Raw genomic sequence first — 133,425 nt, 5'->3', positions numbered from 1 at the left:
CACATACCCCATCCCCAGTGATGGCCCAGATGACCTGGGTCATTCCCACAGAGGAGTGGAGGCTTCCCAGTACCAAGTCAGAGAGAGGGAGGAGGAGGCATGCTTTTGGCCCTCTTTTGCTCTCTTCTTAGAATCCAGATGTTTCAGTCCTTTTTACTTTTGAGGTAGTAAAAAGAGCTTCCAGCTGCTAGAGCTCTACTGACATCTCTAAGAAACAGAACTAATACTATTTGAATGATGCTATGTACCGAGAAACCACTTTCACATACACCAGGTCATTTCATCTTCACCCCACCTCATAATGAGGTAGGCAGAGCTTATCCCTATTTCACGGATGAGGTAACTGAGGTTCAGAGAGGTGACTTGCCCAAGGTGACTCAACTAGTAGGTGGCAGAGATGAGAGTCAAATGAAGGTCCGATTATCCCAAAGTTCTTATTGCTTCAGATATACTTCTTTGACTCCAGAAATTCACAAATGAAATAAGACCAGAGGTCAGGAGGCAGAATGCTTGGGTTCTGGAAGGAGAGGAGTGGTCTCTCCTGGAGGGGTGAAGCACAGCCAGGGGTATAAGACCACACCCCTTGGAGGACTGTGGCAGACTGATACTCGGGACACCCAATGGAAGACTGTGAAGTCAGGGGCGGGGCTAGCTCCAGAGTAGGGGGGCCACGAGCCCCAACAGCAGTTCAGAGCATGCGGTGTCCAGGAGGAAGCTACAACCGGTGAGTGGTTGCTTCTCCCCAACTGAAACTTTCCTTCCATTACACTCCTCTTTCTGTCCACTTCCTGCCAGCCTGGAGCCCTCCCTGTGAGATGTCCAAGTAGTAATTCCTCCCTCCCACGGGGTCTGTAGTCAGGGTGAGCCCACACTTAGGAATATGCCTGCTGGGCTCTGGGTCACTTAGGTCTGTCTCTTTGTATCTGGGTTCCCAGTTCTCTTCTTAAAAGCCAATGTGGTGGTTTTGATGTGTGACAAACTTCTGCCTTGTTGGGTTCTGTCTTTCTAATCTTCATTTTTGGCTTATGAAAAATAAAATTGAACCGTCTCCTTATTCTTATCTTGAGAGGAAATAGCCTCTCCCTCCACAGTTTCCATTTCCCTTTCGCCTGCTTCCTCCAGCGTCAAAGCCTTCTCCGACATCTTTCCATCCCTGGGTGAGGAGCCTTCTTTCCTGTGGGTTCCAACCTGCTCTCTTTTATCTCACTGCATGGGAGCTTTTGGTCACTTCCAGTTCCTTCTCTGAGGGTGGTTTCTAGAAGTTTCATCCAGAGGGAGATGATTAGTTGATGCCTTGAGCCTGCTTTCTGCAGCTATGACCCCATCTTGCTGCCCTTTTTTCCTCTCAGGACCCTCAGCTCCACATGACAGGCTTGCAGGAGGACACACTAGCTTTCTAAACTCCCATGAAACTGTGTCTGGCTCCATCCCTAACTTACATGGCTGACTGGGTTTTGTGGTGATCCTGTCTGGAATGAGAGCCGGGGCCTACTTGGGGGTCTTTACCTGCAGAGGAGCTTGGAGAAGCAGAAATATCAGTGTCTGCTCTCCCTTAAGTCAGACATTGCCAACTGGCAGGATCTATCTATCCACTACTTAAGATAGCTCTTCAATGTCCGGTCCTTGAATTTGATCAAATTTCCATTCTCTCACCATCTCCACCCCTGCTATGATTCTGAACAACCTCAGGTTTTCTCTTGGGTCAGTTTATCTGCTCCATTCAGGACAGAGAGCTGATTCAAAGCCAGCAACTCACTCTTTCTTCCCTCACCTCCACAGGCTTGAGTATGCAGTTCCTCCCTCCCCTTTTCACCATGGACCCTACACTGTGGCCTTTCTCTCAGAACCTCTGAGATTGGTATCCAGGCAAGGCACAATGCCCCTGTCCCCAACAAGACTGCCTAGTCCCTATGCTTCTGATCGGCTGGTACGGCTAGCAGCCAGGCTCCGGCCAGCACTATGTGATACCCTGATCACAGTGGGGAGCCAGGAGTTCCCTGCCCACAGCCTGGTGCTGGCAGGTGTGAGCCAGCAACTGGGTCGCAGGGGCCACTGGGCTGTGGCGAAAGGCATCAGCCCTTCCACCTTTGCCCAACTTCTGCACTTTGTTTATGGGGAGAGTCTAGAGCTGCATCCTGGGGAACTGGGGCCCCTTGAGGAGGCAGCCAGAACACTGGGGGTGCAGTCCCTGGAAGAGGCATGCATTAGGGCTCGAAGGGACATGGCCAGAGAAGAGCTGGGTCCAGGGCTGAAGAAACAACAAGAGGAGCTAGAGAAACCCACAAGGGACTTGATGAGAGGCTTGGGGGCCTTTGGGGAGAAGCAGAGACCAGAGAAGTTTGTTAGGGCTGGTGGGAAAGAGCAGGAGATGTTGCACAGGCATAGGCCGCCAAGAGAGAGCCCTGAGATGGCAAAGGCAACTCTGGAGGGTCAAGGGGAGCAGATGAGACCAAAGGAGAAACTCCACCAAGCCCTTGTTGGCCATGGCAGAGTAGGTGGGAAGCAAGAAGTAATCATGTGGTTGAGGGACAGTGCAAGGGACTCTGAGGAAAGTCTGCGGGAGTTCCCTGGCCCCCTTCCCCCAGCAGGTTCCTTCCAAACTGGCATCACCCCCAGGCCTTGGTGGGCTGAGGCCCCTTGGTTGGGGGAGGGCCAGCCTGCCCTGTGGAGCATCCTTCTGTTGCCGCCTAGATATGGCACTCCCTTCTCTCATAGCATCCCTATGACTGGAGCCTGGCAAGAGGTCTGGCCTCGGGACCAGAGGTGAGTCGAAGGTCTTATGGAAGACCTCTGGCTGGGAGGGAGTGGCTCAGGAGAGGCAGCAGTGACAGGTGGAAGGGTACCACATCTCTTATCTCTACATTTCCTCAGTTGAGGTAGGACAAGAAGCTGTCACCACAGGGCAAGCCAAAGCCCAGTCCCCACAGAGGACTTATGACTCCTCCCTCCCCAGAAAGGGATCTGCAGGATCCCAGGTGTAACCAAGGCTGTAACTCTTCCCCATCCCACCCCCAGGATCCCACTGTCCCTGAACCTCCACAAAGGCCTGTGGAGCCAGAACCAGTTGGCCTCTTCCAGCCCCACCCCAGGTAAGCCCCTCACTGCCTGGCATGCACCCTGTAACATGGTCTCTCGGCTGGGACTGAGGCCGGGGCTCCAGGAGTCCAGCCTGAGCAGGGCGCCTGCTTCACTCTGTTCCCTCCAGGTTCCCTCCCCCAGGGCCCCACACAGCTCAGCCCTGGGGAGACGGAAGAGTCTGCTCAGAGGCACACAGGTGAGTAGGGTGAGGGTGCTTTTGCCTCAGTACCACTATGGCCCCAGCCTGAGTGTTCCAGTGACCCGGCTCTGGGAATCCCAGCCCTGCCCTCCTTTGCCTTTTGTTTCCACAGGTGAGCTAGCAACCTGTGTGGGTCATGTCGGCACCGCAAGCCATCCATCTCACCAACACCCTTCCCCACCCACTCCTGCTCGGTCTCGGCCCTATCCTTGTTCTGTCTGTGGGAAGAGGTTTTCACTTAAACATCAGATGGAGACGCATTACCGTGTCCACACAGGTATGGGCGCCCTGCCCTGTGCAAACTGCTTCCTTCCAAACTCCAGTGGGCCCGCTCCTAAGTCCTTCTGTGAATGCCATGCTCCCGAGCAACAACCTTGCCCAACTGCCCCTACCTACCCCTGGGCGAGCCTTCACTCCCTTCTTTCCTTCATGAGCCTTCCCCTCCACCTTCCCTAGGAGAGAAGCCCTTCTCCTGTAGCCTCTGTCCCCAGCGCTCCCGGGATTTCTCAGCCATGACCAAGCACCTGCGGACGCACGGGGCCGCACCCTACCGCTGCCCTCTGTGCCAGGCCGGCTGCCCCAGCCTGGCCTCCATGCAGGCGCACATGCGCGGCCACTCGCCCAGTCAGCTCCCGCCGGGATGGACCATTCGCTCCACTTTCCTCTACTCCTCCTCCTCGAGGCCGTCTAGGCCCTCTTCCTCCACCACCTGACGGGGCGTCAGTAACTTCTTTGGCTTCAGCCAAGCTTACAATTAAAAAGTGAAAGACGGGCCGGCGAGCAGGCTAGGCTTCTGATTCCGCACCGCGGCTGCGGCAGCCTAGCAAACTCGGCTCCAAGAAGCGCCGCGGGAAGGGCGCCAGGAGCCCTCTCCCAGACGGCCTCGGGCCGCGGACCTGGGCCAGAGAGCCCCTGTGGGGTGAGGGCAGTGAAGTTTGCACGAGTGACGGTTATATGTGCGGGGATTGGCAATTCATCACCAAAATAAAAAGTTTCCTGTGCTGCTCTCTCGGGACCAGAAAAGTCGAGTCCAGATTATCGTCTGCGCGCGGGGGGCAGTCTTGCCCTTAGTCCTGTAGCGGCCCCTGGTGGTTCAACGTGGCGGCCACCTCCTCCGTCTCCCGGGGCTTCTGATCTTCCCCTCGAGGCAGCGGGCCGCGAGGACACGGTGGTGTCCAGACAGATTTAGCAGCAAGCCCTGTGTGGAAAGGCTGTGAGAACCCAGGTCTCGTCCACAGCAAGCAACTGCGCGCCAAGTCTAAGTCTGGGTCGTCTAGCCCGGGGCTCGACAAGAACGCATAGTATTCTCTGCTTTCAGCTACCCGACTCCTTTCCGGAGCACAAGAGCCGAAAAGTCGCAGACCCTCCAGTATCTTCCCTCCACGCCGTACGAAGCGGCTGCCGGGTCAAACTCCAAACTGAGGCCGCCGCCCCTTACCCAGCCCACGCCTCCTGCAGTCGCGAACTTCATCTCCCAGTGTCCCTGAGGGTCCCAGGGTCCCAGGCCCGCTGCATTCTGGAAGTGGTAGTTCAAGCGGGCCGCTGGCCTCGACAAGAACAATGAGAGGAGTCTGGGGCGAGAACCACATCTCCCGGCGGCCCGGAAGATGGCTTTCTGGGCCCGGTCAGGCTCCCATAGTCCCAGTTCTCGCGGCCTTAGCTCGCGGCGGAAGGAGCGAGGAGCTCGAACTACATTTCCCGGAGGCCCTTGCGCCTCGCCCTCTCCCGCCGCGACGCGAGGTCTAGGCGCTTTAGGTGCGGTCTAAGGGTGACCAGCCGGCCGGCCTCGGACTCCCGCTCCCGTGGTGCCCCGCGCGGCCGGCCCAGCCCCCGGCTCGTGTCGGCCCCGCGGCGGCGCTGGTTGTTGTCGTGAGCCTAAGCCGCCCCGCCCCTCCTCTGCTCCCCTCCCCCCGGCCCTGCGTACGGGCCACCCCTCCCCCCGCCTCCCCGGCCCCTCTCACGGTGCCAAGATGGCGGCGGCGGCGGGCGGCGGCAGTTGCCCCGGGCCTGGCTCCGCGCGGGGCCGCTTCCCGGGCCGGCCGCGGGGCTCCGGCGGGGGCGGGGGCCGCGGCGTACGGGGAAACGGGGCCGAAAGAGTGCGGGTAGCTCTGCGGCGCGGCGGCGGCGCGGCGGGGCCGGGCGGAGCCGAGCCCGGGGAGGACACGGCCCTGCTCCGTTTGCTGGGACTCCACCGGGGCCTGCGCCGGCTCCGCCGCCTGTGGGCCGGCCCGCGCATTCAGCGGGGCCGGGGCCGGGGTCGGGGCCGGGGCTGGGGCCCGAGCCGGGGCTGCCTGCTGGAGGAGGAGAGCAGTGACGGGGAGTCCGAAGATGAGGTGAGGCAGTCGGAGGCGTCCCCAGCGCCGGGCGGGGCGGAGGCAGGGGGCTTCCAGGGGTCTGGGTGGCCCCGGGGGGTGGCGTGGAGAAGCGGAGTCTTCAGGGCTCTTGGGGAGGGAAAGGGCCCTGGAAATAGGCAGGGGAGGAGGTAGGCTGTGCGGAGCTGTAGGTGGAAGAGGCCTCTGAAAGTGGATAGAGAAGCCTGAGCTGCCGCTGAGCACCTCGGCTCGAAGCAGGTCCTGCTAAAGTGTCCTGGACTGATCCTTCTTGGTAGTTGGCAAAGCCAGGGCTGGAGAGATTTGGGCTAGGAGGCTATGGGACTGCATGCCCAACCAGTGGTGGTTGACAGCAGAAGCGTGGCTTGAGTGGACGCAGGCTAGCCTGTGGACCTAGGCTGTGGACTTGCAAGCTGCCCCACCCGGCCTCATAAGCTCCGACACATCACATTTCACCAGTGCCCCAGTTCTTTCCCACTAAAGTGGAGAGAGGGGAGAATGGTGGAGGGCTTCCTCTTGCGGGCAGAGGTGAAGAGACATGGGACGTAGGTGAGACTGGGCACTCTAGCAGGTCTGAGTTCAGTTTAGGATTTATCACCAATCTCTCAGAAAGGGCTCGAAGGTGTGGGTTGTATTGCTTAGGACGGTTTGTAGTCACCTGAGGGCTCATGGCAGGTCATAATATGATAAAGTAGTTAATACATGCACATGCACACCCCACTCGGGTGCCCCAATTACCATTTTTCATTCAGAGAGAAACAACAGCTTGAGAGCGTATAGACAGAGGTTCTACTTTTTTCTGAGTTGGACGACGAGAGAATATGAGGGTAGTGGCTACTGCCTGACTTAGGAAGACCCTGTTCTGTTCCCTTTGAGCCAGTGGACCACTGATGGCTTGTGCTGGTGTGGTCTGAAACTGGGGATGCAATTCCAAAATACATTCTGTCTCCATTCCTGGGAAGAGATTGTGTATCTTTCCCCTTCACTTTCCAGTCTTTTTAGTTCATTTGTAAATAGGGGTATGTCAAGGGGGAAGCTGGGGATATTCCTCAATACCTGAGTCTCAGGCTAAACAAGGGCTTTGGCACTGACTGCTGTTTCTCCCCTCCACCCCTGGTCCCCTAAATCAGGAGTTTCAGGGTTTTCATTCAGATGAAGATGTGGCCCCCAGTTCCCTGCGCTCTGCGCTCCGATCCCAGCGAGGTGAGTGACGGGGAAACTCTACCTCTGTAGCTTTATAGGAATGTTACTCTTGCTTTTTGTGTCAGCTCTGCCCTGCTCTAGAGTCTCCATCAGTTACCAAGTGTGTTCTATGTCAGAGCGCCAGCTAGGCTGGGCTATGGGGGAAGCAGACAAGTCAGAGTCCCTGCACTCCTGGAGTCTTTCTCTGTCTGCAGGGCCAGCTTGACCCGTCTCCTTCTCACACCTATTCTCCTTTTAGGTCGAGCCCCCCGAGGTCGGGGCCGCAAGCATAAGACGACCCCCCTTCCGCCTCCTCGCCTAGCAGATGTGGCTCCTACACCCCCAAAGACTCCTGCCCGGAAACGGGGTGAGGAGGGCACAGAACGGATGGTGCAGGCACTGACTGAACTTCTCCGGCGGGCCCAGGCACCCCCAGCCCCCCGGAGCCGGGCATGTGAGTCCTCCACCCCCCGCCGGTCTCGGGGACGGCCCCCAGGACGGCCAGCAGGCCCCTGCAGGAAGAAGCAACAAGCAGTAGTGGTGGCAGAAGCAGCTGTGACAATCCCCAAACCTGAGCCCCCACCTCCTGTTGTTCCAGTAAAACACCGAACTGGCAGCTGGAAGTGCAAGGAGGGGCCCGGCCCAGGACCTGGGACCCCCAAGCGTGGAGGACAGTCTGGGCGAGGAGGCCGTGGAGGCAGGGGCCGAGGCCGAGGCCGGCTCCCCCTCGTGATCAAGTTTGTTTCAAAGGCCAAAAAAGTGAAGATGGGACAGTTGTCCTTGGGACTTGAATCAGGTCAGGGTCAAGATCAGCATGAGGAAAGCTGGCAGGATGCCCCCCAGGGAAGAGTTGGATCTGGGCAAGGAGAGGGCCCCTGCTGGAGAAAGGAGCAGAAGCTGGAGGAGGAGGGAGAGGAGGAGAAAGAAGAGGAAGATGAGGAGGAAGAGAGAGCTGTAGCTGAGGCAGCAGTGGTGCTAGCCGAGGAAAAGGAAGAGGCAAAGCTGCCATCACCACCCCTGACTCCTCCAGCCCCTCCACCTCCTCCATCCCTGCCACCCCCCTCAGCATCTCCTCCATCCCCACTTTGCCCTCCCCCACCACCTGTGTCTCCTCCACCCCCACCATCCCCTCCGCCGCCTCCTGCCCCCGAGGAGCAGGAAGAGTCTCCTCCTCCCGTGGTCCCAGCTACATGCTCGCGAAAGAGGGGCCGGCCTCCCCTAACTCCCAGCCAGCGGGCAGAGCGGGAAGCTGCTCGGGCAGGGCCAGAGGGTACCTCTCCTCCCACTCCAGTCCCCAGCACCGCCACAGGAGGCCCTCTGGAAGACAGCCCCACTGTGGCCCCCAAAAGTACCACCTTTCTGAAGAACATCCGACAGTTTATTATGCCTGTGGTGAGTGCCCGCTCTTCCCGTGTCATCAAGACACCCCGGCGATTTATGGATGAAGACCCCCCCAAGCCCCCAAAGGTGGAGGTCTCACCTACCCTACGGCCTCCCATTGCCACTTCCCCACTGGCCCCCCAGGAACCAGCACCAGCCCCCTCTCCACCCCGTGCCCCAACTCCTCCATCTACTCCAGTCCCACTCCCTGAGAAGAGACGGTCCATCCTAAGGGAACCCACATTTCGCTGGACCTCACTGACCCGGGAACTGCCCCCTCCTCCCCCTGCTCCTCCACCGGCCCCACCCCCACTTCCTGCCCCTGTCATTCCTTCCCGGAGGCCCCTGCTCCTTCGGGCCCCTCAGTTTACCCCGAGTGAAGCCCACCTGAAGATCTACGAATCGGTGCTTACTACTCCTCCTCTTGGGGCCCCTGAAGCCCCTGAGCCAGAGCCTCCTCCTGCCGATGACTCTCCAGCTGAGCCTGAGCCGCGGGCAGTGGGCCGCACGAACCACCTCAGCTTGCCTCGATTTGCCCCTGTGGTCGCCACTCCTATTAAGGCTGAGATGCCCTCCCCTGGGGCTCCAGCACCAAGCAGTGGGCAGCAGCCTCATGCTCAGATGCAGCAGCCCCTACAGGCCTTGCAAACCCAGCTGCTGCCCCCAGCACTACCACCACAGCAGTCACTACTGCAGCCACAGTTACAGCTGCAGCCACCGCCACAGCAGGCACCACCACTGGAAAAGGCCCGGATCGCAGGCCTGGGGTCCTTACCACTGTCTGGTGTGGAGGAGAAAATGTTCAGCCTCCTCAAGAGAGCCAAAGTGCAGCTAATCAAGATTGACCAGCAGCAGCAGCAGAAAGTGGCGTCTTTGATGCCGGTGAGCATGGTGCTTTGGCCAGGCCCCTGTACCAAGTTACTCAGGCTCAATTCTCTGCAGTCCCTTTACCTCCTGTCTCTCGGGACACCTTCTAGCATTGCAAGGAACCCTCCAAGCCAGTCTTTCCCCTGTCCCTCAGCTTCTTGGGTTCCTTCCCTGGCCCCATTTGTCCTCACTCTCCAGCCTCTGACCCTATTTATTCCTCCACCAGCCCAGCCCTGGAGGGCAGATGGAGGAGGTTGTGGGGACTGTCAAGCAGATCCCAGATAGAGGTTCTGTCAAGTCAGAAGATGAATCAGTGGAAACTAAGAGGGAGAGACCATCGGTATGGAGTGGGAAGAAGGCCCTCTGGGGAAGACTGGCAGAGGGAGTATGAGGGGCAGCTCTCCACAGGTATTCCTGGTTTCTCCTCCCCCAGGGCCCCGAGTCCCCTGTGCAAGGCCCCCGCATCAAACATGTCTGCCGTCATGCTGCTGTGGCCCTGGGTCAGGCCCGGGCCATGGTGCCCGAAGACGTCCCCCGCCTCAGCGCTCTCCCTCTCCGGGATCGGCAGGACCTCAACGCGGAGGGTAGGGGCGGGTGTGTTGTGGGGAAGTTTTGACAGCTGTGTCAAATTTGGGGGTAAGCGAAGGAATCAAGAACCTGGGAGAATGGCAGCTGAGTAGGGTGCTTAGGGTCAGGTGGCAAGTGGGTTGGAGTGCTAGGTCTTAGAGCGGACTTGGGAGAACCTGGAGCCTGAGCATGATGGGAAAGTGGGGCCAGTTGAATGGGATCTTGGGGAGGCCGGGGGACCGAGGTAGAACTGCTGTGCTTTGTGGCTCCATCGCCACCTCTCCACTGCACTAGATACGTCATCAGCATCTGAGACGGAGAGCGTCCCATCCCGGTCCCGGCCAGGAAAGGTGGAGTCAGCAGGGCCCGGGGGAGACTCAGAGCCTGCGGGGTCTGGAGGGACCCTGCCACATGCACCCCGGCGCTCACTGCCCTCCCATCACGGCAAGAAGATGCGGATGGCACGGTGTGGACACTGTCGGGGCTGCCTGCGTGTGCAGGACTGTGGCACCTGTGTCAACTGCCTGGACAAGCCCAAGTTTGGGGGTCCCAACACCAAGAAGCAGTGCTGTGTGTGAGTAGCTGGGGTGCAAGCTCCATTCCCACCCATGGTTGTCAGTCACCCAGGCCTCCTGCCCCAGCAGAGCAGTGGGATTGGCATCCTTGTGGAGAGCTTCCTCTCTTCCCCCAGACCACCAGTCCCCTACCCTGGTGACGTGCTGCTCCCCTCCCCAGATACCGGAAGTGTGACAAGATAGAGGCTCGGAAGATGGAACGGCTGGCCAAAAAAGGTAACGAGGCTTGAGAAGCGTTTCTTTACACAGTCTTACTGAGATGCGTGGTGTGGAGGAAACCATGTCTTTCTCTGCTCTCCTGCCTTTATTTTTGCAGTCCACCACCTTTGTTGTTTTTCCCATTGCGCACTTTTGTGTCTCCCGTACTTGTTCTCTTCTGCCCCGCTCTTTTCTGGCTTTTCTCCATCCTAGTGTCCATGTTCCTGGTTGAGCTCAGATCCTACTAAGTCCCCTGTTCCCACAGGCCGTACGATAGTGAAGACGCTGTTGCCCTGGGATTCCGATGAATCTCCTGAGGCCTCCCCTGGTCCTCCAGGCCCACGCCGGGGGGCGGGAGCTGGGGGGCCCCGGGAGGAGGTGGTGGCCCCCCCGGGGCCCGAGGAGCAGGACTCCTTCCTACTGCAGCGCAAGTCAGCCCGGCGCTGCGTCAAACAGCGACCCTCCTATGATATCTTCGAGGACTCAGATGACTCAGAGCCTGGGGGTCCCCCTGCTCCTCGGCGTCGGACCCCCCGGGAGAATGGTATGAATTGTCTGCTGCTTTCGCTATCAGTCCTGTGTGTGGAAGGGTTAGGACTCCCCAACCCAATCCTTTGTCAGTCTCCAGGAGGGTGACCGAGTGAAGAGAAGGGCGTGGTTTTAGTGGGCAGGGAGAACGGGTGCGGGAGGTTTTCAGTAGGTTACTGAACAAGGCTCATGTCATCCTCATGGACCTGGGCTCATTAAAGGCCAGGGGATCCGGAAATCACATGGGGGTGGTAGCAGAGGGGGATGGGCAGAGAAGAGGGGGCCCCTCACCACTCCTGTGTCCTGCCCAGAGCTGCCAGTGCCAGAGCCAGAGGAGCAGAGCCGGCCCCGCAAGCCCACTTTGCAGCCGGTGTTGCAGCTCAAGGCCCGACGGCGCCTGGACAAGGTCAGCATAGCCCCACACCAAGGACCTGAGCCCTGTGTAACGCGTGGCTTCATCCCAAGGAGCTTCCTGGCAAGTCAGGGTCACAGGCTCACCTGAGTGCTGTAGTGTGTCCATGCCAGAGGACAGGCCCTGGGTGGGTAAAGCAGGCATATCTCTCTGGAAAGCCAAGTAGGATCTAGGCAAAAGGCAGGGTGGCGCAGGCTGGGGAGAGGGCAGTGAAAAGTTGGTAAAGGGTGGGGCTGTAGCCCTCTTAGCACCATTGTCCCTCCCTAGGATGCTTTGGCCCCTGGCCCTTTTGCCTCTTTTCCCAATGGCTGGACTGGAAAACAAAAGTCTCCAGATGGTGTGCACCGGGTTCGTGTGGATTTTAAGGTATGGCATAGGGTGGTGGGGACTGTGGTGGGTAGAAATGTGTTGGTTACGAATGAGAACCCTGGGCTTTAAGTTTGGATCTTGCTGTGTTCCTGGCTGCTCCCTGATTTTGCATCTTCTCTTCTCTCAGGAGGATTGTGACCTGGAGAACGTGTGGCTGATGGGTGGCCTAAGCGTACTCACCTCCGTGCCAGGGGGACCACCCATGGTGTGCTTGCTGTGTGCCAGCAAAGGCCTGCATGAGGTTGGATCCCTTCCCCCTCAAGTCTCCATTAGCCCTGACTGCCTGGTTTTTGGGCCCTTTGAACAGGGTCACCCTCCCTGGCCTCCTGGCCACTCACTCTGCCCATTGTTCACTCTCCCCACTCCTAGCTGGTGTTCTGCCAGGTCTGCTGTGACCCTTTCCACCCATTCTGCCTGGAGGAGGCCGAGCGGCCCCTGCCCCAACATCATGACACTTGGTGCTGCCGCCGCTGCAAGTTTTGCCACGTCTGTGGACGCAAAGGCCGGGGATCCAAGGTTTGGGCACAGGGGCCGTGGTAGTGGCGGCATGGAGAGGGGTGTCTCTGAGCCAGTAGGTTTTGCCATTGCTGTCTTTCTCCAATATCCTGCAGCACCTCCTGGAGTGTGAGCGCTGCCGCCATGCTTACCACCCAGCCTGTCTGGGGCCCAGCTACCCAACCCGGGCCACACGCAAACGGCGCCACTGGGTAAGAGATGAGGCCCCCTCCCCTGGCTTTGGAGCTCTAATTAATGCCGCCACCACCCCAGGATTGCTCTAGGCCAGGGCTCTTGGGGGTGTGAGGGTGGAGGTCCTCTTACACAGACAAGATTTCTGTGCAGAATTTGTATGTAGTGGTTTTACAGGCTCATGGATTCCGTAGCCCCTTCTCACAGTCCCCTGCTGTAGCCTCATCTCTTCCCGTCTCGCTCTGCCAGCCTACACCCTTCATCTCTCTTCTGCCCTGCTGCTTTCTCTCTCCATCCTCCTCGTCACCGCTCCAGCACACCTGTGCCCCTTACCCATCCTTCCGCATCTGTCTCCTGCCACTCCTTTGCCCCTCCCCACTTCGCACTGCTCCAGCCTGGTGTCTGGTTCTCCCCCTAACATTGCCCTGCCCCGCCAGATCTGCTCAGCCTGCGTGCGCTGTAAGAGCTGTGGGGCGACTCCAGGCAAGAACTGGGACGTCGAGTGGTCGGGAGATTACAGCCTCTGCCCCAGGTGCACCCAGCTCTTTGAGAAAGGTGGGGACCTGGCAGGGGACTGGGGCCCCGGGGGCCACCGGGGAGTGGGCCAGATTCCTAGACAAGCAGTTGGAAGACATACTCTCTGCTAGTATTTCTCCACTCTCTTCTGCCTCTGGAGCCTCTCTTTACATTCAAAGTACTCTACTGTAGGAGCCCATCTAGTACTTAAGAGAGGGACATGGCCCCTCTGAGGGCAGTGGGAGTTGAGGACGTGGGCCCCACCCTCATGGTGGTCCCAGAAGTACCTCCTAGAACCTTAAGTCTCCGCTGTGCTCTCTGAAGACCTGGGCTTCCTTTTTGGCTCAAGCAGCAGGTTTAGCAGGGCTCTCTGCATTGTGAGGCTTTGAGGCTGCAGAGTTAGGAGAGCAGCTTTATCCTTAGCCAGCCTTTGGAGCATGGTAGACACCCAAGTGGGGCAGGACAGGGCAGCTTGTGCAGCAGTCATGGGCTGGCTGGCCTCCATGCCAGGCTGCTGAGGGCAGCTCATGGAACCAGCCCCTCTGACTTGCCTCTTCTTGCTCCAGGAAACTACTGCCCGATCTGCACACGCTGCTACGAAGACAATGACTACGAGAGCAAGATGATGCAGTGTGCACAGTGTGACCACTGGGTGCACGCCAAGTGTGAGGGGCTCTCAGGTGAGTGGACGGACTGGGGTGTGGCCTCAGCCCTGTCCTGCCCTTTGCCGCAGGCTCTCGGGACAGCGAAATGTTCTCAGTGACCTGGGGCGGTCTGAGAACTTCCACGTCACTGAAGCCATTTTTCCCTTTCCTGCCCTGGCTGTTCTAGATGAAGACTACGAGATCCTTTCGGGGCTGCCAGACTCGGTGCTGTATACCTGTGGGCCGTGTGCTGGGGCCACGCACCCCCGCTGGCGAGAGGCCCTGAGTGGGGCCCTGCAGGGGGGCCTGCGCCAGGTGCTTCAGGGCCTGCTGAGCTCCAAGGTGGCAGGCCCACTGCTGCTGTGCACCCAGGTCTGCGGGCCTAGATGACTGGATGGGAGGGGCCCGGCCCAGCACGAGCCCTGCTGACTTCCCCTCTTTGCAGTGTGGGCAGGATGGACAGCAGTTGCACCCAGGGCCCTGTGATCTGCACGCTGTTAGCCGGCGCTTCGAGGAGGGCCACTACAAGTCCGTGGTGAGTGGGACACTGAGGAGCCGCTGCATGCCTGGGGGAGAGGATTGGGGTGGGGGCTCAGGTCCTGACAAACCCCCTTACAGCACAGCTTCATGGAGGATGTGGTGGGCATCCTGATGAGGCACTGTGAGGAAGGAGAGATGCTGGAGCGCCGGGCTGGAGGCCAGACCAAGGGCCTCCTACTGAAGGTGAGCTCTCTGGGGGCTGCCCTGAGGGGGGCTTGCACAGTAGCGGGGAGGAGAGAATGGGTTTCTGCCCCCCACCACCTCTCCTGGGGAAGACAGTTCTTCTCATCCTGTTAACCCACTCCCCAGCTGCTAGAGTCTGCGTTCGGCTGGTTCGACGCCCACGACCCCAAGTACTGGCGACGGAGTACCCGGCTGCCCAAGTGAGCAAGGCTGGTAGCAGGAGGGGAACCAGGGAGTGAGGGCAAAGGCAGGGGCACCTGGGAATCCAGGGTCCAGCTGGACTGAGAATAGATAAGGAGCAGGGTTAGGGTTTTGGAGGGCGGTGGGACCAGGATGAGAGTCCCTAGTGGTTCTAGACGAACTCATGTTGTGTGGTTAATTCTTACTTGGGTTGTACGTTATGCAAGGTGGTGTTGGGGACAGCAGTGGGCAAGCCATGTTTGGGGTTGGGCAGGCACTGATAACCTGGACAGTTAGGGCTTTGATGGGGAGGCCCAGGGACTGTGGGAGCCCAGAGGAGGTGCCTGCCTAGGAGCCTCGGGCCTAAGGCTTCCCAGAGAAATGACATCTAAGTTGAGAAGTGGAGGAGACCTACTCTGGGCATGGAGAACAGTATTTTATGCAGCAAAGGTGGCACGAGAGGGTCTGACTTGTTTGGGAGGCTGAGAGAAGTTCCACACAGAGAGAGACAGAGGGGGCAATGGCGTAATCAGGTTGATTCTATGGGTGGGCCCCAGTCCAGCACCCCTCTGATAGATGTGTCAGAGGCTGACCCTGCCTGTCCACAGCGGAGTCCTTCCCAATGCTGTGTTGCCCCCATCCCTGGACCACGTCTATGCTCAGTGGAGGCAGCAGGAACCAGAGACCCCAGAATCAGGGCAGCCTCCAGGCGATCCCTCAACAGGTACTGGGCAGTTGGGTCTAGAAACTCGATCGCCTAGTTGGTGGGCCAGGCTCCAGGTCCTCAGTCTTGGACCGTCCTTCCCACACCCCTTCTAGCTTTCCAGGGCAAGGATTCAGCTGCTTTCCCACACCTGGAGGACCCCCGTCAGTGTGCGCTCTGCCTCAAATACGGGGATGCCGACTCTAAGGTGAGGGCTACTGCATGAAGACCCAGGTTGTGGGGTCTGGTCTCTGACTCCTCCCCTCACACCACAACTGTGCCCCCAGGAGGCGGGTCGGCTCCTGTACATTGGGCAGAATGAGTGGACACACGTCAACTGTGCCATTTGGTCAGCCGAAGTGTTTGAAGAAAACGACGGCTCCCTCAAGAACGTGCATGCTGCTGTGGCTCGGGGGAGGCAGATGGTGAGGGCGCAGGCCTGGAGAGGGGGCAGTTCTTGGGGGCTGGGGTGGGGCCCAACTCCAGTGGAGACAGCTCTGGTCTCGCGGTCTCCGCCACAGCTCGTCCTCAGCGCCTCTCTTGGCTGTCCAGGACTCTAGTGCTGCAGCGAAAGCAAGTCTTTTCTTCTTTGTGCTCTCTGGCTTAATGTGGGCCTGAAGCCTGGGAGACTAACAGTTAGATGATCTCCTGTTACTAAGCTTGTGTGGCATTTACCTCTTACTCCATCCCTGTGAGGTGAGGTACTGCGTGGGAATCCCCCCTCTGTGGGGTGCCACCAGCTCACCCTCAGGAAGTAGGATGAGAGAGACCTGCCACCGCGGGCACATGTGAGGGTTCAATGAAGTCACACGGGCTCCACGTTAGGACAGCGTGGGGAAACCTTAGCTCCCGTTAGTTTTCTTCCTGCTACAGCTGTTTCAAGGAGTCTGCACTTGTTTTGATGTGCGCCTGGGCCTGGGTGCCACTGGTGGGGAGGTAATGTGCTATTGTTCTTTGAGGTGCTAGGCTCAGTAGGGGCCCAAGGGAGTCTTTGAGGACAGCAATGCTGGGTGTCAGGCCCTGGCTTCCTTGCTTAGCAACCCCTTCTGCCCATAGCGCTGTGAACTCTGCCTGAAGCCTGGTGCTACAGTGGGCTGCTGCCTTTCCTCCTGCCTCAGCAATTTCCACTTCATGTGTGCCCGGGCCAGCTACTGCATCTTCCAGGATGACAAGAAAGTGTTCTGCCAGAAGCACACAGACCTGTTGGATGGCAAGGTGGGCCCTCACCTTGGGGACACAGTGCCCCACTGCTCTCTCTCCTTTTCCTCTCAGGGAGCCCTGTAGACCCTCAGGCCTCACCCAGCTGCCTCTTAGTGTCCCTTCCTTATTCCCTTACCCTCTGCCCCCAGTCCTTTAGTCAAGCCCCTTGACTGACCAGTCTCTGGAGCGAGCCTTCCCTCACATCCCCCTCACCCCCTCACCAATCCAGCAACCCCATTTGCCACCCACCTCCCAGGAGATCGTGAACCCTGACGGTTTTGATGTCCTCCGCCGAGTCTACGTGGACTTTGAGGGCATCAATTTCAAGCGAAAGTTCTTGACGGGGCTTGAACCTGATGCCATCAATGTGCTCATTGGTAAGCAGCTTGCTCTTTCCCCTCATCTTCTTGACCCTGCCTAGGCCCACTCTCCTGACCTCTCCCACCCACCTGTACCATAGGTTCCATCCGGATCGACTCCTTGGGCACTCTTTCTGACCTCTCAGACTGTGAGGGACGGCTCTTCCCCATTGGCTACCAGTGAGCAACCCAAGGGGCCTTGGTGGGGCTGGGGGCCTCCAGGGCTGGATCTTGTTTCCCAAGTTGTCCTGACCCTTTTGTCCCACACACGCCCCCCCCACCTCCCCACAACAGGTGCTCCCGTCTGTACTGGAGCACAGTAGATGCTCGGCGGCGCTGCTGGTATCGGTGCCGGATCCTAGAGTATCGGCCATGGGGGCCAAGGGAAGAGCCGGTTCACCTGGAGGCAGCAGAAGAGAACCAGACCATTGTGCACAGCCCTGCCCCTTCCTCAGGTACTGCCTTGGAGCTCACTCATTTTCTTCCCTGAGTGCTGCCCTCCGCAAACAGCTGCCAACCAAGCGTTGTTCTCCTGTGCCCTAATGGAAGCCCAGGATGTTTGCCATTGTTCTGTTTGTTGTAGTGGCGGTAGCTTAAGCTTAACTTCATGCCAGGAAGTGAAACGAGAGGTGCGCATTAACTGCCTGTGAGGATGGCAGCTTCTGGACAAACATAGGAAGCATTTATGACTGCCTGACTTGGGGTTCCGTGCTTGTGTTACGCTCCCCACAGCCCCTTGAGAAAGGGATAAGCTCCTTAGTACATCCCAGAAAGGGCATAGTGGTGGAGCCAGGATTCAACCCTAGATCTGCTCATTTCCCAAACTGACACCCTCTCCTCCATGCTAGCGCTTAGGGCCGGGTAGCAGGAAGCACAGAATGGGCTCAAGGACTGGTAGAGAGGTCCTGGTGGGCCCAGTGGGAGGAGGGAGAGATGTGGATTGTGCTTGTGGGCAAGGTGTTTGTTCTGGGTTGGAGAACAGCATGGAGAGAGGGGAACGGGGGTATGGCCATCCTGGCTGGAAACACCGGAGTGCTGGGAGGAGGCAGCAGAGATCAGCTTGTACGGATTGGGTGGAGCCAGGTAATGGGGCGCCACGAGCGCCAGGATGGGGTGGATGCGTTTGATGTGGCTGGGATGTGCAATGCAAGTAAGAAAGTGGCAGGACTGGCCGTGCTGGAGGGAGGGCAGTGCCCTGCGTGGGGCCTGAATCTGGGAGAGCACAGCAGGCATCCAGGAAGTGAGGAAATGACAAAGGATGGGTGAGGGGGGTCACAGAGGGACTCTGAGCCAGGTGTGTGGGGAGCTTTTGCAGAAGTCAGAGAGCTTTGAGACCTGGGCCATGACTGGGAACACAGGCACCTTGTGCCCAGGTCACGGGCTAGATGGAGAAGGTGTGGGTGCCTCAAAAGAATGAAAGGTGTGTGAGCAGAGGCTTTCACAAGGAGCCCCCGCCACCCACAATGCCATTCTCTTGCCTCTCTAGAGCCCCCAGATCATGTGGACCCCCTGCCAGATACAGATGCCCTTATCCTTAGAGCTCCTGAGCACCACCCACCTGTTCAGAACCCGGACCCCCCACCTCGGCTGGATCCAAGCAGCGCCCCTCCTCCAGCCCCCCGCTCCTTCTCGGGGGCTCGAATCAAAGTGCCCAACTACTCACCATCCCGGAGGCCCTTGGGGGGTGTGTCCTTTGGACCCCTACCCTCCCCTGGTGTGTACCTGGAAGTCCTCGGGAGGGGTGGGACAGGGTGAGGCAGGAACTCCTGGCTGACACTGACCCTTCCCTCTACAGGAAGTCCATCTTCTCTGACCCACCACATCCCTACGGTGGGAGACCCGGACTTCCCAGCTCCCCCGAGACGCTCCCGTCGCCCCAGCCCTCTGGCTTCCAGGCTGCCACCTTCACGGCGGGCCTCTCCCCCTCTCAGAACCTCTCCTCAGCTCAGGGTGCCCCCTCCTACCTCAGTCGTTAGAGCCCTCACACCTACCTCAGGGGAGCTGGCTCCCCCAAGCCGGGCCCTGTCTCCTCCACCACCCCCTGAAGACCTGGGCCCAGACTTTGAGGACATGGAGGTGGTATCAGGACTGAGTGCTGCTGACTTGGACTTTGCGGCCAGCCTGCTGGGGACTGAGCCCTTCCAGGAAGAGATCGTGGCTGCGGGCCCTGGGGGGAGCAGCCACGGGGGCCCGGGGGACAGCTCAGAGGAGGAGGCCAGCCCCACCCCCCGCTACGTCCACTTCCCTGTGACTGTGGTGTCTGGCCCTGCCTTGGCCCCCGGTGCCCTCCCCGGAGCCCCCCGCATTGAACAGCTGGACGGAGTGGACGATGGCACCGACAGCGAGGCCGAAGCAGTCCAGCAGCCTCGGGGCCAGGGGACGCCTCCTTCAGGGCCAGGAGCAGGCCGGGCAGGGGTCATCGGGGCTGCAGGGGACAGGGCCCGACCTCCCGAGGACTTGCCGTCAGAAATCGTAGATTTTGTGTTGAAGAACCTAGGGGGACCTGGGGAGGGGGGTGCTGGACCCAGAGAGGAGCCCCTCCCCCCAGCACCTCCCCTGGCCAACGGCAGCCAGCCCCCTCAGGGCCTGCCCCCTAACCCAGCTGACCCCACCCGGACGTTTGCCTGGCTCCCTGGACCCCCAGGGGTCCGGGTATTGAGCCTGGGCCCTGCCCCTGAGCCCCCGAAACCTGCCGCATCCAAGATCATCCTCGTCAACAAGTTGGGGCAGGTGTTTGTAAAGATGGCAGGGGAGGGTGAACCTGTCTCACCCCCAGTGAAGCCACCGCCTCTGCCGCCTCCCATGCCCCCCACGGCCCCCACTTCCTGGACTCTGCCCCCAGGACCCCTGCTGGGCGTGTTGCCAGTGGTAGGGGTGGTCCGCCCTGCCCCGCCCCCACCCCCCCCTCCATTGACGCTGGTGTTGAGCAGTGGGCCCCCCAGCCCGCCCCGCCAGGCCATCCGTGTCAAAAGGGTGTCCACCTTCTCTGGCCGTTCTCCACCAGCGCCTCCACCAAGCAAGACTCCCCGGCTGGATGAAGATGGAGAGTCCTTGGAGGACCCCCCCCAGGGTCCAGGGCCTTGTGGCAGTGGGTGAGTGAGTGTGGCCAGGCTGTGGAGCGGGAGCGAGGTGGGCAGGGGAAGGCACTCAGCCTTTTTACGGTGCCCCTACCCCAGCTTCAGCCGAGTGAGGATGAAAACGCCCACCGTGCGTGGAGTTCTCGACCTGGATGATCCTGGGGAGCCCACTGCGGGGGAAAGCCCAAGGTGAGTGGCCAACCTCCTTTCCCTGGAGGCTCTGGTATCGCTTTCCTTTCCTCCTTCTGACAGGTCTCTTCTCACAGGCCCCTCCAGGACCGATCCCCTCTGCTGCCACTTCCCGAAGGTGGTCCTCCCCGGGCCCCTGATGGTCCCCCTGACCTGCTGCTTGAGTCCCAGTGGCACCACTACTCAGGTAGAGACCAGCCTCTCCCTCTCACTGCCTCCCTCCCCCATTCTTGTCTCAGCTGAGTAACTGACATACACAATTGGTCCACTTTAAACACTCCCTGGGTGTTGCACATTGCACACTCAATGTGGATACAAGCCTGAGGCGGAGTCCTTGGGTTGCAGAGATCACCCTTAGGAGCTTGTGGCCTGTGGCAGAAACAGACACATGCCTGTCCAATGTCCCCAAGAAGTCAAGGAAGGGCTTCAGAACCTCGTGTGCTAGGGTCAAAGGGTTAGGTACCTAGTAAAGCCAAAGATGGGGTTCTAGGGATCATTCAGAAAGGGTTCAGCCCACTTGAGACCCAGAGGAACGGCAAGAACAGTAGGGAAGTCAGAAGAGAGTGGTGTCCAGAGGCTCAGGGAAGGCAGTAGTCGGCTATCCCAGCTGCTGCAGAGGACACCATGCATGTGCGATCTGGGAAAGGTGTACTCTCTGTGCAGGTAGCACAGGGTGGGGAAGATGTGTCAGAGTCCAAAACTGAAAACAGTGGGTGATGAGGAAGCTGGAACAAAGCCCAGGCATCTCACCCAAAAGCTCAGCTGAGAGGCTTGGGTTGGGGGGAGAGTGGGACAGACTTACAGGGGTTTTGTGGGAGGGCTGTGAAAGCAAAGGCAAGAAGGAAGTTGAATGGGACTCGTGGATGGAAAAGGAGGTGGGAGGAGGTGTGGCCGTCAGGTTTGAGTTGGAGACCCCTGAGACAGAGGGAAGGACACAAGGAAGGTGTACAGGCATACCTCGTTTTATTGCCCTTCACTTTATCACATTTTTTACAAATTGAAGGTTTGTGGAAACCCTGCATGGAGCAAGTCTTATCAGCGTCAATTTTCCAACAGTATTTGCTCACTTTGTGTCTCTGTATCACACTTTGGTAATTTTCGTAATACTCCAAACTTTTTCATTATCTGTTACGGTGATCTGTGATCAGTGATCTTTGCTGTTACTATTGCAAGAAGATTACACCTTGCTGAAAGCTCAGATGATGGTTAGCGTATTTTAGCGATAATTAAGGTATGTACGTTGTTTTTTTAGCCATAATGCTGTTGCACATTTAAGAGACTACTATGTAGTGTAAACATAACTTTTACATGCCCTGGGAAACCCAAAAGATTTGTTGACTTGCTTTATTTCAGTATTTACCCTAATGCGGTGGTCCGGAACCGAACCCGCAATATCTCCGAGTTATGCCTGTACTTGCAGAGATAATGAGACATCAGGATGCAGGATGGGGCACTTGGAGCAGTTCTGGCTGATGGACTCAGTGAAGCTGGAAGGGCAGTGCTCTGTTGGTCATGGAGGGCAGGGGGAGAGGGAGTGGGCTCCAGCCAAATAAGCTGGTAATTGAGCAGCCCAAGGCTCAGAATTTCTTGTGGCCCCAGTCCTGTTGGGATGTGTGGATTTTCTCATTATGTAGAGCTCAACTGCTGAGTAAGGAAGTGGAATGAAGTAGACTGATACTGTTTAGCTGAAAGTCTACTTACAGGGGTCAGAGACAGCATAAGGAGGTGGTAGTGACCGTGACAGACAGGTCCCTGCCCATAGGGACCAGACACATTTTGCTAGAGGAAACCAACATGTAATTAGCAAGTGCACTTCAGCTTAGAATGAGCGCTGTGAGAAAGAAGCCAGTGAGAGTGTACCTGGGAGAGGCCTCTGTCTACAGACTGGTCTGTGTAGTTGTGTTCAGGGAACAGAGTGGAAGTGAGGGTGAAGAAAGGCAGAAGTCAGAGGAGGACCCTGGGGCACTTGGAGGCTTGGAGATGATGTGGGTCACACAGCAAGAGTTAGGTTTAGTCTTGCTTGGGGGCAGAGGGTGGGCATATGGGCAGGTTGGCCCAAAGAAGTTATGTGGGAAGAAAGTATGGCCATGTGAGTCCTGCCTCCTAAAATGTGCTCCATTCAAAACATTTGCCTCCATCCCACTCACCCTAGGTACAGTGGTCGGGCCTCAGTTCACATCCTGCTTGAGCCAGTAGCATCATTTGGTGCATGGATCCCTCCCTCCTTGAAGCGCGTCCTTTCCTGGCTTCCAGCCCTCTCCTCACCTCTGGTTGTGCCTCGTTGTTCTAGCCTGTCAACTTTGGTGTGTCCCAGGACCCTGGCCTTGACTTCTCTATCTGCGCTTACTCCTGAGTGCTCTTGTCTGTCTTCCTGGCTCTAAATCCCATCTCTAATTCTGATAGCTCCCAAATCGCTAGCCAGGCTCCTGTATCCTGCTGCCTGCCATCTCTGCCACAAGTTGAAAGGGGAGGTGTTCTAAGCGGGATCTCTGACTCAGTGTCCTAAACTGAGTTCTGGACTTTGACTGCAAACTCGTTTCTCCCTTACCTTTACTTCCTCGGTCAGTGGCCTTTGTAGCCTTCCAGCTGTTTAGACTCCACACCTGAAGTTGTCCTTGACTCTCCTCTTTCTCATATCCACATCACCCATGTTAGCTAGGCCTGGCTGTTCTAGCTTTAAATTCTTTAGCCCTTGAGAAGTCCCTCGTAGTGTACATATACTTGATTCTGTGAGTATGGGCTTTTTATAATACTATATTGGTAATCTTTACAGAAATGGGATGTACATAAAAAAATTGTTGTTTAGTCAATAAGTCATGTCTACCTCTTTTGCGACCCCATGGACTGTACTCCAGCAGGCTCCTGTGTCCATGGAATTTTCCAGACAAGAATACTGGAGTGGGTTGCCGTTTCCTTCTCCAGAGGATCATCCCGACCCAGGGATCTAACACGCATCTCCTGCTTGGCAGGCAGATTCTTTACCACTGAGCCACCAGGGAAGCCCATTTAAAAAAACACATGTGCAAAATAGTTCTCCAGTATTTTACATTTTGTGTGGGATTCAGAAGAATGAGGAGCAGATGGGCATTTGTGATAGACTGAGTGAGCTGTGAACACATCCTACAGAAAAGGGACTGTAGGCCCTTTAGAAGAAATAATGATCATTCTGTAGGATTCATTGGGCAAATATTGCAAGAGGAAGGCCATTAAATCTAGTAACTGTGCTTATACCCGAGGAGGAAGGGAAGGCAGAGGGGAGCCAGGGACGTTTGAGTCAAGGAAGGGTGACCCTCCCCAACTCTGATCTGCTCCCTGGGACCAGGTGAGGCTTCAAGCTCCGAGGAAGAGCCTCCATCCCCAGAGGACAAAGAGAACCAGGCCCCTAAACGGGCTGGCCCACACCTGCGTTTCGAGATAAGCAGTGAGGATGGGTTCAGCGTGGAGGCAGAGAGCTTGGAAGGTGAGTTGGGGATAGCGTTGACAGGGAGGGGAGATGTTCCTTTGAACATTATCGTGAGAGCTCTGGCCCTGCCCTCTCCCCAGGGGCATGGAGAACTCTGATTGAGAAGGTGCAAGAGGCCCGAGGGCATGCCCGGCTCAGACATCTCTCCTTCAGTGGTAACTGAGGGGGGTCCACAGGGATGCTGGGAGCTGGGATCACTCCCAGTTGACAGGATGGGCCTCCGACATGACCAGTGTGTCCTCACCGTTGACTCTCCCCAGGAATGAGTGGGGCAAGGCTCCTGGGAATCCACCACGATGCTGTCATCTTCCTGGCAGAGCAGCTGCCCGGGGCTCAGCGCTGCCAGCACTACAAGTTCCGCTACCACCAGCAGGGAGAGGGCCAGGAGGAGCCACCCCTGAATCCCCATGGGGCAGCCCGTGCTGAGGTCTATCTCCGGTGAGAGGTCTGGGGTGTGGCACCTGGGTCTGGGTAGCCTAGAGTTCTCAAGGGTGGGAATTTAGTCTGCACAGATTGGAAACTGAGGTCTGAGGAGAAGACACTAGGCTACTCCAGAAGGTGTTTCTGGAGACCACATCAGAAGAATGAACCCCGTTTCTTCCCTTTTGCTGTGTCTTCAATAGTAGCAGTATTCTTCCTGCCCCACCAGCAGCAGGCCCAGGCCAAAGAATAGATGGGTAGCATCTTCCTGAAAGAATGGCTACGAACCTCCCTCCTTTCCTCCCTCCCACCTGCAGCAAGTGCACCTTTGACATGTTCAACTTCCTGGCCTCCCAGCACCGGGTGCTTCCTGAGGGAGCCACCTGTGACGAGGAAGAGGACGAGGTGCAGCTCAGGTCAACCAGGTATGAGGGGCAGGCCAGGGTGCTGGGGGTGGTCTGGAAGGGCCCAAAAGAGGGTAATCAGGGCAAGAGAAGTCATTTCTGGGTACCAGCCTGTGTGACACTGCCATCCCCCACCAGACGTGCCACCAGTCTGGAGCTGCCCATGGCCATGCGCTTTCGCCACCTCAAGAAGACATCCAAAGAGGCTGTGGGTGTCTACAGGTTCGTGGGGTTGTGGGGAGGATGCCCCTTGGGTGGACAGGCAGGTGCCCTGGTCAAGGGCTGCCTTGGTTCTGTCCCCCTGACCTCCCCCTTGCCCATCCTACCCTGCAGATCTGCCATCCATGGGCGGGGCCTGTTCTGTAAGCGCAACATCGATGCCGGCGAGATGGTCATTGAGTACTCTGGTATTGTCATTCGCTCTGTGCTGACTGACAAGCGGGAGAAGTTCTATGACGGGAAGGTAGGCTCTGCCAGGCCATGGGAATGAGACAGCTGAAACAGGGTGGTCCATGGGAACGGAGCCTCTGATATCCCCACCCTGTCCCTGTAGGGCATTGGGTGCTACATGTTCCGCATGGATGACTTTGACGTGGTGGACGCCACCATGCATGGCAATGCCGCCCGCTTCATCAACCACTCGTGTGAGCCCAATTGCTTCTCTCGAGTCATCCATGTGGAAGGCCAGAAGCACATCGTCATCTTCGCCCTGCGCCGCATCCTGCGTGGTGAGGAGCTCACCTATGACTACAAGTTCCCCATTGAGGATGCCAGCAACAAGCTGCCCTGCAACTGTGGCGCCAAGCGCTGCCGTCGCTTCCTTAACTGAAGCAGTGGCTGCCTGCCACGCCCCCCGCTGCCATCTTGCCCCTAGTTTGGGGGCTCCCTCGTCCCTCCCAGAGCATCTCACCCTCACCCTCATGTTCAGGGTGGATGTGGGCATGCAGGTGGCGAGGGCCCTGCCTCCACCCCTCCAGCCCACCCAGCAATCGCCCCCTTCTTGCCTTGGGGGCCCAGGATGTAGATATTGTACAAAAGTTTCTAAATCCCTTCTTTTCTATGCACTTTTTTATTTAAGGGGGTGGGATCCCAGGTGGGAACCCCCCCACAATAAAGTCTGTCAATGTTTGGAGAGGTGGTCTTCCATTTGTTTGGTGCTAGGGACAGGTAGGACTTCCTGTTTCTCTGTGCCCCACACCCATCCTGAGCCAGGGAAGCCCGTCAGCCTGAACAGGTAGGTAAGAGGGCATGGTTCAGAACTAGAATTGTGGGGTCTCTTAAGGCTCAGAGCTAAATTCAATACCTATTCTGGGTTAGATTCGAACTAAGTCTCTGTACATGAACTCTCCCAGGGGGAGCAGGGCCTTTTCTCAGAGGGGACCCTGGTTGCCCAGAGGTAACCCACAGCTCTTCTTGTTTGTGAGGTGGGATTGGCCCATTCCGTGGGGGTGGGATTAGAAGGGGAATCAGGATGTCTGTTGGGTTTTGGCCTAATTAAGGCTTTGGGGGTGGGGAGCGGCATGCAAGATCCTAGTTTCCTGACAGGAAATCAAACCCAGGCCCGTTGTAGTGGAAATGCAGAGTTGGACCTACTGTGTTGCCAGGAATTCCTAATTCATACTGTTTTAAGAGGGCTCTTAATGAGGCCGGGAGACAGCAGCACTTATTTCAATTGAAACTTTATTGAATACTAGGCCAGGCAAGCCCCTGGTGAGCCAAGTTTGGACAGCACCTGCAGTGCATCTGCCCTCCCTATCTGGGCCAGGTGTGTGCCAAGCTGCCCCAGAGAGGCAGAGGGCTCCCGCGCCACCACCATCTCAATCAGAGCCCTCAGAGGCGAGCGACTGGGCCGCAGTGAGTAGGTGAAAGTGGACCAGGCAGCTGGCATTCCGTATCTTGCAGCCAGGTGTCGGGTGGTGCCACAGGCCATCCTCCCACCTGGCCCAGGCTCAGGATCCAGCAGCAGGATCAGCTCCTCCAACACCTCCAGCTCATCCAGGAGGCGAGACAGGGGCTGCAACTCCAGGCATGACATCTCTGGGAGACAGAGTGAGAGGTGAGGGGGGCGAGTGCAAGTTTCCAGTCCACCTCCCCATCCTTGGGGTATCCTCAACTAACCGCTGCCTAGGAGTGGAGGCAGAGAGACCTCCTTCCATGAGTCCCTTGCCTCTGAAGTCTCCAGGGAGGCTTGAGAGGATGAGTGCAAGAAGCGGGTGTGGGTGTCAAGGTCGCTGCAAACCAAGCTAGGATCCGGGTGTTGGATTGCTTTCCCGTGGTCGCAGCGACGGTGGTGCCTTTGCAGGGCAAGCAGGATTATGGCTGAGGTCACGAGCAGAACCAGCACTAGGAACAGGGCAAAACTCAAACTCGGCCAGGCTTGCTGAGGGGCTTTGTGCTCAGAAGTCCACGAAACACTGGGAATCGCTGGTGAGCTGGGCTCCTGGGAGCTAAGGACGCTCAATTTTCCAGGTGTCAGTGGGCAGGGCGCCTTGTTAGGGACAGGCTTCTGGAAAACAAGGGGTTGGAATAAAGTGCGAGGCATGCCCTACTTCTGAATCCTCAGCACAAACCTCTCATCCTTACATCCCTCAATGGGTCCACATCCCCGCCTGATCCAGCCCCTGCCCCCGCAACCCCCGTCTCCTTTAACTCAGGCAAGACATCTCCAGATACCACGGCCCCATCCCTATCCTCTTCAGTTAAGCTACTCCTCTTCCCTTAATTAGACCCCACCCATCCGATCCCAAGTCACGCCTCCAGTTCTCGCCCCGCCCCCTCAAGCTGCACCCCTGCCCAGGCCCTCTGAAACCTAACCAGTACCTCTCGGCAGGGCCGCCCGGTTCCGCCGCGGCTCCCCGAGGGAATGGGTGCCGTTGCTCCGCCGCCACAAAGGCTACATAGCTCCGCGCTGTTGCGATTGCACTGTCCAGGAGGACAGTCTTGGAAGGGGTGCATTACGTGATTGCCAGCATCATCCAACCCGCAGTTTTCCGAAAACTCTAGGTCTGGTGGGAGAGAGTCTCACGTGCTGTTATCTGAGCTAGCTACGCCCTTTTATCTATGCCCTATCCTAGCAGGCCCCGCCCCTTGCACGGTACTCACCCAACCTATTAGCGGACGTGTCCACCTCTATCCCCGCCCCACACTATCTCAGGCAGCCTCGCAACCCTCTCTACCCAGGCCCGCCCCTTAAATTGTCCCGCCCACTTCTTCCTCACTGCTCGGTTCCCGCCTAATGGGTCACACACCTTCACCTTGACCCTCTTAACCCACACAGCTCCCTTCTTCGCAGGCTTAGCCCCCATCCTCACTTGTCTACGCACAACCCACCGCCTCTACCCCGAAGCAAGCCTCACAGGCCATAGCACACAGACCTCGCCCCTTCCCCCCGCCCTCATCACCCTTTAACTCCGCCCGAAAAAACGCCCAGTCCCCCCGCTCCTCACCCGAGCAGGGGGGTGGCCCAAAGCGCTGCAGGCAGCTGCCGCAGCACCGGTTGTCAGGGTTCCAGTACTCGAGGCGGCCACAGTGCTGAGAGGCCTCCCAAGGCGCCGCCTGGGCCAGGAGCAGCACAGCAGTCGGGAGGAGGTGTAGGGGCCCCATCCGGGCGGAGCCTGCAATCTGGGGGCCCCTGACCACACGACTTCCTGCCACAGCGTTTCTGCCGCACTTGCCAGGAACCCGGGGCAGAAGGAAGCAGTGGATGTGGAGGCATAGGATCCTCAGTCCCCTTCAGAAGCCAAGAATCTACCCCCAGCCCCTAGTCCAACTCCTGGCCGGTTATCAGAGAGGCCATAAGGCCTTGATTGAGATGGCTAGAGCGAGGACTCTAGAGCCAGATTGCGTGGATTTATATCCTATCTGCCATCTTCCTGCCCTCTTTTCCCATCTGTAAAATGGGATAATAACAGTAACCTGTCTCATAGGGTAACTGTGGAGAAGTAAAACTATGACTGAAAGTAAAGCATTTAGAACATCATCTGGCATAGAATAACCTTAAGTATTATGTACTACCTACTTCAGTCGCGGGGCAGTGGGCATGGAGGACCCAATCCTCACCCACTACACTCCCACCCAATGCCCAGCAACCTTACCTTAGCTCCTAACCACAATCTCCTCCAGATTAGGAGTCCTCCAACCTGCTGCAGCCAAGCATCTCCCTCTAGAGTCATCAACCAGATGTGAAGTTACCAGCACAAAGGCAGCCCCACCTATCCAGTCCCACTTGGGGATTTCTGGGACTCTGGGTGTTCTGCTTTTGCACCTGTTGTTGGAAGTTCCTTGGCTGAGGTTGTGGTCAGAGCCCGGCCCCGCTTCCCCTTTTCACCAGATGTGGGTGTGGAAGGAAACCAGCCTACAGCCAGGCTTAAGCTAACAATGAAGCTCTAAACCCTCAGTACAGAATTTTATTAGGGGAGGGGCAATAGAAGTTCCCTGTGTTGAAGGTGTTACATCATGGAGACCCGGAGTCTGAAAAAGATGTCACTGGGAAGTTAAGGGAGCTCTGAGGAGGTGTCCTGGCCAGGAACATCTGTGCCTGCCAAGGGTGGAGGGCAAGGAAGTCAGGGTCTCAGAAACGACCATGCCGATGGTCTGGGGACCGTCGTCGATTTCTTTCTCGGGGACGGTGGCCAGTATGGGGCCTTGGGGGTGACCTGGGGACACAGAGAGGAGGGTTAGAGCCATAGGGAATGGTGTGCAGATCTCCCAGTTCAGCCTCCCTGCTCTGGGATAAATCATGGCAATTGATGTAAATAGTTCCTGGGGGTGGCCTCAGGATAGGTGTATAGGAGCTAATCTCAGGACTGGAGATCCAGGATGGACTTAGGTTTGGGGTTCAGGTTGGTTTAGGGGTTGAGACTTAGATGCTGACCTTCAGATGGGGCTGAGTGCTAGTCTTAGGGCACAAAAGGCTTGAGACACTTATTGGGGCATAGGATCAGATTTATCTCAGGGTTCAGGGGGCTTGGGGTATGAGAAGTCTTGGCAGGCTGGTCCTGAAATACCTGCGCCTGGGTCCCCGCCCGTAGAGCTGCCGCCGGAGGTCACGGGAAATGGGCCGCAGGTGCATGAAGTTGCAGAAACCACCGCGGGTACATTCCCTGGGTAAAGGATAAATACATGGACGAATGGATGGATGAGGCCACTGTCACTGACAGCCCCCTCAACACACAACAGAAGCCTGGGACTCCAGGTGCCCATCCCACCGCTGTACTACCATACCCCATCTCATACTGCCGACAGCACGACTCCCGGAAATCGGTGACGGGAGACAGCTCGGCATGCACAGCTTGCCCGTTGAACCAGCGGTTATTGAGCTCAACCACTGCCCGCTCTGCATCTTCCTCACGCCGAAACTGAGGAAAAGTCAGTCAGGATGAGCAATCAAACTCAGAAATCTTCAGGGCATTAGCTAGCAGCTCAAGGGCTGGACCGCGTTTAGTGATGGACCTCAAGCTGTGGGCTTCAGTGGTGACCTTTAGGCACTGAAATGCCTTCACTTCTGGGTTCTGGGGGGACAGCAGGCACCTTGACATAAACATTGCCCACGAGGTGATCCCCCAGGTTGTCGCACACATTCATCTCTTCAATCTCCCCGTACTTCTCCTGCAGTTCGGTGAACACTTCCTGTAGAAGATTAGGAGGTAATCAGCTGAGCTCCCGGCCCACGGGAAACTCAACCCACCCCTGCCAACCCTCACCTCAAAGAAGTTATCATAGTGTTCTTGCACCTCCACGTCGCTCACGTGACCTGGAGGAGGGGGCAGAATGGAATCAGGGGGCGGCCTGCTGGGGGCTGTCTGCCCTGCCCCAACACCGGCCGCTTACTCACAGTGCGATCCGTCTGCGGTTTGAGCGGTGTTCTGTGGATTCCGATACAGGTTGAGCAGCACTATGGTCTGAACAGAATTTAAAAGGGGCAGGGCCTGAGCTCAGAGGGCGGGGTTATATGCGAAGGGGTGGGACATGAAGGTTGCGAGTGAGACCTCGCAAAAGAGAAAAAAGCATAAACATCTTGCGTGCCTCAGCAACGCTTGCCCCTCAGAGAACCAGAAGAGGGGGTATCTAGCAGTGAGGGATAGCCCAGGGGTGTGGTCTGTACGTACGGGGGCGTGGCCAAGTTCCTGGGAGAAAAGCCTGAAGGTTGGGGGAGGAACCTGTAGAGGTCCGACAAGAAAAAACCCGGGCGATAGGGTGGGCCCTAGAAATCCGGAAAAGGCGGGACCTCGTGATGATGGACAACAGAAGGGGAATGGCCAGGAGGTGTTAACCCCCCAGGCTCCGCGCCGGGTCTCACCTGGCTGAAAGTCGGCTTGTTGTGAAGCCGGGAGCACCGGTCCCCGTGCCGGCAGGCCCCGATCTTAAAGTAAAAAGAGCAGTTAACCCTGGAAGAGGTGCAAAGACAGAGGTGAACCGAGGGCCAGGGAGCTGGACACCCCAGAAACACCGACCCACGCCGCCCAGCCACCAGGTTACCAAGTACCCCGTCCCCGGCCCCCCGAGGGGCCACTCCCTGCACCCGTTCTCACTTGTCCTTCTCAGTCCCGAATATCGATGCTAAATATTCAGCCATTTTTACTCAAACCCTCCAACTCTCGCTGCTATTTACGTCATTTCCGTTTCTTAAAAGCATTGGGAAGTGTAGTTCGCTGCCTTCGGACACGCAGAAACTCCCTAGTGCGCTTGCGTGATGGAGGCTCGCATTCTCCGCACGGGCTCACCCAGTGGAATGGCCTGAAGGCGCATGCGCGCGGCGTTGCCTCACCAAAAAATCTCCAGAGATACTTGGGGCATCTCGCGCAAAAGTCCGTGGTTGAAAGTGGCAAAGGGACCCAGACCGGAGGAAGTTAAGACTCCACTGGTGAGTCGGGGGTCGTTTCCGCACCCAGATAAACATAAAGAGCGTCTCAATCCAGTCATCTTGCTGGTGAGGGCAGGAGTGCCCTTCTTCCAGAAAATCTACCCTTCAGTTTCTTTCCCTTTTGTCGTAATAGGGGCGTGGTTGTTTGTGATCCTTGCATCTGTCACTTAGGGTCAGGACTTGGGTCTTGCCCCAGGCCCTCGGAAGACCCGGCCCCAGCGCAACTATGAACTTGGAGCGGGTGTCCAACGAGGAGAAGTTGAACCTCTGCCGGAAGTACTACCTGGGTAAGGGTCGGTGTCCTAGGGTACCCGAGGAGAGGGGGCGGGACTAGAGCCCCTGATGAAAGAGGGTCTGGGGGCCTGGGTTCTTGGGTCCAGAGGATGAAGTGGCTGGGGACGCCGATTCTTCGGTCCCAAGAGAGGAAGGACCTGAGTCTTGCTGAAGGAGGAGACTGGGACCTCAATTTCTGGATCCCAAAAGAGAAGTGTTGCGGAGGCTGGACTCCTGGTTCTGACAAAGAAGTGGTTGAGGACTCGGATTCTTGACTCCCAGGGAGGAGCCAGGATTTCTGAGTCCCTGATAGCAGAGATATCCACTTCACTTAGATTGTGGGAGAGGATCTTCCTACTGGACCTTTCAACAGGTGGGTGTTGGGAGGATTCTCATTTCTTCATGTCCCAGTCTTTTTTCTTCTCTTTAGGTGGGTTTGCCTTCCTGCCTTTTCTCTGGTTGGTCAACATTTTCTGGTTCTTCCGAGAGGCCTTCATTGTCCCGGCATACACGGAGCAGAGCCAAATCAAAGGCTGTGAGTCCAGGGCACAGGTGAAGGGAGGCCATCAGGTGTAAGGAGGGGGACTCAAGAAGCCTTGGTGGGAGGGGATGACGGAGGGTCAAGAATCCTGGAACTTTGTGGAAGAGAAGAGAGGGCCGGTCTCAGGGAGACCACAGAGCAGGTGGAGGCCAACCTTTCCCTTCCTGTTCCCTCTTGCAGATGTCTGGCGCTCAGCTGTGGGCTTCTTCTTATGGGTGATTGTACTCTCCACCTGGATCACTATCTTCCAGATCTACCGGCCACGTTGGGGCGCCCTTGGAGACTACCTCTCCTTCACCATACCCCTGGGTACCCCTTGACAGCTTCTTCTGTACAGGCCTGAGGACCAGCATGGGCTCCTCTACTCCACGCCCACTCTCAAGCCCTTAAGACTTGTTCCTGTCTCCTATGTTCTCTGCTGACATCCCCCAATAAAGGACCCTAATTCTCAATATTGACTTACTGGGATCTTTTGGAGATTGAAGGATAAGATGATTTGGGTTTGTCTTTCTTTGTGCCTGCCATGCACACACCTTGTGAAATTTTATTTTCCCAGCTAGAGATTGAACCCAGGCCCTCTGGGCCCTTGGCAGTGACAGCACGGAGTCCCAACCACTGAACTGCCAGGGAATTCCCTAAAATAATTACTAATATTCAGGAACATTTATTGGTTGCTTACTTTGTATCAGGCCTAGTGCTTCAAACATGATGTGCATTAGTTTACTGTATACTACTCATCACTCAAAAATAGGAAACTTCTTGCTTGGGAACCCTCTTTTACAGATTTGGAACCAAAAAAGGAATAGTACTTCCATTAGTAGGGGCTGTTATCCTGTACTGGTAGTATGTGAATTTGAAAATATTAACTTTTCCACTGGGCTTCATTATTCTCATCAGAAGTGTGGATTACAACACTACCCCGTAGACTTTATCTGGGCCAAGGCACATGTGGTAAATGGAAGTTCCCCATTTTCTGAAGGAGACTGTCTGTAGCAATAGACAACTATTCAATTGCTTCATTAGAGAAAGCTTCCTTGACCCTCCTATTTAAAGTTTCAGTCCCCCTCCTGGGTACTCCCCATGTCTCTTTCAGGCTATATTCTTTTTCCTATTACATTTCATTTAAAATGTTCTACTTGTTTATCTTCCATTCTCTATAAGCTCATTAGGGCAAGGATTTTTATCGTTTTGTTCACTGCGGTGTCCCCAGTACCTAGAGAAGTACCTGGCACGCTAATATTCGCTAAGTGAATGAGGCTAAACTTGAAAAGAGATTAACAGGGAGCTAGCTGGCACCTAGCGAGTGCTCAGTAGGACGGAGCCCCGCCTAACCCCAGATTTGTTTTCCTCTTAGGGATAAAGAGACTTCCACAGTTAAATAACTCCTGTTCAATAGCTAAACTGATGTTACTCAAAGCTTCTAACTCTCCAAGTTCTAAGCAACAGCCTCGCGATGCTCTGATCCTTCGTTTCCCACCGTGCGTTACTTCTACCGAGTCTCGGAAGTTAGAACCGCATCCCAGGAAGAGCCCCGGGATGTCGTTGGTTTGTTTCCGGAAACCAGGCTCTAGGAAGGTGGGACTGAGAGCTGGGAGCCGACAGCGGCAGCTATTAATTGGCCACGATATGGGATTGACGGTTGTAGTGACTAATGGGAACAAGGAACTGCCGAGAGGGCCCGCCCACAGAAGGAACAGAAGGAGGTGGCGGCATCCGTGTCCGTCGCGGCCGGACGCTGCTCAGGGCGGTGGACTGGCTACACATGAAGCTTACCTTTGACCTCTCCCCGTCTGCCTCCGGCCTTGACGTGTGACTTTAGGCTCTTTTGGGCTCCTCTGGCCCAGCTAGCCAGATCCCAAACCCCAACCATGTTCCCGGTGAAGGTGAAAGTGGAGAAATCAGGTAAGGATCCCGAAGTTGGGGGCAGGTAAGGGAGCACCGGACTGATCAGGGTAAGGGAGCCCCATTAAACCGGATTATCGCGATAAGGTGGGCTACGTGACTTCTCCCTGCAGCCCATATGACTACCGCTGTCAGGCATCGATCGAGCGATTCCGGCCACCTTGATACCCTCCCGATCTGTGTTCAGGATAGCTTTGAGGCTGAATGGTGGTGGCCTGACAGTGTGATGCAGTTACACATGGGGAACCCGAACCGTGTGACTCCAAGAAGGACTCTTTTCTTGGTTCTGCTTCCATTTTCCCCTTTCTAGCAGTGGTCTCGAGTCAAGCATTATGCTGATCACCTGAAGTACAGGAAAGCTTTTAATCTTTGCAGCCACTGTATCCCAATAATCCTAGGGGATTAATAATTCCTATATCCTAGGAAGTAGGAAATACAGATGGGGAAACTGAAGCTGAGAGAGAGGAAGTCATTCTGGGTATGGGCCAAGCTGATGGGACCCCAGGGCTAGCATGTTAAGGGCGGTGGGAGAGACCTGGAGTCCAGACCAAGTAAAATGACATGAGATAGTAAATGCTATAAGTGGTAAAAAAGAAACAGGAGAAGGTAAGGAGATTAGGAGTGAGGCAAGGTGAGGGAGAGAGTGATAAGTGAGGGAACAGCAAATCTGACAAAGGAAATAGCTTTGAAATGGCAGAGAAATGAAAGATTTCTCTGGCATGTTCAAGGGCCAGCAGGGAGGCCAGAGTGGCTGGAGCAGAGCAAGTGAAGTGAGGTAGAAAGGTGAGGAGATGAGGGCAAAGAGGTGAAGGAGGGGGCCAGATCTTGTAGGCCCAGGTTATGACTTTGGCTTTTGCTCCAAGGGCAATGAGGAGCCAAGGGAGGGTTTTGAACCGCAGAGGAGGTCTTACAAGATGCCCCCTCCAACTGCCAAAAAATGCCCCAAAAATCGTGGGTGGAAGAGTAAAGGGGGCCTGACCACAAATGAGGGTGTTGAGGAAGGAGTAGGCAGGGTCATGGAAGCCTGTGAACACCAGGCTGACCACTAGGACTCTGCCTCAGGGGGCACTGCAGAATTCTGGAGGGTTCTAAGCAGGGAAGGATTGAGGTCAGGTTTGGCTTTAGGAAGATTCCCCTGGCCACCTTGTGGAGGGTGAATCAGAAGGGGAGACGGAGGCTGGGACCCAGGAGGAGGAAGGGACCCGACAGACAAACTAGGGAGCAGGGAGAGGGGAGAGACCCTCAGGAAACAAGTAGACAGGTTGTGGGGTGGGCAGGGAAGGGAGAGCAGTGACCATGTTGAGACCGAGAAAAGGACTGGGTGACAGTAGAGATATCCCTGAGATGGCAGTCCAGGAAGAAAGGATACATTTAGAGAGACATTGAGGCCAGTGTGGGACCCAGTTTGTGGAAGAACCCTTGGGGATGTCCAGGGGGGAAGTGTCTGGGAGTCCATGGGATCCCAAGATCTGAGGTTCAGGAGAGAAGCAGGGACTGGGGAAAGACACTGGGCATGATCCATACCTTGGCCCCTACCCAAGGCTCTTTGCTAGAGAATCTCAGCTGCTCCCAGCCCCACATCCCCACCCTGTCTCCTCTGAGTAATGTCTCCTGGCCTCTTCAGGAAGTCTCAGTGCTGGCTAGCCATGTTCCCAAGTGTCCTTCCAGGCTCTGAGCACTGGGTCAGAGCTCGTATTAGTTGGAAGAGAAAAATGAACACCCCACAAGAAATGTAAGGAGATTTATAACATTATCATCTCCATAAGTTCTGTGATGAAGAGAGGCAAACACATAGGTTCTTAGGGCCAGGCTGGACCTATGGCATGCAGGAAGGTGGGCCCAGATCTCATTTCCTAGGGGGCAAAAAGCCCAAAATGGGTATTTTAGGTGAAATCTCCCAACTATTCAAATGTAGTCGTCTCATTCAGATTTCACACAGATTTGAAATAACCTCACTACCTCAGCCAAACAAAGTGCATCTTGGGGCTGGATTCTGCACCCAGTTTGAGCCCCTGCCTTATAATGTCCACTGTGGAGACAAATGACCTGGGGTACATCTTCAGCCTTTTAATTTTCTAGCTGTGTAACTTTGGGCAAGTAGCCTCTCTTCTCTGTGCCTCAGTTTCATCATCTCTAAAATGGGGATAAAAATTTCCACCTGCCAGGGTTGTAAAAACTCGATGGGTTGATACACATGATGTGCCTGGAAAAATGCTTGGCACATAATAAGCTTTCATATACAGCATAGGTTTATTTAAACCTCAAAACAGCCCTAGCAATAGATATCATTTGGAGACCCATTTTCAAGATGAGGAAACAGGCTCAGTGAGGTAAGGTGATTCACCTTAGATCACACATGAGCATATGGGTCAGCCCTGGAAGCCAGAGCTCTTGCTCGTTAGTAGGCTCTGCCCACTATACCCTCCCAGCACACCTGGCCCAGTCAAACGATTGGATATGCATGCCCTTCCTGGTCCAGTGGCTGCCCACCTGGCTTGGGCCTGGGAAGTGACTCCTACTTGGTACCCTCCCTCTTCCCCAGAGTTGGAGATGGCCAAGGCCCGGAACCAACTGGATGCTGTTCTGCAGTGTCTGCTAGAGAAGAGTCACATGGACAGGTTGGGATCTGATCCAGGATGGGGTCACAGGAAGTTGGGGGCCCTAGTGGGTGGGACTCTCTGGTTGTGGGTGGGACCCCAGAGACTGACTTAGGAAGGAAGGGGCCCAATGGACGAGGCTACTGCGTACTTTCCCACCCTGGGCCCTGGGAACCCTGAGCATGCAGTTCTCTTCTGCTACCAGGGAGCGTCTGGATGAGGAACCTGGGAAGACCTCCTCAGACACCCACAACAAGTAAGTTTATTGATGGGATCTGTGTCTGAGGGTTTGTGGTAGATAACTTCTTTCCTCATCTGAGCCCTGACCCCCCTGCCCCGTGCTTTCTCCATCACAGTCTTAACCATTTTTCATGTACAAAAGCCATGGAGCAGCAGAAGCTTAGGTCCCCTGATGATGGCACATCAGCCTGCAAGGGGTGGGATCCAAGGCCTCAGGGTTTGGTGGGATCTCTATGAGCTCAATCACAGTACCCCCAGGATGCTCTTTGAGGGGTTGTGAGCAGGCATTCGTTTAAGGGCAAGCCTGCTGACACCCTGTCTCTCCCCACAGGGATTGCTCCATCACGGCCACTGGCAAACGGTAAGGTGGCAGGGGCCCCACCAGCTGATGAGAGGTCCCTAGTCCCCACCCCGGTCCTGATGTACTTCCTCCCTACACAGGCCATCTGCCCGATTCCCCCACCAGCGAAGGAAGAAGAGGAGGGAGATGGATGAGGGGCTGGCCGAGGGAGGGCCACAGCGATCCAGTGAGTAGGCAGTGGCCCTCGAGAGTGGGCAGTGACTGGGGGGGCTAGGCAAGGATGTTCATACCCCTCCCACTCGCTCCACCCTAGACACCTACGTGATCAAGCTGTTTGACCGGAGTGTGGACTTGGCTCAGTTCAGTGAGAACACGCCACTGTATCCCATCTGCCGAGCCTGGATGCGCAACAGCCCCACAGTGCGCGAGCGTGAACGCTCACCTAGCTCGCCACTGCCCCCGCTGCCTGAGGATGAGGAGGTGAGATGGGTGGTGGGTTCCCGCCCAGCAGCCAGGGAGTGCAGTGGGTAGGCAGTCACAAGGTACCCTCCCTGGCAGACAAGAACACCAGTGACTCCTGAATCTAGTGAGGCACACAGATAGGAACCCTTAGGCCAGGGCAAAGGTTGGAGTACTCTAGAGCAGACAGACATGGCTTTCTGGTCTGAGAGCCAGAGGAGACAGGGTCCCCAGGTAAATAGATATGCCCTCCAAGATCAGAAGTCACCAAGAGCTGAGGGACTGGGCAGGGGTCCTTAGGGCAACCAGGTATAGCCACCTGGTCTAGGGGAGCAGATGGCAACCCTTTGGGCTCGGAATGGAGGTCTCCATAGATGGAGGTCTCTATGCTGGGCAGAGTGATCAGGGGTCCCTGGGTTGGACAGGGATCCTTGGAGCAGACACATGACTCCTAAGTACAAGTCCCTGGAGAAACCTTCAGATCTTTTGTTGCTGGGGAAGGTGTGAAATGTGTGCCCCTGACCCTCTTCTCTGACTCTCTTGGGCCTGGTGTGGGGTACTTGTATCACCAGGGTTCCGAGATCACCAACAGCAAGAGTCGTGACGTATATAAGCTGCCTCCACCCACAGCTCCCGGGCCAACTGGAGATGCCTGCAGATCCCGAATTCCATCCCCGCTGCAGCCTGAGACCCAGGGTACCCCTGATGATGAGGTGAGTATGCTGGGCTGGCTCAGGGCCATGGGGCAGATGTTGTGGGGTGTGAGCGTGGTCACCCAGCCTGGCCTCTCTGTCATGCAGCCCTCCGAGCCTGAGCCCTCACCCTCCACACTTATCTACCGTAACATGCAGCGCTGGAAACGCATCCGCCAGAGGTGAGCATCCCCCCGCCAGCTTGTTCTCCACGGCCTCTGCTCCAACTGCTGAGTCCTCCCTCTGCCTTCCCACAACCCCCACTGCAGGTGGAAGGAGGCATCTCATCGGAACCAGCTTCGTTACTCAGAGAGTATGAAGATCCTACGGGAGATGTATGAGCGACAGTGATGTTCCCCTGTCCCCACCCCCATCCCAATAAACGTTCCCCTCCTCCATACTGGTCTTCATTTGCTACAGCCTATCCTTCCTGGATCAGACATAAAGCAGTTGGCACAGCTCTAGCACATTTATTGGAGGAGTGGGCCTAGGTAGGGGGATGGGGCATCAGGGAATTTGAGGAGGGAGAAAGATGGTAGGGAATTAAAGAAAGTGGCTGCTTGGTTGGGTCTTGGAGAATAAAGGGAGGGTTGTTGTGGTTGGAGATTTGGGGGCTCAAAACAAAGTGAGTGAGGAGTTATGGATAGCATGAGATCTGTGCAGACTCTGGGGAGGAGAGGTGGGTATCTGTACAGTTTGAGGTTGAGGGTTCTGGTTGGCTTAGAATAGGGGTACAAGGGTAGGGTCAGAAAAGGGGTTCAGGGATCTGGGAGTGGCTGGCTGAGATTTCAGGTTAGAAGATGGGTTGGAGGGAGAGGGTGAGAAGAAGTAGTGTATCTGGTTGGAATGAGGGGAAGGATCCAGAGTCTTGGGGAACAGGCCAGGATGGTCCAGGGTGGGAGGTCTGTGCAGAGTCTTGGACATTTGAGAAGGGGGGATTATGCTTGACTGGCCTAGGGTGGGGGCACGGCTGTCTACACCATAATCTTTGGTGGCGGGTGGGATTAAAATGGGGTGAGGGGATGTTTTCCTAGAAAAGTCAAAAGGAAATAGGGAGTTTGAAGTGGGGTTATATGCCAAGTGGGGTTGGTGGCGATGAGAGACTAGCTGAGGGATTGTGCTTGTAGGGTCTGGAAGTTAGGTGTCTGGAGATTTGAAAGCACGAGAGGGTGTGAGAGCCGGAGTGTCAGTGGAAAGTAAGTTATCAGGGATGAGTAGGTTGGAAGGTTCAAGGCACATTCCAGACGGTGGGCGGGTAGTCTTGGCTCGCGCTAGGGACATCTGGTTGGGCGGAGTCAGGTCGGCTTTAAAAGGCCTGGGCCGCTGAGGCGGCTCCAGGGTTCAGGTGTGCCCTGACCCCTACTTGGCAGCCGCCCCGGGCGGCGACTGCAGTGGGGCCTGAGCCGGCGCAGGTGCGGCCTGGATGGAAAGGACGCCCTCAGGGGACAGCGCGGACGTCACTGCCGCAGGGTCCACGCCAGGCGGCAAGCGGTAGCGGCGGTGGAACTCGCGCGCAATGTATCCGTGCTCATCCTGGAGGGAGAGAGACTTGAGAGGCTCCGCCAGGTTCCCATAGGTGCCCCGCCCCTCCCGCCTGAGGACCCCGCCTACTCGTTCTGGCCCCGCCCCCGCCAGCGGGCTCACCGGGCGCTCCTCGTGGCGCGCATGAACCTCCACGTGGTCACCAACCACCTTGACGGCAATTTCCTCGGGTGAGAAGTGTTTCACATCCAGCAGCACCGAGAAATGCCCGGGGTCGGTCGATACCTGCGCACAACCTGATGGTCATCGGGCGGGCGCGGCTCCCGGCGCCCAGCAAGGCCCCTCCCCTCGGCTCCGCTTTGGTTCCGGTGCTGCAGCCTATGCTGGCCTCCGGAACTTGAGGCGTCCCCTTTCCTACTCTTAGCCACCCAGGACCTCTTTACCCAGAATAACTGGCATCATCCCTAACCGTGTAGCCACCGGGATTCCCACCTCATCCAGCGTGATGAGGGTCCGTCCCTTGCCCTCCAAGGTCAGGGACCGCTCCCCTCACAGGGTGAGGCCTGCCGGCTCCCCCAGAGTCAACAACCTCGTAGTCCGTGTATCCTCCTGGGCACTGACTTCTCAGCCCCCTTCCCCTGAGAGGCCCTGGGGCCCTTACTGCTCCAGCTCCGCAAGAAATCGCCAAGAAGCCTCTTCCCCGACTCTCCAGAGTCCTCTTTCTACCCTCCCGCTCGAGTTAGGAGATTGCTTGAGCCCTCGGCAGTTATTAGTGCTCCTCCCCCACTTCTGAGTGTCCAGACCCCCCTTTCTCAAGTTGCAGTACCCTCCTTCCCCTCTGCCTCTCCATGAGACACACACAGTCTCCAAACTCTCTTCCTCAAGAATAACAAAAAATTCCCTTCCCCCCTCCCCAGAGTCACTGGGATCCCCACACCCTTCAGAATGACTGGGCTTCCCCTTTTCCCCAGATTCCGTGGGTCCCCAGCCTCCTTCAGAATTACTAAGACACACCTTCAGAGTGAGCGTCCCCACCCCATTAGGGACCCAGCCCTTACACTCCTCTGGGATGTGAGTCCCTCCTCACTCCGACTGGGCCCTCCCACCCGATTCAGGGAAGCGACTTCTGAGAATCCACACTCCGGGAGCTCCGGAAGCCCCTCTGAGTGGCCGGACTCTCCACCCCGGTCAAAGTCAAGGGACGTTCCTTTACCCCCCTCAGGGTGACCGAAGACCCCAGCCTTGGAAGTAGTCGGGCACCTGGGCGGTAGGCAGCGCCACGCTGGGTGCGCGCAGGTAGTAGGGGGCCAGCGCGGCAGGGCAGAGCGCAGCCAGCTCGGCCTCCAGCAGCCCCTCCCCGAAGCGCTGGTCGAAGAGGCGCCCCGGAGCCGACAGCCCAGGCAAAGGGGCCGAGGCGCGGCGCAGCCAAGACGGCTGCACAGGCACCGGGATCTCCATCCTGCTCCTCCGTCGCCTTAGGCTCCGCAGTGCTCCAGCGAGAGCCGCCGCTGCTTTATAGTACGTCCTGCGTCCGCCCCTCGGCGGGCCGCCCGGGGACACTGGGACCGAGGCCAGAGCCGGCCATTAATAGAGCCTTATTTAGACAGCCCAACAATGACTTAGCCATTTATTAGGCGCCTGCTGGATGCCAGCGAGGTATCATTCCCTAATTTCCCGAAAGAAAAACTAAGGCTGAGGAGGCGGAGCCTTGCCAAAGTGGGGTGCAATTGTGGCGTTTGGGACCTACAGCCTGAGAAACCCACCAAAGAATTCCCAGTCCCTTTAATTCACCCCCGCCCCGAAGGTGCTCTGAGGATGACGCAGATGCCGGTCTTGGGAGCAGATTCCTGGGTCGAGGGAATGCGGTAGCTGGGCCAGGCTGTCAGGAGGACACAGAACAGACCCTATTCCCATTTGAGCAGGGCCCTGGACCCAACCCCCGGCAAGCCGGGCCTAATTCTGTTCGTCTGACTCAGCCTCGGGTGCGCAGGACAGCGGGGTCTGCCAGGTGAGCAGCAGCCAGGGGGCGCGGGCAAGAACAGTTCAGGCTGGCCCCGCGGGGGCCGCACGCTGGGGCCCGAAATAGCTCGTTATGATCCAGCTACCTCGGCCGGGAGCCCAGGCTTGGCACTTGGAGCAACCAGCTGCTCCTGGAGCAAGACGGAAGTGGTTAGAAGATCGGGAGGGACTGCTAGACTTCTGGACTGATGAAGGGACGGCGGTTAGAGATGGGGTAGGCCCCCTGATGGCCCCTGCAACGGGAAAATCCGTAGTTAGACTGGAATCTGGATGAGATTTAGACAGCAAGAGGGGGTGTGGTTAGAATACACGACTACAGCAAAGAGTATATTGGTACCTCCTCCTAACCGCGAGCCCAGCCTCGTATCCTTTCCATTGGTCCACGGGCTTGCCAATTACTGCAGCTTGCTACCGTTCCCCAATCAAACATGCTCTCTCATTCCCATTACAGCCAATTGTGAGACACCTCCTTTTGGCCATTGTCCAATTACTTTTATTTTCCTCTCTATCATTGGTCGCCTTAGAGACCGCTCTCTTCCCGCGCCGGCAGTCCCAAAGAGGGGAGGGGTTATAGGGTATTGCTAAGCGACAAAGATGCGCTCTCCGGGTGAGTCCTGTAACCGAGCAGAGCAGGCGGAATCGGCGAGGTAGCTTGCAGGATGGACCGCAGGTGATGAATTACAGGAGGCCTGGGGAGGATCAAGGGTGAGAGTAACACAGCCTAAGATCAGGTTTGCTATGGTCCGGAGTCAAGTGTGCGCAATCTTATTGGAACTACAACTCCCAAGATGCTCCACAGCCTTAAGCGGCTCCGACTTTGGACTTTACCACTGCGGGGGTTCCATAGCGTTTTACGTTCCGCTAAGTGGCCCTAAGGGCTTTTTCTTTTTTCCTCATAAAGTGTCCGGGGGCACCTTGGGAATTAAGATTTGTAATTTTGAATTTGCTCCCAGACTGCTACTGGTGTCTTGCTTAGGCGGAGCCCAGTGATTATAGGAAATGTAATCCGTCTACCCTTCTCCTTAGTATCCCAAGGACTTATGGGAAATATACAGTGATGGGGTTTAGCCTTGGCTCTTCTCCTGACCTCCACTTCAGAATCACCTGGAACACTGCGAAACAGATGTATGTAGATGCCCAGCTCCCTTCCAGATATTCTGATTCTTTTGATCTTGCGTGAGGACCACGCCTCTATATTTTTAAAAGACTCCTCTTAGACTGGATCCAGGGTTAGGAATCACCAACCAACAGTTCCCGGGTTCTCTTTTGAGACTGCTCCAAGAACTAGTGGGAATCGTGCCTCCAGTGTCATTATCTTGAATGTACAGTGGTGCTTCATGGAAATTATAGTTCATCTCTTCCAGGATTCCGTGGGAAACGTAGTGTCGTTTGAAGCCACTCCTGGCCATCCTGAAGCAAACCTGGCACCCCCAGGTGAGGACACCCCACAGAGAGTGCTGTGTGCCAGCCAGTAAGAAGGGAGTGACGACTCTCTAGACAGCCCAACACTTCTCACCCGAGGAAATTGCCGTCAAGGTGGTTGGTGACCACGTGGAAGTTCATGCGCGCCACGAGGAGCGCCCGGTGAGCCCGCTGGCGGGGGCGGGGCCAGAACGAGAAGGAAGACGTGATGAGAGATGGGGGTGAGAAATTAAAAGACAGCCTCTCCTCTCTTCCCCATGGCCTTGCCCTTGTCCTCCACTACCTAAATCCCTTGTCACCTCCCCGATCACTCTGAGTTGTTGACATTGTGGGATGTGTTTCCTCCCCTCTGGACTGAGATTTTGTATGTGCCTTCGTTTCCTTACAGGGATGACTCCTCACTATTTCTTCTCTTCACCTCCTCTATCTTAGACCCTGAGCCCATCCAGATTCCAGGGATCCAGATTTCCAGAAGCTTCCAAGGCTCTGGCCACAGGCCCCAGCTCCCCTGAGCTGTTTGAGGAGTCCTGGCCATCCAGTTCAGGGACCCCTTCCCCACCCAACACCACTGAGGGCCAGATGAGAGCCTCCCCACCACCCACCGTGACCAACAGTGGGGACTCAGTGGTGGCCAAGTAAGTTCCAGTAGCTCTCAGGGACTAGAAGGGTATGGATCAGCGCGAGGTGGCAGACATCCATAATAATCATCCTAGCCAGAGCTGCACTTTTAGGACCATGCTTCATTCATGTTACCAAGCACTCTGGAGCTAGATTCAAATCCAGGCTTTATCATTGTACAGTCCTGGCCTCAGTTTCTTCATCTGTAAATTGAGGATATTAATAGCACATATGTTCTGGGTCTGTTTTAAGTTTTCAATGAATTACTATCAGTACTGCATCTGTAACAAACAATAGTGAGCACTTGAATTTGTAGGATCCAAGTTCAGCTGCTATAACAAAGAGTCCCAAATGAATCGTGCCTTAAACAAGAGTGTTTATCAATATGTTTCCCTCATGTAACAGTCCACACAGAAGCAACCAGGGCTGATATGGCAGCCCCTAACTGGGGTGTCAGAGACACAGTTTCCTTCTCTCGTCGCTCTCCCTTCCCTTTCCTTCATGGCCCATAATGGCTCCCAGTCACATCCACTTTCCAGAATTGCATCTTGTGGTCAGGAATATACATGGCCATAATTCTGCAAGGGCATCTGGCAAATGTATTTATAGAAGAGTGGCTATGGCCCCAGGGTTATATCATCTTACATAATATTGCATTACTGTATAAGGAAGGAGAACAGATGCCAAGGATCATCTACCAAGTGTTGCTATGGTGCTACATCTACATTGACTATTGTGATTATTATTGTTATTATTATTGGGTGCTCCTCATCCCACCCACCTCCCAATTCTCTGATGCTCACAGGTACATAAACCGGTTCCGACAGGCTCAGCCCACAAGCCGAGAAGAACGCCAGTCTGCAGGCCCAACCCCAGCTGACTTTTGGTGGCTGCAGCCTGAATCTTCAGACCCTGGCAGTCAACTTGCAGCAGGTACCTGCTTCAGTCTCATCTCCTCCTGAGCAATACCCCCAGCAGCTCCTCTACCTGCCCCCCACTAAATCAACTGGGGAATCTCAGCAGGAGCCAGTGAACCAGAAGGAAGACCCAACACAGCAGCCCTGACTCATGCTAAGATGGCCAGTACATCGAAGGCTAAGGCTATGGCACCCCTTCAGGAAATAAAGCAGGTGACACTGCCACCCACTTCTTTCCCTCCATGCCTGGACTGATAACACCAGCCCTGAGATAGAACTAGAGTCAGAAATTCCCTAGTGATTTAGACTCTTTACTTCCAATGCAGGGTGCGCAGGTTTGACCCTTGGTCAGGAAATTAGATCCTATATGCCACTGCATGGCTCAGCCAAAAAGAAGAAGGAACAAAAAACCAAACAAACATGCAGTTAGCATTAGAGTCAACCCCCAACTCAAGGAAGCCTAAACAAAAAAGGGAGGCTTTGTTAGCTAGTGTAATCAAGAAATCCAGAACTAGATGCTTTAGAACATAGCTGAATCCAGGTGATTGAACAATATTGGGAGGAACTCAACTCTCATGGCTTTCGGTTCCTCCTTGTTTGGCTCAATCTCAGGTAGGCTTTCCCCTCACAATAGCTTAGATGTCTCCAGTAGCTGTAGGCGTCTGATATACTTGATTACTCCAGTGAAAAGATAAAGCTTTTCCAATAGCTCCATCCAGAGCCCCAGGACTTACCCTCATTCACTCATCTTTGTGACCCAGTTACTGTGAATTGGAGGACAGAACACTGTGACTAGCCAGGCCTGATCAGGAAGGTAGGGTCAACCCTTCTACTGTAACAATGACTACACTGAGGGTTATGGATCCACAGAGGGAAACCTGGTCTGTCTTCCCTAAGGAGGAAGAGCAAATTGTCAGTCAGCATGTGAGAGTGCCAGTTGGAATGTAGACCTGCATTCAGGCCCTCTGTCCAGAGCCCCTTTCCCAGAAGCCTTTGCGATGGGGGCTGGCCTCTGACCCCTCTCACCTCACAGAGTCTCAACACATGGAACTCATCCCTGCTGGACTTGGAGACACTGAGCTTGCAAAGCAGAGCTGCCAGGCTGCTCAAACGCAGGTACCTCCCCCACCCACATCACCCTCCCCAGTCCTTCCTCTCCGGGCCCAGGCCGCTGCCTCTGAGACCCCCGTGGCCTAATTTCTGCCTTCTCCCTCCAGCAAGTCCTCCATCTCCTCCACCTCCTCCCTTAGCCCCAGTGATGGCTGCAGTTCCTCATTCCCTGTCAGTTCTGATGGCCTCTCTCCCTTCTCCGTGACCTTCACTCCTGACTCCATCAAGGACCCTGACCTCAAGGCACAAGGTAAGTGCTGGGAGGCGAGGATGAGAGCAGTCTGGGTGCAAATTCCAACTTTTCGACTTATAGCGCTGTGATCTTGGGCTTATCTGCACTTTGTGTACCCAACTATAAAACAGGGATAATAACTGTATTCCCCTGCTGTAGGTGTCGTGAGGATTAAAGGAGTTGGTGAATACATGGAGCACGTAGCATGGCTCTGTTAACAGTACCTATCATGGGAGGACTTCCCTGGTGGTCCAGTGGTTAAGACTCCACACTGCCAATGCAGGAGGTGCAGTTTCAATCCCTAATCAGGGAACTGAGATACCCCATGCTATGAGCCATGGCCAAAAAAATTAAGAAAGCATACACAGTAGCTCCCATGAGTAGGCAGTTTCTCTCTCTGCATCCTGTCTGCGGTACTGAACACAAAGCTCCAAAATCAGAAGGCTTGTTGCAAATTTGGCACCACAGCTGATTTGGCAGCAAAATATGACCTAAACAATATGAAGAGTATTTATATATCTATCTCATTTAGGATGAAGTCATCCTTTTTTATTGAGGCATAGTTGATTGACAATATTCTATTAGTTTAAGGTAGATGACATAGTAATTCAAATGTTTATAGATTATACTCCATTTGAAGTTATTTGTGGAGATGGTGATTTAGTGTCCAACTGTAGCCCACCAGGCTCCTCTGCCCATGGGATTTCCCAGGCAAGAATACTGGAGTGGATTGCCATTTCCTTCTCCAGGGAATCTTCCCGACTCAGGAATAGAATCCATGTCTCCTGCATTGCAGGCAGATTCTTTATCACTTGGCCACCAGGGAAGCTCTTAACATTATTAGGTTAGCCAAAAAGTTCATTTGGTTAATGAATACATTATTCAATAAAGTTCTTGGTGAAAATGAAGAGGATGTCTTTTATTTTCATTTAAAACCAAACAAATTTTTTGGCCAACCCTATATTCTAAAATATTGGCTATCTTCCATGTGCTCCACAATATATCTCTGTAGCCTATTTATTTTATACACAGTTTTTACCTCTTATCCCCTGTCCCTATCCCACCCTTCCCCTGATTCCCTCTCCCCTAACCACTAGTTTGTTCCCTATATCTGTGAGTCAGTTTCTGTTTTGTTATATTCATTTGTTTTATTCTTTCAGTTCTATATGTAAGTGATAAAATACGATATTCATCTTTCTCTGTCTGACTTATTTCACTAAGCATATCTTCCCCCCACCCCCAGAAAAGAACCATTTGTGTTGTTGCAAATGGTAGAATTTCATTCTTTTTTAATGGATGAGTAATATTCCATTGTATATATACACCACATCTTCTTTATCCATTCATCTGTTGATGAATACCAAAGTTGCTTCTGTATTTTGGCTATTGTAAATAATGCTGCTGTTGGGGTGCATGTATCTTTTCAAATTACTGTTTTCATTTTCTTCAGATATATACCCAGGAGTGGAATTGCTGAATTGTATGATAGTTCTATTTTTAGCTTTTTGAGGAATCTCCATGCTGTTTTCCATTGTAGCTGTACCAATTTAAACACATTCCCATAAACACTGTACAAGGGTTCCCTTTTCTCCACATCTTTGGCAACATTTGTTATTTGTGGTCTTTTTGATGATAACCATTTTGAAAGATATGAGGTGATTATCTCATTGTGGTTTTGATTTGCATTTCTCTGATGAGTAGTAATGTTGAGCATCTTTTAATGTGCTTGTTGGCCATCTGTCTTATTTGGAAAAGTGTCTGTTCAGGTCTTCTGCCCATCTTTTTTTTTTAAACAAAACATTTTTATTTCGCTTATCAGAGCCTGATTCTGGAAACACATGGAGTCATCCTATGGGGATGGCACTGACGTTGATAAAATAGTCTCTGCATCAGAAGAGCTGCCATATGTACAGTGTTAAAATTACTCACAGCTCAGAGTAAGAGGAGGAATACAAATTGGGACGGGGGGTTGTCTAGTGCTTCTCCAGGTGTGAACCTGCTTCCACCCTCCCACCCCACCTCCGCCACAAGCCCCATGGAAAGCAAGGGACCATGGGCAGGGCCACTCGCCACTGGGGGCTGCTGGGCAGTGGGCCCAGGCACCTAGGAATGGCCTCAGTTGTCCTCAGGCAGATTCTACCCATCTTTTAATTAAGTTTTTTTTTCTTATGTTAAGTTGTATGAGCTATTAATCCCTGGTCAGTCATATCACTTGCAATTGTTTTCTCCCATTCAATAAGTTGTCTTTTTGTTTTGTTGAGTGTTTTCCTTTGCTGATAAAAACTTTTAAATTTAATTGGGTCCCATTCATTTATTTTTATTTTTGTTTCCTTTGCCTTAGGAGATAGATCTACAAATATATTGCTATGCCATGCCTATGTTTTCTTCTAGGAGTTTTATGGCTGAGGTCTTACGTTTAGGTCTTTAATCCATCTTGAGTTTATTTTTGTATATGGTGGGAGAAAATGTTCTAATATTCTTTTACATGTAGCTGTCCAGTTTTCCTAGCAGCATTTATTGAAGAAACTGTCTTTTCCCCACTGTATATTTTTGCTTCCTTTGTTGAAGGTTAATTGACCATAAGTGTGTGGGTTCATTTCTGGGTGCTTTGATCTATTCATCTGTGCCTGTTTTTGTGCCAGTACCATACTGTTTTGATTACTGTGGCTTTGTAGTATAGTCTGAAGTCAGGGAGTAAATTCATACTACTATGAATTCATATATACTATACATACATACTATTCATACATATTCATACTACTATGAATCTTATGAAATTTTTGTCTTTGTAAGTAAAAAATGGTTGAATAATGGCAATTTCACACGTTTAACTATATACCAGTGTGTTTGAGTCTGATGTTCTGACCCAGACCCCTGTCAATCCTGTACATACCTAGCAACTTTACTAAAACATGCAAAGTGTTGAACTCTCAAATTTCTGCCCCCGAGATTTCAGAGGTTGGGTTAAACATGTGGGTTACTATTTTGTCATCACTGTTGTTACTATTACTCTGTTCCCCAGTTCCTGGGATTCAGTGGTAGCCAGGAAAGATTCTCTCCATATCTCATGGGACTCCCATGAGTGGGGACAGGCAAGCAGAGAGAACAGAGTGCTGTTTGTGCATGTTGAGTGATCTTGCCCAAGCCCTCCCCTGATTCTTTGATCCTTCCAAGCTTCTCTTTTTATTCACTTCTCCTTCCTGATCCTCAGTTTCCTCATCTGTAAAATAGGAATAACCCTACTACATACTTCGTAAGTTTTTTGCAGAGTAAATGTATGTATTCTTTTATGCAACACACATTGAATACGTGTTGCGTGTGAAGCCTGTGCTTGAGATTGGGGATTCCTTAGTGAACCAACCATATATGGTCTCACCTTCATGATCCTCACAGAATAGTGAGTGTGGGGCACAGAATAGCTGCATAACTCCACAAACAAATATAAGTAGAAATGAGGATCATGCAGGAGAGACTTGTGATACTTGGGATGTCAGAAAGGCCTTCCTGGAAGAGGTGCTATCTAAGTGGAGACCTGAATGATGAAGCTGAGGACTATAGCCCTGTAGCCTGTACAAAGGACCTGAGGTGGGAGGGAGCACAATGCAGATAATGAACAAGAAAAGGCAAGAACCAGGAGTAAGGGTAGTGGAAGATATTGGCAGGGATCAGATTACATGGGACTGTGTAGCCATGTGAAGCATTTGGTCATGATCTACTGGGGAGCCACAGGAGGGTTGTGAGCAAGGCAGGGACAAGATCTTTACCAGTGTTAGCAAACTCCCTGTGGCTGCTACGTGAATACCTGGTGAGAGACAGACTCTGGTAGTTTGGCTTGGGCCAAAGCCTGAGGAGCAGAGTAGAGGGAAGTGGCCAGGTCTGGAAATAGAATCACAGGATATGGAGGGGAGGGGAGGAGAGGTCCCGGATGCTGCCCCCACCCTGCTTCCCCTTCTCTGTGCAGCTTTCAGTAGGTAGGGCTTCTGAGAGATAATGATAGCCATACTAATCATGACTCATGAAATGATGCCCTGGGTGATGGGAAATGATGTCCCTTTGTCCCACAGGCCTGAGGATAGGTGGTGACCCTGCCCTTAGTCACTGCTATATCCCCAGCACAGTGCTGGGCACTGGGATGGAGCACAATTTTGCATATATTTATTTTCTATTTTGCCTTTATGCCATATATACTGACACCAGGCCCTATTCTTGACACTGGGGATCTGGTAACAGCCTGGCAGATAAAAACTGCTGTCCTTGTGTAGCGAGCATTGTGGAGAGGGAGATGAACAATGAATAAGCAAAGAAGTGTGATCTTTAGTAGTTAGAAGGTGATAGGTGCTAAGGAGAAAAATGGAACAGGAAAGAGGATGGAGGGTGGTAGGGCTGGGCTATTGCAATTTTGAATAGGGCAGCCAGGGATGGCCTCATGAAGAAGGTGGTACTTGGGCAAATACCTGAAGGACTTGGAGTTAACCCTGTGGATGCATAAGTGAAGAGCCTTCCAGGCAAAGGGAACCACAAGTGCAAAGACATGCTTTTTACCAGGAGAGAGGTACAGCCCAGGGAAGATTCTAAATCAGGAGGACCCTGACCTGACTCAGGTGTTCACAGGCTCCCTGGACTGTGGATGGAGGCAGTTTCGGAGGATGGGAGAGAAGGGAAGCCAAGGAGGAAGTTGCTATGGGGTTGGCAGGTGACGGCAGTAAGGTGGGGAGATGTGGGCAGATTCTGGAAGATCTGCCCTGGTCCCTGCTGTGACCACTGTGTCCAGAACAGTGCCTGGCACATAGTAAGGGCTCAATAATATTTGTTGATGATAGAGTCAAATGATGACAGATTGAAGTCCATGAGGGCTCTCTTCTGCGATTCTGCCCCTTTCCCCATTTCCCAATCTGCAGGGGACTTGGGATAATATCTGGAGAGCCTGTCTGAATAACCTGGTACTCAAAGGGTGTGTGCTAGGCTATCCTTGCTCATCACCCCAGGCCCTGCCTTACCCCTCTTCCCTCTACTTCCTCCACAGCAACCCCAGCACCTGCCCCCATCCATACTCCTGCCCAGGCCTCCTCCCAGGCACCCCTGCGGCCAGAGGATGACATTCTGTACCAGTGGCGGCAGAGGCGGAAACTTGAACAGGCTCGAAGAAGCCAGGGTGATGGAACCTGGGTGCTGCCGCAGACCCCTGCCCTCACCACCTTGGTGAGATGGAGGAGGAGCTTGAGGCGGGGTGGAGGGAAGATCCTAAGGGAAATTGGAGGAAGGGGGAGGCTGAGGGGGACTGAGGACTCTCTACCTTTTCTCTCCCTCTCAGGTCCCTTCCTCCATCTGTCCACAGCCATCTCCTCCCGCTGCGGAGACCCTTGGTTCCCTGGGAACCCAAGCTAACTCCATCCCACTTTGGGGCAGTGTGGTTCCGCCTGGACTCCAGGAAGCTTTCCGCATGGAGAAGACTCCTATTCCCCCAGGGTTCTCTCCACACATCTTTTGGGGTCCCAGTCCCCATGGATTCTTCTGGGCCCCACAGCCCAGTCCCTGGATATCTCTTGGGGTCATCGCTCCAACACTCCCGGCCTCCACCCCAGCACCCCCGGCCTCCGCCCCAGCGCCCCTGGCCTCCATTCCTGCCCCTCCAGCCTCAACCCCCGCGCCCCCTGCCTCCACCCCCACGACCCCTGCAGTCCCCCAGGGCCCCCCCACCCCTGTACCAAGCAGCCCAGAGGAGCTCAAGAAGCAGAGTTCCAAGCATCGGAGAAGCAAAGCCCAACGCCAGGAATCTTCAGGGCGAGTCACGGCCACGGATGAGCACGAGGGTCCTTGCGCGCAGCTCAGAGGCGCGCTGGGCCAGGTGGTGACGGCTCGGCTGTTTCCGGACAGCCTGGAGGACACGCCCCCCCGGCTTGAGGGCCCGCCTCCACACGAGGCTGAACCTCGGAAAGCCAAGGCCACACACCCTCTGACCCCTCGCTCAGAGGTCACGGCTCATCTATCTGAATCGCTGGGTCGGTCTAAGGCAGGGTCTCGGAATGCCAAGACCATGCTCTCCCTAGCGGGATCGGTGTCTAGGAACGGCAAAGACACTCCCTTGGCTGAAGTCAAAGACACTCCCTTGGCTGAAGTCAAGTGGCTGCAGCCCAAGATCCTGCCTCCTCCAACTGAGGTGGTGGCCACTTGTGTTAAGGCCCCGCCCCCTCCATTCGAGGCGGGGTCTCTTGAGGTGGTGGCCACGCCTTCACCCGCTGCTGGCCACGCCCCCTCAGAAGACCTGCTCTCCCAGGCTGCCAGACTTCTGCAGGCTGCGGAAGGTAAGCAGGCGTGCTGGCAGTCCATTACGCTATGAATCCGGCACCTTGAATCTTGCTCCTTTCCCTCTTAGACTCCGATGGCAGCGAGTTCCAGGACGACCCTATACTGCAGGTGCTAAGGATTCAAAGGACGGCGCTGCGGCAGCAGAAAAGGTGACTATCGCCAGGATTTAACACACCCGGCCCCTGAATTCTGAGACTGCCATGTGGTGCCCACCTGTCCTGAACCCCTTTCCCAGAACATACATAGCCCCAGACCCTAATCCTGAACAAATACCTCAACCTCTACCCCACTGTCCTTTTTCCAGGAAAGTGGATGCCCAAATAGCCCGCCTGCTGGGCCACCCTGAAGACCCAGAGTCTTGGCCTCCTCCAGCCAGGTCGCCCCCCACCCCCGCCCGGATCCCCAAGGCTGCGGCTGAGGAGGGAAGGAGCCTCTCTTGAAGCCAGACGACTTTGAATTGCATAGATTCTATTTTTCTTAATAAAAAAAATTTTTTTTCAGATTACTGGTTGTCTCCAAAAAAGAAGTTGTTTGAAAAGGCCAAGGGTCTTGCTAATTTAGGGAAATAGCTCCCTGTGCCCCCTTTCCCTCCCCCACACTAACTCTGTCCTGCACCACTTAACTCCTGTTTCTGACCACTGAAGCCAAGTCTCTTCTGGTTTCATCTTTGAGGGCAGGAGAGGAGTTCTGGGCAAGTGGGTCCTCCTGTCTCAGATGAGACCAAAGGAACTGTTCTCTGGGTGTGAAGCTTGTAGTCATTAGAGCGTTAGACAATGGTCAGGCCTCCACATCCTGCTTGACCCAGTAGCAGCATCAGGGTTGCTGGTCCCCACTCACTCTCTGAAGCACTTCCTTGCCTAGCTTCCAGAACCCCAGCCTTCTCCTCACCAATCTGGTTGTGCCTCATCGTGCCTCACACCTGTCACTTTGGTGTCCCAGGCCTTGACTTTTCTGTCTACAATCAGTCCCAGGTGCTCTCATCTGGCTTCATGGTTCTGAACCTCATCTCTGTTCTGATAGACGACTTTGAACTGTACAAAGTCGTACAAATTGTGAAACCCGAGTACTACAGCAACTTTCTATCTTTAGCCTAGAACCTCAGGTTCCTATATCCTATGACTTGTTCATCATCCATACAAAAAGCTCTAAGAAATATCTCAAACTCCATAGGTCTTAATCCCTGCCCTAAACCTGCTCCTCCCTGACTCTCAGCTCCATCCTTCCACCTGCTCAAGTCAGAAGCCTCATAGCTGTCATTGATTCTCCTCGCAATCAGTTGACCAGCAAGTCATATCATCTCTGCCTTTAAAATCTCTCCAGGGACTTCCCTGGTGGTACAGTGGATAGGAATCCACCTGAAGATGCAGGGAACTTGGGTTTGATCCCTGGTTGGGGAAGATTCCACAGGCAGCAGAGCGACTAAGTCTTTGTGCCACAACTACTGAGCCTGCCTGCTGCAACTGCTGCAGCCTGTGTGCTTAGAGCCCGTGCTCTACAACAAGAGAAGTCACCGCAATAAGAAGCCTGAGTACTACAACAAAGACTAGCCCCTGCTTGCCATAACTAGAGAAAGCCAGAGTACAGCAAAATAGACCCAGCACAACCAAAAACATTAAATAAAAGTTGTGATGAGAAACTGTAAGAGTTACCATCACTTACTAAAAAATGAAACTCTCCAGAATTTAACCCCTCCCTTGACCCTAGTCTAGACTATCATCATCTCTCTGGACCATTGAAAAACCCATTGTTTTGTCTGCAAATTCTTTGGCACATTTCCTATCAAAAAAATAGGGTCCATGTTCCTTCTTGACACTGGGTAGAACTTTGTGACTGCCTCCACATATAGAATGTAAAGGAAGCAATTTTACTTTAACTTTCTAAATTGGATTAGAAAAGATGATATAATTTCCACCTGTTTTTTAAATAATTTAAAAAGTATTTATTTCCTTATTTATGGCTGTGCTGGGTCTTCATTGCTGTGCAGGCTTTCCTCTACTTGTGTCGAGTAGGGGCCACTCTCTAGTTGTGGTGTGCAGTCTTCTCATTGTGGCGGCTTCTCTTATTGCTGAGCGCAAGCTCTAGGGTACAGGGGCTTCTGTAGTTGCAGCATGTGGGCTCAGTAGTTGTGGCCCCCCGGCTCTAGAACACAGGCTCAATAGTTTTGGTACACAGGTTTAGTTGCTGTGCGGTATGTGGGATCTTCCTGGACCAGGGATCAACCGTGTGTTTCCTGCATTGACAGGTGGATTCTTTACCACTGAGCACCAGGCAAGCCCTCCACCTGGTTTTCTCCTAATCTATCCCCCCACCTCCTTTGGGAGTCCTGGGATGCTGTATAAAAATGTTCAACTGCCATCCTGTGTAAGGATTTGGATTATGAAGATATATGCACTTGCTAGGGGCTTCCCAGGTGGTGCTAGTAATAAAGAACACACCCGCCAATGCAGGAGACATAAGAAACATCAGTTCGATCCCTGGGTTGGGATGATCCCCTGGAGGAGGGCATGGGAACCCACTCCAGTATTCTTGCCTGGAGACTCTCATGGACCGAGGAGCCTAGCCATGATTGCAAAGAGTCCATGGGATTGCCAAGAGTCTAACACGATTGAAGTGACTTAGCACAAATGCATACATGCACCTGTTAAAATTCAGTGAAACTGTGAATTACATTGGGTATATATTACCTGAAAAGAAAAATAAATATTGAACTCTAGTGAGAGATATGCATGCTGAAGTATTTATGGGACAGTTGCAGAGTTCCAAAGAATAGCAAGGAGAGATAAGAAAACTTTCCTCAGCGATCAGTGCAAAGAAATAGAGGAAAACAACAGAATAGGAAAAACAAGAGATCTCTTCTAGAAGATTAGAGATACCAAGGGAACATTTCATGCAAATATGGGCTCGATAAAGGACAGAAATGGTATGGACTTAACAGAAGCAGAAGATATTAAGAAGAGGTGGCAAGAATACACAGAAGAACTGTACAAAAAAGAGCTTCACGACCAAGATGATCACGATGGCATGATCACTCACCTAGAGCCAGACATCTTGGAATGTGAAGTCAAGTGGGCCTTAGAAAGCATCACTACGAGCAAAGCTAGTGGAGGTGCTGGAATTCCAGTTGAGCTATTTCAAATCCTGAAAGATGATGCTGTGAAAGTGCTGCACTCAATATGCCAGCAAATTTGGAAAACTCAGCAGTGGCCACAGGACTGGAAAAGGTCAGTCTTCATCCCAATCCCAAAGAAAGGCAATGCCAAAGAATGCTCAAACTACCGCACAATTGCACTCATCTCACACGCTAGTAAAGTCATGCTCAAAATTCTCCAAGCCAGGCTTCAACAATATGTGAACCACGAACTCCCAGATGTTCAAGCAGGTTTTAGAAAAGGCAGAGGCACCAGAGATCAAATTGCCAACATCCGCTGGATCATGGAGAAAGCAAGAGAATTCCAGAAAACCATCTATTTCTGCTTCATTGACTATGCCAAAGCCTTTGACTGTGTGGATCACAATAAACTGTGGAACATTCTGAAAGAGATGGGAATACCAGACCACCTGACCTGCCTCTTGAGAAACCTGTATGCAGGTCAGGAAGCTGCAGTTAGGACTGGACATGGAACAATAGACTGGTTCCAAATAGAAAAAGGAGTACGTCAAGGTTGTATATTGTCACCCTGTTTATTTAACTTATATGCAGAGTACATCATGAGGAACGCTGGGCTGGAAGAAGCACACGCTGGAATCAAGATTGCTGGGAGAAATATCAATAACCTCAGATATGCAGATGACACTACCCTTATGGCAGAAAGTGAAGAGGAACTCAAAAGCCTCTTGATGAAAGTGAAAGAGGAGAGTGAAAAAGTTGGCTTGAAGCTCAACATTCAGAAAACAAAGATCATGGCATCTGGTCCCATCATTTTATGGGAAATAGATGGGGAAACAGTGTCAGACTTCGTTTTTTTGGACTCCAAAATCACTGCAGATGCTGATTGCAGCCATGAAATTAAAAGACTCCTTGGAAGGAAAGTTATGACCAACCTAGATAGTATATTAAAAGGCAGAGACATTACTTTGCCAACAAACGTCCATCTAGTCAAGGTTATGGTTTTTCCAGTGGTCATGTATGGATGTGAGAGTTGGACTATGATGAAAGCCGAAGAATTGATGCTTTTGAACTGTGGTACTGGAGAAGACTCTTGAGAGTCCCTTGTACTACAAGGAGATCCAACCAGTCCATTCTGAAGGAGATCGATCCTGGGTGTTCATTGGAAGGACTGATGCTAAAGCTGAAACTGCAATACTTTGGCCACCTCATGCGACGAGTTGACTCACTGGAAAAGACTCTGACGCTGGGAAGGATTGGGGGCGGGAGGAGAAGGGGACGACAGAGAATGAGATGGCTGGATGGCATCACCGACTCTGTGGACATGAGTTTGAGTGAACTCCGGGAGTTGGTGATGGACAGGGAGGCCTGGCATGCTGATTCATGGGGTGGCAAAGAGTCGGTCACGACTCAGAGACTGAACTGAAACTGAACTGATACAATGTCTTTATTTTGAAATGTATCCAAAGTTAAATTAACAGATGAATAGAGTAATAGTTAGGTGTGAGATAAAACAAATAAAGTAAAATGGTAACGGTAGGATCTGGGGTGGTTATATGGGTGTAAAATTGTTAAGCTTTGCTGTATGTTAGACAATTTTTATAATAAGGTGTTAAATATGCAATCAGGATTATGTTAATATTTGTATTTACAAAAAAGAGGATAAGATAGATTTCTGTAAAAAGTAGCTTTTGTATGTTATAGACATGGTAAATATTTGTTTTCAGTCTTTATGAACAAGCCATACATTTAAATAAAATAAAAGGAAGGAAATAGCTTTTTAGGTATAAGGGGGAAAAAAGATGTTTATAGCAGCAGAATCTGATTTAGCTGGTGTGTGTGGGATGAGTGGGGTCTAAAAGTATTCCTGAGGAGTTGAGATAGGTAGGAATTAATAATTAACAAAGGGCCAACCTAATGACTATTTCTAGGTTGCATTTCAGTTCAGTTCAGTTCAGTCGCTCAGTCGTGTCCGACTCTCTGCGACCCCATGAATCACAGCACGCCAGGCTTCCCTGTCTATCACCAACTCCTAGAGTTCACTCAAACTCATGTCCACAGAGTCGGTGATGCCATCCAGCCATCTCATTCTCTGTCGTCCCCTTCTCCTCCCACCCCCAACCTTTCCCAGCATCAGAGTCTTTTCCAGTGAGTCAACTCGTCGCATGAGGTGGCCAAAGTATTGCAGTTTCAGCTTTAGCATCAGTCCTTCCAATGAACACCCAGGATCGATCTCCTTTAGAATGGACTGGTTGGATCTCCTTGCAGTACAAGGGACTCTCAAGAGTCTTCTCCAGCACCACATTTCAAAAGCATCAATTCTTCGGCGATCAGCTTTCTTCACAGTCCAACTCTCACATCCATACATGACCACGGGAAAAACCATAGCCTTGACTAGACGGACCTTGATTGGCAAAGTAATGTCTCTGCTTTTTAATATGTTATCTAGGTTGGTCATAACTTTCCTTCCAAGGAGTAAGCGTCTTTTAATTTCATGGCTGCAATCAGCATCTGCAGTGATATTGGAGCCCAAAAAAATAAAGTCAGCCACTGTCTCCACTGTTTCCCCATCTATTTCCCATGAAGTGATGGGACCAGATGCCATGATCTTAGTTTTCTGAATGTTGAGCTTCAAGCCAACCTTTTCACTCTCCTCTTTCACTTTCATCAAGAGGCTTTTGAGTTCCTCTTCACTTTCTGCCATAAGGGTGGTGTCATCTGCATATCTGAGGTTATTGATATTTCTCCCAGCAATCTAGGTTACAAGCTACCCCCAAAACTTAGTGGCACAAAACAATGATTCTATTATGCTCATAGATTCTGTGAGTCAAAAATTTGGACAGGGCAGAGTTGGGAATAGATCATTTCTGCTCCATGATGTCTAGGAGTTCGACTGGGAAGAAAAAGATGGTTTGACAGCTGGGAGTGGAATCTCTGGAGACACTTCACTTCTAAGTTTGGCATCAGGGCTCAGACAACTCCAAGCTGGACTGCAGTCTATACAAAGTCTCTCCATTTGGCTTTTTTTGGTTTGTTTGTGTTCATGTACTCAATTATGTTCTGACTCTTTGTGACCCCATGGACTGTAGCCCGCCAGACTCCTCTGTCCATGCGATTTCCCAGGCAAGAGTATTGGAGTAGATTGCTGTTTCCTTCTCCAGGGGATCTTCCCAACTCAGGGATCAAACCTGTCTCCTATGGCTCTTGCATTGCAAGCAGATTCTTCACCTGTGGAGTCTGTGGCTTCAGTTCAGGTCAGTTGCTCAGTTGTGTTAGACTCTTTGCGACCCCATGAACTCCAGCACGCCAGGCCTCCCTGTCCATCACCAACTCCCAGAGTCCACCCAAATCCATGTCCATCGAGTCGGTGATGCCATCCAACCATCTCATCCTCTGTGTCCCCTTCTCCTCCTGCCCTCAATCTTTTCCAGCATCAGGGTCTTTTCAAATGAGTCAACTCTTCGCATCAGGTGGCCAAAGTATTGGAGTTTCACCTTCAGCATCAATCCTTCCAATGAACACCTAGGACTGATCTCCTTTAGGATGGACTGGTTGGGTCTCCTTGCAGTCCAAGGGACTCTCAAGAGTCTTCTCCAGCACCACAGTTCAAAAGCATCAATTCTTCGGCCCTCAGCTTTCTTTATAGTCCAACTCTCACAGCCATATGTGACCACTGGAAAAACCATAGCCTTGACTAGATGGACCTTTGTTGGCAAAGTAATGTCTCTGCTTTTTAATATGCTGTCTAGGTTGGTCATAACTTTACTTCCAAAGAGTAAGCATCTTTTAATTTCATTGCTGTAATCACCATCTGCAGTGATTTTGGAGCCCAGAAAAATAAAGTCAGCCACTGTTTCCACTGTTTCCCCATCTATTTGCCATGAAGTGATGGGACCAGATGCCATGATCTTTGTTTTCTGAATGTTGAGCTTTAAGCCAACTTTTTCACTCTTCTCTTTCACTTTCATAGAGGCTTTTGAGTTCCTCTTCACTTTCTGCCATAAGGGTGGTGTCATCTGCATATCTGAGGTTATTGATATTTATCCCAGCAATCTTGATTCCAGCTTGTATTTTATCCAGCCCAACGTTTCTCATGGTATACTCTGCATATAAGTTAAATAAGCAGAGTGACAATATACAGCCTTGACATACTCCTTTTCCTATTTGGAACCAGTCTGTTGTTCCATGTCCAGTTCTAACTGTAGCTTCCTGACCTGCATACAGGTTTCTCAAGAGGCAGGTCAGGTGGTCTGGTATTCCCATCTCTTTCAGAGTTTTCCACAGTTTATTGTGATCCGGACTTCCTCAAGCATGAACTGCCTCAGCAGAATTGAACTTCTACATTGTGCATCAAGGCTCCAAAGCTAGCCATTCCAGTGGACAAAGAGAAAACTGCATTACCTTTTACTAGCCTTGGAAATCACATAGTGTCAATTCCTATTCATTCCTATTCTCTACTGGTTGAAGTTGTCACAGTCTTGCCCAGAGTCAAGAGGAAGGAAAGGCAGACTCTACTTTCTCAGGAGAGACGTGTGAAAGAATCTGCAGTTGTGTTTCAATGAGGGGGAGGGGGTGCAAAGAATATTCCAGGCAGAGGGTACTTCATGTGGGAAATACCTGTTGTGGAAGTGAGGTCAGCAAGTTCAATAAATTGAAATAAGTAGTTGTAAATTGACTCCTCATCACACTCCTTTCCCCAATCTCTGCTTAATTTTTATCTATATTTTAAAATATTTATTTTGCAAACTCTTTTCCCACTATCTTTTGAGCTCCATGTGGGCAGGGTATATTTCCCCGTTTTGGTTACTGATAGATCCACAATTAAGTGATCAGAGTTTTTGAATGAATGATCAATGGGTTGATCAAGGATGCACCTTCGAGGACCTTGTTGAGGGCATGATCAATGGTTGGAAAGGGTATTGTTAACAGAGTGTTTTCTGAGCTTCAGTCAACAACAGGAAAAATTATGATTGAGTTTGTACGAGGTATCTGAGCCAGTGAAAAACATCCTGAGCCAGTGAAAAATATCCATGGGCCAATTTCTTAGTATTCCAAGAGCAGGGGTAGGGGCTCAGTCGGGACTGACAAAGTGGGGATCGGGACTTTGAAGAGCTGCTTAGGGAGTGGAGAAAAGCTTGCGTTCATGAGAGAAGCCAGTTAAGAGTGTCAAAAGAGCCATCACTGACAGTGGACTAAGGGAAGGGTCCACTGCATAGTGTCAGAAATGTTAGAAGCAAAGCATAAAGAACCTGGGGGTGTGTCTCAGGAGGGGAATGACGGCCAATGAAACGCAGGCATGGGCGTGGTGCTGTCAAACTTCGCGGGGCGGGACCGAAGAGATCTAGCCAGAAATAGGACCCAAGCTGAAGCCAATGATTAGCCGCCAGGTGGGCGGGGCGTCGCCCTAAGGCCAAGGGTGGAGCCAATGAGAATCTGCGCCGCTTCCCTCATTGCCCCCGCCCCCGTGGAGCGCGCGCGCCAGAGCCACGGGCAGCCGTTAGAGGCGGGGCCTGCAGCCGCCCGCGCGCGGCTCGCGCCCTCCCCTTTGTGTCGCCATGGCGGCGGCATCGGCGACGAGGACGACGAGCGAGGGGTCCAGCGCGGCTGGCGCCTGACGAGGCTACGCGGATATGGTGGTGAGGCGCCCCCGCGGCCGTCCGTCCATCGGCGAAGTCAGTCTGTCCGCGCGCGGCCACGCCCCACGCGCCCCGCCCCTGGCCCCGCCCGAGTCCGCGGCCCGCACCGCCCCTCACCCCTCACCGCGGTCCCTCTAGTACCCCGGCCTGGTCTTGGGCTCGAGCCCTTACCCCGGCCCCGCCCCCTCAACGCGCATCCCCGTTCCACGCCCTGTATGGGGGTGCCAGTGGCCGAAGACCCAGACTTGGGAGGATAAAGGGCTGGTCCTGGGAAGGACCCCGCATCCTCGAAGTGGCCTCCGCGGGGGCCTTCTGAGGGTCTCCGAGTCCTCCGCCAGCCCCTGTCCCAGATCCATCCTCAGCATCGTCATCCCATCCTCCTCCTCTCCCTGGCCTAGACCCCTCCTCCTCCTACCATCAGCCCCTTTCTCATTCTTGAGCCCCACCCCCACCCGGCTCCATCCTCCGCCTGACCCTTTTCTTCTCCTTTCTCATCCCATCCCAGTCCTTCTCAACCAGCCCTCCCTTACCCCCTCCCCGCATCAGCCTGAACCTTTACTTCAGCCTCTCCAACTGCTCCCCTCCTCCTTACTCCACATCAATCCCCAGCGTGCATTGTACCCCCTGATGTGATCATTGGGTCCTCTCCATCTTCTTGTCCTCATCCGCCCTCCCCCACCGTCTCCCTCTCCCACCATGCTACTCCTGCTCATTCATCCATTCATCCCCTCATTCCCTCAGTTAGCATTCACTGAGACCTCTGTGTAGTCCCTTTGCTCCAGGCACGGAGAAAGTCAAAACCCATCCTGCCTTGGGGAGCTTCATGGGCTGGAAGGGGACCGACCCAAGGGTGAGACCCAAAGGATGAAGTCGGGGTTGTAGGAGAATGAAGGAGAAAGAGGCTAGGGCCCATTCTGGGAAATCCTCATCTGGCAGATGGTTAATTTATTCATCAGATTTTACCCAGCCCCTGCTGGGTGACTGAGCTGGCACTGGGCATTGGGACCCAGAGAGGAATCAGACACAACCCTACTTGTGAGGAGCTTCAATTCTCTGCCCAGCTCTGTGCAGGGCAATGCTGGGGGAGTAGGGACTGAGCCTCAGTCCAGTGTGGGAGATGGACTTGTCACCAGATGGGGACATCTCAGAGTGCACAGGGCTGTAAGGAGGGAAGTTAAGGCAATATCATCAAGCCTGGGATGGGGGAGGCTACTCTGAGAGTCGGATCTGAGGGCTAAGTGAAAGCATGGGGAAAAATGGGGATGAGTGTTCCATGCAGCGGGAACAGCCTTTGCAAAGGCCTAGAAGGAAAGGAGAAGATGATTCTTTTGTTGGACTCTTAGAAGTCTGAGAGCTCTGAGAGCAGAGGCAGTGGGAAAAAATGAGGCTGGAGAGATAAGCAGAGACCAGAGTATTTAGACTTTATCTTAAAGACAACAGGGAGCCATTGAAGATCCCTGACCTGGGGAGAGACAGAAAGATTTGTGTTTTGTGAAAGTGATACTGACTCTTGCTGTGAAGAAGCTGGCAGGAAGGGAGAGGTGGAAGCAGGGAGACTGATAAGATGGGAGCTGTGATTGTCCAGACGTTGATGAAAGGTGCGGAAAGGCACAACCCCTTCTCTCCTGGGGCTACAGGAGGCTTTTAAACAGGGAGAGATAGTACCAGCATGCTCTTGCCCTGACGCACCCATGGCCCTTGCTCTTCCAGTCCCCGACTCCAGAGCACACATGAAGAAGCAGACCTACCCTGAGCCCAGCCTTCACCTTCCCCTGACCTACCCCTCTACTCCACGCTCAGGACAGTGTGTGGAGCAATTCGGGCCTGCAGGCCCAGGCTGCCAGATAACAATGCTCCCGTTGTCTCTCTGCTCCCATCTCTGGGGGCCTCTGATTCTTCTTTCTGCTCTACAGGCTCGCAGCACTGACAGCCTGGATGGCCCAGGGGAGGGCTCAGTGCAGCCCCTGCCCCCCGCTGGGGGACCCAGTGTGAAGGGGAAGCCTGGGAAGAGGTGAGGTGAGGGAGAGCCTCAACCTAGGAGGGGAGCCAAGCGTAGAGCTGCTAGTGATCTGTTGTCTGTCCCCCAGGCTCTCGGCTCCTCGAGGTCCCTTTCCTCGGCTGGCAGACTGTGCCCATTTCCACTACGAGAACGTTGACTTCGGCCACATTCAGGTATGGGGGTTGCACCCAGGTGGGTAGGCAGGATCCCACCCAACCCTGAAGCAGCATCAGCCACTTTACCCCTGAAACCTCCCCTCGAGAGTGACTGCTCGGTGGCAGGAGTTGCAGGGCAGAGGCGAGACTTGTTCCTTCATTCATTTGTTCCTTTATTCATTGAGCAATGACTTTGTTAGGTGTGAACTTGGTGCCGGGACCTTGGACTCTTACTGAGCCATCACCAGGCCTTGACTGTGGGGAGACCCAGGAGGCGGACACGGTCCCATCCTTTGATAGTGCCGATCTGGAGAGGTCAGGACAGGGACAAAAGTGAGACCCTCACCTGGGCCTTTTGTTTCCCTCTGCAGCTCCTGCTGTCTCCAGAGCGTGAAGGTCCGAACGTCTCTGGAGAGAATGAACTGGTGTTCGGGGTGCAGGTGACCTGTCAGGTGCGGCCAGCCACCCCTGCCTCCCCTCTGGCCCCGTGAACTGACTGCCATGGTCCTCAGCTCAGTATAATGAAGCCACTGTATCCCCCTGTCCTTCCTACTCCCACAGGGCCGTTCCTGGCCAGTTCTCCGTAGTTATGATGACTTCCGTTCCTTGGATGCCCACCTCCACCGATGCATATTTGACCGGAGGTTTTCCTGCCTCCCAGAGCTTCCTCCACCCCCAGAAGGCGCCAGGGCTGCCCAGGTAGACTACTTGTCCTAGCCCCTGCTTCAGCCAATGTGTGTCCTCACCAGTAATGGGTGAAACCATCAAGGCAGGGGAAATAGATAAATATTAAACACTGGTATGTCCTGAGTTTCAACCAGTTGGGGGCCTCAGAACTGCAGCAGGGTGACTTCCTTTAGTTTCTAGGATTATGGGGAGTTTCAGGGGGCTCCAGGGGAGGATCAGAATGACCAGATCACTGGGGGCACACAGGGCCTTGGCCCAGCCTATTTATCTGGCTATTTAATACTGATATGACAGTATTTCAGTACTTCACAGGGGAGTGGCACCCATGTGTTCATGTTGAATTTCAGCCCTGCCAGAGGCGAGCTAGGGCAGTACAGGAGGGCGGTGGGCTCTCTTGGGTGGGGTCTTCTCACAAACCCCACTGTGACAACCTGCCCCAGATGCTGGTGCCGCTGCTGCTGCAGTACCTGGAAACCCTGTCGGGGCTGGTGGACAGTAACCTCAACTGTGGGCCGGTGCTTACCTGGATGGAGGTGGGCCCGGGCAGGGGGCTTGCAGCTGGGAGTGAGGGAGGGATGTCTGAGGAGCAGCCTGGGAGGGTGTGTGGGCACAGGAAGGAAAAAAGCCAGAGTGGAGGAGGCCCTGGTATTTCAGTATCTGTGTGGGCGCTTGCCTGTGAGAGAGAACGCAAGTGGGTGCGTGCATGTGTGTGTGTATGTGTGTGTGCAGGTGTTGGGCTGTGGGGATGCGAGAATTTCAAGGTATATTGGTATACTGGCTGGAAATAGGTTTGGCTGTAGCTCGCAGAACGCCAGGCTAAGAGTGCAGGTTTTCAGATAGCAGATATGCAGTGTTTGCTGTGGAGGATGTGGGTGCAGGAGTGAATCAAGATGGTTTCGGGCAGGGGCATCCTGGGACATGAAAGGGAATTTGCTTTGAAAGGGGCAAGAGTGTAGGTGTTTTACCAATAGCTCTGAGTGACAGGGGCACCCTGGTGGGGAACAGGAGGTGGCCTCCAATAGGGGAACCTTCTCGGTCTTTACTATTGCCTTTTTCTGGCCTCTGCCTGCCACATCCCCCCCCCCCATTTCAGCTGGACAACCACGGCCGGCGACTGCTCCTCAGTGAGGAGGCCTCACTCAATATCCCTGCAGTGGCCGCTGCCCATGTGGTAAAGCGGTACACGGCCCAGGCACCTGACGAGCTGTCCTTCGAGGTAAGGCTGTGGGGGTGCAGACTCCAGCTGGGCTCCCCGCTTCATCTGTGCCTTCTGACCCTGCCTCCTCATGCCCACCCACTCCCAGGTGGGAGACATTGTCTCCGTGATCGACATGCCGCCCACGGAGGATCGGAGCTGGTGGCGGGGCAAGCGGGGCTTCCAGGTGAGCCTGGCTAGAACTGGACAGGTGGGGCCGGGGCACTGCGCCAGCTCAGGTGGCCCCGTCACTGACCCCAAACCCTCCTCAGGTCGGTTTCTTCCCCAGCGAGTGTGTGGAACTATTCACGGAGCGGCCAGGTCCAGGACTAAAGGGGGGTGAGTGTCCTGGGCAGAGTGGGGAGGCCCTGCTGCATCCTTTCCCTGCCCTCCATCCTTTCCACTGCTGTTCACCCTGCAGATGCCGATGGCCCCCCATGTGGTGTCCTGGCTCCCCAGGGTGTCTCCTCTCTGACCTCAGGTAATGTGAACATTACTCGTTTGCCAGACCCTGCCCCGTCTCCCCATGCGACCCTGTGTGACCAGCCTTTACCTCCACAGCGGTGCCCCGGCCGCGGGGGAAGCTGGCTGGGCTCCTCCGCACCTTCATGCGCTCCCGCCCTTCCCGGCAGCGTCTGCGGCAGCGGGGCATTCTGCGGCAGAGGGTATTTGGCTGTGACCTGGGAGAACACCTCAGCAACTCAGGCCAGGACGGTGAGGCCCAGTCCGCCTCCCCTGCCCTTCTTCCCCACCATGCTGTGACCCACCCAGCCCCTAACCCCCACTTTCTCCCAGTGCCCCAGGTGCTGCGCTGCTGCTCTGAGTTTATTGAGGCCCACGGGGTGGTGGATGGAATCTATCGGCTCTCGGGTGTATCATCCAACATCCAGAGGCTACGGTGAGGACCCTCCACCAACCTTCATGAGCACCTGCCACATGCCAAGCATTAAGCTCTAGGGACACCATGGTGAACGAGCTGGAGACTCCTGCCCTCATGGGGTCCACGTGCTGGAGGGAGAGGCAGACAGGAAAGGAGAGAGTTGACAATAGGTGACAGGTGGCCTGGAGAAAAAAAAGACAGGGTGAGGGAGATCATAATAAGAAATCAAGGTGGGTGGAGAAGGCCTCCCGGGAGAGAACTCGCTGGGGAGGAGGTAGGGGAGCGAGCATTGTGGTTGCCCACCATGGAGAGAACAGCCAGCGAGAGGAAGGTGGCAGCAGATGATGTTTGAGAAGTGATTAGGGGCGAATAGGTTCACGGGCCCTTTTTGATGACTGTTAGGCTCTTGGCTTTTACTGGGAGTAAGGGAGGAATCACCAGAATGATTGTGGGCCGAAGACAGGCAGTAGGCATAATAGTCTAAGTAGTGGGAAGCACTGAGGCCCGGGCTTCTAGGCGAGAGCATAGAACCTGAGGCCGAGGTCCCATGTATAGAGCTTTTTCACCTGAGAGGGTGAGACACCGCCAGGTTGTGAGCAGAGGCCACTGGGATTTCAGCTGCATTTTCCAGTGCCTCTTGGAGCCAGGAAAATGGCACAACTTTGTGGATGGAGCCCAGTCACACTCTGGAGGCAGATAGGCTTGGGTAGCTACAAGCAGGGTGTCTCCCTCCAGAGCCTCAGTGTCCTCCTGTGTAAATGGGGCGCCCTTGTCTTTGGCATGCAGGGTTGTTGGGGGGAAGGGGGTTCAGTAAGGTACTGCCTCTGAAAACCCAGCACAGGAAGAGGGTTGCATCTACCTGTGGACACTTTGGGTGTCAGGGCAGGACCCAGCCCGGTGGGCCAGCTCTGACCTGCATCTTCTTCTCGACGTGGTGGCCTCAGGCATGAGTTCGACAGTGAGAGGATCCCTGAACTGTCTGGCCCCGCCTTCCTGCAGGACATCCACAGCGTGTCCTCCCTCTGCAAGCTCTACTTCCGAGAGCTGCCCAACCCCTTACTCACTTACCAGCTCTACGGGAAGTTCAGTGTGAGTGAGGGTGACTGCAAGGCAGGAGGGGCTGGGAGGTGGCAGCCCAGCCCCCCTCACACTGTGCATTGTCTCAGGAGGCCATGTCGGTGCCAGGGGAGGAGGAACGCCTGGTGCGGGTTCACGATGTCATCCAGCAGTTGCCCCCACCACACTACCGGTAAACCAGGACGCGCAGGGAAGGGTGGTGGTGGACTCCCAAGGGAGGTGAGGCTCAGGCGTCCCTCTCCACTCTCACCCCCAGGACCCTGGAGTACCTGCTGAGGCACTTGGCCCGCATGGCGAGACACAGTGCCAACACCAGCATGCACGCCCGCAACCTGGCCATCGTTTGGGCACCTAACCTGCTACGGTAAGCTGGCAGCTCACTAGCCTGCTCCCCCAGCTCCCTACCAACCCCCAGCCTGGGCCTGGAGTCTCCCTGACCACCCCCCAACCTCACCCCAGGAACCCATCCAACTTTTACTCTTTTGATCATTTCACTCAACACCTTATTTCTTTTCTTGTAATTTATTTATGGTTGTGGGGTCTTCGTTGCTGTGTTGGGGGTTTTCTCTAGGTGCAGTGAGCAGGAGCTACTCCTTGCGGTGCACAGGCTTCTCATTGTGGTGGCGTCTCTTGTTGCAGAACACATGCTCTAGGCTCATGGGCTTCAGTAATTGCAGCATGGGAGCTCCAGGGCACCCAGGATTCAGTAGTTGCGGCGCAGGGTCTCATTAGCTGTGGCTCACCAGCCCTAGAGCGCATGGGCTCAGTAGTTGTGGCACACGGGCTTTAGTTGCCCCAAGTCATGTGGGATCCTCCCGGACCAGGGATTGAACCCACGTCCCCTGCATTGGAAGGCGGACTGCTGCCACTGCCACCAGGGAAGTCCCTCAACACATATTTCTTAAGTGTTGGGTGCCTGTATGCCAGCCCCTGTTCTCAGCACTGGGGACACAGTGGTGAGCAGAAACCTACGCTCTGAGCTCACAGTCTCATGCGGGAGATGACAGTGGACATTACCAAAAAAAAAAAGCACCATGTGACAGTGATGAGGGCCGAGGAGAAGGATTTCAAAGTAAGGAAGGGAGATCTGGTCAGTCATGGCACTTGAGATTTTTAGATAGAGTGGCAGAGAAGACTTCAGAAAGAAGTCCTCCTCGGCCAGCAGCAGGGTGAGCCCAAAAGGATTTGATGGTGACCGAGACAGGCAGGTTCTCTGTCCTGAGAAGTTCAGTTCTTCTTGGGAATGAGGTAAATAAATAAACAAACAAAATAGCTAGTACGTGGTAGGTGTAAAAACTATGAGGAAAAATAAGACAGACCTGGGACATACAGGTTTACAATTTTAAATAAAATAGGTGGGGAAGACTCCACTGAGAAGGTAACATTTGAACTAACAGCTGCAGAAGGTAAGAGAAGGACCTGTGTAGCTGAGAAAGAGCAAACCAAGCAGAGGGAATAGCGAGTGCAAAGGTCCTGGGGCTGGGTTAGGGCCCAGTGTTCTGGAGGCCAGCGTCACTGGAGCCAAGTGAGAGTACAGGGCTGAGGGGGAGGAGACGGTAAGGTCAGAGGTGATGCAGGAACAGACGGGGACTGACTCGCAGGTTGTGGGTCATGGTGAGGACCTGGCTCTTACCAGGAATGACGTGCAGCCAGAGGAGGGCTCTGAGCCAGGAGGGCCCTGATCTGTGACTTAGGGCTTCATAGGCTCCCTCTGACTTAGTGTGGGGAGCAGACTGTAGGGATTTGGGGGGGAGCAGGGGGAACAGGGAGGAGGCTGTGTGTTGGTCCAGGAGGGAGAGGATGGAGGCGGGGCCAGAGTAGGGGAGTTCAGATTCTGCATAGAGTTTGTGGGTGGAGCCCACGGGGTCTTCTGCAATTGGATGTGGGTATTAGGGAAAGAGGGGTCAAGGGCAATACCAAGGTATTGACTGAGATGGGATAGGCAGGGAGGGAGCGGGTTCTGGGGAAAGGCTGAGAATCTAGTTCTAGATGTGATCAGTTTGATAAGGTCAGAGACGTTGAATGACAGTCACTGCTTCCACGGCACCCCACCCCCTCTGGCCAGAACACACCAGCTGGGGCTCCAGGCACCTGGCCACCCTCCCCCTCCTCCTATCCAGGTCCATGGAGCTGGAGTCAGTGGGGCTAGGGGGGGCAGCAGCCTTCCGGGAGGTGCGGGTACAGTCGGTGGTGGTGGAATTCCTGCTCACCCACGTGGACGTCCTATTCAGTGACACCTTCACGTCTGCTGGCCTCGATCCTGCAGGTATGCCCATCCTATCCCATGTCCTGACTACCGCCCCCCATCGTCAGGGATGCAGTGGGAGGGTAGGTGGGCTCCCAGCCCCATCCCTATCCCACTGAAGCTGGACCTCCCTTCTGGTTCCTTGAGGACCCCGCCCCGGCCTCTCCCTCCCCTTCCCCCCCCTTCTCATTTCAGCTCCTACGCTCAGGATCCCCACTTCTTGGCCCGGACATCGTTCTTCCTTCACCCCTTGTAGCTCCTGGGGGCACTTGGGGCCATGGGTCCACCTGGGAGGAGGTGGGAGGTCCCCAGACTTGACCCTGCCCCGGCCCCACCCAGACTCCCTGCCCTGCCCCGGACCCCAGCCCAATCAGGACTCAGCACGTCGGAGGGCCCTCTGGCCCGAGGTAACTGAAGCCAGAGCCGCTGTCCTCGCTGGCTGCTGGGAGCTGCCTCCTCATCAGCTCGTTCTGCCTCACTCCTCCTCCTCACCTGCCTGCTGCCCACCCATTCCCGCCTGATCCGTCCTGGCCCCCTGCCTTGCCAGCCCGGGTGGGCACGCTGCGGGGCCGGGGCTTGGGCTGTAGCGCTTGGCTTTGCCTGTGGCCTTCAACAGCCTCAGGGCTGATGGCTGCCCCCTCTCCCAACTCCCCAGGCCGCTGCCTTCTCCCCAGGCCCAAGTCCCTTGCGGGCAGCGGCCCCTCCACTCGCCTGCTAACACTAGAGGAAGCCCAGGCTCGGACCCAGGGTCGGCTGGGGACACCCACTGAGCCCACAACTTCCAAGCCCCCAACTTCACCTGTGGAAAGGTGAGTAGGATGTCCAGGAGGGAGGGACTGGCCTGGGGGACCCAGCTCCTCAGCTGGCCTCCTATGTCTTGATCCAAACTCCAGGAGGAAAGGGGAGAGAGGCGAGAAACAGCGGAAGCCTGGGGGTAGCAGCTGGAAGACCTTCTTTGCACTGGGCCGGGGCCCCAGCATCCCCCGAAAGAAGCCTCTGCCCTGGCTAGGCGGCACACGGGCCCGACCACAGCCTTCAGGTCAGAGGCCGGGCAGTGGGTGTGGTGGCTGGAGAGCCACCCTGGAGTGTCCCCCATTACCCTTCATCCTCTCCCTGCAGGCTGCCGACCTGACACTGTCACACTGAGGTCTGCCAAGAGTGAGGAGTCTCTGTCATCGCAGGCCAGTGGGGCTGGTGAGCACGGGGTGACCCCTGCCTGTGCCCAGGTGGAGCTGGGAGGGACTGGGGCTCTGAGCTGGCCTCCATGTGGTGTTCTTAGATTTGGGGGTCTTGGGGTATTTTGTTTTAATCTGGACCTTATGTACAATAAGTTTGATAAAGCTTCACTCTTGGTTCACGATGCACTATGGTCATTGGCCCACACAGGGTCCTTCTAGTCTTTTGTTCATCCATTTTGAAAAAAATTAAATAGTATCATGAATACCCATTAACCCACTGGCCAGAACTAAAGGCCTCCCACCACAGTACCTGCCAACTCCTCCCCCCCGCCACCTGCTGCCTCCCCACCTCAGGCATCCTCTGATAGTCTGCTGTTACAGTTTTGTCACGTGCAGGTGTAGGGATCAGCAACATACTGCTGGTTGTTTTGAAACTTTGATTAAAGGGTATCAGTAAAAGGGGTATCGTGCTTTGTGCGTACTCACTCACCACTACGTCACAGGCTGCCGTCCGCACACCTGGTGTGGCTCAGGCTCCTTCCTCTCCATCACTGTCCATTGTCAAGTGTGGGTATCCCCTCAGGGGACGGGATGCTTGTCCATGCCCCTCCTGATGGATCTGGGGGCTCTGACAAGCGCTCCCAGGAGTGGAGGCGCACACCGTATGATAGGCCCACATCCAGCTGTACAAGACGAGGCCCAAGTATTTCCCAGATGTGGTCGCCCCATGCTGTCCTCCCAGCCACTGGTTATGAGATCCTGTCGGTCTCAAGCTTGTAGCCAGTGGGGCTGTCAGACTTTGTTCTTGCCTCTGGAACAGATCTCTTCATGGACTTGCCACTGATGTCCTCTATCACCCGTGAGTCTGCACAGCTCCCCCTGGATCCCCAGCCACTGTGACCCTAGCCAGGGACGTGTCTCTGTGTGTTATTTCCCCAACTTACTGGGGGTGTGTGTCCTGTTCTCACTGATGTGTCTGGGTAGGTAGTTCTGACCCCTAACTCCCCCTCCCCCGCACTGCCCTTCCAGGCCTCCAGCGGCTGCACAGGCTACGGCGACCCCACTCCAGCAGTGATGCTTTTCCCGTGGGCCCTGCACCCGCTGGCTCCTGTGAGAGCCTGTCGTCATCCGAGTCCACCGAGTCCTCCTCCGAGTCGTCCTCCTCCTCTTCCTCCGAGTCCTCTGCAGCTGGGCTTGGAGCACTCTCTGGCTCCCCTTCACACCGAACCTCAGCCTGGCTAGACGATGGTGACGAGCTGGACTTTAGCCCACCCCGCTGCCTGGAGGGGCTCCGGGGGCTTGACTTTGATCCCCTTACCTTTCGCTGCAGCAGCCCCACCCCTGGGGACCCGGCACCTCCCGCCAGCCCGGCCCCCCCAGCCCCTGCCTCTGCCTTTCCACCCAGGGCGACCCCCCAGGCCCTCTCGCCTCGGGGCCCCACCAGCCCTGCCTCACCCGCTGCCCTGGACATCTCGGAGCCCCTGTCTGTGTCGGTGCCACCTGCTGTCCTAGAGCTGCTGGGGGCTGGAGGAACACCTGCCTCGGCCACCCCAACACCAGCCCTCAGCCCCAGCCCGGGCCTGCGCCCCCACCTCATCCCCTTGCTACTGCGTGGAGCTGAGGCCCAGCTGAGTGACACCTGCCAACAAGAGATCTGCAGCAAGTTGGCATTACCTGGTCCCCGGGGAGCCCAAGGCCAGCATGGTGTGTCCTGTCCAGCCCAGCCCAGCCCAGCCCACCCCCCACAACCCCGAGGCTGTGCCCAAGACCTGGCTGACTTCTCTTCCTGTTCCTCTCCTAGGTGCTGGTATGGATTCACCGCTGCTGCCCCCACCCCTGTCCCTCTTGCGCCCCGGGGGGGCCCCACCCCCGCCTCCCAAAAATCCAGCACGCCTCATGGCCCTGGCCCTGGCTGAGCGGGCTCAGCAGGTGGCCCAGAGACAGAGCCAGCAGGAGCAGGGGAGCACCCCGTCTGCTCCTCAGTCCCCTTTCCGCCGTTCACTGTCCCTGGAGGTGGGCGGTGAGCCCCCAGGGACCTCAGGGAGTGGGCCACCCCCCCACCCCCTAGCCCACACAGGTGGCTGGGCTCCAGGACCCCCACCCTCCATACCAAGGCAACAAAGTGATGGGAGCCTGGTGAGGAGCCAGCGGCCCACAGGGACCTCAAGAAGGGCACCCCGAGGCCCTGCCCAGGTCAGTGCCAAGCTCAGGATGGGTGGGGGGTGCAGGGCTGCGCCAGAGATGGCAGCCCAGTTCCTGTGTTCTGTCTCCCAGCAGGTTCCCACCCCTGGCTTCTTCTCAGCCCCCCGGGAGTGCCTGCCACCCTTCCTCGGGGTCCCCAAACCAGGCTTGTACCCCCTTGGCTCCCCATCATTCCAGCCCAGCTCCCCGGGCCCAGTCTGGAGGAGCCCCCTGGTTCCCCCTGCACCACTGGACAGAGGAGAGAACCTGTACTATGAGATCGAGGCGGGTGAGGGGTCCCCCTACTCTGGCCCTTCTCGATCCTGGAGTCCCTTGCGCTCCATGCCTCCAGATAGGCTCAATGCCTCGTACGGCATGCTTGGCCAATCCCCACCACTCCACAGGTCCCCCGAATTCCTGCTCAGTTACCCACCACCCTCCTCCTGTTTTCCCCACGACCACCTTGGCTACTCAGCCCCCCAGCACTCGGCTCGGCACCCCACCCGGCCTGAACCCCTCTATGTCAACCTAGCCCTGGGGCCCAGGGGCCCCTCACCCGCTTCTTCCAGCTCCTCTTCCCCTCCTGCCCACCCCCGCAGTCGCTCTGATCCTGGCCCCCCAGTCCCCCGCCTCCCCCAAAAGCAGCGGGCCCCCTGGGGCCACCACACCCCTCACAGGGTGCCTGGGCCCTGGGGCCCTCCAGACCCTCTCCCCTACAGGGTAGCCCCACCAGCCTATGGGAGGGGGGGTGAGCACCACCGAGGGTCCCTGTACAGGAATAGGGGGCAAGGGAGGGAGGGGGCTGGTCCCCCACCCCCCTATCCTACTCCCAGCTGGTCCTTCCACCCTGAGAGCCAGACCCGAAGCTACTGCTGAGCCAGAACTGAGAGGGACCTTCCTTCTTTCTCTTCCCCCATCACTGATCTTGGTCCAACCTGATCCCTTGTTTTGTATTTTCCGGAGCTTCTGACCCCTACCCCAGGTTTCTAACTTTGTAACTTGCCTTTGATGTGGGTCCCTAACCCGTTACAATAGCCTACCTACCGTGGGCTGACGGGCATGCCCGTTCCCCTACCATCCTCCACCCTGGGGCCTCTCGCACAGATCTGAGAGGGTTAGGCTGACTCCTTACCCTCCCTTTCCCTCCAGGGGTCCCCAGCATGTCCTGTCCTGTGCACAGGGAGTGGGGGACTGTTCCTGCTATCTCCCCACACACACCCCACTAAACCATCTGACAAAATTAATGAATAAAATGGTGAAAATGTGGCTGCTGGTGTCATGCTGGGGCCAGGCTCAATGAATAAAGAGGCAGTGACAGGTGGGTTGCTTTCTCATTTTATCATTTCAGCAGGTGCTAAGTGGGGAGTCACTCCTGGGAGGCTCTGAGGGGCGACATCTGCAGAGAAGGGGCCATGGGTGCCCTAACAATGTGTCAGGAGTGGGATTGAGCCTGGGCCCATCTTCAAGTTAGCATCCACCTTGCAGCTCTGCTATGATCTCCTCCAGCAGATCCATTCTGGGAGAGGGTGGGGTAGGGGTGGGCTGAGATTGACCTCGGGGAGGAGGAAGGGGCCCGGGGCCCTCCCACCAGCACCCCACTTCTCACTTCTGCAGGCTGGAGAAGCGACTTCCTCTGATCAGCTCAGGGCTGGGTACCTGCTGGAGTAAAGACTAGAGCTGCCACCAGTGGCCACAGAGCTCAGGAGGGCCCTGGGAGGGTGGGCTGGGGCAGGGCCTGGGCTCAGGGCCCTCTGCTTCACCTGCCCTCGTGGCCTTCCCTGCCAACAGCCTCCAGGGCATGGAAAGCCTCCCTGTGGGTCAGCAGGCAGGGGTTGGGCTCACAGGGCCGGGGGTCCAGCAGGGCAGCCCTGTGTGTGTGCCGCTGCAGCCCCCACAGGGCTTGGATCTTGGCTGAGAACTTCCTCTCAAACCGCTCCTCAGAGCTCTGAGTCCCCAGCAGGGAAGCTGAGTTCTGAAGGCTGGCGTGCAGGGCAGGGCCCTGGGGGAAGCAGGGTTGGTCGGGGAGGGGGGTGGTAACCGGTCAGCGAGGGGAACAGTGGGGGTCCCAGGGAGTCCCTGGTCAGAGGAGAGGCAGCCAGGGCAACTGGGGTTGGTGACAACTCGGGGGAAGGGTAATGGGTGAGCAAATGGACAGTGGCACAGGACTCGGGATATCCATACTGTTGAGCTGGGCTCCAGGCTGTGGTCCAGGCGGACCCTGGCTGTGGGGCTGTGCCGTGGGCAGAGGCCAGTGCGGGGACCCAGGCTGCTGCCTAGAGTCAAGCTGCTGCCCGAGTCCCAGGTGGCACCCCTCTGGACTCTGCTGTAGCCCACAACCTGCAGAGAGCGATGGCAGAGGGCTGGCATGGGTGGCCCACAGCTCCCTCGGTCCTCCATGTGCCTGTCCTGGCTCCTGCCTAGGATGGGGAGGGGCCTAGGGACATCACAGCAGGGCACAGGCCTGGGTGCAGTCGGCTCTGGGAGCCACCTCACAGTACAGTGTTTCTGAGTTTGTAGACCAGCTAGTTGGAAATGGGGTGGGGGCACAGCTGAGCTTTGCTCAGCACCTGCTCCCATCCCCTGTGCCCTCTAACCTGGTAGAGAACCCTGGGGTGGAGGGCACCATGTGGTCCAGTCCCTTGGGGAGCTCACCTCAGAGGCGGAGTCCTGTGGAGAGGAGGCTGGATGTGGGGGACAGGCCCTGCCTGAGGTTCCGTGGCTACCGCCCTCCCCCACCCGCCTGTCCTGTACCTGAGCCACGGCTTCCCGCAGCAGGTATCGTGTACTCTGCAGGCTGCCATAGCGGTCAGCAGGCCCTAGGCCCAGCCCAGCCCGAACCACAGCCTGGTAGGGGGCTGGCACCAGGGGGTCCAGGGCGGGGCTCTCACCCGCCTCCAGTTTAGCCTTCACCTCAAGCCCTTTTCTTCCAGCCCAGGGCAGCTCTCCTGTGAGAAAGCATGATTGGGGGATCCAACCGAGGTGGGGGACCTCCGTGGGGCTGGGAGCAGGGTTACTCACTGACCCGTGAAGACCTCTTGGGCCAGGATGCAGAAGCTGTAGAGGTCTGACGTGGCTGCAGGCGTGTCACCGCGGATGAGCTCCAGCGGCAGCCATGGGTACAGTTCAGGAGGCGGGGGCAGCCCTGGGCCTGGGCCTCCCCAGGTGTAGCCCTGTCGTGGCCTGTGGGGGCCAAGGGACCTGGTGAGTCAGCAGCTGCCGGACAGGGCCACAGGGGCAGGACAGGGAGGCAGGCACTCACCTGGGCTGCAGCCAGCATTGGTGCAGCGGGCGCCCGTGCTCCAGGCCACCCACCTTGGCCAGGCCTGGCCGCACCAGCTGCACTGCATGGGAGCTGAGGCCGCCGTGAGCATGCCAGCGGGCCTGCAGGAACAGCAGGGCCTCCAGCACCTGCAGCAGCAGGTGGCCTGGCAGCAGGCCTGGCACAAGGTGGGGGGGTCCCATTTCTCGTGGGCCCTGGGGGTGTAGCACCACATGCAGGGAGCCCAGCCACACGGGTTCAAAGAGAAGGCACAGCCCCGATAGGTCCTCCGAGGGGCTCAGTGCCATCAGCAGCAGCAGGTTGGGGTGGTGCAGGGCGCTGGGCGGAAGGAGAGCAGGCCACTCGTGAGGAGGCCCCAGCCTGCCCGGCCGGGAGCTGACCATCTGCCTCAGCCCCCGGAAAGAGGAGAAACGGTGACCCCGGGTCACACAGCCTGGCAGTGGTGGGGCCAGCACCACTGTCCGTGGGACCCTCCCAACACCCACTCCTCTCCAAGGCCTACAGAACTGGGCGTCACTTTCCCATGGTGAGGTGGGTCACTCCAGTAGGAGGGCTCTGTGCCAAGTGCTGGCCCAGGGGTGAAGGCTGTAACCACGACCCCCACCACATTCCCTGGTCATCTGTTTCCAGAACACTCAAGTTGGGCAGGGCGGGTAGAAGACGGCAGGGGTGGGGGGCCGGCTGGAGGGACCCACCTGCAGTGTTGAAGGTCAGCCAACAGCACATCAGCCTGGGCTCCCGGCACCTTCGGCTGCCGCACGGTCACGGGGTGGCCCCTCCACAGGAGGCTAGAGGAAGGTGGAGGGCAGAGAGCGCAGGTCTGAGACAAGGGGTTTCCCGGTGAGGGAGGCAGGAAGGCCGGACTCTCCCCAGCTCTGCTGGACACCAGACAGGGTGTCGGAGGGGCTCTCTCACTTGGCCATGAGGGTGTGGGAGCTGCTCCTGTAGGTGCGGTCGGGCTCGCCCTGTGCTGGCAGCAGCTCCTTGGGGTCCACGAGGGGTACGCCTGTTACCAGCCCCAGTGGCCACAGGCTGCTCAGCTGGTGGTGGGGAGCGGGACCATGAGGCAGGAAGAGGACGGATGCCATGGTCCCCACTCCCTCCGACATCTCCCGCTTACCTGGCCGAACCCTAAGGCAGGGACATGGGAGGGTCTCCTGGTCTGCTCCGGCCTCCATGCCCTGAGGTAAAGGGCCGTCTGAGAGAAAGTCCAGGGTAGCCGGGCGTGGCTGGTGGGCAGGCCTCAGGACGTGCACCGTTACCTGTTCGCCTGCACCAGCCGCAGCCCGCCACACAGGCTGTGTCCAGAGCTGGCCTGCCACTGGCCCAGGGAGATAGCGGGCGCCAGCTCACTGCCGTGCAGCAGGGCTGACATGTGGGCCCGGCACAGCTGTAACAGCTCCAGCATCTGGACGGGGCGGGGAGCATGTGGGGTGAGGCGGGGTGGGGGGGTCCGGCCCTGAGGCCCTCAGCCCACCCTGGCCACAGCTCACCTCCCAGCTCTGCTTGGCACCACCTTGTTCTGCCCAGTCCCGAGGGCTGCGCCCCTGCTGGTCGTGCAGACGCAGATCGCCGCCCGCCTGCAGCAGGTGTAGGAGCACCAGGCTACAGCCCGAGAAGGTGCCTGCGTGCACGGGCGTGCTGCCGTCCAGGCAGCGGCTGCAGCAGAACAGCGAGGACAGGGATGGGTTAGGAAAGGGACGCAACAGGGACAGGAGGTGGCAGGAGGGGAGCATGGAGAGATATGGGGGTCACTATGCTCATGGGAAGAGGGCATCAGGAGGGCGGGCTCACTTGGGGACACAGCAGAGTCCTTGAAAGGGGGAGAGGATGGCGGTGAGCATGGAGGCACCAAGAAGATGGGAATGGTTTCTGGAGGACAAGAAGGGGTTAACTGAGAAAACAAGCTGGGTCACGGGGATGGGAGTGGGTCTGAGGGAGAGAGGTCTCTGGGGAAGATAGGGCTGGCTCTCAGGCTCTCTGGGACTCAGACGAAGGGCGCTGGGAGTGTGGGGGCATCACCACGTGTCCACTTACTGGTTGGGGTTGGCACCAGAGGCCAGCAGGAGCCGCACGGCCGAGCTGTGGCCCAGCAGCGCCGAGAGGAAGAGTGCCGTCTGCCCAGCTGAGTTCTCACCGTCTACCTGGACAACTGAGGGGCAGTGAGGCTTAGGACTATCCCTGCCCCTTACTCCAGGGGCAGAGGTCCTGGAAACACCTTTCCCAATTCCCAGCCCCCACAATCCCCCAGATTCCATCTCTGTGTCCTGGAACTGCCACCTTCCAGCCGCTGGGGACTCTGCCTCAGAATCCATCTCAACACACTCCTCACCACCAAGTCCACAGAAATGGAACAAGGTGACGTCTACTTGCCCTGCCAACATCCACCCCACCCCTATCCCAGAGGTGTCAAAATCACACAAAAGGGGGTTTCCCTGGTAGCTCAGTAAAGAGTCCACCTGCCAATGCAGGAGACACAGGTTCAATCCCTGGTCGGGGAAGATCCCACACGCTGTGGAGCAACTAAGCCTGTGCACCACAACTAAGCCTGTGCTCTAGAGCCTGGGAGCCTCAACTACTGAGCCCCACTGCCTAGAGTCCGTGCTCCACAATAAGAGAAGCCACCGCAATGAGAAGCCCATGGAGCACAACTAGAGACAAAGCCTGCACACCAGTGAAGACCCAGCGCAGCCACAAATAAATAAATTTTAAAAATCGCACAAAGGTACCCAGGGAAAGAGGGCAAGGCCCATTTTTATGAGGCAAAATATGACCTTAACTCCAAAACCAGATGAGAGTTTCCAGAACCAGAAATGAAGTCATACATCAATTCAATTTACGATCATATATGCAAAGCCCCTAAATAAAGTAAAAGGGGTAACCCAACTGATTTATTCCCAGAAAGCAAGGGTGAATCAACAAAAGAAAATCTATCAATGTAAAAAAAACACATTCAGAAATTAAAAAATAAAAATCACATTTAACTGTATCAGTAGATGCAGAAAAAGCACTTGGTAAAATTCAATGGCAAAAAACAACAAAAAAAATTCAATGCCTACTTATGATTACGGGAAAAAAATCTACCTCAGAAAACTTAGATCGAAAGTTTCTCACTTGATAAAAATTACAAACCAAAACCCAAGAGCAAGCAAAGTACCTAATGCAGAAACATAAGATTCTTTTCTTTAATATCAAGAATAAGAAAAAAGATGTACAATGATAACAAGATGTAGGAGTTCTGGCCAACACCTCATGACAGAAAAAAGAGACTGTGGTTTACAAGACTGAATAGCTGAGACCAAACTGTTACTGTCTGCAGATAACAATAAAGTAAAAGAATCAACACACACAACTATCAAGCAAGCTCAGAAAGTGGCTGGGTACACAATCAACTTACAAAAATCAGTGAATGACAGAAACTTTAAGGTTGATCATGTTAATTTCCTGCCTACAACTCCAGGGGTTTCCAATTACACACAGAACAAAGCCAACAAAATTCACACCACTCTTAAGGCCTGTTCCTGTCTGTAGTTGCTACCTCCCTGAGTCCTTTTGCTCCCTGATGCTACTTACATATCCCCAGTTTTGGGGTTTGTGGGGGTTTTTTGCTTTAAAATTTTATTTTTAATTGGAGAATAATTGTTTTATCATACTGTGTACCCAGTTTGTTTTGATTTTAGGGCCTTTGCACTGGCTATTCCCTCTGAAGTGCCTGTTCCCCAGCTGTTTCCATGACTGGCTCTTATGCTGTGTGACCCAAGTATCAACCCATTCGAAAGGCCATCCTTCCAGGGTGTCTCCCTCATTCTCATCACTCTCTTAAATTCTCATTATAGATTAAATTCACAATGATCTAGAGAGCCAGTTTCACCCCTAAGCCTCCGTCACAGACAACAGCTCCTTGGCACATGACAGGTGCCTGATACACAATTGTTAACAGGTCAACTGAAGTTGCATCCTCTTTTCTGCTCCTTGATCTCATTCCCTCAGGCAGTTTCAGCAGCCAAACTCACCTCTCCGCAGGAGTCGGGTGAGGCCCCAGCTTGGGCCCCCAGCCACAGCCAGGCGATGGAGACGGCCCACCTGGCTTTCTGGATCCCGAACAGAGCCCAGCTCCACAGGGAATCGAGAACGCAGTGAGGGCATCTGTGGACTCCGTCAGCTCCTGGCTGGGAATCAGTGAGCAGGTCTCATGAGGGCAGGAGGACATGAAGGACTAGATCTCTGGGGGCAATAAAGACAGAGCTGGCTGTGAGTCTTGGGGGGCAGTCTGAAAGAGAGAGGTGATTTGGGAGGGGTGTGATTTGGAGAGAGGCGTCTGAATGAGAAATAGGGCGGGACCTGGGAGAGCTTCAGACCAGAAGGTCAGGAGTCCAAGGGAGTCTGGGAGTGAAAAGAAGCTAAGGAAATCTGCTCTCTGTGGCAGAGGGGTAGTAAGGGCTATGAGGATAGGAGTCAGGGGCTTGGGAAGAGAGTCTGAAGACTACATAGGGACAGGAGGAAGAGGGCTCTGAGGGTTAGGACCTGAGAGGGAGGTGCAGTCTACAGGCTGTGAGACAGGAGTGTCCAAGGAAGGAGGACAGCCTGAGGGCAGGGTCTGCAGGCTGGGAAAGTGCCTTGAGGAGGGGTAGGGGGCGGTGGCTGGGGTCTGTGGACTGGGAAAGCCTCTGAGGGCTGGGGGCATGGACTGAGCTTTAGGGAAGTGTTTGTGTACTAGGATGGGGTCTATGGATTAGAAGGGACGGAAGAAAGAGGGCATCTGAAGTCGGTATCTGTGGGCTGGGAGAAAGGTGTGCAGAACTGAGACCGAGGCTGAGAAAGGGGTGGGGTCTGCGGACACAGGAGGGGTGGGAAGGGAGGATGGGGGCGGGGCTCTGCGGGCTGGGGGAGGGGCCTGGTGGCCAGCTGGGCCCAGTCCCCGAAGCTTTGCACCTACCGTTGGGCTCAGGCGGTGATCACCACGTGACTGCCACGTGACCCCACGCTGAAGTTCCGGAGGTCTAGGCGGCAATTCCAGGCGCATGAGCATCGGTGATCATCAGCCATCTTTGCGCTTGTGCAGTAGCGTCCTGCCTGTGAGAGCTACCCTTATGACCCTGAGGCAACCCGGTAGAAAAGACTGCAATGTTCACCCTAGAGCTGTGGCTGCTCCCTGATGTTACTGCCTTGTTGTTTGGAATGTCCAGCCTTTCACCATCCCTGTCTTTGGTCTTCCCATGCTTCTCATCCCAACCCCAAGGGCAGTTTCCTGTTCGTCTCTGCCCCAGTCTCTCTTCTTTGCCCCACAAGTAGGCTCCTCAGTGTGCTGGACACCTCTCCCTGGATGTCCCCTGGGACCTTCACACCCACTCGGCCCCACACTGGCTTCAGTATCTCCTCCAAACTGCATTTTCTGCCAGATTCCCATCTTAAGAGTTGGTCCCACTGTCCCTTCTCACCCAGAGCCCTGTGTCTCACCCCGAATGTCTCCCTCAGATCCAGCCTATCAGCTCCATGGCCCTTCCACTCGGTCTTCTGGTGGTTCTTTCCACTAGTCCACCCATCATGTGACAGCCAGGGGACTCTTACCTGACTCTGTCCCTTCCCCATTTCAAACCTTCCTGACTCCCTAGTGACCTTGAACAGAGTTGAAGCCCTGCATTATGAAGCCCTGCACCTAAGACTGCATCATCTGCCCCCCATCCATGTCTCCCCACTCCCCAGTCTGTTTCTGCACACGCCCTTGTCTTTAAATGCTCTGCTCAATATTTACTTGGTTGTTCTTGGGAATTCTCTGGGAAGCCATCTTGATCACCAGGTGTCTCCTCTGGCCTCCTTCAGCCTCTGGGCTTTCCCCAAGGTTGCCCAGATACTCCCCGGAGCTCACCCATCACAGCCCTGATTACCCTGGACTGTCACTGCCTGAAGGTGGGTCTGTCTACCCCTGCTGGACTAAAATCCCGGTGAGGCCAGGCCTGGGGTTGTGTTGGTCTCTGTTGTGTCCCCAGCGTTATTTACCTTAGAGCCTAGCTCAGAAGGAGACTCAATAAATGCTTATTAAGTGAGAGAGTGGTTTGCTCTTTTCTCTGTCCCTCCCTGAACGTGTGGCCTTAGCCCAGCCTCTAGATTTCATTGTTTCATTGTCTGCTCTTCATCTGTGCTGTTTACCTGGGTGTCCACAGGAGTGAAGAAAATTCCCATGTCAGCCATTGACTGGTTGAGTAGAGCTGACCCCAGGCCCTTTGCAGGATAGACTGCCTCAGGGTTGTGGGGGGGACCTCAGGGCATTGATCAATGCCCTCCTTGTGCTCTAGGGTCATCTAAAGATCCTTCTTGAGCCACAGAACCCCCGAACTTGGGCTGGCTGAGGTCAAGATGAGCCCTTCCCCAAAGAGGTGACTTTGGTGCAAGGCAGCTGCCTGGGCAACAGCTCAAGAACTTTATTGACCACGTGACTCCTGGGGGTGCTAATGGGGGGATACCCTCAGGCCCCGCCCCAGCAGCCTCCGCCGAAGTTCTTGGCTCAGCAGCTCCTGTTCCCTGCGGGCACCCCGTAGTACACTTCGGTTCTCCTGGGCCCTCCGGATCAGGTAAGGGATCACCTCCTCCAGGGAGCCATAGGGGATGGACTTGTACACAGCATAGCCAGCCTGCCCTGGAGGGAGAGTATTTGCAGTGTGTGGGCTCAAGTTTGGCGAGAGGCTCCCCTAGACTCCATCTGGAACAGAGACTTCCATTTCTGAGAACATGACAGATTAGGTGAGTTGGACAAAATCTCCCACTGAAAAAACTAAAACTCCTGCCATTCCATCCATTCCGTCGCTCAGTCGTGTCCGACTCTATGCGACCCCGTGGACTGTAGCCTACCAGGCTTCTCCGTCCATGGGATTCTCCAGGCAAGAATACTGGAGTGGGTTACCGTTTCCTTCTCCAGGGGATCTTCCCGACCCAGGGATCGAACCCGGGTCTCCCGCATTGGAGGCAGACGCTTTAACCTCTGAGCCACCAGGGAAGCCCAAAACTCCTGCAGTAAACATTAAAATAAAAAATTCTCAAAGTTATAAAAATTCTGCAAAGAAAATAAAGTGAAAGTCGCTCAGTCGTGTCCAACTCTTTGCAACCCCATGGACTATACAGTCCATGGAATTCTCCAGGCCAGAATACTGAAGTAGGTAGCCTTTCCCTTCTCCAGGGGATCTTCCCAACCCAGGAATCAAACCCAGGTCTCCTGAACTGCAGGTGGATTCTTTACCAGCTGAGCCACAAGGGAAGCCCAAGAATACTGGAGTGGGTAGCATATCCCTTCTCCAGGGGAATCTTCCTGACCCAGGAATCGAACCATGGTCTCTTGCATTGCGGGTGAATTCTTTACCAACTGAGCTATTAGGGAAGCAAAGAGAATAAGGAATTTACTAATTCAAGAATTAAGAGAAAATGAGGGGCTTCTCTGGTGGTTCAGTGGTAGAGAATCTGCCTGCCAATGCAGGAGGCACGGGTTCAATCCCTGGTCCGGGAAGATCCCACATGCCACTGGACAACTAAGCCCACGTGCCCCAAGTACTGACCCCACATGCCACAACTACTGAAGCCCCCATGCCTAGAGCCCATGCTCTGCAACAAGAGAAACTGCAATGAGAAGCCTGTGCACTGCAACTAGAGAGTAAATCCCTGTTCACCACAGCTAGAGAAAAGACCATGCAGCAATGAAGACAGCACAGCCAAATATAAATTTAACAATCTAAAAAAAAAGAGAGAGAGAGAGAGAACCCAGAGCAGAAGGATTACACAAGAAGCATTTCTTTCCTGAGGGCAAAACTGAGTTTCTAACGACGTCAAAGTTAAGGGGGTACAGAAATGGAGGCCTAAAGCCTGACCAGGATTAAGAGTTATAAAGGAGAGCTTTCCCAGATTAAGTGTGAACCCCAAAATCTAGACCCTCAGAGTAAGAGTTATCAAGAAGTCAACTCTCCCATAGGAAGGTTGGCCTTGACCATAAGCAGAGCAAGGAAGAAAACAAAATCCATCTCTGAGAGGTTGTGGCCGTGGGTTGCGTGTGTGTTCAGTCACTTCAGTCGTTGTCAGACTTTGCCCACAAGGCTATGGACTGTTAGCCCACAAGGCTCCTCTGTTCATGAGATTCTCCAGGCAAGAATACTGGAGTGAGTTGCCATGCCCTCCTCCAGGGGATCTTCCTGACCCAGGGATTGAGCCTGCATCTCCTGCATCGCAGGCAGTTTCTTTACTACTAAGCCACTCGAGAAGCCCGTTACCGTGGGTTAGTCTCCTAAAATATTTGCAGCCCCAGTGTGGATCCTTGGGATATCTCAAGAAACCTCAAGCTGTGAATTTAGGGTGCAGTGATTTTGTACCCCTTAGCGCCTGGCAGAAGAAAACAGAAATCTTCTGGTCTCAGGCCCTGGGGAACAACACAGGAAAGATAACAAAGCAGACGGGAAGCGAGATACCGAGATAAAGACAAGAGAGCACAGACGCAGAGACAGGCCCGCAAGGCCTTCAGATATGGGACAGACCTCGCTGGGAGGGCCTGCTGCTGGGCCGGCTGCAGGCTGTTGATGGGAGCCTGGCCAGGCATCGTCTGGGAATGGGAGAAGGGATCTGTTTGGGAGGGAATGAGGCTGCGGCGAGTTAGGTGGGAGGTGGGAGCAGGGGCTGGGAGGGAGGGATCACTCACATACCGAGGGAGGGATCACTCACATACCCAGTGCCAAGGAGACGTGGTCACACATCCCCAGAAGTTGTCCAAAGCAGACTGGCCCATCTGGAGGAATGCCCAGCTCCCACATGCTATAGAAAAGGTCACATCATCAATCCAGACAGTGGCTGGATCCAGAGCTGAAAATCAGCCATGACACACTCATATGGCTCTTCTAGTTGTTCAAATATTGAAGTATTTCCAAACTCACTGATAAATAACCATGGCCCTGGGACCTCTGAAAGCTCCCTGGGGAGTCTCAGCTCCTTTCCTGAAATGTTTGGACTTCCCTATTTCCCAGCAAATAAGGGGCAGTTCCTTGTTCAGCTGGAGCCTGCAGGTGTAGCAGGGGTTAAATATTTTGAATCTTCTCCCCAGACCCCCTTTGAACCTACTGGCCTCCACAGTCCCTCCTCTTGTCCCTTTGGGCGCTTATTTCCATTCCCCTACTTCATACCGCTTGGTTGCCTGGCGAACAGAGTCCTCATTGTGGGAAGCCACCATGAGGTGGCACATGGGGCCACGATGGGACACCTGGGTCAGCATCAGCTCCAGACAGCGGCTGTAACTGAAGGGAGATGAAGGATCAGCGTATGGTACCTGGTGAGTCAGAGTCAGGCCCCAGAGACTGGGGATTTATGTCCTTGAGGGGCAGGATGACTCAGGGCAAGGAGCCTGAAGTCAGGAAGTACCTACATCCCACCTGCCTCAGCTGTGAGGGACATCTTCTTTCTGAGCCTTTTTCTTCTCTTTAACAACACACGTTCACCTGTTAGCATTGTTGTGAGGATGGAGTGAGATGAGGGTAGACCTAAAGTCTTTGGCACAATGGCAGTCTCACAGCTAAGGGCCATGTCACAGGAGATGACATTTACCCACTGACATTCACTTCAGCAATGTCTGCAGAGCAGGGTTAGCAACACCCCAAATGTCTGTAAGTGGGAGACTGGCTAAATGAACACCCAGAGGATAGCAGAGGGCCCCTGTGGCGGCAGGGACGCCCCCATGATTTAATGGGGATGTGGGTGGAAGTGAGCTGTGTCAGCTTGTTCATTTTTGTGTCATTTTGATTTTTTTTTTTTTTTGGCTGTGCAGAGAGTGGCATGTGGGATCTTAGTTCTTCAACCAGGGATCAAACCCATGCCCCTCAAAGTAGAAGCCTGGAGTCCTAACCTCTGGACTACCAGGTAAGTCCCCATTTTGATTTTTTAATCATGTGAATGTATTATTTATTTAAAATCTCTATTAAAATGTTAATGGTACTATGCTGGAGAAGATGTGGAGAAATTGGAATTCTCCCACTATGCTAGTGTGAGTCTAAAAGGCTGCAGCCACTTTGGGAAACCATCTGACAGTCCCTAGAAAAGTTAAACTTGGAGTGACCATAGGACCCAGCAATTCCAGTCCTAGAGAGTTGGACTTTTAAGAGAATTTAAAATGTATATTTACCAAAAAATATATACACAAATGTTCATAGCAGCACTATCCACAATTGACAAAAGGTGTAAACAATCCAAATATCCATCAGTTGATAAATGGATAAATCAAATGCGGTCTCTCCATACAATGGAATGTTATTCAACCGTAACAAGGAATGAAGCAGTGACACATGCTACGACATGGTTGAGCCTTAAAAACATTATGCTGAGTGAAAGAAGCCAGGTACAGAAGGCTACGTATTATACGGCTCCACTAATATGAGATGTCCAGAATAGACAAATCCATAGTGACAAAAATTAGATTAGTGGCTTCCAGGGCCTAAGGGGATGGCAATTATGAGTAACTGCTAATGGATATCTGCATTAGCAAATTAGCAAATAGAAGGGGGAAAGGTGGAAGCAGTGACAGATTTTCTTTTCTTGGGCTCCAAAATCACTGCATGGTGAGTGCAGCCATGAAATTATAAGATGATTGCTTCTTGGCAGGAAAGCTATGACAACCCTAGACAGTGTGTTAAAAAACCAAAGACATCACTTTGTCGACAAAGGATATAGTCAAGGATATGGTCTTTCCAGTAGTTGTGTACAGATGTGAGAGCTGGACTATAAAGAAGGTTGAGTGCCAAAGAAATGATGCTTTCGAACTGCGGTGCTGGAGATGACTCTTGAGAGCCCCTTGGAAAGCAAGGAGATCAAACCAGTCAATCCTAAAGGAAATCAACCCTGACTACTCTTTGGAAGGACTGATGCTGAAGCTGAAACGCCAGTACTTTGCAAACAGCTGACTCACTGGAAAAGACCCTGACGCTGGGAAAGATTGAAGGCAGAAGAAGAGGGTGACAGAGGATGAGATGGTTGGATGGCATCACTGATTCAATGGTCACGAACTTGGGCAAACTTTTAGAGATGGTGAGGGACTGGCGTGCTGCAGTGCATGGTGTCTCGAAGAGTTGGACACAACTTGGCTACTGAACAAAAACAGCTGATGGATATGTTTTGTTTTTTTTTGGCTGTGCCATGTTTGTTTGTCTGTCTGTTTGCTTGTTTGTTTTGCTGAGGGATGTGGGACCTTAATTCCCAGACCAGGGATCGAGCCCATGTCCCCTGCAGTGGACCCTCAGAGTCTTAACCACTGGACCACCCAGGAAGTCCCGGAGTTTCTTTTTGAGATGATGAAAATGTTTGGAATTGGTGGTGATGGCTGCACAATCTAATGAATATACTAAAAGCCACTGAATTATAGTTTAAAATAGCAAATTGTATGGTTTGTGAATTATATCTCAGTAAAAAAAAAAAAAAGATTCCAAATGATTAAGCCCATAGGACACAAATATGCCCAGGAGGCTTCATGGGCTTTGGATGCAAGCTTAGCCTTCGTGGCTTGGCCACTTTCTGTGGGAGCTTGGTATGTTCCAGTGGCTCTACAGACCCCTCCTTGTGCACTGGGAAATGGAATCAGGCTTTGAAAGCTCCATGAGAACAGGGCCTGGGGTCCAGCCGAATTGCTACCGCAACTAGAATCCAACACAGGTCCTGATCTAAAACAAGTGATCAGCAAGTGTGTATTGAAAGAATAAATCTTTCTTCTCAGGGCCATGAGATGGTGGCCCCAGGAGCTCAGCCATGTCTTGCCTGTGATTTGAGGTGTATCAGAATGAGGGTTCTAGAGTCAGTGAAAGTCACTTCAGTCGTGGTGACCCGATGGAATGCAGCCTGCCAGGCTTCTTTGTCTGTGGGATTCTCCAGGCAAGAATAGTGGAGTGGGTTGCCATGCCCTCCTCCAGGGGATCTTCATGACCCAGGGATCGAACCTGCATCTCTTGCATTGGCAGGAGGGTTCTTTACTGCTACCACCACCAGGGAAGCCAGTCTGCCAAGGCTCAAATCTTGGCACTGCTACTCACTAGCTCTGCAATCTTGGGTAAGAGATGTCACTTCTCTGTGCCTCAGTTTCATCCTCTGTGAAACACAGAGAGAGCAATAGTATCTACTGCTTGGGGTTGTTTACTCATTCATTCACCAGACCTGTACCGAGCACCTCCCATGGATCAGGAGCAGTATTAAGCACTGAGGACTCAGCAGTGAACAAGTTAGAAAACCCTGCCCTCCTGGGCCCACGCTCTCATGGGAGAGAAAGACAATGAGCAACTGAATGCCAAAGCTCTGCTGCCAATACATGCTAGGAGAAAAATAAATCCATGAAGAGTGGGTGTGGTGTGTTTCAGTTTTTGGTAGGGAGGGCAAGAAGGTCCCCTGAGAAGGTCCCAACAAGTAAAGACCTAAGAAGGTGAGTGACTGAGCCCTGCCACGCGGCCATGTGGAGGTCGAGAAGGTTCTGGGCAGTAGGAACAAGAAGTGCAAAGTCCCAGGGTCATCAAGGAGGCCAGTGTGCCTGGAGTGAAGTGAGTGAGGGGACAGGACTGCAGGCCACTGCAAGGATCTGGGGTTTATTGAGGGTGTGCTGGGAACTATGGGAGGATTTGAACTGAGGAGGGAGATTTGATACAGGTATTAACAGGCTCCCCACTGGCGACAGGTTGGGGAGGAGTGACAGAGAAAGGAGCAGGCTGCTGTTCAGGTGGGAAGTGACAGTCTCCTGGTCGGGGAGAGAGAGTGACCTGTAGACACACGTAGGTTGCTGGACACTGTGGGAAATGAGCTCTAATGAAAGGTTAGATGCTAATGCTATTCCTCTCGAGGCCGGCAGAGGATGAGATGGCTAGATAGCATCACTGACTCAATGGACATGAGTCTGAGCAAACTCCAGGAGATAGTGAAGGACAGGGAAGCCTGGCGTGCTGCAGTCCATGGGGTCACAGAGTCAGACACGACTTAGCTACTGAACAACCACAGCAACAGTTATTCATCTCAGAGGCTGGCCTGCCCCGTCCCACCTCTGATTGGTAGCCTCATAGTCAGGCTGAGTGGGCTCTTCGGTTCCCTGGAGCCGGGCCGTCTCTCTCTCCTTGTCCAGATACGCCCCTCGTACTAACTTCACCCCAAAGGCCAGGCCAGCCCTGTCTGCGGCCTCAGCGTCCCGCCTCAGCCGCTCGTAGGTGTCCTGGTGGGGCACACGGGCGGCTTCAGATTAAGGCGCTGGGACCCCGGCCTGCAGCCCCTTGTCCCCGACCACACCCCCATCCCCGGAGCACCACACACCTTCAGATAGGCCTGGTAAGTGTTCCACACCCAGGGCCCGCCTTCCCTGGAGCTGTTCCAGCGCGTGGCCAGGGCAGCCACCAGCAGAGAGAGAGCCGGGTTCAGGGAGGTGTACTCGGCATCCACCAGGAGCCTCACGTGCTGGGCCCGGGCATGCTGAGGGTGAGAAGGACTGCGGTTGGGCCCCAGGGGTGGCCAGCAAGCAGGTGCGGTGGAGGCATGCCTTGGCCGAAGCTGTTACCTGTACCACCCGGTGCAAGCGACTCAGGGAGGCCTGGAGATGTCGTGTTTGCTCGGTGTTGAGGCAGGAGACCTGGAGGTCCTGGAGGGCAATGGGGAGGCAAAGCGGCTCAGGCCTTCTGGACCCTTCCAGAGCCCAAGCCTCCTCTCCCCCACCAGCAGGCAGGGGGAAAACGTTTAGAAATTACTAGAAATCTGGAAAGCAGCTGTATCATATAGATACTATTTATTGAGGTATAATACATGGATGGACGGGCTTCCCAGGTGGTGCTAGTAGTAAAGAACTTGCCTGCCAGTGCAGGTAAAGAGATGCCGGTTCTACCCCTGGGCTGGGAAGATCCCCTGGAGGAGGGGACGGCAACCCACTCCAGTATTCTTGCCTGGGAAATCCCATGGACAGAGGAGCCTGGCCAGTTACAGTTCATGGGGTCACACAGAGTCCGACATGACTGAAGCGATTTAGCACACACACATACACACACATGGGTTGAGAGCCCAGAATCTGAGTTTGAGTTTTGGCTCCACCATTCACTGTGTGGCCTTGAACAAGTCACGTAACCTCTCTGGGCCTCAATGTTCTCCTCTGTCAAGTGGGGACGATTATAGTATCTACCTCATTCAGTCGCTGTGTGGATAAAAATGTGTTAATATGTGAGACATGCCTGGCCATAAACAGGACAGGACAGGGCCAGCATATGATAAGTGCGCAATGTTTCTGTTGTTTTGTGTGTGCTCAGTCTTGTCTGACCGTTTGAGACCCCATGGACCATAGCCCACCAGGCTCCTCTGTCCATGGGATTTCCCAGGCAAGAATACTGAGGCAGGTTGCCATTTCCTACTCCAGGGGATCTTCCTGATCCAGGGATCAAAGCCATGTCTCTTGCACCTCCTGCTTTGGCAGGCAGATTCTTTACCAGTGTGCCTCCTGGGAGCCCTAAGCACTCAATACATGTTATTATTGTTATAATAATAGGTGACTTCAAATGCCATCTTATGCATTTAATCTTCACGATGATCCTAGTAGGCAGATGTTATTCCAAGCTCCGTTTTCCAGTGAGAAAACCAAAGCTGGGAAAGTGAAGTAACTTGAAATTACCATCTAGGAACAGTAGCCAGCTCCTAATAAGAACTGTGAGTGTTACCTTGCATTAGTTTCTCAGGATGCCTCATTGCAACTCACAAGGCTCCCCTGGTCTGACCCCTTTATTCTACCTCCTCCCACCCTTCGCCTCGCTCACTGCTCTCCGGCCTTGCTGGCCTCCCGGCTACTCTTTGAACATGCCAGGTACCTTCCCACCTCAGAGCCTTTGCTCTGGCTGTTCCTTCCACCTGGAACACTGTTCCCCTAGATGTCCATCCACCCCACTCCAACCTCTCAGCAGGGTCTTTATTTTCTCTGGTTTGAATTTGCAACTCCCTTGCTGGGGCTTTCCCTTCCCCTTCCTCAGCCTTATTTTTCCCTACAATGCTTGTTTTTTAAAATTTATTTATTTATCTGGCTGTGCAGGGTCTTAGTTGCAGCATGCAGGATCTTTAAGTTGGAGTACTCGAACTCTGAGTTGTGAGATTTGGGATCTAGTTTCCTGACAGGGATCAGATCTGAGCCCCCCACATTAGGAGCATGGAGTCTTAGCCACTGGACCATCAGAGAAGTCCTTGTTGTTGGTGTTCAGTCGCTAAGTCATGTCTGACTCTTTGCAACCTGATGGGACTGCAGCACACCAGGCTTCCTTGTCCTTCACTATCTCTCAGAGTGTGCCCAAACTCGTGTCCATTGAGCTGGTGATGCCATCCAACCATCTCACTCTACAATGCTTATTTATACTTGTTACATATCCGCTTTGAGGGTTTTTTTTATAATTAAACATTTTTCACACACTTATGAATAGAGTGAAGAGAGGGTGGTATTTTCCTGTGTCTGTCTCTGCACCACTTCCACATCTGAATCCAAGATCACTTCTAATAAACAGGAACCTTTCAGAAGAGCTAAAGTGAAAAAGCAGTTTACTAATACAGGAAAACTCTCGGAACCCAATTTCAAATGTACCTACTTTATCTGCATTAATTTCTGTGATTCCCTAAAACAATTAAGTTAACATAATTTCCAGTTTACAATTACGGAAACTGAGACCTAGAGGGTAACCTAACCTTTAAAAAGAACGAATTTCCTGGTTGGGTGCACTTGCGCCCCCTCCCCACCACGTGACTGGCAGCTGAGCAAGTCTGCACTCAGCTTTGGTTTTTTGTCTTAACTTTTTATTGGACTTGTTTTGGCTTTTATTGTTGCTTTTTTGGGCTTCCCCAATGGCTCAGTGGTAAAGAATCCACCTGCCAATGTAAGAGACTTGGAGACACAGGTTCAGTTCCTGGGTTGGGAAGCTCCTCTGGAGGAGGAAATGGCAACTGACTCCAGTATTCTTGCCTGGAGAATCTCATAGACAGAGAAACCTGGTGAGCTACAGTCCATGGGGTCTCAAAAGAGTCAGGCAAGACTGAGCACAGCACAGCACACATAGCTGCTTTACAATGATGTGTTAATTTCTGTTCTACATCTAAGTGAATCAGCCACACATATACGTATTGTCCTTTTTGGATTTCCTTCCCATGTAGGTCACCATAAAGCATTGAGTAGAGCTCTCTGTTCTATACAGTCGGTTCTCATTAGTTATGTACTGTATACAATTGCCAGAAGAGATATCAATCACCTCAGATATGCAGATGACACCACCCTTATGGCAGAAAGCAAAGAAGAACTAAAGAGCCTCTTGATGAAAGTGAAAGAGGAGAGTGAAAAAGTTGGCTTAAAGCTCAACATTTATAAAACTAAGATCATGGCATCTGGTCCCATCACTTCATGGCAAATAGATGGGGAAACAATGGAAACAGTGAGATACTTTATTTTCTTGGGCTCCAAAATCACTGCAGATGGTGACTGCAGCCATGAAATTAAAAGACACTTGCTCCTTGGAAGAAAAGTTATGACCAGGGCTCAGGAAGGGGAACTCATGTACACCTGGGGCGGATTCATGTCAATGTATGGCAAAACCAACCAATATAATATTGTAAAATAATTAGCCTCCAATAAAAAAAAAGAAAAGTTATGATCAACCTAGACAGCGTATTAAAAAGCAGAGACATAACTTTGCCAACAAAGGTCTGTCTAGTCAATGCTGTGGTTTTTCCAGTGCTCATGTATGGATGTGATAGTTGGACTATAAGGAAAACTGAGTGCCGAAGAATTGATGCTTTTAAACTGTGGTGTTGAAGAAGACCCTTAAGAGTCCCTTGGACTGCAAGGAGATCCAACCAGTCCGTTCTAAAGGAAATCAGTCCTGAATATTCATTGGAAGAACTGATGCTGAAGCTGAAACTCCAATACTTTGGCCACCTGCTACAAAGAACTGACTCATTTGAAAAGACCCTGATGCTGGGAAAGATTGAAGGCAGGAGGAAAAGGGACGACAGAGGATGAATGGTTGGATGGCATCACCGACTCTATGGACATGAGTTTGAGTAAGCTCTGGGAGTTGGTGATGGACAGGGAAGCCTGGCATGCTGCAGTCCATGGGATCACAAAGAGTCAGTCACAACTGAGCGACTGAACTGAACTGATATATGTCAATCCCAATCTCCCAGTTCATCCTACCCCCTGCCTTTGGTATCCATACTTTTGTTCTCTATGCCTTTGTCTCTATTTCTGCTTTGCGGTGGGTTCATCTGTACTGTTTTTCTAGATTCCACATATATGCGTTAATATACGATATTTGTTTTTCTCTTTGGCTTTGATTTAAATGATTGTCTCTTGCAAGTAAGTGCCTCAAGGACATATGTTTTGTTTATCTTGATCAGCATCCCCACCCCTCAATGGACTTGAGTTTGAGCAAGCTCTGGGAGATGGTGAAGGACAGGGAAGCCTGGCGTGCTGCAGTTCATGGGGTTGCAAAGAGTCAGACATGATTGAGTGACTGAACAACAACAGTCTCCACCCCTCGCACAGCACCTGGAACATGGTACATGTTCAACAGACATTTAAGGAATTGTACCAGACCACCTGACCTGCCTCTTGAGAAACCTGTATGCAGGTCAGGAAGCAACAGTCAGAACTGTACATGGAACAACAGACTGGTTCCAAATAGGAAAAGGAGTACGTCAAGGCTGTACATTGTCACCCTGCTTATTTAACTTATATGCAGAGTACATCATGAGGAACGCTGGGCTGGAAGAAGCACAAGCACAAGATTGCTGGGAGAAATATCAATAACCTCAGATATGCAGATGACACCACCCTCATGGCAGAAAGTGAGGAGGAACTCAAAAGCCTCTTGATGAAAGTGAAAGAGGAGAGTGAAAAAGCTGGCTTGAAGCTCAACATTCAGAAAACAAAGATCATGGCATCTGGTCCCATCACTTCATGGGAAATAGATGGAAAAACAGTGGAAACAGTGTCAGATTTTATTTTTTGGGGCTCCAAAATCACTGCAGATGCTGATTGCAGCCATGAAATTAAAAGACGCTTGCTCCTTGGAAGGAAAGTTATGACCAACCTTGGTAGTATATTAAAAAGCAGAGACATTACTTTGCCAACCAAGGTCCGTCTAGTCAAGGCTATGGTTTTTCCCGTGGTCGTGTATGGATGTGAGAGTTGGACTGTGAAGAAAGCTGATCGCCGAAGAATTGATGCTTTTGAACTGTGGTGTTGGAGAAGACTCTTGAGAGTCCCTTGTACTGCAAGGAGATCCAACCAGTCCATTCTAAAGGAGATCAATCCTGGGTGTTCATTGGAAGGACTGATGCTAAAGCTGAAACTGCAATACTTTGGCCACCTCATGCGATGAGTTGACTCACTGGAAAAGACTCTGATGCTGCGCAAGGTTGGGGGCGGGAGGAGAAGGGGATGACAGAGAATGAGATGGCTGGATGGCATCACCGACTCTGTGGACATGACTTTGAGTGAACTCCGGGAGTTGGTGATGGACAGGGAGGCCTGGCGTGCTGTGATTCATGGGGTCGCAGAGAGTCGGACACGACTGAGCGACTGAACTGAACTGAACTGACACGTTTGTAACAGGGATCTTTCCTGGTGGCTCAGATGGTAAAGAATATGTCTGCAATGCTGGAGACCTGGGTTCAATCCCTGAGTCGGGAAGATTCCCCTGAAGAAGGGAATGGCAACCCACTCCAGTAATTCTTGCCTGGATAATTCCATGGACAGAAGAGCCTGGCGGGCTACAGTCCATGGGGTCGCAAAGAGTTGGACATGACTGACTAACGCACACAGTTCTCGGTCTTCTTATGGGGATTCCACAGTGAATGTGAGCTGCTGGTGACTCAGGGAGTCCAGTTGGGTTCAGAGAAATGGGGACGTTAAAAAAGAGGAACAGGTGGAATTCAGGGCTCTGTTATGGCCAACAGGACTCCTTCCCAGGCGGCGCTAGTGGTAAAGAACCTGCCTGCCAATGCAGGAGATACAAGAGATATGGGTTCAACCCCTGGGTTGGGAAGATCCCCTGGAGGAGGGCATGGCAACCCACTCCAGTATGCTTGCCTGGAGAATCCCATGGATAGAGGAACCTGGGGCTACGGTCCATAGGGTCACAAAGAGTTGGACATGACTGAAGCGACTTAGCACACACACACACACACACACACACTCATGGCCAACAGGATGGATATGGACCCCATCCTGGAGAAGAAGACTCTCTCCAGGAGGAGGGAGGAGCAAGGGGTACCTACCTGCCCAGTGCTTCTCCCCAGTCAGGGAATCGTCCCCGCCATGGGGCATCAACAGGGGCAGTTCTGGGGTTTGAGCAGCTGGTGGAGCTGCCACCCTCACAGGGGGCCGATCTGGCCCTCATTTACCCTTCACCACTGTCTGAGGTGGCAACTGCTGTTACCCCATTTTACAGAGGGGAAGCAGAGGTCAAGGCACAGTGAGGTGAAGTTATTCATCTGAAGTCATACAGCTTGACCTAGGATTTAAGCCTCAGCTTCTCCAGAGCCTGAGTACTTAACCGTCACCATGTACACCCACCCACAGGCAGAGAGGAAATGCTTCCCTCAAATATATGTAAAGCCGTTAGGACAGTGCGCAGCACGTTGTGAGTGGTCAGTAAGTTCTCCACCATTAATATGTTGTTCCAAACTCACTTGCTTCATTGATTTAGTCATTCATTTGACGTGTTTATCCAGGTGCTAGGGCCTGGGACATGACCGAGAACAGGACAGTCATAAATCGTGCTGTGGAACCGGTGACTGTGAAGACCAAGGATGGGTGGGGGTTGGGATCTGGGGTGGGGATGGCAGGGTGGCTCTGACATGGGCACAGGAAGAAGGGACAGCTTTAGGGAGACACAGGCCAGTGTGGGACCCAGTCGGTGTGAGAAGTCTGGGGGACGCCCAAGGGGAAGTTTGGCGCAGGGGGAGGGTCAGGGTAAAGGCTGGGCCTGAAGACAGAAAGGTGGGCATCGTTAGAGCAAAGCGGGGAAACTGAGGCTGAAGGGGTGGGTGAGAAGGCCCTTTCGAGGGGAGTGGGGAGCAAGCCTGGGCCTCACCCTGGGTAACCTCCATATTTGAGTGTCAGGCAGAGTAAACTTAACGAAGACTGAGGATGAGCCGGGAGAGATGGAAAAGGAGGAACACCAGGTCTGATGGTGTTGGGGAAGACAAGGGACGTGAGTGACACAGAAGGAGGAGGGCCCCATTGTCATGGTGAAGATGCCAGCCTGGCAAGGGTTTTAGTCCTTAAAACTGCCCTGGGAAGAAATTACTACCATTGCCACATGCAAGTGAAAAGCTCATGAAGGTGTAAAGCTTGTTAGACTCCAAAGCTGATCCTTTAAGCACTGCTTCTATGTGTTCTGTGATGCATTAAAAAAAATTACAAATTAAAAAAATAAACATCAGCAGGTCCCAGGTAGTGTTATTTGGCAGTGATGGAGATTCAGAGGCCACCTGGGTGCCCATCCCAGGAGAGGTAAACCAGGCAGCCAGAAGCCCAAATTAGAAACAATGGATTAGGACTTCCCTTGTGGTTCAGGGGTTAAGAATCCACCTGCCGATGCAGTGGATGTGGGTTTGATTCCTGGTCTGGGAAGACGCCACATGGCTTGGAGCAACTAAGCCCATGCACCACAACTACAGAAGCCCGGGCACCCTTGAACCTGTGCTCCGCATCAAGAGAAGCCACCGCGGTGAGGAATCCCACACACCACAATTAGAGTATCCCCCACTCTCCCCAACTAGAGAAGGTCCAAGCACAGCAGTGGAGACCCAGGACAGCTAAAAAGAAATAAATAATTAGAAAAAACACAATGGATTAGATGCATACAGAGATGCTTGGAGGGATCTAAAACTCAGAGTGCTCAGTGGAAAAAACGTAAGAAACAGAACACCATAGATAACATCATGTTGTTTAGGCGCAAAGTTGTGTCTGGCTCTTTATGACCCCATAGACTGTGGGATGCCAGGCTTCTCTGTCCTTCACTATCTCCAGGAGTTTCCTCAAGCTCATGTTCATTGAGTTGGTGATGCTGTCTAACCACCTCATCCTATGCCACCTCCTTCTCCTCCTGCTCTCAATCTTTCTCAGTATCAGAGTCTTTTTCAACATAATGATGAATGTTATTTGTAGATGTTTAAAACTATACCCAACCCCCAGATTGATGGAGAAGGGCACAAAGGGACTTTCTGCAGGGATGGAATGTTCTGTACATTGATAGGGATTATAGTAGCTCCGGTGTGTATTTGTCAAAGTTCATCAAAAGGTACATTTGCAATGTATGCATCTCACCGTATATAAATTTTACCTGAAAAGAAATGACTGCTGAGCTCTAGTTGGTGATATGCATTCTGAAGCATTTGGGGGAGAAGCGTGCTGATGTCTGCAAATTACTTTGAAATGCATCGGAAAATAAGATGGGTGGATGGATGGATAGAGGAATGGATATGATTTAAAAGCAACGATTGCTAAATGTTAACAATGGCAGGTGTTTACCATAAAATTCTTTTGATTTTTCTGTATGTTTGAAAATTTTCGTAATAAAATGTGGGAAAAATATGCCCCCAAATAGCATATATTCGGCAAAACCACATCATGGTAGCAAAGAGATGTATATTATACAAGGTGAAGTGATTACTGATGGTGGGGAAGGTAGAAATAAGATACGGAAATAAAGAACAAATGAGTAAATGAATGAACCAAAACCCCACTGGTCTAATCACAGCTCCTAGCTAGTTAGCACACACTAGCGTAGCTGAGTTGATTGAAAAAATATTGGTTACTTTCTTATTGGTAAAGAGCTGCTGCTGCTGCTAAGTCACTTCAGTCGTATCTGACTCTGTGTGACCCCATAGACGGCCTCCTACCAGGTTCCCCCGTCCCTGGGATTCTCCAGGCAAGAACACTGGAGTGGGTTTCCATTTCCTTCTCCAATGCATGAAAGTGAACAGTGAAAGTGAAGTCGCTCACTCGTGTCCGACTCTTAGCGACCTCATGAACTGCAGCCTACCAGGCTCCTCCATCCATGGGATTTTCCAGGCAAGAGTACTGGAGTGGGGTGCCATTGCCTTCTCCGGGTAAAGAGCTACTGTCTTAATTGATCCTACGAGAGCTCCCAGCTCCCAGGCCCCTAGCCTAGAATCCCCAGGTGACCCATATTCCAGTTACTCTCCAGCCACACCCCAGGGAAGTAACCTCATTTATTCTGATAGTTCTAAGCCTGGGAAGTAGAGATAGTTAAATATTTAGAACATTCCACCGGCAGGTGTCTGCTGCTTCTGCGCTCCCCACCAACCATTCCTCTCCCCCATCCTGTGGTCCTTACCTGTCCAGAGTCCATGGCTTCTGCCAGCCTCTCAGGGCTCAGCGCCAAAGAATCCCCTGGCCTTCGGACCCACGAGGTGAGTTCCTTCTGGAATGGGATGGTGGGTGGGACGGTGAGAGGGACCTGGTGGGCAGCCTCCCCTCGCCTCCCACCCAGCCCGTCCCTTACACAGAGCCGAGTGCTCATCAGCGCCGTCATCTTCAGCTGCATGAGGGCATTTTCCGTCGGGTCAGGGGTCTCCAGGAGGCCTCGTGACAGGTCCACACATCGTAGCATTGTGCTGAGGTTCCCTTCATACCAGGCCTCGCTGCCCAGCCAGCAGGCATCAGGGCTGGGAGCCCACTAGCCCCCTTCCCACCAGCCTCCCGGTCTCCCCGAGCCCGGGCCCCCCTACTCACCCTGTCTTGACAGTCGAGTCTGGCTCCTCCTCAGTGGGCACTGCCAGCAGAGGCCGCAGGCCTAGGTTCTGGAGCTGTCGGACACAGCCCCTCACCTCCTCGGCAGTCTCACCAGCCACAAACTGCCCGTAGATGGATGCTCGGAGAAGCGCACTCGAGAGCCGGGAGCCCAGGAGTCGCTGACACCAGGCTTGGAGCTGGGGTGACAGGGAGCAGGGGATCAGAATCAGGCCCTGGGAACTTCCTAGGCTAGTGCCCCCTGGATCGCTGCTCACCGCCAGGCCATGTGTGACCAGAGGTGGCCAGGCACACAGCCGTAGCACCAGCAAAGCCCGGGTCAGTTCTCCCATGCCCTTGAGGTGGAAGGCCCCACCATCAAAGCTGAGGGGCTGCCAGCCCCCTGGGGAGGGGCCAGCTCTGGAGCAGAGCACACGACAGGTCTGGAGCATCAGGATCCCTTCACCACTTCCACACTGGGTCAGGGGGCTTTGGAGGCAGCTGGTCTACCCAGTGCCCCTTGCCCGGCCAGGGACAGTGACTGATTAACCAGACAGTAGCCAGGGAAAGGCAAATCTTTAGGATCACAAACTCCTTGATGGGCAGTTAATTATTAACTTATAGGGACATAGTTCAGAATAATGGGGACAGGAAAGGAAAGCCCCCTTCAAAACCTCAATGACCCTCAGCATAACAGCTCACAATTATTAGGCACCCATCATATGCCAATGTATATTAAATCAGAGTGCTCTGGGAGCCAGTCAGTGTGGCTTTGTGATCTTGGGAAAGTTATTAAACATCTCTTGTTGCAATTGCTTCATCTTAAAGTGGTAGAGAGTGTAGTTTGCAAATACGCATAATCTTTAATCTATCTGTTCTATATTAAGTATCTATCCTAGAGAACTTGAACATGGACATCAGGAAACATGTACAGGAAGAAATGTTCATAACAGTATTTTTTTCAATAGCCCTGAATTGGAACTACCCAAATTTCCATCAGGTCGAGAATGGAGAAACACACTGTGGTAGATTCATATGACAGACTACTATACAGCAATGAAAAAAGAATAAAATGTGGCGAGTTGACTCACTGGAAAAGACTCTGATGCTGGGAAAGGTTGGGGGTTGGAGGAGAAGGGGACGACCGAGAATGAGATGGCTGGATGGCATCACCGACTCTGTGGACATGACTTTGAGTGAACTCCGGGAGTTGGTGATGGACAGGGAGGCCTGGCGTGCTGTGATTCATGGGGTCGTGGAGAGTCGGACACGACTGAGCGACTGAAATGAACTGAACTGAACTGATACATGCAACCACACGGATGAATCTCACACAAATGATGTGTGAAAGAAACCAGACCCCAAACAGGATATGCTGTCTTATTCTAGTCAATAAACTTGAAAGCAGGGATAATGAAATGGCAATATAGCGTGTGGGGGGACGGGTGCACTCATGGATGGTAAAACTTATATATAAAGAAAAGACAAGCAAGGAAATCATTATCACAAAGATCAGAAAGGGACCAGAGGAGTTGTAACTGGGTGGGGTCTCATGGGGGCTTCTGTGCCCTTTTTTCATAACCTGATAGTGAATCACAGTTGTTCACATTGTAAGGGTTTTAAAATATATTCTTATTTTCCCTCCCACCCACTATCAAGATTGAAGTGGGGAAGTTTGCTTAGTACTTATTTGGCTGTGTCGGGTCTTAGTTGCAGCACTTGGGACGTTTGGTTGTGGCATGTGGGATCCAGTTCCCTGACTGAGGATGGAACCCAGGCCTCCTGCATTGGGAGGGCGAGGTCTTAGCCACTGGACCACCAGGGAAGTCCTTAAACTTTTTTTAGTTACATGTACAGTTTTAAAAATTATTTAAAAATTAAAATAACACAAAAGGAAATGAAGTGAAACAGTCTTTCTCCAACTACTCAGTTTCATTCCCTCAATTTCATGCCTCCAAGGCAATGAGGTATCCTTGGAGAGGATAGTTTGTGCATAAAAATGCACTTATGTAACTCCTTTTTATATATAAATGAGAAAATATTATTTGTCCCTTTGCACATTGACTTTTTTTTTACTTAATGTATTTTGAAGGATTATGCTCATCTCAGCACATAGAACTATATCTCAAATTTGAAAGCTTTTATGTTATTTCTTCCTTTAATCTTTTGTAGATTTCACTAGTGAAGCCATCTGGTCCTGCAGCTTTCTTTGTGGGAAGGATTTTAATAATAAGTTCAATTTCTTTAATAAATATAGGGCTCTTCATATTTTCTATTGCATCTTGGGTTAGCTCTCATATGTTGTATTTTTTCAGGAATTGGCATTTCATCTAACTTGTCAAAGCCCTTGGCACAAAATTGTCATAATAGTCTCTTTATACCCTTTTAAGGGTAACAGAATTTTTAAATATCATTTTATTTATTATTTTTGGCTATGCTGGGTCTCTGTGCTGCACAGGTTTTTCTCTAGTTTCGGCGAGCAGGGGCTACTCTTTGCAGCGCATGGACTTCTCTTGTTGTAGAGCATGGGCTCTAGGGTGTGTGGGCTTCACTAGTTGTGGCTCACAAGTCCTGGAGCACAGGCTCAGTAGCTGTGATGCGTGGGTTTAGTTGCTCCACGGCAAGTGGGATCTTATCGGACCAGGGACCGAACTCATGTCCCCTGCATAGGCACGGGGATACTTAGCCACTGGATCACTAGGGAAGTCCCTAGAGAAGATATTTTTTTATTTCACCCTTCTCAAAGGTTAATGGTGATAGAAGGAGATTATTGAACAGAGAAATAATTTGCTCCTTTCTCAAATTAGGCATAGGTGAGCCACACTTAAGTTGAACTAGTGATGTGTGTGGTTGTCTTCTATTTCCTATTTTGGAAATAGGAGGAATTTCCTATTAGCAGGGGGAATAAAACCCACTCTCTGCCTTCTGACATTGTGTTAACCAATCAGGAGAATTTAGTTCTTCTCCCAGGGTAGAGATGTGGGGGGGGTGACCTGAGGTATGGTGACGAGATTATCAGTCTGATGTTGATACTAACATATGTGAAAAGTACAGACTGTCCCGAAATGGGGCAATCCAGAACTAGGGGTGAATTCTTTAGGGTTACTGAGCAAGAGGGATGAGAAATGGGAAGTCTTATCTGTAGTTAACCCTGAGGTCTGTCCTAAGAGAGAAGCTTCCAGTAGCCTTGGAGGAGCTTAAGTGCAGCTCCCAGGTGGTCCTTCTGTGGGTGATGGTCCTTCAGGGTGAGAGTGAAAGAAGCTTTAATATTAGCTCAGAGGCGGGTCAAGAGTTCTAAGTGGGAGACCAGTCCTCAGAGTCCTCTCATTGGCTCTGAATGGGCCACCTGGTGAACCCTAAGCCAATCACTGGGCTTGAAAATTAGACACTCTGGTTGGCCAGTTCTGAGAGCTATGCCTATTGGTGGAGCTCCAGGTAGAGCGGGGGCTTGGGACAAAACATATCCGAAGTAAGGGAACTAGGCACTGATGCTTCCGAAGAGAAGACTGCCTATCACCAGGAAAAGGGTGAATAAACCCTGGATGACAGAACAACTGAGCTCATGAGTGATTCTGATGGTTCTGGGAGAGAATACATAAACTTAGAAAAGAGATTGGAATGTGGAAACAGCTCATAAATGCTGTTCATCTGTTGTTTCAACTGTTCAGTGGCTTCCTATCACCCAGAGGATAAACTATAATCCTTCATATATATCTTTGCCCATCTCACCAACCTCAACTCCTACCACTCCCTGTTATTCTCCAGCCTCAATTTTAGGAAAATCCCTTCTCACACTGTGTTCCTGCGGTCCTCTACGTCTCATTGCCCTAAACAGCTACTTCGCCTTTAATATCGGGGCTCAGTGACCACAACACTCAGAGGACACTGTCTACCATGGCACAGACACCCTGCGCTCCAGATCCCAATACACAACCAATCTTCTGGTATATTGATTCTTCTCAAACGGGCCGGTACTGCCCCCTGGTGGGAGTTTCGGGAAATTGTCTGAACGTTCTTGGTTGCCGCATTATGGAGGGTGCGACGGTAGGCTGAGCGCGGAAGAATTAATGCTTTCAAAATTAATGCTTTCAAATTGTGGTGTTGGAGAAGACTCTTGAGAGTACCTTGGACAGCAAGGAGATCAGTCAGTCCTAAAGCAAATCAACCCTGAACATTCATTGGAAGGACTGATGCTGAAGCTGAAGCTGCAATAATTTGGCCACCTGATGTGAAGAACTAACTCATTGGAAAAGACCCTGATGCTGAGAAAGATTGAGGGCAGGAGGAGAAGGGAGCGACAGAGGATGAGATGGATGGATGGCATCATTGACTCAATGGACATGAGTTCGAGCAAGTTCCAGGAGATGATGAAGGACAGGGAAGCCTGGCATGCTGCAGTTCATGGGGTTGCAAGGAGTCGGACACCATTTATCCACTGAACAACAGACATTCAGAGGCCAGGGTCAAGGCAGGCTGCATCCTTAACAACTTGAAAACATCTTTAAAAGCATTTATATGGGTACAAAGAAAAGTTTATAATTATCTAAAATTAATATAACACAAATACATATGCATACATTTTGGGGGGATGGTTTAAAGTACACTTTTTTCTGAAATGAAACTGTATCATAAATAGAATGAGAAATATAATTTAGTATTTGTTCAGAATGGTACCAAGGGTTGTTCACTACATCAGAAAAATCATAATACCATCTATCAGATATACTGTAAAAAATTTAATGTTGTATAATACAGAGAAAGAAATATGCATATAATCACAAGTATTCAGTGTGATAAATTTCAGAAAGTGACAACACCTGTGTAACTAGCGCCCAGGTCAAGGAACAATATTATCAGTCCCCTAGAAACCCTCCTTGGGTCCCTTTCAAGTCACTGTTTCCCCTCTCCCCCAAAGGAAACCACCTTTGCCATAAATCAGTTTTGACTTTTTAACTTTAAAGCGTTGAAATCATACAGTATATTCTCTTTTGAGTCTTTTGGATTCAATATTGTGTTTATGTGATTCAACCATGTTGTCAGTCAGTAGTTCATTTGTCTTCATTGTCATAGTATCTGTTGGATGAATATACAATTTAATTGGGCTTCCCTGGTGGCTCAACAGTAAAGAATCCGCCTGCCAAAGAAGGAGACGTGGGTTTGATCCCTAGGTCAGGAAGATCACCTGGAAAAGGAGATGGCAACCCACTCCAGTATTCTTGCCTGGAGAATCCCATGGACAGAGGAGCATGATGAGCTACAGTCCATGGGGTCACAGTCATGACTTAGCGACTGAGCATGCACACATGGGTATGCATGTGTTCAGAATTAGTAGATACAGCCAGTTTGGCAAAATGGTTGTATTGATTTACAGTCCCATGAGCACATGCTTTTTCCTGACCATTTTTGTTTAGTTTTGTTTTTCTTTTTTCTTCCTGTCCTCAGGCACATGGAATAAATTAACCATTATCCTTGGTTCATGATGCAATCTGATCTATGCAAGGTCCCTTCTCTGATAATGAGAAATCGGCTGCCATTAATATATTGATTTTCTTTTATGAATCCCTCTGTATTTAACTGATTTCCCACTGTTACTGCCTCCCTTGTCCCAGGTACTAGCCCTGTGCATTACCCCAGGGCTCTTAAGACCCTGCACTAGGCAGCCCTCTCATTGTGCTTGGGTTCTGACACCTTACACCTTACCTCAGGGCGTGTCATGGCTCTCCACCCAGCACACACATGTGAGTGCACACACACACACACACACACACACACACACATGCAGTCTTTGAGCTTGCTTTAGCCTACAAAATACCATTAGGACTGAAAGGTCTTATTTTTTTCTCTTAGTTTTTTTTAATACGTATTTATTTATTTGGCTGCCCTGGCTGTTAGTTGCAGCACCTGGAATCCCCAGTTTTCCTTACGGCACACGAGACTTATTTTTTTTTTTAAGTTAAGACATGTGGGATCTAGTTCCCTGACCAGGGATTCAACCCAGACCCCCTGCCTTGGGAGCACAGAGTCTTAACCACTGGACCACCAAGGAAATCCTTCTTTTACTTTATCTTTAATTCTTCCTTTTCATGGTTTTATTGCCTTTTTTACTCATAATCCTAATGACTTTCTTTTCTATGTAGTCAGATTTGTATATTTTGTTAGTTTCAAAGACCATACTTCTGGATTTTTAAACAAGAATCTGCATTTTTCCTTTAATTTATTTGATTTAATTTTCTTATTCCTTCTTCTTTCTTTGGGTTTATTCTATGGTTTATTTATTAGTTTCTTAAGATAGTCACCTTATGACTTTGGAGCTTTCTCCTTTACTAGTATAGTATTTAAGGGTATAAATTTTTTCCCAAAATTCTGCTTTTGATGCCTCTCACAAGTTCTGATAGGTAGTATTTCCATTTTCTTCCAGTACTAGAGTCTTCATTTCCCCATGATTTCCTTTTCTTAACCTAACTTGAGCCTATCCAACTTGGTCTGTCTGGAACGTGGAATAAAGGCACCACATTTCAGTCAGGCAAGTGTGTGGTGCTCTAGAACTGGGGCAGCCAGTCTCTGGATAAGCAGTAATTATGGACAAAGAGGGAGGCTAGGTGTCTATAAGGATAGAATGAGATGAATTTGCTGAGGGATGCAGACAAGAGATGATGAGATCGAGGGAAGAGAAAAAGAACTGGTCAGATCTGCACAACCCATGAGACGCAGTGGTACTTCCGATTCTTTGCCTCAATGACTTTGTCATAAACCTTTACAATGTACTTTTAAAAATCTTTTTTAAAAGATTTTCTTATGTGTACCTTTACATTTTAAAAGTCCTTATTGAATTCATCACAATATTGTTTCTGTTTTCTGTTTTGGTTTTTTGGCCACACTGCATGTGGGGTCTTAGTTCCCCGACTAGGGATAGAATCCACAATACCTGAATTGGAAAGTGAAGTCTTAACCATTGGACAACCAGGGAAATCCCTGCAATGTACTTTTAAATCCTAACTTAAAAAAAAAAAAACCCTAACTTTCATTTTGATGTAATATTAGGTCTACAGAAAAGTTCTAAGATGGATACAAAGAATTTCAATACATTTTACCCTCATTCCCCAAACGTCAACATCAAACCCCATACCCCGCTCAGAGGGCTCAAACATACCTTGTGCACACCAAGACCCAGAAAAGCTACAGAGACTGAGACAGAACCATGTTTGAGTGTCTCTCTGTGGAGGTATGAGTCAGCAGTGGACTGCCAATAGGCAGGGGCTCTGGGTGCAGCAGACTTGGGTATGGCATAAGCCCTCCTGAAGGAGGTCGCCATTAACTCTACCATAGAGCTGCCAGAACTTATACAGGACTGGGGAAATAGACTCTTGGAGGACACAAACAGAACCTTGTATGCACCAGGACCCAGGAGAAAGGAGCAGTGACCCCCCAAGAGACTGACCCAGACTTGCCCATGAGTGTCCAGGAGTCTCCTGCAGAGGCGTGGGTCGCAGTGGCCTGCTGCAGGGTTGAGGGCACTGAGTGTAGCAGTGCCTGCATGGGACCTTGTGAAGGAGGTCGCCATTATCTTCATTACCTCCACCATAGTTTGCTGCTACTGCTACTGCTAAGTCGCTTCAGTCGTGTCTGACTCCCTGCGACCCCATAGATGGCAGCCCATCAGGCTCCCCTGTCCCTGGGATTCTCCAGGCAGGAACACTGGAGTGGGTTGTCATTGCCTTCTCCAATAGTTTAGTTCAGTTCAGTTCAGTCGCTCAGTCATGTCCGACTCTTTGCGACCCCATGAATCACAGCATGCTAGGCCTCCCTGTCCATCACCAACTCCCGGAGTTCACTCAAACTCATGTCCATTGAGTCGGTGATGCCATCCAGCCATCTCATTCTCTGTCGTCCCCTTCTCCTCCTGCCCCCAATCCTTCCCAGCATCAGACTCTTTTCCAGTGAGTCAACTCGTCACATGAGGTGGCCAAAGTATTGGAGTTTCAGCTTTAGCATCAGTCCTTCCAATGAACACCCAGGATTGATCTCCTTTAGAATGGACTGGTTGGATCTCCTTGCAGTCCAAGGGACTGTCAAGAGTCTTCTCCAGCACCACAGTTCAAAAGCATCAATTCTTCGGCGATCAGCTTTCTTCACAGTCCAACTCTCACATCCATACATGACCACGGGAAAAACCATAGCCTTGACTAGACGGACCTTGGTTGACAAAGTAATGTCTCTGCTTTTTAATATGCTATCCAGGTTGGTCATAACTTTCCTTCCAAGGAGTAACCATCTTTTAATTTCATGGCTGCAATCAGCATCCACAGTGATTTTGGAGCCCAAAAAAATAAAGTCTGACACTGTTTCCACTGTTTCCCCATCTATTTCCCGTGAAGTGATGGGACCAGATGCCATAATCTTTGTTTTCTGAATGTTGAGCTTCAAGCCAACATTTTCACTCTCCTCTTTCACTTTCGTCAAGAGGCTTCTTAGTTCCTCTTCACTTTCTGCCATAAGGGTAGTGTCATCTGCATATCTGAGGTTATTGATATTTCTCCCAGCAATCTTGATTCCAGCTTGTGCTTCTTCCAGCCCAGCGTTCCTCATGATGTACTCTGCATATAAGTTAAATAAGCAGGGTGACAATATACAGCCTTGACGTACTCCTTTTCCTATTTGGAACCAGTCTGTTGTTCCATGTACAGTTCTGACTGATGCTTCCTGACCTGCATACAGGTTTCTCAAGAGGCAGGTCAGGTGGTCTGGTATTCCCATCTCTTTCAGAATGTTCCACAGTTTATTGTGATCCACACAGTCAAAGGCTTTGGCATAGTCAATGAAGCAGAAATAGATGCTCTTCTGGAACTCTCTTGCTTTCTCCATGATCCAGCGGACATTGGCAATTTGATCTCTGGTGCCTCTGCCTTTTCTAAACCCTGCTTGAACATCTGGAAGTTCACGGTTCATATATTGCTGAAGCCTGGCTTGGAGAATTTTGAGCATGACTTTACTAGCATGTGAGATGAGTGCAATTGTGCGGTAGTTTGAGCATTCTTTGACATTGCCTTTCTTTGGGATTGGAATGAAGACTGACCTTTTCCAGTCCTGTGGCCACTGCTGAGTTTTCCAAATTTGCTGGCATATTGAGTGCAGCAGTTTCACAGCATCATCTTTCAGGATTTGAAATAACTCAACTGGAATTCCATCACCTCCACTAACTTTGTTCGTAGTGATGCTTTCTAAGGCCCACTTGACTTCACATTCCAAGATGTCTGGCTCCAGGTGAGTGATCATGCCATCGTGATTATCTTGGTCGTGAAGATCTTTTTTGTACAGTTCTTCTGTGTATTCTTGCCACCTCTTCTTAATATCTTCTGCTTCTGTTGGGTCCATACCATTTCTGTCCTTTATAGAGCCCATCTTTGCATGAAATGTTCCCTTGATATCTTTAATTTTCTTGAAGAGATCTCTTGTTTTTCCTGTTCTGTTGTTTTCCTCTACTTCTTTGCATTGATTGCTGAGGAAGTCTTTCTTATCTCTCCTTGCTATTCTTTGGAACTCTGCATTCAGATGCTTATATCTTTCCTTTTCTCCTTTGCTTTTCACTTCTCTTCTTTTCACAGCTATTTTTAAGGCCTCCTCAGACAGCCATTTTGCTTTTTTGCATTTCTTTTCCATGGGGATGGTCTTGGTCCCTGTCTCCTGTACAATGTCACGAACCTCCGTCCAGAGCTCATCAGGCACTCTATCTATCAGATCTAGTCCCTTAAATCTATTTCTTACTTCCACTGTGTAATCATAAGGGATTATACCCAGTTGTGGATGTGACTGGTGATAGAAGCAAGGTCCGATGCTGTAAAAAGCAATATTGCATAGGAACCTGGAATGTTAGGTCCGTGAATCAAGGCAAATTGGAAGTGGTCAAACAGGAGATGACAAGAGTGAACGTCTACATTCTAGGAATCAGTGAACTAAAATGGACTGGAATGGGTGAATTTAACTCAGATGACCATTATATCTACTACTGTGGTCAGGAATCCCTTAGAAGAAATGGAGTAGTCATCATGGTCAACGAAAGAGTCCGAAATGCAGTACTTGGATGCAATCTCAAAAATGAAAGAATGATCTCTGTTCGTTTCCAAGGCAAACCATTCAATATTACCGTAATCCAAGTCTATGCCCCAACCAGTAAAGCTGAAGAAGCCGAAGTTGAACGGTTCTATGAAGACTTACAAGACCTTTCAGAACTAACACCCAAAAATGATGTCATTTTCATTATAGGGGACTGGAATGCAAAAGTAGGAAGTCAAGAAACACTTGGAGTAACAGGCAAATTTGGCCTTGGAGCACGGAATGAAGCAGGGCAAAGGCTGATAGAGTTTTGCCAAGAGAACACACTGGTCATAGCAAACACCCTCTTCCAACAACACAAAAGAAGACTCTACACATGGACATCATCAGATGGTCAACACCGAAATCAGATTGATTATATTCTTTGCAGCCAAAGATGGAGAAGCTCTATACAGTCAGCAAAAACAAGACCAGGAGCTGACTGTGGCTCAGATCATGAACTCCTTATTGCCAAATTCAGACTTAAATTGAAGAAAGTAGGGGAAACCACCAGACCATTTCTCCAATAGTTTGGCCCCAGGTAAATACCAGGGAGGGGACACAGCTCCACCCATCCATAGAAAATTGGATTAAAGATTTACTGAACATAGCCCCGCCCATCAGAACAAGGCCCAGTTTCCCCCTCAGTCAGTCTCTCCCATCAGGAAGCTTCCATAAGCCTCTTATCCTCCATCAGAGGGCAGACAGACTGAAAACCACTATCACAGAAAACTAACCAAGCTGATCACATGGACCACAGCCTTGTCCAACTCAACTCAGTGAAACTATGAGCCATGCCGTGTAGGGCCACCCAAGACAGACGGGTCATGGTGGAGAGTTCTGACAAAATTCAGTCCACTGGAGAAGGGAATGGTTAACTACTTCAGTGTTCTTGCCTTGAGAACCCCATGAACAGTATGAACAGTATGAAAAGGCTTTATTATAGTGCCTTTTAAAAAGTATGGATTTGACTGCACCAGGTCTGGGACATAGGATTTTTGATCTTCACTGCAGCATGTGGGATCTTTAATTGTGGCCTTGTGGAGTCTTGTTCCATGACCAGGGATTGAACCCAGGCCCCCTGCATTGGGAGCACAGAGTCTTAGCCACTGAACCACCAGGAAAGACCCTATAGTGCCTGTTTTTAAGTTCACTTTTGTTGAGGTAAATTTATGTACCATAAAATACACCCATCTTAAGCATAGAGTTCAGTGAGTTTTGACCACCACAGTCGTCATATAGAACATTTCTATCACCCCCTCAAAAGTTTTCTGGTACTGTTTTGTAGTTAGTTCCTTCTCATGGTCCCAGGCAACCACTAATTGCTCTGTCACTGAAGATTAGCTTTCCCTGTTCTAGAATTTCTATGAGCAAAACCACAGAATAGGAAAAACAAGAGATCTCTTCAAGAAAATTAGAGATTTCAAGGGAACATTTCATGCAAAGATGGGCTCTATAAAGGACAGAAATGGTATGGACCTAACAGAAGCAGAAGATATTAAGAAGAGGTGGCAAGAATACACAGAAGAACTGTACAAAAAAGATCTTCACGACCAAGATAGTCACGATAATGTGATCACTGACCTAGAGCCAGACATCTTGGAATGTGAAGTCAAGTGGGCCTTAGAAAGCATCACTACGAACAAAGTTAGTGGAGGTGATGGAATTCCAGTTGAGCTATTTCAAATCCTGAAAGATGATGCTGTGAAACTGCTGCACTCAATATGCCAGCAAATTTGGAAAACTCAGCAGTGGCCACAGGACTGGAAAAGGTCATTCTTCATTCCAATCCCAAAGAAAGGCAATGCCAAAGAATGCTCAAACTACCGCACAATTGCACTCATCTCACACGCTAGTAAAGCATGCTCAAAATTCTCCAAGCCAGGCTTCAGCAATATGTGAACTGTGAACTTCCAGATGTTCAAGCAGGGTTTAGAAAAGGCAGAGGCACCAGAGATCAAATAGCCAACATCCGCTGGATCATGGAGAAAGCAAGAGAGTTCCAGAAAAACATCTATTTCTGCTTCATTGACTATGCCAAAGCCTTTGACTGTGTGGGTCAATATAAACTGTGGAACATTCTGAAAGAGATGGGAATACCAGACCACCTGACCTGCCTCTTGAGAAACCCATATGCAGGTCAGGAAGCAACAGTTAGAACTGGACATGGAACAACAGACTGGTTCCAAATAGGAAAAGGAGTACGTCAAGGTTGTATATTGTCACCCTGCTTATTTAACTTATATGCAGAATACATCATGAGGAACGCTGGGCTGGAAGAAGCACAAGCTGGAATCAAGATTGCTGGGAGAAATATCAATAACCTCAGATATGCAGATGACACCACCCTTATGGCAGAAAGTGAAGAGGAACTAAGAAGCCTCTTGATGAAAGTGAAAGAGGAGAGTGAAAATGTTGGCTTGAAGCTCAACATTCAGAAAACAAAGATCATGGCATCTGGTCCCATCACTTCATGGGAAATAGATGGCAGTGGAAACAGTGTCAGACTTTATTTTTTTAGGCTCCAAAATCACTGCAGATGCTGATTGCAGCCAGGAAATTAAAAGACGTTTACTCCTTGGAAGGAAAGTTATGACCAACCTAGATAGTATATTAAAAAGCAGAGACATTACTTTGCCAACAAAGGTCCGTCTAGTCAAGGCTATGGTTTTTCCCGTGGTCATGTATGGATGTGAGAGTTGGACTGTGAAGAGGGCTGATCGCTGAAGAACTGATGCTTTTGAACTGTGGTGCTGGAGAAGACTCTTGACAGTCCCTTGGACTGCAAGGAGATCCAACCAGTCCATTCTGGAGGAGATCAATCCTGGGTGTTCATTGGAATGATTGATGCTAAAGCTGAAACTCCAATACTTTGGCCACCTCATGTGACGAGTTGACTCACTGGAAAAAACTCTGATGTTGGGAAGGATTGGGGGTAGGAGGAGAAGGGGACAACAGAGAATGATATGGTAGATGGCATCACCGACTTAATGGACATGAGTTTGAGTGAACTCCGGGAGTTGGTGATGGACAGGGAGGCCTGGCGTGTTGCGATTCATGGGGTCACAAAGAATCGGACACAACTGAGCAACTGAACTGACTGACTGACTGACTGATGAGCAAAACCATACAGTATGAATTCTTTTGAGAACAGATTTTTCAATAAAGTCTGTTTATTTTCTGTAGGGTCTATTTATGTATACATGTGTGTCATAGTTTATACATTGTGTTGTAGATAACTGTGGAAAAGCGTAAAACAAGTAGGATATAATAATGGCTCGTAAATTCCACTTATTAGCTATTTCAGATTTAGTTGAACTCCAAATGAACTGAGTTTTTAGTATGTCTTTTCCCACTTCTAAAATTTTTACTTTAAAAAGCATAAAGACACTTTTCATTATTGAGATGTCTTTTACAGTTCCCTGTGTCCCTACAGAGAACTCTAAAACCAAGTCTAGGAGGAGCCTTGTTGATACTTGGACCAGCTTGACCCATCTGTCACTTACACACACGCCTCCGCTTCTGCTCCTGAAAAAGTCCAGTCCCTTTGTGTCCAATGGAGCTCACTTAACAAGCTCAGCCTAGCCTGGAATAAAGAGGACAATGGGCATATTGTGTCTTACATGTGTAGGAAAAGGGTGTTGAAGAGGTTCTCACACCAGATGTCCCCTCAGCTCAAAGGGTATAGCATCAGGTTCCATAGGGTCCAGATCTCCTGCCACCTGATCATAAATTCCTCTTGCATCCTCATATCTGTCCTCAGGCCAGCGGAAATCACAGGAGTCCTGACAAGCAAAGATGGAGTTAGAACCATAGAGAGATGCTATGGGTGAGTCATGTCTGCAGCTCTGGGGGCTACACCTTCCTTCTCTACTTCACAGGAAAGAAAAATGTTTTAGATTCTAATTATAAAGGCAATTCCAACATATACAAAGAGGATAGTGATTATAATAAACCCCCATGAACCCATCACCTCATTTCAACAGTATCAACCTTTGGTCAATCTTGATTTATCTTTATCTCTATCTTCTCATCCCTTGCCCCCACAAACTGGAATTCTTTTAAAGCAAATCCAAGATAACTCATGATTTCATGTCAAAAAGCAATTTAAATGACATACATGTGAAACTTTTCTTTTTGAATATGGAACACATCACAAATTTGCATGTCATCCTCACACAGAGGCCATGCTAATCTTCTCTGTATTATTCCAGTTTTAGTATATGTGCTGCTGAAGCAAGTATGTGAAACTCTTAATTAGCCCACGATATCATCCTAAAGGAAATCAACACTAAATATTCACCGGAAGAACTGATGCTGGGGCGGAAGCTCCAATACGTTGGCCACCTGATGTGAAGAGCCAACTCATTGGAAAAGACCCTGATGCTGGGAAATATTGAAAGCAAGGGGAGAAGACAGAGACATAGGATGAGATGGTTGAATGGCATCATCAGCTCAATAGACATGAGTTTGAGCAAACTCCAGAAGATGGTGAAGGACAGGGAAGCCTGGCATGCTGCAGTCCATGGGGTCTCAAAGAGTCAGAAACAACTTAGCGACAGAACAACAACAACATCAGTTATGGGAATTGTGGCATGTGAATCTTGATTCTGTTGGTCTTATGAATGTCCAAAACACTACCTCATCAAAATAGAAAAGATAAAAGACCACATAGGGTGGTCCTTACTGAGGATGTGCTTTGCCTTAGATTTGGGAGAAAATGGTTGGTTTTGATCAGCAAACTTTAGAGCAAGGGGCCAAATATGGCTCGTTGCATGTTTTTGTATTGCCCAAGAATATTTTTTACATTTTTTAATTGCTGAGAAATATTTGTTAAAAAAGAGTGATACTTGTGACATGTGAGAACTATGTGAAATTCAAATTTCAGTCTCCGAAAATAAAAGTTTTATTGGAAGTTAGTCATAATTATTTATGTATTCTCTATGGCTATTTTTATGGCAGAGTTGAGTAGTTTTTAGGAAGACACTATATCCTGCAAAGCCCTAAATATTTACTATCTAGCCCTTTACAGAAAAAGTGTGCGGGCTCTATTTGTGTTTTTAGAGGGCATGTGTGTTCAGCACCATGGACAGCATCGCGTTATTTGCACAGTGGTGGGGAGGACGGTGCCCCATTGGGAACAAAGTTACAGAGGGAAGTCTTTGGCCCACAGGTGCCAAAGCATTAGTCAAGGCCACACAAAAAGTGTGGGGTTCTGCCCCATCTGTTTCTATGAGCCAGTAGGTGGGGCTTAGTTGGTGGTCAAGGTGCCTGTTTGTGGTTTGTGCCTGCCCAGCCACCATCTTCACTTCCCTCTGGGTTCTGCATCTCTCTCCCACTCTCAGTTCAGTGGATTGAGTGGGGCTGGCCTCTAATCCCAGATGCCATGCGTGGACATTGCCCCAGATTTGTCCAGTTAGTATATATTCTATCTCCTGCCTCAGTGAACCAGCAACATTCAGCAACAACTATGTGAACCAAGCTAAACCACTAAGTGTCCGAGTTGGGGCTTTGGAGCGATTGGATAAAAGGCATTCTCTTTCTCTGAAGGTTTATAATCTAATAGGATAGAAACCTGGATTTGCTAAGGATTGTCTTTAGAGAGGAAATTCTGGGTGGGCCTGAAGACAATTCTGTCCCTTGACTTTTCCATTGAGTGGGTCAAAAAAGTATTTCTCTCTACCTCTCTGCAGTAACCAGTTTAGTGGAGATGGCCAGTTATCCAACCAAATACACACCTTCCTTCTTCCACAGTAACAGAATCTTAGTAGGGCACAGAGCTTCCAAGTAGACTGCATTTCTCAGCCTCCTTTGCAGTTAAGGTGTGACCGTGTCCATATTCTCACCAGTGGAATAAGAGCAATATGTACATTACTGGGCCTGGACCATAAGTCAGGGTCATGCCTCTATCATGCTCTCTTTTTGCCTTTCCCACAAGCTGAAACCCCCAGTGAACTGGCCCATCCATGTAAACTTGTTCAACTCACTATAGGATAGCAGAGGAACACAATGGAAAGAACATGGGTTGCAGAATAACCACGTGCAGCACAGCTGCTCCCCGCTGACTGCTACGTGAGAAGGAAATAGACTGTCTTGTTTAGGCCACTGGATGATGGCCAGGCCTCTTTGCTACAGCAGCTAGCTTACCTGAGCTAATACAGGCAGTAGGAGGGGGATCTCTGGCACTAACTAGGAAATACTTCTGTGGATATAAATCTCCTCACCATCTGTACTTCATCGTAGAGGGGTCCCCAGGCCCGAGATGGAGCGTACACTCTTTCCACCTCATCATACAGGTGCCCAGGAAAGGCCATATTCTCCTCCTCAATAGCCCTGAGACCTGGAATTGGAGCGGGGGGTGGGAGTGATGATCAGACAGCTAGGTCCAGATGTCAGGAGTATCAAAGGCGGGGAGGGGATGTTCCACTGTGCACACCACTCACCTCGGGGATACGACACCTCCTCCATCATGGGGGGCAGCTGGGGGCTGAAGTCCCTCATGGAGTGGTAATATGGCTCTACATCTGTTGTGCTAACCTGTCCACAACCCCCCCCCCCGCAATAAAAACAAGTTAAGTGTTTTCCATCCTCTGACTCCCTCATTCCTGGAAAGGACAATGATTAACCTAAAGCTAATGGCGGGATTTCAGTCACAGTCAATTCCTTGTCAGTAGGGTATCAGGACCACCCCCACTTACCGTGGAGCTTCGAGTGTCCCGATCTCCAGTCCACTGGCTCTCCTCATATTCATTCCTGACTCGGTCTTCCTCCGACCTTCCAGGATGGAGGCATGGGGAGACAGTTGGGCATTGACCCTCTGACAGCTGTCACCCTCAGACCTCCTCCCCAGAGTCTTCCTTACAGACAAATATCCCCACTTACCCTGTTTCTGTCTTCTCTGAAATGCCTGAGGGAAGCAGGGGGAAAGGGGTCAGAGATACACCCCTTGAGCCCACGTGGCCCTGGGAGACCTTTTGTATGCAGCAAACCCAGAGTTCCCATCACCCTAGGACCTTTGTCCCAGCAGGAAAAGGGTCTCTTCTCACCCTCAGCAAGACGCTTCAGTCTCCGCTGCCATAGGAATCCCCCGACACAGGAGGCGTTAGAAAGCAGCAAAAGACCTCCAACAGCAAGCAGCACAGGCAGCAAGGGCATCTCCGAGGGTCCTGTGGGGTGGAAGTTACACCTTAATGAGCCCAAACAATTGGTTACAGACTTCAATTGAGGTTCTCTGAAAAAGCCTGTCCCTGACCAAGCAAATCCCTCCTCCTAGGTCAGGGAAGCAGATGGGCAAGGGTTTCTATGTCCACTTCTTTTTTTAAAATTTTCTTGGCTGAACCACAGGGAATGTGGGATCATAGTTCCCTGACCAGGGATTGAAACCATATCCCTTGTATTGGAAGCACAGTCTTAACCACTGGACTACCATGAAGACCCCATGTTCACTCCTTTTGCCACCCCAGAGCAGGTGGCTCCTTTCTCAGATCAAGCCATTAGCAGTGCATCCTACCTTTGTCCAAGCCCCATGTATGGACTCAAGTAGGAACTTCAGGTCCTCAGCTGGGGCATTCAAGAAATTCTATAATCTGGCTTCTTCCCACATCTTCCCTCTTGCCCACCAACTATTGACCCTCCAACCACACAAAACTAACCACTGGCTGTTTCCAGAATCATTGAGGCAAACCCACACATCTAAGTCTTTAAATAGTAGAGTGTCTGTCTTTAAATGTCCTTTCATCTCAAGCAAGCTTCTATTCTTCTTTCAAACTTCATCTCAAATGACTTCCTCTTTGCACAAACTTCCATCTCAGATAACATCAGAATCCTCTGCTATATCCCTGAGGACAAGACTAAGTCCCTCTCAGCAGCCATCTGCTCAGCACCCATTTCCCCACCTCCTGCTAACAGGACTCATTTTCCTTTGCCAGTCATTACTCTCTGCTCTCAATCTGGTTGGCTCCACAGGACTCCATGGAGGACACATGGCCTGACTTGGCCGTTAAGAGTTCCCATCCCCATTCTCACAGTGAGCAGTTCAGAGACTGGCATTTGACCCAAGGTAGATTTTTGTCAGAACACCTAGGACATGCTTTGGCTAGTTGCTAAGAAGTGAAACTAAAGTGGAAGGTGCGGGAGGACTTCTTTGCCTTCTTAAGAGAAAATTCTGAGAAAGAAGTCATCAGAATTGAAGGCAAAGTAGAAAGAGTGAGAAACTTATCCTTGGTGAACATTTTGAGTACCTGAATCCAGCCACAATTGGAGTTTCAATTTCATGAGCCAAGCCATTCTTTTTTATTGTCAGCAACAACTGAATTTCTGTCATTTACAACCTTCTCAGACTCTAAAGAGGCTTGATTATTTGCAAAACGGTCATGATTGTCTCACTATATGCATAGTCTGAGGGCTTTCCTGGTGGGTCAGATGATAAAGAATCTGCCTGCAATACAAGAGACCTGGGTTAATCCCTGGGTCAGGAAGATCCCCTGGAGAAGGGAATGGTTACCTACTCCAATATTCTTGCCTGGAGAATCCCATTAACAAAGGAGCCTGACTACGTACTGTCCATGGGGGTCATAAAAAGTTGGACATAACTGAGCAACTAACATACATAGTCTTAAGACTTCCCCCTACACTCACTCTGAGTTGAGCCATGCCACTTGCTTCAGCCAATAAGACACAATGAGAAGCTCAAAGGGAAATCCCTCATGGTCCAGTGGTTAAGACTCCACACTTGAAATGCAGAGGGTGTGGGTTCAATTCCTGAGGAACTAAGACCCCACATGCCTCATGGCCTGGCCCCAGATTTTTTTAATAATTAATATTTAAAAATCAAAATAAAAAAATAATCTGAAGCTAGAAAAGTGCCTATAAATTGGAACTTGTGTTCTCTTGTTGCTTTTAGGACTCCAGTGACCACCTCCATGTGAAAAAGCCAAGGAGACACATGTGACCCAGTGATCTCCAATGTCCCAGCTACGAGTCAGATTGCCAGACGAGTGAGGAGAGGCTAGCCTAGATCAACAGGTTCCAGTTTAGATGCCAGCCGACCATAGCCCAGAGCAGAACTGTTCAGCCACTCATAGAATCATGAGAAATCATGTTTGTTGCTATAAGTGCCCATATTGGGGATAGTTTGTTGTGCAGCAAAAGCCAACTGACCCAGGCTCTGCACAAGGAAGAGAGAAATTTTATCACATCCAGGTAAATTAGGAAAAAAGAAAGTTTATCACACTCAAGTAAGAGGAAGAGCTAAGGATATGAGTAAGGGCCTATGGGGCTGACTTAAGTCTTAAGAGGCTATAGTCATAAGGCAGAGGAGGTGGGGTTAGAGACCAGAAAGTTGTTTTCAAGAGGGAAAGGGCTATTCAGGGATTGAGGACTTACCTGCAGGCTGCTCTGTGGGTAGCTGGTAGTCGGGTTCTCGAGAAGGTTGGTCTAGACCTGGGAGGTGGAGACAGAGAATGAAAATTAACATCAACAAACTGAAATAAACCTTAAATATTTCTACGTCTCCTATTAAGCTTTTCAACCCAGTTTTGAGACTTATAGGAACTAATTTCTGACTTTAGGAATATTTCAAAGAGAACTGGAAATTGCTGATGATAATGATGATACTATTAATATCCATTCTAAAGCTAATGCTAATAATAAAATAATAATAATATATTGTTGATGAGCGCTTTACAGTGCGGAAGGCTCCTTTAACCTGAATTGTCAATTTGGGGGATTAATTTTTTTAAATGCAGGGTTCTCTGGATGCCTTAATATAAGTTTTAGAGCAAGGGAGGTGAATATAGTACTACTTTATGTTTTAGTGCTTAAAGGGAAAATTGGAACAGGGAAAGAGAAGGCAACATTGCAGGGATGGGAAAGAGTTCTTACTTCCATGAGAAAAAAAGTCTGCCCTATCAGAAAGGAAAAGGGGGAAAAAAGCAGGAGGAGAAGGGGACAATAGAGGTTGAGATGGTTGGATGGCATCCCCGACTCGATGGACATGAGTTTGAGCAAGCTCTGGGAGTTGGTAACGGACGGGGAAGCCTGGCATGCTGCTGTCCATGGGGTCGCAAAGTGTCAGACACGACTGAGCAACTGAACTGAACTGATCAGAAAGGAAAAGATAGAAAAAGGGAACTTTCATGGGACAAAGCAAACAAAAAGTGAGTGGGGGCATTTCTTTGAATTAGCATCTACATAGCACTAGCTTTGTACAGGGCCCTGTTCTAAGAGCTTTAGATATATTACTTTATCTATTTCTTACAATTGTCTAAGATAGATGTTACTTTCAGAAACTGAGGTACAGAGACTGGAGACACTTTATCTTTACAGACTGAGGCTCAAAGGTTATACTGAGTCTTCAGTAACTTGCCTAAGGTCTCACACCTAGGAAGTTGCAGAGTTGGGACTTGAACCCAGGTTTGTTGGAACCAGGCTCTGTGTGATTGGCCACTGCACCATAGTAGTCTACCAGAGTCCAGAGGTTCTCATTCATATTCAAGGAATTAATCTGTGTCATCAAAGTTGCTGAATTTATTGACATAAACTTGTTTGTAATACTTCCTAATTTCCCCTTGATACCTGTAGGATCTGTAGTAATGTTCCCTTTTCCATTCCTTATATTGGTTAAGAGTGGTGCCTTCTCTCTTTTTTGTCTTGATTAGCTCTATAAACATTGATCTTTTCAAAGAATCAGCTTTTGATTTCATTCATTGTTTTTCAATTTTCTAGTTCATTAATTTCTGTTCTTTATTATTTCCTTCCTTTTGTCTACTTTGGGTTTAATTTGCTCTTCTTTTTCTAGTCTTTTTAGGATGGAAACTTAGTCAATTTGAAGACTTAAAAAAATCTAATATGAGAACTTAATGCTATAAATTTCTTGCTAAGCACTGCTTTAGCTGCATCTCACAATTTTCATTTGTTTTCATTTTCATTCAATTCAAATTCTCTTCAAATTTCAGTTGTGTCACTAATCACATTCAGACAGTATAGTCTAGTGGCAAAAACTAGTCTCTGGAGTTCATCTGCCTGAGTTTAAATTTCATCTGTAGCTCCTTCTACCTGTGTGAGCTTTGACAAGTTGATTAACCTCTCAGGACCTCAGTTTCTCCATCAGCAAAAAGGGATTAATAGTATCAACTCCACCCTATAAGTCCTCTGAGTAATTCTGCAAACAGTGCAAGAACGTCCCTTCCCACCTGGGGTGGTGATTGAGATCTGGGACCCTTTGTCAGCTAGTCCACTGTCACCCAGGGCATTGCTGGCCAGCAACCAGACCCTGTATCGTGTAGAAGGCTGCAGCCCGGTCAGAGTGAAGGTGGTGGCCTGGGGTGGTAGGACATCCATGTAGAGGAACCCTGGAGTCCCCAGAGCCTCATACCTGCATAAAAGGGAGGGCAGTCAATCAGAAAGGTGCCGCAGCCCTATTGGCTACAACCCTTTCCTTTCATGAAAGAGACCTACCTGATTTGGAACCTCTGTGGCAAGCCCCCATCAAAGCCAGGTTTCCACTCCAGCCCCACTGAATATGGGGTCATGCTCACGGCTTTCAGTCCCGATGGCGGATCAGGGCGGCCTTTGAGGTAAGAGATGGGGGACATAGAGGATTCAGAAGGATTCTGGAAGATTCCTTCCAGATTCTTGCTAAGAATGATTTCGAATATACAGTTGAGTCTCATTATTCATGGTGGTTATGTTCTCTAAGGTCACTGGGAACATTCAATTAGCAAATACCAAGCCATTGCTTCCAAGGGAAATGCAGGCTTAGACTTCCACAAGCCTCCAGTCACAACATTTTCGTCAACCAATTAATCATGATATTGTATTATGCATGTTTCTGCTTAAAGATATCTTATTTAATATACCTGTTGATTCATTAACATTGAATGAATTGCTGGAACTCAACACCAGTATGAAGCTTACCAAACACAAGCATTTTCTCCAAATGGCACATCTCAGCCTTCCTGAGCTTAGAACACCAGACAGCACTTTAGTGCTGTGCTTGAGGGCCATTTTATACAGCAAAACAATTAACAAAAAGCACAAAGGTGCAAAAAGTGAGAGCTGTAAGAAGGCAGAGTGTCGCCTTGTTCCACCTCTGCTGAGAATGTACTCACTGGATGACTCAAATTTTTCATCCCCTCTTGACAGTTCCCTGAATATCTGAGAAAGCAGAATGAGTATTGATTTGGGAGTTATGGATAAATTCTAACAAGTAGGCAAAACTGCAAATACAGACTCTGCCAATGATGAGGATTGACTGTATGACACATGTTTCTTGTTGTGGACTTTTGTGTCTGTCTCATATCCATTCCCCTCATTTCTTCTGGTTACAGAACACTGACTACCCATTGGAGAGTCACTCGCCCACATTCTCAGGCCATGAGCATCTGATGAAAGTGACTCCACTCCTTGTAGGATGGACACATGACTGGGTCTGGCCAACACGAACAGCAATCAGGTTGTCTTCCTTTCACCACCTGATTGGTTCAGGAATGGGCTGGGAGTCAAGGGGAGCCAGTGGATCTTAATTCTCATACTTTCACACCACTGTTAGGAAGCCTTACAAGATAGCCAACACAGAGAAAAGTAGTCCAGAGAGATAGAGGGTTCTTGATGACAGCTGAACCTAGATCCAGCGACTCCTGGAAATCGACTTTTCAGTTGCATTGCATTCAGCCACTCAGTCATGTCTGACTCTTTGTGACCCTGTGGACTGTAGCATGCCAGGCTCTTCTGTCCATGGGGTTCTTCAGGCAAGAAAACTGGAGTGGGTTGTCATTTCCTTCTCCAGGGGATCTTCCCAAACCAGGGATCAAACATGTGTCTCCTGCACTGGCAGGTGGGTTCTTTACCACTGAGCCACCAGGCTTGGGGCAATAAGAAACCCCTTCCATTTTTTCCTTTGTTGTCAGTTTCCCTAAAAATCCAGTCTCCATTGGGACATTTGGAGCAGGCAAAAACTCCATCCTCATTCATAAACACTCCTCAGGTTTCAGGAACACTGTCATTCTGGGACCAACCAGAGACCGGGGGATTGACTTAGGGGATTACCCTCCCAGCAGCCTCCCAGCCCTCTCCCACCATACTGATGCTGACGAGCTGAATGTTGGTGTGGTCCGAGCCGAGGGGGTTGGTGGCTGTGCATGTGAAGAGGGCATAGTCCTGGGCTGCAGACACGTTGACAATGGTCAGAAGGCTGCTGTGGACGCCACCCTGGTGGTATGTGTGCTCTGTGTACCTGGAGAGGAGATGCAGCAGGGACTCAGGGAGGGTGACTGGGGCTGGGGGATCAAAGTTAGGGCTGGAGTGCTACCTGGTTGGGCCTGGGCTCACCTTGGATCCTGGAGATCCAGAGGGACCCCGTTTTTGGTCCAAGTGAAGACGATGTTGGGGACGCCTCGGGCACGACAGTGAAGGGTGGCAGAACTAGTGCTGTCCCCAGCTGCAGCCACTTTCGTGAGGGGAGTGGGATGCTCCACGTGGGGGGCAACTAGAGGGGTTGGAAGTCAACATGAGGTGTAGGGAAGGACATGATATGTGGATTTAGTGGCAGGCCTTGAAGTTAGGGCTTTGGTTATTACTCACATCTGACAACAAGACGGACCAGCCCTCGGGCTGGAGGTGCCACCCCATTGTCCACAATGCATTGGTAAGCACCAGCCTGGGTCAGCTTGGCATGGTGAATACGAAGACGCCCTGTGGATCCCTTTGACATCTTCTCCATGTCATCCAGACTCTGGTCCTCCCCTTCTTCTCCCTAGAGGTCCAAGACCCGGGAGATTGTCCCCAGGTCCAGCCCCAGCTCCATTAGCCCACCATCTGTAGCCTCTATCTCCCAGCCACAATCACCCTTCCTAGCAAAGAAAAAAATTTCCCTGTCATTCCACCCAATCATTCATTTATTTTTCCAACCATTCATGCATGGATCCATCTGTTCAGCCACCAATCCAGTCAACTACTCATCCATCCATTTACTCAACCATTCTTGCTTGGAACCTTCTATCCACCCACCCATCAATGTATTTAACCATCCACCTGTCCGTCAATTCATTCATTTATCCATACATCCGTCAATCTTCCCTTCCATTCTTCATCCATTCACCCATTCATTCATCTAACCATTTGCTTCCTTCTACCCATCCATTCACCCTTCTGTCTCTCTACTTATCCACTCCATCTATTCACTCAAACACATGCACATCAACACATCCACGCATCTGTTCATCAATATCTAGCTGCCTATTTATCCATCTCTCCATTGGCCTGTGAACCCACCCGTCCATCCATCCATTTATCCATTTTCCTTCCATAGACATCTTTTCCACTGATGGTGTATCTACCCATCCATCTACTCTCTAATCAACCTACTCATTTCTCTCATTCACTCGTCTAATTGCCTAATTTATTAATCTATTAATCCACTCATTCACTTGCTCATTTGTCTATCTGTGCTTCCACCCACTCATTCATCTATCTACTAACTCATCCACCTACCATCCATATATCCACCCATGTACCCTCCACCCACGTGGTTATCTAATCGTTTATCCACCTATCCATTTACCATTCAACAGTTAGTTCTTTGAGCATATCCTGACAACTACAAAGTCATATAGGGTCATAAAGATGCGACCCCTCCTCCCGAGGAGCTTACAGTCAAGAAATCACATCTCCCAGTCCACGCCTCTATTTACCAAAGGTTAGATCCTCACCAGCCTCTCCCAGTTGAACATCCCAGGAAGGATGGGATTGGCATCCACAGTGCAGATTATGTCCACAGAATCCCCAACATTCACCTCAGTGGGGTCTTGGAGAGCTCGGATGATGGGAGCATCTAGGGAAGGCAGGAGCTTGGGGAAGGCATTTGGGCCCAGACAGGCCATGGTGGAAGAGGGCCCCAGGTGGGAGGGGTGTCTTAGAGGTGCCCAGGAAAGTTATGAGTGTGATCAAGTCTGCCTTTAGAATAAAGTTATCAGTGTTAGTGAGGTTGTCCCCACCATCTACTATGCCACTGTAGTGACAAGAGTAGGTTCGATGGACTTCCAGAATTGTGTGGAGTGGGCTTGGCTTCCTGACCGGAGTAGGTGGGCAGAGATTTTACAAAGGGTCTCTCTAATGGGCACGTTTCCCAAAGTGGGCGTGGCTCCGTCACGGTAGGGTCTCCCAGAATGCGGAGGTTTCCAGGATGGGTATATCCCTCGGGTGGGCGGAGCTTCCACAATGAGGAAACTCCACAGCGGGCAAGATTCCCTGGGTGGGCGGGGCTTCCGTGATGGGAGGGGCTCCCAGAGCTTCTTAGTTTCCTACGGTGATGAGGGGTCTCACATTGTACATCCAGTCTCACGAGAGCTTCCGCCGTGCCCTCCGAGTTCTGACAGTGCAACTGGTAGAGGCCATCGTCAGCGCGGGTCACATTCCATAGCTGCAGCGCTCCACCAGACAGGATACGATGCCGAGGGCCGCCAACTGGGGGAAGTAAAGGTGAGGAGCTTGCGAAATCCGCACTCAACCCCGTCCGGGAGTCCTGGAGTCCTGCTCCCCTCTGCACGCCCCCTCCATGCACCTGGGCTGAGTCGGTAGCCGCGGAAGGTCCAGTTGAAGGCCTCCGGGGCGGGGTTTGCAGACACGGAGACGGGCAGCAGTGCCTCGCCCTGCTCCACCGCGGTCACCACAAGCACCTGCTCCCCCAGGAACTCTGGAGGGTCTGTGGACGAGGAGGCCCCGCGGGGAGTCAAGATTGTTAAGGTTCGGCCCGGGGATGGATTTGAGATCAGGTTCAGGTATAAAGGGTTAAAGTCGAGGTCTCGCCGAGATTTTCAGAGCTGAGATGGGGGGGGGGGGCGGATTAGGTTCAGAGAGACCAGAGTCAGACTGAAGGATGGAAACTAGGGTTAGGGATACCGGTCAAGGTCAGGGGTTAGGATACAGGACAAAAAAGGAAGATGGGGGATCGGCAGGATAGGAATCAGTACAGGGTCGAGTGTCAGGATAAAGAGCAGGAAAGCTTCTGAAGTTAAGAATGGAAGTCAAAGACGGTATCCAGGTATTGTACTATACTGTATTATATATTGTAACCCAAGTATTGTAGTATAGGGTCAGATAGGAATCAAGAGGGATGCCAGGCCTGCGCACATACACAGCACGTTGAGGCGGTAGAAGGCGCTCACGGTTTCCCGCAGCTCGGTGCTGTGGGCGCTACAGGTCACGCGGTGGCCGTGGTCACGGGATGAGAGTCTCAGAAGGACGCTCCTAGCGGCGGCGGAACCTTTGAATGGAGCCCGGCGGGGCTGGGCGGCCATACCTTCCAGCCTGAGGACCGGGCGGGAAGCGGGACCAGAGCTAGAGTCAGGGTACTGGGTGCCGCGTACCGCGCAGGACGGCAAGTCGGGAGGGGGCAGGTTTCTGACTGTAAAGGAATGAGATCAGAACCGGGAGGGACGGGGGTTGTCGCACTCCCACCTCTCCCCCTCCTTGTCCCACGACAAGTTGACTGGAGGGTTGCTGCTAACGCTGAAGCACGTCAAGTTTAAGGCATCCCCGGGGCGTAGCGTCGACGCGTTGGCCAGGATCGTCACATTAGTCGGGGGGACTTCGGGAACCGGTGGGAGGAGCGAGGCTCAGAGGTAAAGACGAGACCGGCCGGCTTCCGCCGCGCAGTGACCCAGGCCCCGCCCAGGCGCGAGCGCGTCCTGGGCTCTTCGGCATCCACCCCTCCACCAGCTGCCTCCACCCCGCCAACCCCACCAGCCAAGGCTCCCTCTCAGTTCCCCGCCGCAGCCAAGTCCTCCCTCCCAGCCCCGCAGTGCGGCCCCTCACACTGCACCACGAGCTGCGTGGACGCGCTGAGCTGGCCAGCTTTGCACGTGAACTTGGCCTGGTTGTCCGACGGACCCGTGATCAGCACCAACTCTCGGGAGAAGATGCTCCCCGACTTCTCCACACTTCCCAGCTGCACCCGCCGTGGTTCCTGGGGCGGCCGCGGTTCGGTCACAGTGCGCGAGTCCTAAGGGCCGAGACTGACTGGGGGACCTCGGGGAGCCCTGCCATCCCCGCCCCACGAGACATCCCCATTAGGTGGGTTGCCGCCAGCCCAGGTAAAGCCGTTGTGTGATGAGGAAAAGGCGCCCCCTTCTTGGAGCATCGGCTAAGGCAGAGGAATGGGGACTAGAATTGAGCAGACCCCACCCGGCATCTCTCCCGTCTACTGGGTCCCTGGAGCCCCGAGATTTTGCAGTCTGAACCCGCCTCCAGTCCCACGCTTCACCCCCCACTCCCGCCCCGCTCCTCTGCTCTCTGGGGCCTGCAACTGTCGGTGCCCTTGGCCGACCCTCAGCCCCACTCCTCGAAATTCATTCCAGCTATATTTACTAAACCTCCTACACCGGGAAACTCCCTTGGAATTCCCAAACCTTTCCCAGAATTCCTTCATTTTTGCCTCTCCTTAACTCTTTTTCTTAAAATCCCAACCTTCCTGAAAGATTTCCTTTGCTCTTTCCCTTAATTCCATTCCCTGGTCACAGATTTCTGAATCCACTAATGGCCTCTTATTATCCTAGTCCTTTACTAGAATCCTTTGTGTTGCCCCAATTCTTGGCATTTCCCCATCCAGTTAAACGAGAGTCCCTTGGACAGAGATCAAACCAGTCAGTCCTAAAGGAAATCAACCTTGAATGTTCAGTGGAAGGACTGATGCTGAAGCTGAAACTCCAATACTTTGGCCACCTGATGCAAAGAGCCAGCACATTGGAAAAGACCCTGATAATGGGAAAGACTGAGGGCAGGAGGAGAAGGGTGATAAAGGATGAGGTGGTTGGATGGCATCACTGACTCAATGGACATGAGTTTTCGCAAACTCTGGGAGATAATGAAGGACAGGGAAGCCTGGTATGCTGCTGTCCATGGAGTTGCAAAGAGTCGGACACAACTGAGCAACTGAACAATAACAAAATGAAATTGAATTTCATTCCTAGAATTCCTAGTCTTTCCCCCAGAATTTCCACTAGATTCCTAGTTTCCCAAGATTCTCCAATAATTCTGTCAGAATTCTTAAATTTTAATGAAATTTCATTTTCTTACTCCCAATCCCAAGAATTCAACTTAATATTCGTAATTTTTCAGATGTTCTATAGAATTACTAGTCTTTCCCCCGCTAATTTCTAGCCTTTATCCACCATTGTCTGTTTCTGGAATTCTTAATCTTTCCCTAAAATTCTAGCCATTTTACCTGAATTCCAAGTTTTCACCAGAATTTCCTTTAGTTGTAATGAAATTTATTGCCTTTTCTCTAGAATTCCCATTCCTGATCCAGAATTCTTTAATTCTAGAATTTTCACTGTTTTCCCAGAATATCCTCAGTTTTCCTAAGATTGCATTTTATTCTCACAGCGTTTGTCTTTTCAGTTCCCTGCTGAAACTCAAAATCTCCAGTATTTTTCAAGAAACTCAGGTTGCCCTAGACTCTGGAGGAGAGAAGGAGCTTCATCTTTCCCCCATGTTCTTGGCCAGCCCACAACCCTTCTTGCTGGGCACCAACCTTGTACCAGGTGAGGGAAGGGTCTGGGTTGCCTCCAATGGCCAAACACACCAGCCTCACCCGGTTCCCAGCCCGGAGGCGCTGCCCCTCTGGAGGGCCCTCAATCCACAGCTTCTGGGCAGGATCTGCGGGGAAAGCCAGGTAGAGTGACTTTTCTCTCTGGGCTGGGGCCTGAGGTTGAAGGTCTCGAAGGCTTGGGGTACCCCCGGGCAAGGGTGGAAGCTCACATTTCACATTTAGGGTGAGCGACTTCTTGAAGGTCTCTTTGGTGAAAGCCTCGCTAAAGGCCTCACACGTGAGGGTCAGACCGTTGTCCTCCCGTCGCGCCAGGAATGTCAGGTTAGACATGGAGATGTGGCCACCATGCAGGCCCTGGGAGGGATCGGGTTTCAGATTTGGGGGACCAGGGCACCCCCATTCATGATACCAGCCCAGGTCACAACAGGGACCCATGAATCATCTCCACTGACTCATCTGTTAGACCCAGGGGGCCCTGGACCCCAGTCCGGGCTCCCCAGGGATCAAGGCATCCCAGATGCCAGACCCCTCCTCTCCCGGATCCAGGAGATGTGCCCTCAGCTGCCTCCGCCCTCTGACCCAGGAACCTGACCCCCGCCTCACGTCCATAACCGTCTCCTCGCTGGGCTGCAGCTGCCGCCAGCCCAGCCACCATCGCAGGAGGACCCGCGGGCGACTGGACTTGGTGATGCAGGAGAGTGTCACATTCTTGTTCTCAGACTGGGACGCAGATCCCAAGATAGTAATGGCGCTGGGGGGAACTACAGGGATGAACAGAGGAGAGACACTAAGCTGGGCTGGACGACTCACAGATCAGCCCAGACAGACAGGAGACTGGGGACAGATGATGAGGTCTTTGGCATCCGACTGGCATGGTTTGGGGGCACAAACAGATGGTTCCCTGGGGCACAGACTGACAACAGATGGGCAGCTGGCACCAGGACTCACAGGTGACCTGCAGCGTGACCCCGTGTTCCTGGATCCCTGGAGATACGCTGTTGTAGGCCTCGCAGCTGAGCCTCGCCCCATGGTCTTCTGGCCTCACAATCATCGCTAAGAGGCTGCGGGCCACCGCCTGAGCATGTTCTGTGCCCCACGCTGTGGACACGGGCTGGCCATTCTGGAGACACAGACAGGCCTGGGCCAGCTCAGGGCCAGTGCCTGGCCCCCACCCTTCCCCCCACCTCCATGCCGCCTCTGCCCTCACCTTCAGCCACTGCAGTGTGGCTAGCGGATTCCCCCCTCGGGCCGTGCACAACAGCTCCAAGCTCTGCCCTGCCCGCACCTGCCCCTCATCCAGGCCTGGCCATTCGATGACGGGGGGCCCTGGGGGGACTGAGGAACAACTGTCACCAGTGGGCCTGGGGAGTCCATCCATTCTTTCCAAGCCCCACAACCTGCCTCTGAACCCCCATGTTCCCCACTTGAGAGCCTGAGCCTTCCATAATCCCTGTGCTCCCCGAGCCCCCCATTTCCTGTTCCCCAACAGCCGACTGTTCTCCACTTACACAGAACATTCATGGTGACTGAAGCCTTGATAGGGGTATCCAAAGCTGGGCTGGATCCCTCACAGACCAGTAACTGCCCATTATCCGAGCTCTGGGGTGTCACCCTAGGGAGGGTAATTGGGGTTCTTAAGTCAGTTATCATCTGAAATTTGGGGAGTCAAGGTAGAGAGGTGGGGATCCCAGGTCCCCACACCTAGTTTAAGTCTCTGTGGTGATTTCCTTTGGGATTTAGAGCTCCGTGGAAGAGAGCTGAGGGTCAGCAGCGAGAATGGAGGTCCCAGAGGCCCATACCTGGCCAAAACCACTGTACTTGATACTCTGGAACTAGGGTTCCCACGAAGAAGTTTTAGAGCATCCAGGTGGGGAATTGGGTCCCAGATGTACCTACCTGACCCAAGTTTCCATGCATGAATCCCTGGGATATGGGGTTTTCATGGAGAAACTTGGGGGATCAGGCTGAGCGGGGGGGGCATCCCAGTTTCCATACCTGGCTGTGGCCTCCGTGGTGAAGAGTTTCTGCTGGGACCCCTCATTCACATTAGCAGAGATACTGGAAATTGCTTGTCCACCTTGGGGTTAACAAGAAGGCTAGAGGAGTGGGAGGTTTCCCCCAGGGAGATCCTGGAGACCTGGCCTGAAAGCCTTCAGGATGGACATACAGCCCCCTCCCTCCTGGTTCTGGAGGAGAAACACCAGCTTCGTTCCCTCTGCACATTCTGGCTTCCTGGAATCCTGGAGGCCCAGGACTCCTGGGCCTCTCCTGTCCCCTCCCCTCCTTGCCAGGTTATATCACCCACCAGCAGCTTCTCGTGTCTACCCCCAAAAGACACACATATCTCTGTCTGGAGCCTCAGCCTCTTTCCTGAGTCCTGGTCCAGCAATTACGCAAAATTCTCAGGGCCTTTCCCTGGATGTCCCCTCCCACTCACCAGGTCCCACACCAGCCTCAGCATCTCCCCACGTCTGCTCCTGCATCCCATATCAGGAGGGCCCTGGGCAAGGTTACACCCCCTCCCCACTCCAGGGGCTTCACGCTGCCCCCACTGGTTCACCCACACTCACTCAAGAGAAAGGTGATGTCAGGTGCTGGCTTGGCATCCCCAGACACACAGCTGGCCGTGTACTCCTGCCCAGCTACCCATGTGACTGTGCTTCCTGCCTCGGGGGTCATCTGAAGCACCTTGGGGGGCACTGGTGAGAAAGGGTCTGGGGTGAGCTGGAACCAACCAGACGGATATGAGGATTTGGGCTTTGAGTCTGAGGAAGGGGCTGGGGATGGGGGCTTGGACTCCCCCACTCTGGAGATGGCGAGGGCGGAAGTCCAGACTCATGGGTCCTGGGGGCCTCTCATTCATACCCAGGATGGAGAGGATCACTCTGGGAGACACGAGCTCAGGGCCTGTCTCTGAGCGACCGACCTGGCACTCATACTCTGCATCGTCGCTGAGGTCACACGCTTCAATATGCAGGTGGAATTCACCTGCAGGTAGGACCCAAGGTCAGGGCTGAGGTCAGCCTTGGCTGGTGGCTCAGGATCTCAGGGTCTGGTCCCTTACCTTTAGCAGGGTCTCCCTCCAGGCGATACCGCGGGAAACTGGGGATCCTCGGATCGGGGCCGAGGAGCAGCCCATCTTTGGCCCATTGCACCGCGCTGCCCGGGGCACGGACCCCACACTGCAGTTCAGCAACAGCCCCCTCCACCGCCGTCAAGTTTTCGGGCAGAGCCCAGAAGCCTCGGGGGGCTGAGGCCGGGATCGGCACCTGGGTCAGGCCTGGGGACACAGAAGTGTCAGTAGGAGAGGGCAGAGAGTCTGTCTGGAGAAGGGGCCACGGGAATGAGGGCCACTTGGCTCTGGTCACAGCCCAGGATCCCACTCACCTGTCGTCAGAAGCCCCAGGAGCAGTAGCGCAGCCTTGATGCGGGTCCGCAGGGCCATCCCAGGTCCTGTCTTTGGTGTCCGCGGTGTCCACGCCCGCCTCCTGCGTCTGCCTGCCTTTCTCTGGGTCCCTCTTTATGTCTGTCCTTTACTTCTCTCTTTGTTTCTCTTTTCCTGTTTGTCTCCTTCCTCTCTTCCTGCGCTGGGTCTGCTTCCGCTCTCCCTCCTGTATTCTGTCTCACGCTCCTGCCTGCTCTAAGGCTCTTTCTCCCTCAGTCTCTGGCTCCTTCCCCAAAGTCAGTCTCTGTTGGTTGCTCTTTTTCCTCTCATGCCACTCCCACCCCTGGTCTCCACTCACAGCCCCTCAGGGAGGACCCACCACTGAACCCGGCAGGCCCTGTGAGCCCAGGAGAGCGATGATGCAGTCAGTGGCAGAACCGGGCGTTCTCAGTCCGTCTCGTCCTCACACTGCTCATCCTCACCTCCCGCAGGCGCACTCTTGAGTCTCCAGCTTCAGGCCTCTGCCGGAGGGCTCCTCCCAGCACAGCTGGAGCAAGAAATCCCCTGTCAGCACATGCCAGGCACATTCCTCGGTCCCTCCCCAGCCCCCATGACCCCGGGGGCCTATCTTGGCCAGGGGTAAATGGGAGCAGGTCAGACCCAGGAGGTCCCAACACAGCATGGGGAACAGACAGCTGAGCCCGGCCTGGGGGTAAGTCTCCCCCACTTTTCCTACCCTGGTACCTGACCTTCAAGTCCCTTCCTTCCTTCTTTTTTTTTTTTTTAATTAAAAAACTTTAAAAAGTAATTTTGTGTATCTTTTGGCTGTGCTGGGTCTTCGTTACTGGACAGTTTTACTCCAGTTGCAGACGGTGGGGGCTCCTGTCTAGTTATGGTGCAGAGGCTTCTCGTTATGGTGGTTTCCCTTGTTGCGGAGCACAGGCACGAGGGCATTCGAGCTTCGGTAGTTGTGGCATGTGGGCTCGGTAGTTGCCTCTCCCGGGCTCTCGAGCACAGGCTCAGTAGTTGTGGTGCAGGGGCTTAGTTGCTCCGAAGGATGTGGAATATTCCTGGATCAGGGATCAAACCTGTGTCTCCTGCCTCGGCAGGTGGATTCTTTACCACTGAGACACTAGGGAAGCCCCTCTTCCTTCCTTGAGTAGACATCTCCCTCTCAATGAGATCATGAATCTCTGCTGAGGAGTGTGTGTAAGAGACTGGGGGAGTGCATATATCTGTGAACACACATGTGTGAAATGCATGTAACTGAACATGCCTGGGGAAGCTGATAGTGAACTGTGATCTGTGAAAATTTGTGCAGTGTGTGTGTGTGTAAATGTCTCAGGTGTGAATGTGCTGGCCAATCAGAGTGGGTGGGAATGAAAGGTAGGGTCCGAGGCCACCAGCAGTGAGCCCAATGTGCGAATGCTTTGGCACGGGACTTGTGAGTTCGAGTTCACATAGCTCCCCTCGGTCTCTTTCTATCTCTTCCTTCCTTCTGGATGTCTCTGTCTCTCCCCCCCTCAGTCCATCTCGATGTATTCTCTTTCCTGCACCGCTGGGAGGCTGTCCCTCTCTGACTCTGTGTCTTTCTCCGCCTCTCTCTCCGTGTGCTCCCCTCTCAGTCAGCCTTTAACTCTGTCACTGTCTGAGCCTGGACACGTCTCCGTTTTTCTCTTCAATATTAATTTATTTGGCTGTACTGGGTCTTAGCTGTGGCGTGCAGGGCCTTTAGTTGTGGCATATAAGCTCTAGTTCTCTGACCAGGAATCAAACCCAGGCCCCCTGCATTGGGAGCGAAGAGTCTTAGTCCCTGGACCACCGGGGAAGTCCCGTTGTTTTTCTCTTTCTGTTCTCATCTCTACCTCTCTCCCACCCGATGCTCTGCCTCTCACACACATCAGGAGCTCAATAAATATTTGTTCTCAGTCAGCCTTGGACTACGCCTCTTTCTTTTGTTTCTCCATTTTTGAGTCTTCCTGACTGTCACATTTTTGAATTTTATAACCATATGCTGGTTGGCCTGCCCTCCCCACCCCAGTGTGCGCCTATACACCCACACGGGATAAGCTTCTTCTGCCTGCTGATCTCCTGCAGAAATTGGAACTGCTCGCTTTCTCTCTCTCTCTCCTCCACGACCCCCATCTGGTCCTTCTCCCTACACAAGACGAGGCATCTGGGCTGAGCCCCCACAGCTCCATCCTTGACTCTAGTCTAGTCTGTCTTCTTCCCTCCCATTATTAACTCCTTGCCCTCCTCCCACGTTCCCTCTCCCAACTGGCCTCATGCCTCCTGGGGAATGGGCTGGGTGCACAGCTGGAGGTTCTGTCATAGGGCTGTCACCAGATGGTATCCCTCAGGGCCCGGGCATAGCGCTGTCCGTTGCTGGGACCTTTAATTAGCACGAATCTTCCACCCTCCACCTTGGATGTTTTCCTTCTCTAGATGCTCCTGGGACCTCAAACTCTCTATCTTTCCATGCCTGTGGCCCCCAGAGAGCCAGGAAGGGGAAGTGATGTCAGGTGCCTGGAAAAACTGCCTGACTTCTACCTGACTTCCACTCCAAGACTCAGGAGTCCTGGCCACAAGCCCAGCCTATTTCAAAATCCAAGGGCTGAATCCCCAAAACAGAAGCCACTCAGACTCCAGAGTCCAGGTCCCTCCTTCCCAAGGACCTGGGGGTTCAGGCCTCCAGTCCTTCCCCCCTAACCCTATACACACACACACACACACACACACAGGACTTAGGGCAGATGTTCTCTGTCGGCTGATTTTCAAATCCTCCTGGGCTTGCGAGGGGGTGGGAGAGAGATTG

The 133,425-nt window shown here is 52.3% G+C and overlaps 12 protein-coding genes and 1 non-coding gene across 26 annotated transcripts; 6 read left to right on the top strand and 7 right to left on the bottom strand.

Annotated features, from left to right (window-relative positions):
* Positions 1 to 585: 585 nt before the first annotated feature.
* ZBTB32 (zinc finger and BTB domain containing 32) lies at positions 586 to 4,290 on the top strand. Of its 4 annotated transcripts, XM_088830734.1 has the most exons (7): positions 586 to 724; positions 1,780 to 1,866; positions 2,716 to 2,763; positions 3,016 to 3,089; positions 3,206 to 3,274; positions 3,390 to 3,554; positions 3,734 to 4,290. In XM_088830734.1, exons 1-7 carry the CDS (start codon positions 621 to 623, stop codon positions 3,988 to 3,990), a joined length of 804 nt encoding a protein of 267 aa, XP_088686860.1. In that variant the 5' UTR covers positions 586 to 620; the 3' UTR covers positions 3,991 to 4,290. The 4 variants fall into 4 exon arrangements, with proteins under 4 accessions (XP_088686860.1, XP_055266855.2, XP_088686861.1 ...); XM_055410880.2 differs by having other exon boundaries at positions 1,780 to 2,763; XM_088830735.1 differs by lacking the exon at positions 1,780 to 1,866 and having other exon boundaries at positions 591 to 724.
* Positions 4,291 to 5,009: 719 nt separating this feature from the next.
* Positions 5,010 to 25,382, top strand: KMT2B (lysine methyltransferase 2B). Of its 5 annotated transcripts, XM_088830713.1 has the most exons (38): positions 5,022 to 5,610; positions 6,738 to 6,810; positions 7,049 to 7,243; positions 7,388 to 9,051; positions 9,263 to 9,376; positions 9,470 to 9,620; positions 9,898 to 10,177; positions 10,339 to 10,394; positions 10,642 to 10,920; positions 11,216 to 11,310; positions 11,584 to 11,682; positions 11,813 to 11,926; positions 12,055 to 12,201; positions 12,297 to 12,392; positions 12,810 to 12,927; positions 13,455 to 13,568; positions 13,720 to 13,904; positions 13,978 to 14,067; positions 14,151 to 14,255; positions 14,382 to 14,455; positions 15,044 to 15,159; positions 15,255 to 15,346; positions 15,426 to 15,563; positions 16,195 to 16,353; positions 16,595 to 16,715; positions 16,799 to 16,877; positions 16,992 to 17,152; positions 18,184 to 18,411; positions 18,493 to 19,789; positions 19,874 to 19,963; positions 20,041 to 20,150; positions 23,286 to 23,423; positions 23,507 to 23,581; positions 23,687 to 23,864; positions 24,164 to 24,271; positions 24,389 to 24,472; positions 24,584 to 24,713; positions 24,804 to 25,382. In XM_088830713.1, exons 1-38 carry the CDS (start codon positions 5,248 to 5,250, stop codon positions 25,077 to 25,079), a joined length of 7,992 nt encoding a protein of 2,663 aa, XP_088686839.1. In that variant the 5' UTR covers positions 5,022 to 5,247; the 3' UTR covers positions 25,080 to 25,382. The 5 variants fall into 5 exon arrangements, with proteins under 5 accessions (XP_088686840.1, XP_088686842.1, XP_088686841.1 ...); XM_055410752.2 differs by having other exon boundaries at positions 7,049 to 9,051; XM_088830716.1 differs by lacking the exons at positions 23,286 to 23,423; positions 23,507 to 23,581; positions 23,687 to 23,864; ... (2 more) ...; positions 24,584 to 24,713; positions 24,804 to 25,382 and adding exons at positions 21,112 to 21,194; positions 21,317 to 21,374 and having other exon boundaries at positions 5,011 to 5,610; positions 7,049 to 9,051.
* Positions 25,383 to 25,913: 531 nt separating this feature from the next.
* Positions 25,914 to 28,558, bottom strand: IGFLR1 (IGF like family receptor 1). Of its 3 annotated transcripts, XM_055410930.2 has the most exons (5): positions 28,345 to 28,558; positions 27,697 to 27,919; positions 27,071 to 27,255; positions 26,369 to 26,756; positions 25,914 to 26,287 (listed from the first exon to the last, which is right to left on the bottom strand). In XM_055410930.2, exons 1-5 carry the CDS (start codon positions 28,420 to 28,422, stop codon positions 25,941 to 25,943), a joined length of 1,221 nt encoding a protein of 406 aa, XP_055266905.2. In that variant the 5' UTR covers positions 28,423 to 28,558; the 3' UTR covers positions 25,914 to 25,940. The 3 variants fall into 3 exon arrangements, with proteins under 3 accessions (XP_055266905.2, XP_088686866.1, XP_088686865.1); XM_088830740.1 differs by lacking the exon at positions 27,697 to 27,919 and having other exon boundaries at positions 28,345 to 28,509; XM_088830739.1 differs by lacking the exon at positions 28,345 to 28,558 and having other exon boundaries at positions 27,697 to 28,337.
* Positions 28,559 to 28,642: 84 nt separating this feature from the next.
* U2AF1L4 (U2 small nuclear RNA auxiliary factor 1 like 4) lies at positions 28,643 to 30,910 on the bottom strand. Its single transcript, XM_055410969.2, has 8 exons — positions 30,781 to 30,910; positions 30,549 to 30,636; positions 30,084 to 30,150; positions 29,953 to 30,002; positions 29,780 to 29,878; positions 29,474 to 29,607; positions 29,257 to 29,352; positions 28,643 to 28,905 (listed from the first exon to the last, which is right to left on the bottom strand). The coding sequence occupies exons 1-8, from the start codon at positions 30,822 to 30,824 to the stop codon at positions 28,821 to 28,823; spliced, it is 663 nt and encodes a 220-aa protein (XP_055266944.1). The 5' UTR covers positions 30,825 to 30,910; the 3' UTR covers positions 28,643 to 28,820.
* Positions 30,911 to 30,984: 74 nt separating this feature from the next.
* Positions 30,985 to 32,378, top strand: PSENEN (presenilin enhancer, gamma-secretase subunit). Of its 2 annotated transcripts, none has more exons than XM_055410985.2 (4): positions 30,985 to 31,112; positions 31,246 to 31,399; positions 31,816 to 31,920; positions 32,107 to 32,378. In XM_055410985.2, the coding sequence occupies exons 2-4, from the start codon at positions 31,339 to 31,341 to the stop codon at positions 32,244 to 32,246; spliced, it is 306 nt and encodes a 101-aa protein (XP_055266960.1). In that variant the 5' UTR covers positions 30,985 to 31,112; positions 31,246 to 31,338; the 3' UTR covers positions 32,247 to 32,378. The 2 variants fall into 2 exon arrangements, with proteins under 2 accessions (XP_055266960.1, XP_055266962.1); XM_055410987.2 differs by having other exon boundaries at positions 30,987 to 31,112; positions 31,284 to 31,399.
* Positions 32,379 to 33,623: 1,245 nt separating this feature from the next.
* Positions 33,624 to 38,513, top strand: LIN37 (lin-37 DREAM MuvB core complex component). Of its 2 annotated transcripts, none has more exons than XM_055410964.2 (9): positions 33,624 to 33,828; positions 36,371 to 36,446; positions 36,631 to 36,681; positions 36,997 to 37,026; positions 37,107 to 37,192; positions 37,280 to 37,446; positions 38,056 to 38,138; positions 38,226 to 38,299; positions 38,387 to 38,513. In XM_055410964.2, the coding sequence occupies exons 1-9, from the start codon at positions 33,795 to 33,797 to the stop codon at positions 38,434 to 38,436; spliced, it is 651 nt and encodes a 216-aa protein (XP_055266939.1). In that variant the 5' UTR covers positions 33,624 to 33,794; the 3' UTR covers positions 38,437 to 38,513. The 2 variants fall into 2 exon arrangements, with proteins under 2 accessions (XP_055266939.1, XP_055266936.1); XM_055410961.2 differs by having other exon boundaries at positions 37,998 to 38,138.
* A 59-nt stretch (positions 38,514 to 38,572) lies between these two features.
* On the bottom strand, positions 38,573 to 41,108 carry HSPB6 (heat shock protein family B (small) member 6). 2 transcript variants are annotated; one of them, XM_088830760.1, is made up of 3 exons: positions 40,860 to 41,108; positions 39,729 to 39,884; positions 38,573 to 39,650 (listed from the first exon to the last, which is right to left on the bottom strand). In XM_088830760.1, the coding sequence occupies exons 1-3, from the start codon at positions 41,055 to 41,057 to the stop codon at positions 39,477 to 39,479; spliced, it is 528 nt and encodes a 175-aa protein (XP_088686886.1). In that variant the 5' UTR covers positions 41,058 to 41,108; the 3' UTR covers positions 38,573 to 39,476. The 2 variants fall into 2 exon arrangements, with proteins under 2 accessions (XP_088686886.1, XP_055266952.1); XM_055410977.2 differs by having other exon boundaries at positions 39,762 to 39,884; positions 40,860 to 41,103.
* A 1,194-nt stretch (positions 41,109 to 42,302) lies between these two features.
* PROSER3 (proline and serine rich 3) lies at positions 42,303 to 52,679 on the top strand. Its single transcript, XM_088830721.1, is given in 11 exon segments — positions 42,303 to 43,261; positions 43,473 to 43,675; positions 44,464 to 44,591; positions 44,682 to 44,788; positions 45,609 to 45,691; positions 45,793 to 45,935; positions 50,941 to 51,116; positions 51,229 to 52,219; positions 52,291 to 52,372; positions 52,528 to 52,621; positions 52,623 to 52,679. Coding segments are annotated over 11 exon segments (2,070 nt in total). The 5' UTR covers positions 42,303 to 43,255.
* Positions 52,680 to 60,755: 8,076 nt separating this feature from the next.
* On the top strand, positions 60,756 to 73,877 carry ARHGAP33 (Rho GTPase activating protein 33). Its single transcript, XM_055411002.2, has 22 exons — positions 60,756 to 60,965; positions 62,879 to 62,976; positions 63,053 to 63,137; positions 63,491 to 63,571; positions 63,681 to 63,818; positions 64,247 to 64,339; positions 64,900 to 65,022; positions 65,111 to 65,188; positions 65,274 to 65,340; positions 65,423 to 65,482; positions 65,563 to 65,715; positions 65,797 to 65,899; positions 66,826 to 66,970; positions 67,048 to 67,130; positions 67,215 to 67,322; positions 69,079 to 69,224; positions 69,859 to 70,012; positions 70,097 to 70,242; positions 70,323 to 70,397; positions 71,411 to 72,085; positions 72,183 to 72,574; positions 72,659 to 73,877. Exons 1-22 carry the CDS (start codon positions 60,960 to 60,962, stop codon positions 73,436 to 73,438), a joined length of 3,789 nt encoding a protein of 1,262 aa, XP_055266977.1. The 5' UTR covers positions 60,756 to 60,959; the 3' UTR covers positions 73,439 to 73,877.
* A 322-nt stretch (positions 73,878 to 74,199) lies between these two features.
* LOC148774363 (inactive serine/threonine-protein kinase TEX14-like) lies at positions 74,200 to 79,988 on the bottom strand. The gene is made up of 14 exons (XM_088830729.1): positions 79,856 to 79,988; positions 77,880 to 77,994; positions 77,336 to 77,501; positions 77,105 to 77,250; positions 76,963 to 77,023; positions 76,758 to 76,882; positions 76,538 to 76,630; positions 75,822 to 76,160; positions 75,585 to 75,742; positions 75,314 to 75,507; positions 75,215 to 75,229; positions 74,744 to 74,899; positions 74,323 to 74,561; positions 74,200 to 74,218 (listed from the first exon to the last, which is right to left on the bottom strand). The coding sequence occupies exons 1-14, from the start codon at positions 79,986 to 79,988 to the stop codon at positions 74,200 to 74,202; spliced, it is 1,959 nt and encodes a 652-aa protein (XP_088686855.1).
* A 2,300-nt stretch (positions 79,989 to 82,288) lies between these two features.
* PRODH2 (proline dehydrogenase 2) lies at positions 82,289 to 99,041 on the bottom strand. The gene is made up of 10 exons (XM_055410911.2): positions 98,868 to 99,041; positions 98,593 to 98,789; positions 98,363 to 98,501; positions 98,195 to 98,281; positions 89,374 to 89,454; positions 89,133 to 89,288; positions 88,868 to 89,034; positions 84,992 to 85,102; positions 84,541 to 84,626; positions 82,289 to 82,476 (listed from the first exon to the last, which is right to left on the bottom strand). The coding sequence occupies exons 1-10, from the start codon at positions 99,039 to 99,041 to the stop codon at positions 82,289 to 82,291; spliced, it is 1,386 nt and encodes a 461-aa protein (XP_055266886.2).
* A 13,124-nt stretch (positions 99,042 to 112,165) lies between these two features.
* NPHS1 (NPHS1 adhesion molecule, nephrin) lies at positions 112,166 to 130,673 on the bottom strand. Of its 2 annotated transcripts, none has more exons than XM_055410763.2 (29): positions 130,613 to 130,673; positions 130,290 to 130,505; positions 130,091 to 130,213; positions 129,796 to 129,924; positions 129,221 to 129,302; positions 128,734 to 128,837; positions 128,433 to 128,560; positions 128,174 to 128,345; positions 127,829 to 127,986; positions 127,435 to 127,579; positions 127,208 to 127,332; positions 125,491 to 125,677; positions 125,134 to 125,263; positions 124,811 to 124,983; positions 124,238 to 124,378; positions 124,000 to 124,140; positions 123,387 to 123,508; positions 122,260 to 122,431; positions 122,008 to 122,164; positions 121,761 to 121,912; positions 120,136 to 120,247; positions 119,871 to 120,052; positions 118,063 to 118,119; positions 115,725 to 115,844; positions 115,561 to 115,585; positions 115,377 to 115,452; positions 115,122 to 115,215; positions 114,903 to 115,018; positions 112,166 to 112,463 (listed from the first exon to the last, which is right to left on the bottom strand). In XM_055410763.2, exons 1-29 carry the CDS (start codon positions 130,668 to 130,670, stop codon positions 112,332 to 112,334), a joined length of 3,729 nt encoding a protein of 1,242 aa, XP_055266738.2. In that variant the 5' UTR covers positions 130,671 to 130,673; the 3' UTR covers positions 112,166 to 112,331. The 2 variants fall into 2 exon arrangements, with proteins under 2 accessions (XP_055266738.2, XP_088686844.1); XM_088830718.1 differs by having other exon boundaries at positions 114,903 to 115,011; positions 115,118 to 115,215; positions 130,613 to 130,670.
* LOC129547400 (U6 spliceosomal RNA) lies at positions 112,816 to 112,918 on the bottom strand. Its single transcript, XR_008684074.1, has one exon. It is a non-coding gene; the product is annotated as a U6 spliceosomal RNA (small nuclear RNA).
* Positions 130,674 to 133,425: the final 2,752 nt, after the last annotated feature.

This window comes from Moschus berezovskii, chromosome 22 (assembly GCF_049115385.1).
Source record: "Moschus berezovskii isolate FMDL1 chromosome 22, NW_MosBer_1.0, whole genome shotgun sequence".
Taxonomy (NCBI): domain Eukaryota; kingdom Metazoa; phylum Chordata; class Mammalia; order Artiodactyla; family Moschidae; genus Moschus; species Moschus berezovskii.
This window is presented reverse-complemented; position numbering and strand designations above follow the sequence as displayed.

Bases quoted from the DNA above. Each gene is read 5' to 3' on its own strand.
- ZBTB32 (XM_088830733.1), top strand. From the start codon at position 1,670: ATGATTCTGAACAACCTCAGGTTTTCTCTTGGGTCAGTTTATCTGCTC. The intron at 2,764-3,015 runs GTGAGTCGAAGG...TCCCACCCCCAG, and splicing joins GTCTGGCCTCGGGACCAGAG to GATCCCACTGTCCCTGAACC. The intron at 3,555-3,733 runs GTATGGGCGCCC...CACCTTCCCTAG, and splicing joins GCATTACCGTGTCCACACAG to GAGAGAAGCCCTTCTCCTGT.
- KMT2B (XM_055410752.2), top strand. From the start codon at position 5,248: ATGGCGGCGGCGGCGGGCGGCGGCAGTTGCCCCGGGCCTGGCTCCGCG. The intron at 12,393-12,809 runs GTAAGAGATGAG...CTGCCCCGCCAG, and splicing joins CACGCAAACGGCGCCACTGG to ATCTGCTCAGCCTGCGTGCG. The intron at 14,256-14,381 runs GTGAGCTCTCTG...CCCACTCCCCAG, and splicing joins CCAAGGGCCTCCTACTGAAG to CTGCTAGAGTCTGCGTTCGG.
- IGFLR1 (XM_055410930.2), bottom strand. From the start codon at position 28,422: ATGACTCTAGAGGGAGATGCTTGGCTGCAGCAGGTTGGAGGACTCCTA. The intron at 27,920-28,344 runs GTAAGGTTGCTG...GTTCCTGGCAAG, and splicing joins GATTGTGGTTAGGAGCTAAG to TGCGGCAGAAACGCTGTGGC. The intron at 26,757-27,070 runs GTACTGGTTAGG...CTTGTTTTCCAG, and splicing joins CCGGGCGGCCCTGCCGAGAG to AAGCCTGTCCCTAACAAGGC.
- U2AF1L4 (XM_055410969.2), bottom strand. From the start codon at position 30,824: ATGGCTGAATATTTAGCATCGATATTCGGGACTGAGAAGGACAA. The intron at 30,003-30,083 runs GTGAGTAAGCGG...CCCCTCCTCCAG, and splicing joins AACCGCAGACGGATCGCACT to GTCACGTGAGCGACGTGGAG. The intron at 29,879-29,952 runs GTGAGGGTTGGC...AATCTTCTACAG, and splicing joins ACTATGATAACTTCTTTGAG to GAAGTGTTCACCGAACTGCA.
- PSENEN (XM_055410985.2), top strand. From the start codon at position 31,339: ATGAACTTGGAGCGGGTGTCCAACGAGGAGAAGTTGAACCTCTGCCGG. The intron at 31,400-31,815 runs GTAAGGGTCGGT...TCTTCTCTTTAG, and splicing joins CTGCCGGAAGTACTACCTGG to GTGGGTTTGCCTTCCTGCCT. The intron at 31,921-32,106 runs GTGAGTCCAGGG...TCCCTCTTGCAG, and splicing joins GCAGAGCCAAATCAAAGGCT to ATGTCTGGCGCTCAGCTGTG.
- LIN37 (XM_055410961.2), top strand. From the start codon at position 33,795: ATGTTCCCGGTGAAGGTGAAAGTGGAGAAATCAG. The intron at 33,829-36,370 runs GTAAGGATCCCG...CCTCTTCCCCAG, and splicing joins GGTGAAAGTGGAGAAATCAG to AGTTGGAGATGGCCAAGGCC. The intron at 38,300-38,386 runs GTGAGCATCCCC...CCCCCACTGCAG, and splicing joins TGGAAACGCATCCGCCAGAG to GTGGAAGGAGGCATCTCATC.
- HSPB6 (XM_088830760.1), bottom strand. From the start codon at position 41,057: ATGGAGATCCCGGTGCCTGTGCAGCCGTCTTGGCTGCGCCGCGCCTCG. The intron at 39,885-40,859 runs GTGCCCGACTAC...GGTTGTGCGCAG, and splicing joins TGGCGCTGCCTACCGCCCAG to GTATCGACCGACCCCGGGCA. The intron at 39,651-39,728 runs GTAGGCGGGGTC...CTCTCCCTCCAG, and splicing joins CGGGGGCGGGGCCAGAACGA to GATGAGCACGGATACATTGC.
- ARHGAP33 (XM_055411002.2), top strand. The intron at 65,716-65,796 runs GTGAGGCCCAGT...ACTTTCTCCCAG, and splicing joins CAGCAACTCAGGCCAGGACG to TGCCCCAGGTGCTGCGCTGC. The intron at 67,131-67,214 runs GTAAACCAGGAC...TCTCACCCCCAG, and splicing joins TTGCCCCCACCACACTACCG to GACCCTGGAGTACCTGCTGA.
- LOC148774363 (XM_088830729.1), bottom strand. From the start codon at position 79,988: ATGCCCTCACTGCGTTCTCGATTCCCTGTGGAGCTGGGCTCTGTTCGG. The intron at 77,502-77,879 runs GTAAGTGGACAC...GTTCTGCTGCAG, and splicing joins TCTGGTGCCAACCCCAACCA to CCGCTGCCTGGACGGCAGCA. The intron at 74,562-74,743 runs GTATGGATATCC...TGCTTCCCCCAG, and splicing joins GCCTGGAGCCCAGCTCAACA to GGCCCTGCCCTGCACGCCAG.
- PRODH2 (XM_055410911.2), bottom strand. From the start codon at position 99,041: ATGCTCCAGACCTGTCGTGTGCTCTGCTCCAGAGCTGGCCCCTCCCCA. The intron at 98,502-98,592 runs GTGAGTAGGGGG...CTGGCTGGGCAG, and splicing joins GACTCGACTGTCAAGACAGG to CGAGGCCTGGTATGAAGGGA. The intron at 98,282-98,362 runs GTAAGGGACGGG...ATCCCATTCCAG, and splicing joins TGATGAGCACTCGGCTCTGT to AAGGAACTCACCTCGTGGGT.
- NPHS1 (XM_055410763.2), bottom strand. From the start codon at position 130,670: ATGGCCCTGCGGACCCGCATCAAGGCTGCGCTACTGCTCCTGGGGCTT. The intron at 130,506-130,612 runs GTGAGTGGGATC...CTGTGTCCCCAG, and splicing joins CCTGGGGCTTCTGACGACAG to GCCTGACCCAGGTGCCGATC. The intron at 115,586-115,724 runs GTGAGAAGAGAC...TGCTTCCCTCAG, and splicing joins ACTGAAGCGTCTTGCTGAGG to GCATTTCAGAGAAGACAGAA.